The sequence below is a fragment of the Tursiops truncatus genome, chromosome 1, assembly GCF_011762595.2.
Source record: "Tursiops truncatus isolate mTurTru1 chromosome 1, mTurTru1.mat.Y, whole genome shotgun sequence".
Taxonomy (NCBI): Eukaryota; Metazoa; Chordata; class Mammalia; order Artiodactyla; family Delphinidae; genus Tursiops; species Tursiops truncatus.
In genome coordinates this window covers 109,518,759-109,650,218 of record NC_047034.1, presented here as the reverse complement: position 1 = coordinate 109,650,218, position 131,460 = coordinate 109,518,759, and the positions used below count along the sequence as shown (strand labels likewise).

At 41.3% G+C, this 131,460-nt stretch overlaps 2 protein-coding genes across 11 annotated transcripts; both read right to left on the bottom strand.

Annotated features, from left to right (window-relative positions):
- Positions 1–26,973: 26,973 nt before the first annotated feature.
- MCOLN2 (mucolipin TRP cation channel 2) lies at positions 26,974–86,600 on the bottom strand. 9 transcript variants are annotated; one of them, XM_019920138.3, is made up of 16 exons: positions 86,016–86,144; positions 85,131–85,225; positions 84,379–84,582; positions 71,246–71,405; positions 64,160–64,333; positions 62,261–62,414; positions 55,349–55,433; positions 55,148–55,244; positions 53,270–53,369; positions 48,033–48,145; positions 46,694–46,843; positions 45,428–45,529; positions 45,202–45,324; positions 31,681–31,887; positions 30,171–30,292; positions 26,974–27,809 (listed from the first exon to the last, which is right to left on the bottom strand). In XM_019920138.3, exons 4-16 carry the CDS (start codon positions 71,396–71,398, stop codon positions 27,773–27,775), a joined length of 1,617 nt encoding a protein of 538 aa, XP_019775697.1. In that variant the 5' UTR covers positions 71,399–71,405; positions 84,379–84,582; positions 85,131–85,225; positions 86,016–86,144; the 3' UTR covers positions 26,974–27,772. The 9 variants fall into 9 exon arrangements, with proteins under 9 accessions (XP_019775697.1, XP_019775700.1, XP_073643999.1 ...); XM_019920141.3 differs by lacking the exons at positions 85,131–85,225; positions 86,016–86,144 and adding an exon at positions 86,464–86,485; XM_073787898.1 differs by lacking the exon at positions 84,379–84,582 and having other exon boundaries at positions 86,016–86,145.
- A 4,192-nt stretch (positions 86,601–90,792) lies between these two features.
- On the bottom strand, positions 90,793–116,147 carry MCOLN3 (mucolipin TRP cation channel 3). 2 transcript variants are annotated; one of them, XM_004324775.4, is made up of 12 exons: positions 115,833–116,147; positions 111,992–112,159; positions 105,890–106,043; positions 104,658–104,739; positions 104,485–104,581; positions 100,725–100,824; positions 97,538–97,650; positions 97,305–97,454; positions 94,054–94,155; positions 93,823–93,945; positions 92,713–92,919; positions 90,793–91,016 (listed from the first exon to the last, which is right to left on the bottom strand). In XM_004324775.4, the coding sequence occupies exons 1-12, from the start codon at positions 116,058–116,060 to the stop codon at positions 90,882–90,884; spliced, it is 1,659 nt and encodes a 552-aa protein (XP_004324823.1). In that variant the 5' UTR covers positions 116,061–116,147; the 3' UTR covers positions 90,793–90,881. The 2 variants fall into 2 exon arrangements, with proteins under 2 accessions (XP_004324823.1, XP_004324824.1); XM_004324776.4 differs by lacking the exon at positions 111,992–112,159.
- Positions 116,148–131,460: the final 15,313 nt, after the last annotated feature.

Genomic DNA, 131,460 nt, shown 5'->3' with positions numbered 1-131,460 from the left:
GAAACAATCTGGACCTGCCTTTTACCATCAAAGAAATTCCACTCTCTCTGAAAATAATGTTTTTATAATGCTTTATTCCTTGTGCAGTGGATCTCATCCCATAGGCCATGACGGCGTGGTGTGCCTCAAACCTTCACAGGGAGGCTATATTTTGATCAACATGTGCCCAAATTATTGTTGCTTCACCTGGGTGTGCAGAAAATGACTCTGTTGTCTTACAGGTGAACTGCGTAGAGAGAGATGCAACTTACAATGTTAATGCTAAAGAACGATCATGTTTACCCGCACAAGCAAAATTCTTGCAGATGATATATATAAGAATGAGGCCAGGGGAGTGAACAGCTCAACTCAAATAGCACAGTGCTGAAGGGCAATGTAGTGAACACAAAAATTCTCAACCACCAGCACATAGCAAATGCTTGACTCAACAGATATGTAGTATATTGAGTGAGTAACTTGTTGTAGGCTGGACTGGGAACTGTAAGTACCACTTAGAGCCTACTTTTTGCTGGGAAATTTGTTCCAAGTTCCAAACAACTTATTAGCAAAGGCACTTTGGCAACACATTATGTTGTAACTTGAGAACTTCCTGAACTGGATTCTGTAGAGCCAGATGCGATTACCTTTAATGTATGAATCCTTAAAAAGGAAGAAAGGATAAGGAAACATGGTGAGCTGTGTTGCAAAAGGAAGAAGACATTCTAACTAGATGGTTTTCAACAAATGTGGCTCAGATCTTAGCAGAAGACAAGGAAGTGATGTAGGAAAGAGATGCAGAGGGGAGGGGGCAGAGAGAACATCCAATTTATTGACCTACAGGCAGGAACAGGAAAAAGAAGACAAGAGGCAAAGTAAAGAGAAAGATGTGGCCCCCAATTCTGGTTTTTAGGAAGAAACTCAGGGATTATCCACCAGAACTTTCTTTAAGTCCTCATAGGGTCTACAGTGTCTCACTTCTCTACCAAATATTTTTTTTAAATCAGTAAAACCAAATTAAAATTAACATCAAAAAATGGTGAACACAAAGCCTGAGGGTATACTTTGCCTTAAAGAGCACTGGCTGGAAAATCATTCAAAACTTTTTCAACAAACATTTGCTGATCAGCTTCCTGTATACAAAGTGTTGTATTTTGTGTTCCTGGAGATGTGAAGATTTATAACATTGTTTCTATAAGCGGAAGGGGGGCTGGAATTCTACAGTGCTTGATAGAAAGGAATAGCGATGGCTGAAGGAACAATTATGGCCTTGGAGAACTTGTGTCAGCCAGCATTTCCTTGGCAGGGAATAAATGCTGCAAAATAAATAAATAAGCAAATAAAACTAAAAACAGGCCAGCCACCTGCCACAGTGAGAAGCAATGTGGGACAGAGGCACAACTTCTCCCTCTCAGGATTTATGAAAAGAGGTTCATATTCTTCTGCCCCCAACTCAGCTGGGACCTCCAAGTGTAAGGGCAGGAGCTCACAGATTTGTTCTTATCTTTGGGAAGTATATGAACTGAATCACTGTTCAGTTTTGCTCATCTGTACTAATTAGCAATGAGGATGCTTACAGCAGGTGAATGGTATGAGGAAGTGGAATGGCAGCTGTAAAGTGAGATGTGACTGGTACTCGAAATAACAGTTAGCTAGAAGGTTCTGAGGAAAGCCTGAGCAAAAGGTTAACTCTAAAGAAACCAAAGGAAAAGAGAGATGGCACAAGCAAGGTGATGGCCATGTAGAGTATCTCTCAACTGCATGTAACTTCAAGTGGAAAGCTATATTGATAATCCCAGTAATAGTCCCCAAATACCAAAATTCAACATCAACTTCGACTTCATTTAAATTGAGCAAACCATCTCATATGACATGTGTGAATCATTCAAAAATACTTCTTAAATATTCATCCCATCACTACTTAATTCTGCGTAGTTTTATGTTTGCAAAAAGAGTGACCAATTTTGAAAATAAAAGTCATGATGGGGATATTGCTTTAGCAGATATGAAAATACATTATAAAACCATAACTAGGATGTCCCGGGACCCAGATTTGTGATTTGCAAAAGATGGCTGCTCTTGAGCTCCAAAGGGCTAAATGCTGAAAGAAGCTGAACATAAACTATTTTTTCCCATAACCAATCAACTAAAAGAAAGCAGATGAAGAATCAGACCACCCTCCCTGGAGACTAGATAAGGTTCTCCCTTACTGGAGAGGAGAACTGAGCTGGAGAAGAAGCAACACTGATAGCCTTGAGCATGAAGTAGCTGACTCCTCACCATTCCTCAAGCTAAATTATCAGAGAAACGTAGATCCTTCCCTTAAGTTATGAACCCAGGAATAGTGTGGTAGAGTGTATTATTTAAAAACATAAGCTACCCCTCCCTGGGGAAGAATTATACTTCTCTGCTTATCCATTTGATTTCTTTGGTCAATAAAGTGTGAGCTGGACTACTAGCCAGAACAAAGTTCCTCCTTTTCTCTCTTCCTCTATGCTGATATCAGCAATGTCCCAGACAGAGACAGTTCCATCATCCAGTTACCTGATCCAGGAGTAAAGAGGGCATGGACCAGCAGTACCATGCCTGACCCAGGAATGACATACAAGTGAGAAATAAACCTTTGTCCTTTTAAGCCACTGAGATTTGGGGAGCATTTGTCACCACATCATAATCTAACTTATCCTCATTAATACACGTAGAGATATACTGTGCCCTGCTGTCCATCTGAGACTTGGGTAGGAAACTTTCTTGTGTGTGTGCTCCATGCTATGGTGATAAGGGAACAGCAATATTGAAGTGGTGACACGGCATAGTTAGACGTAGGAGGAACTGAAACCACTGTCTAAGTTTTCTGTGGGCCCCAGACTGAGGCAGAAAAATACTGAAGTCAGTTCTGTATGGAAAAGTACCTAAAGGGACATATACTGGCAGTGGGTGCACCAGGGATAGAGGCAGAATCCAAAGACTCACCTCTTAAAAGAATGTATACTATGTGTTCATTACCCACCCATTCAACCCCAACACCTGAATACTAATAAGTCCGTTCAGGTCTCAGATGTCACAACAGGGAGAAAATGCGAGGAGCAGAAGCCTAAGTATAAACTTCAAATGACCAAGACTGCTGAATTTGCCTGTCAGTGATAGAAATAGGAGGTTCAAGATAGAATTTAAATCCACTTTTAGAAAAATAGTTATATGTTTGCCTGCCTCAGTTTGCAGCCTGAGAAATGTGTACATACTACACCAAGATACTTTAAGAACACATCATGGGGCTTCCCTGGTGGCGCAGTGGTTGAGAGTCCGCCTGCCAATGCAGGGGACGCGGGTTCGTGCCCCGGTCCGGGAAGATCCCACATGCCGCGGAGCGGCTAGGCCTGTGAGCCATGGGAGAGGCCACAACAGTCAGAGGCCCGCATACCGCAAAAAAAAAAAAAAGAACACATCATGGAGGTTGCATATATTCAACCACTGTGGGGTGCTGAGAGTCTGGGCCAGCAAAGCTAAAGCCATGCATGGACAATGAGAACACCTTATATAATAGGCCAGTTTTTGCTCCCAAACCTGACACTCAAGCTATGACTAGATATTTGCCCTGTCTGAGAAGCCATCAAGAACCTGCTACTAGCAACACTTTCAGCTGCACAAATATTTACTCTGGTAACCTGAAAAAGAAAACGCAAATAGTTGTAAATAAATCTTGTCAGGATTTTCTGCATTCCATGCACTAAACTTTTTTTCCTTGTTTTGCAAAGGACAGCTGTAATATGACCCTAACGTTCTCATCTCAGGGATTGATAGTTTCAATTGGATTTGGGGTTAATATTTAATGTTTTTTGTATAATTTGAATAATAATACAGAAGACTGAGACATGAGTAGACTATAAAAACAATCTGAGCTATTAACCTTTACTCAATTTAAAACAGAGGATTGATTCATTCAAAATAGAAGATCAAGAGAAGTTTTCATTCTTTTTTTTTTGATGTAGTAAACTTTGAAACCAAAAAATATAAAATAAAATCGGGTTCTGTGATTTTATGAAAGAAGCACATTGTAATAACTACATCACATAATTTTATACTTGGCTTTACGATCATTAATGAATATTTCTTTCTTACAAACAAGAAAATACGTCATGATACATTATTTTGCTATAATTGAAGATTTTTTTAGAAGGCTTAATTCTCAGCTCCTTTTAATTTCTGGGTCATGGCTTACTTTGATTATGTTGTGTTATGGTGGGAATGAACATAGTGGAGGCAAAGAACAATGAGAGAAGCATGAATATTAGTAAGAAGAATACTGACTCGTGTGTAGGAATAAATATTAAATAAATAAATATTGTGAAAACCAAAAAATTTTTAAAAGACATGTTATAGGACTTTATCATAGAAGATTGTTTGAATTAAAGTACCTATAACTTCTGAGACTTGCTGTCAAGTTCAAAAACTTTAGTATACTCTACCATATTCACTAGTTATACAAACTTGGCCAGTTGCACTCAGTCTTTAAAACTATAAATGTAATAATGTACCTACCTCAAACTGCAGCGAAAATTAACAAGAAATATTATACTATAGTAATTTTTTTAAAGATGAGATTATTACTAGAAAAATAAAACAGGGTTATTTCATGATGTTAAAAGGGTCAATTCATCAAATAACAGACCTTCAAAATGTATGAAATAAAAATTAACAGAACTAAAAGGAGAAATAGACAAATCCATACCATAGTTGGAGATTTCTTTTTTTTTTTAAGAGTTAGGTGGTGACTTTTATTCCAACCTCCTGCCCAGGACAGAAATTCTTCCTGAAGGATGATTCTAGGCCTCAAGTATCCAGTTGAAGGTGACCAGAACTTGGAAAGTTCCTGACATGATAAGTCAGAACATCCAATTTAAGAACAGAAGTAATGTTAGAAAAGTTTTCTTTATGTAGGGCCAGATCTGTCTCCATATGTAACTTCCAGCAATTTGATCCTGTTTCAGGTCTTGGGAGGTGTTTTTTTTTCTTTTTGAATTTTAGAATTTTATTTATTTTTTTATACAGCAGGTTCTTATTGGTTATCCATTTTATACATATTAGTGCATACATGACAATCCCAATCTCCCAATTCATCACACCACCACCACTTCCCCAGCCACTTTCCCCCCCTTGGTGTCCATACGTTTGTTCTCTACATCTGCGTCTCAATTTCTGCCCTGCAAACTGTACCATTTTTCCACATATATGCATTAATATATGATATTTGTTTTTCTCTTTCTGACTCACTGTACCATTTTTCCACATATATGCATTAATATATGATATTTGTTTTTCTCTTTCTGACTCACTTCACGCTGTATGACAGTCTCTAGATGCATCCATGTCTCTACAAATGACCCAATTTCGTTCCTTTTTATGGCTGAGTAATATTCCATTGTATACATGTACCACATCTTCTTTATTCATTCATCTGTCGATGGGCATTTAGGTTGCTTCCATGTCCTGGCTATAGTAAATAGTGCTGCAATGAACACTGGGGTGCATGTGTCGTTTTGAATTATGGTTTTCTCTGGGTATATGCCCAGTAGTGAGATTGCTGGGTCATATGGTAATTCTGTTTTTAGTTTTTTAAGGAACCTCCATACTGTTCTCCATAGTGGCAGTATCAATTTACATTCCCACCAACAGTGTAAGAGGGTTCCCTTTTCTCCACACCCTCTCCAGCATTTATTGTTTGTAGATTTTCTGAGGATGCCCATTCTAACTGGTGTGAGGTGATACCTCACTGTAGTTTTAATTTGCACTTCTCAAATGATTAGTAATGTGGAGCAGCTTTTCATGTGCTTCTTGGCCATCTGTATTATGTCTTCTTTGGAGGAATGTCTATTTAGGTCTTCTGCCCATTTTTGGATTGGGTTGTTTGTTTTTTTAATATTGCACTGCATGAGCTGTTTATATATTTTGGAGACTAATCCTTTGTCCATTTGCAAATATTTTCTCCCATTCTAATGGTTGTCTTTTCATCTTGTTTGTAGTTTTCTTTGCAAAGGCTTTTAAGTTTCATTAGGTCCCATTTATTTATTTTTGTTTTTATTTCCATTACTCTAAGAGGTGGATCAAAAAAGATCTTTCTGTGATTTATATCAAAGAGTGTTCTTCCTATGTTTTCCTCTAAGAGGTTTACAGTGTCCGGTCTTACATTTAGGTCTCTAATCCATTTTGAGTTTATTTTTGTGTATGGTGTTAGGGAGTGTTCTAATTGCATTTTTTTACATGTAGTTGTCCAGTTTTCCCAGCACCACTTATTGAAGACACTGTCTTTTCTCCACTTTATATCCTTGCCTCCTTTGTCATACATTAGTTGACCATAGGTGCATGGGTTTATCTCTGGGCATTCTATCTTGTTCCACTGATCTACATTCCTGTTATAGTGCCAGTACCATATTGTCTTCATTACTGTAGCTTGGTAGTATAGTCTGAAGTAAGGGAGCCTGATTCCTCCAGCTCCGTTTTTTTCCCTCAAGACTGCTTTGGCTATCCGGGGTCTTTTGTGTCTCCACACAAATTCTAAGATTTTTTTGTTCTAGTCCTGTAAAAAATGCCAGTGGTAATTTGATAGAGATTGCACTGAATCTGTAGATTGCTTTGGGTAGTAGAGTCATTTTCACAATATTGATTCTTCCAATCCAGGAACACGGTAAATCTCTCCATCTGTTTGTATCATCTTTAATTTCTTTCCTCAGTGTCTTATAGTTTTCTGCATACAGGTCCTTTGTCTCCCTAAGTAGGTTTATTCCTAGGTATTTTATTCTTTTTGTTGCAATGGTAAATGGGAGTGTTTCCTTAATTTCTCTTTCAGATTTTTCATCATTAGTGTATAGGAATGCAAGAGATTCCTGTGTGTTAATTTTGTATCCTGCAACTTTATCAGATTCATTGATTAGCTCCAGTAGTTTTCTGGTGGCCTCTAGGATTCTCTATGTATAGCATCATGTCATCTACAAACAGTGACAGTTTTACTTCTTCTCTTCCAGTTTGTATTCCTTTTATTTCTTTTTCTTCTCTGATTGCCATGGTAGGACATCCAAAACTATGTTGAATAACTATGTCAACTATGTTGACATCCAAAACTATGTTGGCCAGAGTGGACATCCTTGTCTTTTTCCTGATCTTAGAGGAAATGCTCTCAGTTTTTCACCATTGAGGATGATGTTTGCTGTGCGTTTGTCATATGTGGCCTTTATTATGTTGAGGTAGGTTCCCTCTATGCCCACTTTCTGGAGTGTTTTTATCATAAATGGGTGTTGAATTTTATCAAAAGCTTTTTCTGCATCTATTAAGAGGATCATATGTTTTTTCTTCTTCAATTTGTTAATATGGTGTACCACATTGATTGATTTGCGTATATTGCAGAATCCTTGCATCCCTGGTGTAAATCCCACTGGATCATGGTGTATAAGCCTTTTAATGTGTTGTTGGATTCTGTTTGCTAGTATTTTGTTGAAGATTTTTGCATCTATATTCATCAGTGATATTGGTCTGTAATTTTCTTTTTTTGTAGTACCTTTGTTTTTGGTATCAGGGTGATGGTGGCCTCGTAGAATGTGTTTGGGAGTGTTCCTTCCTCTGCAATTTTTTGGAAGAGTTTGAGAAGGATGGGCGTTGGCTCCTCTCGAAATGTTTTTTTGGGGTTTTTTTTTTTTTTTTTTTTTTTTTTGCGGTATGCGAGCCTCTCCCGTTGTGGAGCACAGGCTCCGGACGCGCAGGCTCAGCGGCCATGGCTCACGGGCCCAGCTGCTCCGCGGCATGTGGGATCTTCCCGGACCGGGGCACGAACCCGTGTCCCCTGCATCGGCAGGCGGACTCTCAACCACTGCGCCACCAGGGAAGCCCTTCTCTAAATGTTTGATAGAATTCACCTGTGAAGGCATCTGGTCCTGGACTTTTGTTTGTTGGAAGAATTTTAATCACAGTTTCAATTTCATTACTTGTGATTGGTCTGTTCATATTTTCTATTTCTTCCTTGTTCAGTCTTGGAAGGTTATACCTTTCTAAGAATTTGTCCATTTCTCCCAGGTTGTCCATTTTATTGGCATAGAGTTGCTTATAGTAGTCTCTTAGGATGCTTTGTATTTCTGCGGTGTCTGTTGTAACTTCTCCTTTTTCATTTCTATTTTTATTGATTTGAGTCCTCTCCCTCTTTTTCTTAATGAGTCTGGTTAATGGTTTATCAATTTTGTTTATTATTCTCAAAGAACCAGCTTTAATTTTACTGATGTTTGCTATTGTTTTCTTTGTTTCTATTTCATTTATTTCTGCTCTGATCTTTATGATTTCTTTCCTTGTACTACCTTTGGGATTTGTTGGTTCTTCTTTCTCTAGTTCCTTTAGGTGTAAGGTTAGATTGTTTATTTGAGATTTTTCTTCTTTCTTGAGGTCGGCTTGTATTGTTATAAGCTTCCATCTTAGAACTTCTTTTGCTGCATCCCATAGGTTTTGGATCGTCATGTTTTCCTTGTAATTTGTCTCTAGGTATTTTTTAATTTCCTCTTTGATTTCTTCAGTGATCTCTTGGCTATTTTAAAACGTATTGTTTAGCCTCCATGTGTTTGTGTTTTTTACGATTTTTTTCCCTGTAATTGATTTTTATTCTCATAGCATTGTGGTCAGAAAAGATGCTTGATATCATTTCAATTTTCTTAAATTTACTGAGGCTTGATTTGTGACCCATGATGTGATCTATCCTGGAGAATGTTCCATGCACACTTGAGAAGAAAGTGTAATCTGCTCGTTTTACATAGAATGTCCCACAAATATCAATTAAATCTATCTGGTCTATTGTGTCATTTAAAGCTTGTGTTTCCTTTTTCATTTTCTGTTTGGATGATCTGTCCATTGGTGTAAGTGAAGTGTTAAAGTCCCCCACTATTATTGTGTTACTGTCGATTTCCTCTTTTATAGCTCTTAGTAGTTGCCGTATGTATTGAGGTGCTCCTATGTTGGGTGCATATATATTTATAATTGTTTTATCTTCTTCTTGGATTGATCCCTTGATCATTATGTAATGTCCTTCCTTGTCTCTTGTAACATTCTTTATTTTAAAGTCTATTTTATCTGATATGAGTATTGCTACTTTAGCTTTCTTTTGATTTCCATTTGTATGGAATATCTTTTTCCATCCCCTCCCTTTCAGTCTGTGTGTCCCTAGGTCTGATGTGGGTCTCTTGTAGACAGCATATATATGGGTCTTGGTTTTGTATCCATTCAGCAAGCCTGTGTCTTTTGGTTGGAGCATTTATTTCTTTCACGTTAAAGGTAATTATCAATATGTATGCTCCTATTACCATTTTCTTAATTGTTATGGGTTTGTTTTTGTAGGTCCTTTTCTTCTCTTGTGTTTCCCACTTAGAGAAGTTTCCTTAGCATTTGTTTTAGAGCTGGTTTGGTGGTGTTGAATTCTCTTAGCTTTTGCTTGTCTGTAAAACTTTTGACTTCTTCATTGAATCTGAATGAGATCCTTGCCGGGTAGAGTAACCTTCGCTGTAGGTCCTTCCCTTTCATCACTTTAAATATATCATGTCACTCCCTTCTGGCTTGTAGAGTTTCTGCTGAGAAATCAGCTGTTAAACTTATGGGAGTTAACTTGTCTGTTATTTGTCATTTTTCCCTGTTGCTTTCAATATTTTTTCTTTGTCTTTAATTTTTGTCAATTTGATTACTATGTGTCTCGGCGTATTTCTCCTTGCTTTTATCCTGCCTGGGACTCTCTATGCTTCCTGGACCTGAGTGGCTATTTCCTTTCCCATGTTAGGGAACTTTTAGACTATAATTTCTTCAAATATTTTCTCAGGTCCTTTCTCTCTCTCTTCTCCTCTGGGACCCCTATAATGTGAATGTTGTTGAGTTCAGTGTTGTCCCAGAGGTCCCTTAGACTGTCTTAGACTGTCTTCCTTTCTTTTCATTCTTTTTTCTTTATTCTGTTCCATGGCAGTGAATCCCACCATTCTGTCTTCCAGGTCACTTATCTGTACTTCTCTCTCAGTTATACTGCGATTGATTCCTTCTAGTGTATTTTTCATTTCAGTTATTGTATTGTTCATCTCTGTTTGTTTGTTCTTTAATTCTTCTAGGTGTTTGTTCTCTAATTCTTCTAGGTCTTTGTTAAACATTTCTTGCATCTTCTCAATCTTTGCCTCCATTCTTTTTCCGAGGTCCTGGATCATCTTCACTATAATTTTTCTGAATTCTTTTTCTGGAATATTTCCTATCTCCACTTGATTTAGCTGTTTCCTTCATCTGGTACATAGCCCTCTGCCTTTTCATCTTGTCTCTCTTTCTGTGAATGTGGGTTTTGTTCCACAGGCTGCAGGATTGCAGTTCTTGCTTCTGCTGTCTTCCCTCTGGTGGATGAGGTGATCTAAGAGGCTTGTGCAAGTTTCCTGATGGGAGGGACTGGTGGTGGGTAGAGCTGGCTGTCGCTCTGGTGGGAAGAGCTCAGTAAAACTTTAATCCATTTGTCTGTTGATGGGTGGGGCTGGGTTTTCTCCCTGTTGGTTGTTTGGCCTGAGGCGACCCAACACTGGAGCCTACCCGGCTCTTTGATGGGGTTAATGGCAGACTCTGGGAGGGCTCACGGAAAGGAGTACTTCCCAGAACTTCTGCTGCCAGTGTCCTTGTCCTCACAGTGAGCCACAGCCACCCTCTACCTCTGCAGGAGACCCTCCAACACTAGCAGGTAGGTCTGCTTCAGTCTCCTATGGGGTCACCGCTCCTTCCCCTGGGTCCCGATGCACACACAACTTTGTGTTTTCCCTCCAAGAGTGGAATCTCTGTTTCCCTCAGTCCTGTCGAAGTCCTGCAGTCAAATCCCGCTAGCTTTCAAAGTCTGATTTTCTAGGAATTCCTCCTCCCGTTGCCAGACCTCCAGGTTGGGAAGCCTGACGTGAGGCTCAGAACCTTCACTCTAGTGGGTGGACTTCTGTGGTATAAGTCTTCTCCAGTTTGTGCGTCACCAACCCAGGAGTTATGGGAATTGATTTTACTGTGATTGCACCCCTCCTACCGTCTCTTTGTCTTTGGATGTGGGGTATCTTTTTTGCTGAGTTCCAGTGTCTTCCTGTCGATGATTGTTCAGCAGTTAGTTGTGATTCCGGTGCTTTCACAAGAGGGAGTCATAGTTGGAGATTTTAACATCTGTTTCTCAGTAATTTATGGGATATGTAGGCAAAAAATTACATTATGGATTACTTGAACAACACTATCGAGCAACTTGACCTAGTTGGCATTTATTAAACATTAGACCCATCAACTACAAAATACATATATTTTTAAGTGCACATGTAACAGTCACAGACCATATTCTGAATCATAAAACAAGTTTCAATAACTCTAAGAGGACTGAAATTATTCTCTGGCCAAAATGGTAATAAATTAGAAGCCAATAGCAAAAAGATATCTAGAAAATCCTCAAATATCTGTAAATTAAGCAACATATAGAAGAATAACCTGTTGGTCAAAGAAGCAATCACAAGAGAATTTAGAAAATATTTTCAACTGAATGATAGTGAAAACATTACATATCAAAATTTATGGGCTGCTGCCAAGACTGTATTTAGAGGGATGTTTATAGCTTTAATTACTGATAATAGAAGGAAATAAAGTTTAAAAATCAATGACCTAAACTTCTACCTTAAAAAGCTAGAAAAAGAAGAGCAGAAGTTCTCTTGGAGCCCCTTCCAGTGAATCGCTGACCCTCTGATTTCTATCACTATATCTTAGCTTTCTTTGTTCTAGAACTTCATATATAGAATCATATACTATATCTGGCTTCTTTCACTCAACTTAATGCTTTTGATATTTACCCCGGTTGTTGTTGTATTAGTAGTTCATTACTTATTGTTGTCTTTGTTGAGTAGTATTCTATTGTATGGATATTTAAAAATGTATTCATTTATCTGTTAATGGACATTTGTGTTATTTCCAGTTTTTAGCTACTACAAATAAGACTGCTGTGAATACTGCTAAACAAGTCTTTTTGTGGACATATGTTCTCATTTCTCTTAAGTAAATAACTGTAAGTGGAATTGCTGAGTCATGGAGCAGGTGTATGTTTAAATGTGTAAGTAATGGCTAAATAGGTTTTCAAAAGGTTGTACCATTTTATACTCTTGTTGGCAATATATGAGACTCCCAGTTGGTTCACTTTTTGCCAACATTTGGTATCCTTAGTCTTTCTAATTTTAGTCATTATAGTGTGTGTGAAGTGGTATCTCATGGCAGTTTTAATTTGTGTTTCCCTGGTGACTTTTGATCATCTTTTCATGTGCTTATTAGCATTCATTTATATTCTTGAAGTGTCTGTTCAAGTACTTTGCCCACTTTAAAATTGGGTTGTCTTTTTATTATCACTCTTGTGTCTAAAAGTAATCACAGGATGCCCAATTATCTAATAAAAGGTAGGACATTTATGAGACTTGCCTGTGACTTCACCTAAAAGGCAGGGAAAAGGCCTGGTTATACAGCAGGCTTAAATGGGAATTTGGGGAAAGATTACAATTATAATCTGTTTATATCTTATGAGTCCTGCTCATACAAGAAGTTGAAAATATAGCAAGACACTTTTAAAAGAAAATAGGACAGTAAAAAAAAGAACCAAAAAGAACTTCTAGAAATGAAAAATTGAGTCATTTGAATTTCAGAAAAATTCAATGAACCACTTGAACAAAAATTTTAAAACCTCTGAAGAGAGAATTAATGAACTGAAAGATATTACCTAAAGAAATTCATTACACTGTAGCAGAAAGAAAAAGGGGGGATTAAAATATGAAAGAAAGATTAGGAGATACCAAAAAGAGAAGGTTCAATAGGTTTATAATCAGAGTTTCAGGAAGCCAGATAAGAAAGAATGGGCAGAAAGAAATACTTTTTTTTTTTTTTTTTTTTTAGATACGCGGGCCTCTGTCACTGTTGTGGCCTCTCCCGTTGCGGAGCACAGGCTCCGGACGCACAGGCTCAGCGGCCATGGGTCATGGGCCCAGCCGCTCCACGGCATGTGGGATCTTCCCAGACCAGGGCACGAACCCGTGTGCCCTGCATCGGCAGGTGAACTCTCAACCACTGCACCACCAGGGAAGCCCAGAAATACTATTTTTTTTAAACTACTGACTCAGTATCCTTCAGAATTGAAGAAAGACATACATTTTCTGATTCAAGAACCACGACTACCTCAAACAAGTAAATTTTAAAAATACACACACACACACACACACACACACACACACACACACATGCTGAAGTATTAAAGATGAGTAAATCTTAAAAGCAACCAGTGAGAAAAGACAGTTTACTTAGACTGATAACATTGCTCAACAGCAAGAGACCAGGGCAGTGGAATACCGTTACCATTTAATTTAAATTCCAGCTAAAGAGTTACATATTGACAACCGAGTGTGAAATAAAGATGTTTTTCAAATGAAGACAGACTCGATAAAAGACCTACTAAAGAAAAAAGGAAATTAAACCCAGAAAGAGGAAGTGGTTTGCAAAAAGCATTTTTACTAAGGCAAGTGGTAAAACTATGAGTAAATCTGAATAAACATTGCCTGTACCAGACAATAAGTAAAAATAACAATTAATGAGGGAAAGGAGATAGAAAAAGGAAGTAAATTACTAGACAAGAAAATCATGTAAGACAGACAGTAAATGGAAAATGAGGGTGACCTGAGGCAAAAGACCAAGGTTCTTATGCAATTAAAGAGTAATATTAAAATTTTGTTTAACTTGAAGGACTTCCCTGGTGGTCCAGTGGTTAAGACTCCATGCTCCCAATGCAGGGGACCAGGGTTCGATCCCTGGTCAGGGAACTAGAGCCTGCATGATGCAACTAAGAGCCCACGTGACATAAAACTAAGATCCAGTGCAGCCCAATGAATATTTTTTAAAAAATTTATTTTATTAACTTGAGACTTTTCTAAGTCAGGTAAAAGGTTCAAAAGTTAAGAGTAAATACTAAAAGAAAAGAAATAGAAAGGAATAAAGAAAAGCTCCACTAATCCAACAGAAGGAAAGGAGGGGGAAAGAAACGAGAAAAAAAAAAGCATAATTTATGAAAAATAAAAATTAGGATTGTAGAAATACGTCCAAATATGTCTGTTGTCACGGCAGCGTAAACAAAATAAACTATCCAGTTTAAATATAGATGCTTTGATTGAGCTAACGAATCCAGCTACATGCTATTTGAATGAGATATATTTAAGTCATAATGATAAGAAATATATACTAAGCAAAGATTAACCAAAAGAAAGCCTCTGGGGCTTCCCTGGTGGCGCAGTGGTTGAGAGTCCTCTTGCCGATGCAGGGGACACGGGTTCGTGCCCCGGTCCGGGAAGATCCCACATGCCGCGGAGCGGCTGGGCCCATGAGCGATGGCCGCTGAGCCTGCGCCTCCGGAGCCTGTGCTCCGCAACGGGAGAGGCCACAACAGTGAGAGAGGCCCGCGTATCGCAAAAAAAAAAAAAAAAGGAAGCCTCTGTAACTCTATCAATATCCAACAAATGAGATCTTAAGGCAAAAAGTATTTGAGATAAAGAGAATCCTCACATACATAAATTATTCTCCAAGAAACTACTTTGCTAAATAAAAAAGCACAGTTTTGATTCACTTTGTTATAAAGCAGGAACTAACACACCATTGTAAAGCAATTATACTCCAATAAAGATGTTTAAAAAAAAAAAAGCACAGTTTTGGCTATAAAACTGTTTTTTTCCTAACTTCCCTTGCAACCTTTAGAGAAGTATTTCTACTGGGAAAAAAATAATAATAATAACCCCTTTCCATCCCACCTCCCAAATAAATTAGATCTAGAAATTGCTAAGTTTAGTTCTTTTATCTTTCTTTTTAAATTAACCCCATGGCAATTTAAAAGGTTTTAAGCTGCTTGCAATTTTCAGCAATGTCAAAAGAAAAGGAAATCATGTTGAGTGCTCGTATTATTTTATTCATTAAATCCTGATTACACAGAGCAGCAAAAGGAATTATAGGTTTAAGTGAGGGTTCTCTGCAAGTTGGGAACACTGACTATAGTGTATCAGCAATTATATTAAATATTAAAAATTATAGAAGAAATGAAAGTTTCCAGGCAGAACAGTAGGTAGTTTCAGAAACTGAGTTCCTCTTTTGCCAGGTTTCAGATGCATTTCTTATAATGCATGGGCATTTCAATTAACTTTCTTTATTTAGTTTTTCTATTTGTGAAAGAATATAATTTCTCCATATATAAAATAGGGATAATAAAACTTGCTCTACCTAGTGCAAGGTTATTGTCAGAATAAAACTAAATAATACATGTGACAGCCCTTTGCGAACCTTTTAGTATTTACTATTGAATGTAAGATGTTATTATGAATCCATGGTCCTAGGATGGACCTAGTATTAGCTTTACTCACCATTTCTTGAACATGCCTGTAAAATCTCAATTATCTGTTATTGTGCTTTGTCTAATGTTCAAGAGTAAAACTATTCCCTTTCATACAGTTACACACATATAAGCAAATCATGGCCCAGTAAAACAATTCTCACCATTCATCTCTCTCTCACTAGAAATGCATACATTGGAGTTACATGTATGCCAAAGAGAAAGAAAACTTGTTTCAGTGTTTAGTGTAAAGAAGTGTTTTTTCTTAGTGGTTGGTTTTGTAGCTCTTGTAAGTTTGGTTAGAACATCTAACCCATCATTCGTATTTAGGTGACACTGAATTTTTGAGGTGGAGACATGAGTCTGGAAAAAAAAAAAAAAAAAGTGGTCAAAATAGTAGTGATGAGGGGGTGAGATGGAATATGCAGTGGATATGATATAGCAGTGTTCCCTCCAAAAGCAATGGCCGCCTTCTCTTTCTGTGAAGTCTGTGGATTCACACAAACATATCTGCAGAAAGAGTAGGTGCGCTGACCTGTCAAAAAGCTGGGAGCTGGGTGAATAAAGGCAAGTCACTCCATCTCTCTGAGCCTCCATTTTCCCATATATAAAATAAGGATAAGAAAGTCTACTAAACAGGGCTTTCAATCCACAGCTCAGTCTGTCTGCTTTTGCACTTCAGGAGATCAAGTGCTCTTTGTAAGCTACCACCAAGACCTCTGGCTCTCACACTAGGCCTTTAACTACTTCTTAGCCTTAGTTTCTCACCTCTCTGCAGAGGGCCAGTCAACTTAGAAGTAATCAGCCAACTCAACTGTCTTTGTAAGCATTCTTCTCCCCATATCTTCAAAATGACTGAGTCATCCTGAATCATCGCAGCTGCAATGGCATTCCTGACCACAGGGACGCATTCCCAGGTCACCGGTAGTGAAATCTTTGGCAACTGGGCCACCACCTTATATCAGAGACTATGTGTGCCCCACCTTCCACTCAGGAAGGTATCCTCTTCACCCACCAGGGATGAGTTAACCAGTCCCAAATCTCCATCTTAACACTTGTTTTCAACCACCTCTTTCTGTATCAATTTCTGTTAATTCAGACCCTACAAGAGGCAGATGCCGGGAAATGCAAAGGAATTTGCAGGGAGAGGGAGAGGCTGTGAGGGAAAAAGGCGAGTGAGCCACAGGAGGCAGGGATGGCTGGCAGACAATGCCAGTCTGACCTCACGAGGGAGGGAGAAGATGAAGTGCTGGGTAGGAGAGTCTTAGATGCAACCCAGTTCAAAGAGGAATTCAGCCAGGCTGCTGGGAGCCCATCAGAGGGGTCCCCGTCTGGCAGGAAAGGGCCTGCCTTATGATTGTTGCTGTGTTCACTCACTGGCCAGAGCAGTCAGTGGAAAGTGGGATCTCCACACAGATGGATTCTGTGCACAGCAGCCGGGACAGTCATCAGTTAGGTTTCTCACGCTGGGAGATCTGAGTTGTGCATTTTTATGGCCACTATAATGATGGAGAAACCGGACAACATCTTGACAGGGTGATCAAAATAGATATCACCCATGAGGAGCACACCAGTGTCGTGTGCTTCTAGATATGATACCGTGAGGAGGATACCACAATGCTTCCATGGTATTCCTACCAAAAATATATAACCTATATGTAATCATGAAGAAACATCAACAAATCCAAATTAAGGGGCTGTATGTAAAATAATGACCAGTATTCTTCAAAAATCTCAGTGTCATGAAAGACAAAGTCTGAGAAAGTGTTCTAGATGAAAGGGAACTAAGGAGATATGACAACTAAATTCAGTAGAGACTCTGGATTGGATTCTGTGCTGGAGGGGAAAGAATGTTATGAAGAATATCACTGGGACAATTGATAAAACTGGAATATGGATTGTAGATTTGATAAAAACATTGTATCAATGTTAAATTTCCTGAATTTAATTATTGTACTATGATTATATGAGGCTATTCTTTTTGTTTTTTGTTTGCTTTTTAATTGAGGTATAGTTGACGTACAATATATATAAATTTCAGGTATACAACATAATGATTCACAATTTTTAAAGGTTATACTTCATTTATAGTTATTATAAAATATTGGCTATATTCCCTGTGTTGTACAATATATTCTTGTATATAAGAGGCTATTCTTGATCTTAGGCAATACACACTGAAGTCTTAAGGCATAAAGGGACATAATATATACAACTATCTCTCAAATGGTTTAGAAAAATAAATCATATAAATTAGAGAGACAGAATATGAAAGGCGTTTTCCGAAAGGTACGTTGATTGAGATGCACATACAACTGCTGACTTTGTCAATGATCAAATACTGCATGGAGGCATGAAAAGCACATGAGCGATATTAAAACAGGTTTTAACACTGACTCTCCTGGCTTCCCGCCAGTGAGATGAAAGAGGTGCTGAATCGAGGTTTTATGGGGTGGCTATCTTTTCTCAATCACAACTATATGGTGATTCATCATTGCACATGCCAGAAACTCCACCCCAGTGGATGCAATTATCTGTTTTATTTTCATTTTCTTTTTTCTTTTGAAAAAGCTAGTTGAGTACGATTCTAAGTGTGGGCATGTTGTCTTTAATCCATTAATCAGTACTGCCATACTGGTTTACATAAAGGGGATGGGAAGGAGGGGATGATCAGACTGCCAGTGTACATTTTAAGCTGTAGAAATTTTAAAATAGATACTAGGCCAAGAAGGACACACCCAGACATCTGAGATGTCCCTATCAAGCTCTTATTTTCACAATTTTTGCACACACAAAAAACAGGTTTATAACTTTAATTTTTATCTCCGTTCACCCAATGTGTCCAGTTTATCCTTTTCAAACCTTGCTGACATCCCTTATCTCCTAGACATTACATCAACTTTGTGAGCTAGCCAGCTCTAACGATGGACTGCCTGAGTCTGAGTCCCAGCTCTGGTGATTACTGCTGTGTGACCTTGCACAAGTTACTTGACCTCTCTGTAGTCTCAATTTTATTATCTCTGTATTAAAGATAAGGATTCTCAGGTTTCGAGCATCTTGACAACTTGTTTAAATCACTTGGCAACTTAATGTAAGAACTGGAAACTTCTATGGAGCTTTTAACTCTCCTACAAAGATACAGGTTAGTTTCCACTAGCACCAGCATTGTGTGAGTTCAAGGAATGTTGCTTAACAGGGTGTTGTTTGAAAATAGAAGTCACATTTCTCATTAAGGAGGATAAACATTTTTTTCCTGCCATTCAGTTCTATTCAGCAAGCATTATTTAGAAAGCAGGCAGAAGAAAGGGGAGATGAGAGAGAGCTTTGGAGTCAGAGACTTTGGATTTGAAGCCAGGCTCTGTCACCTAATCTGAAGTTTTCTCTTCAGTAAAGTGGAAATCCTGATACATAAGCTGTAAGTTTGTTGGGATGAGTAGCAATAATAGGTGTACATAGTAGGCATCCAGCTGAGTATAGCTTTTCAAAACTATACTGTTTTTTGTGTGCTTGTTACTCGTCAGCAAAAATGCTATACACATGAAATACAGAAACACAAAAAATTTAGTCCTTACCTTTGGGGCTCACCCTCCAGAAATTTGTAATGTTTCTTCTCTGAGAAAGGATACTAAGCCAGTCATATATGCTGCAATTCTTTTTTCCCAGGGCACTTTACAATTTTTGTTTACATTCTTAATTCTCAGGAATTTTCCCTTTTTGTGTAGTAAATCTGTCTGATTTTTCTCTTATGGTTTATTGGCAGCTTTAAACTCAGAAAGCCCTTCTCTACTTCTTGGATCAGATCAATATTCATCTATATTTCTTTCTCGTTTTTTACAGGCTTAATTTTTCATGTTTAAATCTTTAATCCATCCAGAGTTTATTTGGCTACATGGTTGCAAGGTTATCTTTTTTTAAGACACATTCCTGATGATGCTGGTTGATGAGACTAGCTCATTTGGCTTGTACGCATTTCTATCTCAATAACTTACTGTCTGAACTGCCTGCTGTGAATGTGAATCGCCCTTCTTGGAAAAGGCCCATGGGGTAGAAATATATATCTACAGGGTTTATCCCATTTAGTTGCTTCATTTTTAATGCAGAATAACAAATGTCAACTCTTTTGTCTCAATCATATGCATGTGAAAACTGTGACAGAATATTTTGCATAAGGGCTAAAGGTTAGGGCTTCCTGAAGCCCAGAGAAAAGTGTGAGAGAGATCAAGCCCCGTCATCACCCATTAGCCATAACCATGCCTGCACACAAACTTCCCTCGCCTGCCTGTCATCTCTTCCCATGTTCACATCTTTCCCAGGTGGACTCTGGAGCCATTTATGCAAGGGAGAGAAAAGCCTAGTAGAAGAATCATCACTGATCCACCCATCCCTTCCTCAGTCCATTACTATGGTTCCTTAAGTACTGTTCCAGGAACTTGACTTTCCTGAGAAAAGATACAGGAAACAGTCTCCGAGTTAGTCTGCCTGGAAACTCCAATGCATTTTCCCCAGAGATCAGACTCGGGCTGGGCAGCCTCACTGTCCAGGAACAGCTGTGGACAAGATAGTTTGCCCGCATAGTGTCTTGCCGGTCACCCAGGGTCACAGTGCTGGTGTAGAGCGCCTGAAGATCACGGTTTGGCCCTCTGGGCATGCTGAGAGGGTGACCCTCCAGCAGCCGAGCCAGGCTGCCTCTGTGCCCCTCAGGATGCCCAGCCTGCAGAGCTTCGAGAGTTCTCTCTCACCACCAACGCCCAGCCTGGCTTCCCTGACCTCCTACTTTGAGAGGTGAGGAAACCCCTGATAGGGTTCCCACTCCCTGCCCCTCACCCATTCCATGAATTAAGGAAGTGTTAAGAGTCTCCCACCTCTAGTCCTCATGAGGTGAGTTCACTGGAGCAGGTAGACCTTGAAAGGAGGAATGACTGGGGTTGGTCTCAGCACAAACTGCTGACCTTCTCTGCAGGAGTCTGGAAGGAAAGAGTGCACCTGGGCACTTGTACATGCCAGGTTTTCTACATTTGTGAGATGGAAGCTATGCCACCCGCTCCGCCCTGGCTCTCCTCCCAGTCTCAGGCTACTTGAGCCCAGGAATATTCCTCTAACATGACCACATTCACTACAGACCTCCAAATCACACAGTCTCTTCTCAGAGTCCTTTAATCAGTTCACCCCGCCATCCCCTAACCCTCAACCTCTCCACACCCCTCTGCCACGCTTTCCTAGCCTAAGGAGGCATCAAGGCAAAGCACTTCCCAGTGACACCGCTTTCCCAGGTGGCCACACTCAGTCTGACCTTTGTGATCTTGATGGTTGTCCTGGGTAGGGGGCAGGGAGATGGAAACCTCCAAAAGTCTGTGTGCCACCCATAAGCTTCAGACTATAGATGTCAGGCTGGCTTTGTAAGCGGTCACACCTACAAGTCTCGCCACCTTTACAGACACAAACTGTGGCTGGTCAAGTTCAGGGTGCTGCAGAGTAGGGTGTGTGTGTGTGTGTGTGTGTGTGTGTGTGTAGGATAGACGGGGAGGGATGATGTGGAGACAGTCTTAGATAAGCTTCTTCTTTCTTTTTTTTTTTTTTTGCGGTACGCGGGCCTTTCACTGTTATGGCCTCTCCCGTTGCGGAGCACAGGCTCTGGGCGCGCAGGCTCAGCGTCCATGGCTCACGGGCCCAGCCGCTCCGTGGCATGTGGGATCTTCCCGGACCGGGGCACGAACCCGTGTCCCCTGCATCGGCAGGCGGACTCTCAACCACTGCGCCACCAGGGAAGCCCTAAGCTTCTTTTTAAATATGTGGGAAGGAGAAATACCATGTGATAGAAATATGCATTCAACACATTCATCCTAATAAATACATTTCTCAATAATAGAAGTTATGAAAAGAGACCCTCCCTCTAAATGCATACTCTAAAAGCACAAACTCTCAGGGAAATGACAGGGTATTTAGCAGAGAAACCTTTTAAGAAAGAAAAAATATACATACAGATAGATAACACATATATGTGAGAGCTGGTATATTCCTCAGAGACAGTTTTCAGGCAAAAGTTTCTCATTGTGTTTGTTTTTGAGTTTAATTACAGGGTAATAGCATCACTTTTTCTTTTTTTTTTTTTTAATTTGGATGATTGCAGCCACTTTGTAACTGATTTCCTTGCTTATCTCCTACCACTCTGATCCATCCTTCCCAGTTCTGCCTTCTCTGGTCATGTACCTCCCAGGTCTAAAGCCCTCCTTTGCCATTTCTCGAGTTTTGTCTTCTATCATTTTCCCCAACATGTGACCTATATTCTGACCACCCCAAAACATAGTTTCCCTAACTGGCTGGGTTCTCTCTCAGATGTCCAAGCCATTGCCACACCGTTCCTTTTAGCCAGAAAGCCCTACCCCCCAACCCTACACCATGGCCATCTAGTCGAATAAAATGTGTTATTCAAGTCTCAGTTCTAGCATTGTCTACTTCTCCTTCAGAGGCCTTCATTTGTACTCCAGGCAGGCAGGAGCTACTGCCATTCTGCTCTCATTTAGTACCGTGGGTGACCTTGTATTATCCTTGCTTGATACATGGTTGTCCCTCCCACTAGACACCAAACTTCGTGAGGGCAGGGATCGTGTCATTCATTCCTTACTTCCTAAGTTCCCAGCACAATGTTGGAAATCAACAAATATGTATTGAATTACAGTCCTTAATAGCATCACCATTTTCCATCTACACACATCATTATCTAATATTTCCCAAAATTAATGGTGCTTATCACTTCCCTTGCTTAACTTGTCATCCTGGAAATGTCCATGTTTCTTATCTAAGTCTACCTTTTAAACCCCCAAGCTGGAAAAGATTAAATATTGATAGCAGCTCCCTGATTTTTCTCCAAAGGCAACCAAGAGCTAAGACCCAACACACTGTCCTGTTTTCATAGATAACACGTGCAGGATAACACAAACACCCGGCGCTAGGTCTGAAATCAGGCATTATTAATACCCTCTCCTTCTGTAGACCCGGCATGGCAGGCTCACAAGTGAGGATGTAAATTCACTTTGTCAAAGCAAACATTTCTCTTGGGGGACATGAGCTCAACCGCCAGGAGAGAGTAATGACTGTAGCCCACAGGAAGCAGGGGATGAGTAATTTACTGCTGCTAGGCAATTAGTGTTGCTAGAAAAAAAAAATTGCTTTCATTTAAAATTCTCTGTAGACCATATGTATCATGGCTCATGGGATAATTTATGTATCATTAGAAACTAAGGAACATATATCACGCTAACAAATTGTCTTTTCCATCCACCACAGCTGATAGCTCCCAGAGATCTTTAAGAAGTCAGAATTTTGCTGTCCTTATTACAAAAGGTGGTGTGGAAATGTTCATGTGTACCCATTTATCTTCTCGTTCACTCCCTGGTTCTCTGGCAGAGACAGATGGCAAGAGAAACATTGGCCATCAGTTTCATCCTCTGGTTTGCAGCCTCATTTGCTGTAAATGAGCCTATGGTGGAATTGCCATGAGTTGTGTTGTTTTCCCTAACAACTTGAGTGTCTGTTTTGAGATTTGGTTCATATTGAAATCTTCCCAGTGCTATTATGTTATTTTCTCCAATACACAGCATGCTGAACAATTCTACGGCTTCCCATTCAAAGATGGGTCCTTCGTCCTAAAAGCAAATGACTGCAAAGACCTTGGAGCGAGGGCTTGACTATCCGGTGGGTGGAGCAGGTCCCAAAGGACTTTGCTGAGCAAGATGGAAGGTCATATGGCAACTAGGCACACATGCTCAAGTTTAGAAGAACCACCCTAAGCTGATTCTCTGTCAAAGGAAAAACATGAAGTGGAAATTCGGAAAATGAGGCTCTTCATTGATGGGGGGTAGGGGGCAGGGCATTGCACAGGGAAGGGGGTAAAGGTGAGCAGCCCAGCTCCAACCTGCCAGTGTGACATGGAAATGATATTGGCCAATATCACCAACTACAGTAGTTTAATCTGTGAAACAAAGATGTGAGATGAGAAGAAGCCCCACAGCCACTTACTTGCGAGAATAGAAACTGAGAAAAATGGTGCACCCAAAAGTCTGTTAAAAAGTATTCCCAGGGCTTCCCTGGTGGCGCAGTGGTTGAGAGTCTGCCTGCCGATGCAGGGGACATGGGTTCGTGCCCCGGTCCAGGAAGATCCCACATGCTGCGGAGCGGCTGGGCCCGTGGGCCATGGCCGCTGAGCCTGCACGTCCGGAGCCTGTTGCTCCGCAACGGGAGAGGCCACAACAGTGAGAGGCCCACGTACCACAAACAAACAAACAAACAAACAAAACAACAAAAAGCATTCCCACTCAGCTTCACTCTTTCCTTTTGTTACATTTCAATTGTTTTAAAGAAAATGTACAAGGCTGGGATCCTAGTCTTTTCCTAAAAGGCCATGCTTTAATCATTTTGTTAGTCGCTGAGTTATACAGTCCCATCATCAGAATTTGCTACATCACTTGTGAGGCCCTCTGTTAAAAAAATATTGAGAATTTCAAGACTCTGAGGGCAGAGCATTAAACCTTTTCAGATGCACAGGTCACACAGCCACGAAGCTGCCTTTTATCAGTACTGAGAGCTCGGAACCTCTCAATTAGAAAAAAACAAGGAGGGGAGGCAGAGGTGTTCAGCACGAGCTCCAGCACCAGTTCCCAGGCCATCATTCATTGTCCTTCCTGAAGTGCCCAAGATCCGGATGCTGCGCTCGGGGTTTCGCCTGTGAGGTCCTCAATCATCCTGTCACACAAGAGCGACTTCGTGCATGTTCTACAGTTATGTGAAATTCTAGATCTTTGTTAGAGGAAGACTCTACGTCATTGGAATACCGTGGTCGAGATGTTCAAACTTCAAGTCATGGGTAGCAAAACAAGGTTTGCTCAAGTTACATGAAAATAAAGGTGAACCAGTGAGTAGTAAAATGGGGTCTAGTTATTCAATGTTATTGGAATAATTGGCCGACACACATGAGTGATACAGATATCCGGGATCGTATCTCTAAGCATCACGGCTCTTTATATCGTCAGGAGCAATCCATGGCCAAGACCATAGCAGCAGGTCGGGAAACATACTTTCCCAATGACTCTAGGGCCCCTGAACCTCAATGATAGTGCTGGGCTATTTTTACAGGGAGGCCCTCGGGCACTATAGGGTGACTAGCTAGTAACCTCTAAATCAAGAGGCTGGATCACTGTGCTTTTCATAAACCTTAGATGCTAAGCCTAGGCCTCCTCGGGCAGGAGGGTGGGTCAGGCAACCCTCCCACGATTGTTACGATGTGAGCCTTCAGCAGGGGTTGGAGACGGTGACTGGAATCTCTTGAAGACCTTTTCCTAAATACCCTTTCTCACCTTTTCACATTTGCTACCCCAGATCAGCAATAGCTGACCTGTACGTCACACATTCTGACAAATTTGGTTGAGACGGTGGGCTCCTAGCTGAGGACAGAGGGTCTCACCCAAGGTGAAGGACTGGGGATTCGTGACACTTGTACACCTCGGGGAATTTTACCCTCTCGTCAGGACTGACAGCTTTGCCCCTGAAGGCAGGGCATTTAGGCTGTTCATGTCCACAGGCTCCTGTACAACTGCGTGAACTTTAGACACTGAATTGATCACTGCCTCCAAGACAGGGCTGGATATGGGTGTCTACACACTCAGAGTCCTAACAGAGTCCACCAAAAGTGTGTGATGAGCTCGCTTCAAAGCAAAGATCTTCCTGGCTGGCCCAGGTGATAGATTTGTACATTTGTAGACCGTGAAAGAAAAGCTTTTTGAAGATCTAACATTCACTGAGCACTTATAAGTCATGCCCTGCTCTACTCACTTTAAATTTGACTCATTTAATCCTTGCAAGCCCCACTTTACAGATGAGAAAACTGAGGCTGGTATGACCTGTCCAAGGAGACTTGAATAGTAGGAGGACAGGTACCCAGGCAGACTAAATGTCTTAACATCTTCACTCCTCCACGATCCCATGGAACCTACTTACAAACATGGCAGAAAATCAAAAGAAAAGAATGGCTCAAGTTTCAATTCAGTGCCAGGCTTTGCATGAGTTACCTGACTTAAATGCCAATCCCACAGTTTAAGGTTTGTCATCATCACTTAGAAGCAGAAAGTAATTTGCCCAGGGCCCCAAAGCTACAGGATAAACTGGGATTTTGACTCAAGTCTGTCTAGATGTCCTCCACGCCCATGATCTTTTCTACCACCCCAAGTCAACAGGCTTAAGGATGCTGCATCTGGCTTTCAGCAAGTCACTGCAAGCCAAGGAGGTACGTTCAAAAAGAACAGGAGATCCCATAATGAAACCAATAGGCAGAAAGAATGTGTCTCCTAACTTTCACAGTGAACTCTCCAAGTGGAGGCCTAGGGAAGGAGAGAGAGTGGATTGTCCCAGATGTGTCTATTAGCGGAGCTATGAGAAAACATTGTTCAGTAAAATACAGATAGATAATACAGTTGGCAAGGTGACAATTGTTTAAAATTATTAAAAAGAGAGAAAACAATGTTTCCACAGATACAGGGTAAACTTGAAAAAAGATTTTTCTTCCTGAAAGGGTTTTGTCCAGCTGGAGGGAAAAGAAATAAAAGGAAACATGAAAGCCAATAAAAGAAAAATATAAGCATAGAAGACCATCATTAATCTTCACTTCAAATGGTAGTCACAGCGGCATCACAGCGGCAGATTACATAAAAGGCATTAATAGCAATTCTATTCAGAGATAAATGATGTACTGGGGGTATACTCAGAGGTGAACAAGTGATCTAACTGCACACTGATTTTGGAGTCATGGGAATGACCCTAGAACCACGGGATAAATGGTTCTTAATTTAAAAATTGAGGGCTTCCCTGGTGGCACAGTGGTTGAGAGTCCGCCTGCCGATGCAGGGCACACGGGTTCGTGCCCCGGTCTGGGAAGATCCCACATGCCGCGGAGGGGCTGGGCCCGTGAGCCATGGCCGCTGAGCCTGCGTGTCCGGAGCCTGTGCTCTGCAACGGAAGAGGCCACAACAGTGAGAGGCCCGCGTACCGCAAAAAAAAAAAAAAAAAAAAAAAAATTGAATATAACTCTTGACATTTTTGGTAAGTAGTTTATAACTAAAATGATAATTTTAGCAAAGTGTTTTGTGTATAGACCTGAGTCACCCACCTACAGACTTTAATGGCCTTAACTGGAAGACTTTCCTGGCCTAGATTTGGTGTGGGCACATGAAGAAAGTATGGGGGCATGGAAAGAGGAGTGGGGCACCAGAGGGACTCTGGCAGGGGCTTGGTGGGGAGGAGGATAAAAAGAGGGAGAGCCCTGGGATGAGAGTCCTACTTAATTCAAACCCTACTCTTCACCAGTAAATTTAAAATAGTTGACCCCTAAAATAGCTCAGGTATGAACTAAATCTATGCATGAAGTGATCTTAATCTGAAGTCATTCTCATAAATATTTCTTGAATAACTAGCCCCTATATCTCCTTCACTGCTTTTAAGAAAGTGGGAAATCCCTTTTGGAGACCAGATAGCTGATAGAGATGTGATCCGAATTTTTCACTAAGTAGATGTTAAGAGACAATACATTTTTAAGAAGTAGTAGGAGTTCCATATGTTATGATAAAAGTTAATTTAATTTATTTGGGAAAAAATACCATCTTCCTTGCTTGACAAGGGTAAATCCCCACCACGGTGGAGTTTGGTTGTTAAAATGAATGACCACTGCTGTAGTATAATGTCCACATGTCATGTGTGTACAATCAACAATTAGCACAAGTAGTAACAAGGTGTCCAAATGACTGTTTCCAGTTTATCCCACTGACTTTGCCGACAGTTTCATATCATGCTGAGAAGAGGACCACAGGAAAATAAGCCAAGAAATGTCCATTGCAAGAGGTCTTTTTGTTGATTTAAGTGTAATCTTCACAAAGCTTAACAGTTCTCCAGCTTTGAGTGCCTAAATTGTTATTGCAACCAATTTCAGTTTTGTGCAGACCATGAATTAACAAATGTCTTCTAACCCAAGAATCACTTTTAAGACAAACCCGTATTTGATGATAAACTCATATCTTCAAATGCATGGCTTTAAACACCATTGTTTTGCACACTCTGAAATGTGATTTTTTTCCATCCCAACATTGTGATGTCATAAATTAAAAGACTAATACAGAATTTCACCAGCACTGCTCTATTACACCAATGCCCAGTAGTTGACTGTGGTCTAGTCTTCATCATCCAAGTTTATAAGAAGGAATTTTGAAACTTCAGTTCTATTCAGACAGCTCAGAGCCAGTCCTCTTTCCCACTCCACAATCAGTATTTTTGGAAGTGCTGGTCCAAGCCTTTTGGGGGCCCTCTTCATTGTCACTTGATATGGAGACCTGAAACCCGATTATCTTCAGCAGGAGGATTTTAGTTAATAAGCATCAAGTGGTCATCGCTTCCATTCCTGTAATAGAAAGGAAGGCAAGGAAAGAGAAAAGAGAACAATGGCTTAAAAATCTTTGAGATGGAACAGGAATACATACTCTATCATGTAGGCATACATAGGTTATTGGCATGCTGAGTGTGACATTTAAGAGGAAGAAAACTTAAGAAGGACAATTTACATTATTGGAGGTTTGACTAGATGCTTTTGGTCATTTTGAGGAGCTGCCTACCCTCCATCTCCCTTTGACAAAGCTTCTCAATGGCTAGAACCACAGATTTTCCTCCTTGTGGTAGAGAAGAAAGGTTAACTCTGTATCTGCTCAACCAAGCACATCTCTCCCAAGAACCAGATCACGTTAGAACTAGAAGAGGTTGCAGAGGCTACCTGTTCCACTCTGATGACACTGGAGGAACCAAGAGGTTTAGGAAAGGTCAGGGGACACATTCAGTAATTGGCAGGGTCCAAAATGAAAACCCAGGTGTTCTGACCATCTGGCTAGGGGCTCAGTCAACTATTCAAGGGAGAATCAGTCTGTGGGAGATTGAATCTGTGGTGGTTGCTGGACTGCTTGGTTGAAAAAGAGCAACCTGGCCACGCTCCAGAGTAGGTGGAGCTGTGATAGCTGGGTTGCATGTCATGGGCACTGGAGAGGGGCCCAGACACCAAGTCTTATGAGGCCCTTCTTCCCCAGGTTCCCTCAGTGAGGTCTGTCTCCAATACGTACTCTCCATTCATAGCCTTCCTCAATTTTATTCCATTCTTAGGTTTCCGGCTGTTAAACACATCCAGGTGTATTTAATTTTTGGTGATTCCAAAGCCATCACTTGTTCCAAGGCCCCAGTACAACCCATTTCCTTCATCAGGCCCTATGACCCTCATTGACTCTCTGCAGGGTCCATCCAGACCGCCCTAGGTTCCAGGCTTTGATCTGATTATTCAGCTAAAACTGATCTAGCTGACTTCACCCATGACCACCTTCAGCCACTTCTGTTTTTATTTTTGATATCCTCTTTTTTCAAAACTTTCAGCGTCTTAGTTCTTCAGCTGATTTCCTTTGGTGGACTCTTCTGTTCCATTTAATCCTTTCATTCCTCACAATGGGCAGACCTGCCTCCGCACCAGGCACCCTCTCTACAACCCTTAGCATGTCTTAGGGAAGACTGTCTGCTGACGTTGCTCTGTTCTTCTCACCACTCAGGTCCAATCTTCCAAGTTCACTCCTTAAATCTTTCACTCATTCCATATGGCTGCAAAGAAACCATTTAACAACCTCCCAGGGCTTTTTGTGGTATAAACTGAGGCCCAAAAATCAAACACCAAAACCTATCCATTACTTTCTAGAATTCACAACCACATTCTCAAATGCTTTTTTTTTTTTTTCTTTACAGTCAACTACATATTAGAAAAGCAACTTTGAGAGACTTTCCTTATAATACAAGGTGCCTCCTAGGAGGCAGCTGCCTATAAAGAAAAGTAATTTCCCTTTATCCTTGCTTCCATGGCAACACTTCAATGCTCTGAGAGGATAAACTGTGATTGTAAAAACTTAACTCTTCTCAGAAGACCTCATTTCATATTTACCAGACATTCTTTGGAAATGCTCCAACATACCATTTCAAATCCCAAGTTGCAGTATGAATTGATTAACGGAAAATACATCCTGGGATTTTAAGTAGCAATTATGTTCTCCCATCTTCCTTCAGGAATCTGGTTTAGAGAATCCTTCTCGAAACACATGAGTAGGGGGTACTTGCAGTTAACAACCCCTCCTCCTGACTTCAGACGAAAACAAACATGGGCATAATTAAGAAAATTATCCTCATCTGACCCCCTTTCTAGTCCCCCAAGCCACTATGTGGAGGCTTTGCCACTGAGGTCCAGGCTATTTTTGCACGTGCACTGATGAATGGCGAGCACACAGCAGGTGATCAGCTGATTTGTTTGCAGCCAAGGACACGTACGGCTTCCTCTCAAGCAGGTTTCCTGCTCTGCTCAAGGAAGGTTATTTGTACCACAGATTGCGAAAAGGGGAAAACACCTTTGACGTTCCCAGAACTCCATCTCTAAAAAGAAGAGCTTTGACCTCTTCCTTTGGCCAGCTCACCCTCTCGACTTCAGGGACGTAGCTCATGCCTTCTCAAAACAGTCTCATAATATTCCCAAGAGATTTCAACCATGTCATGTATCTTTCTACCTTGTTCTATAAGAAACAATTCATTTCTAAAGTCAATTACAGTGGGAGGAAAGCAAAGAGGGATGCATTATTTCCCCCAGTCAGCTGATTCCTGAGTGTAGCATTTGACCTGGGAGGACCCTTTGTTAAGGCAGCAGGGCGTCTCATCCCGGGAGCACAGAGACCCGACTGAACACAGTACTGACCTCCTCAGACAGCAGATGCAGGACAGGAAGGCTGATGACTCTTTCTGACACTTCTCTTTGCTACCACACTCCTTCAGGAATTCCTGAAGATCCGTGGCAGGAAACCCATTCTGTTGGTATTTCTTTAAAAAGTACACAGTGTTGTTACCTTAGTTATACTGAGAGAAATTGCTTCTTGTCAACAAACCAAATCCATCTCTGCTAAAATAAAACTCTCCCACGTTGCTAGCACAGATCCAAGAACTGACATTAACAATGATCAATCATCAATCAATCAGTCCCTTGAAAGCCAAGCCAGGGTCACCATGGCTTGAACAGAGAGCCATGGGAACAAAGAGCCATCCAGAGGAAAACTCCAGAAATCAAGCCATGGTGGGGCAGGGGAGAGGTGTGTTAATTAAAGGAGTGAAGGAAATAGAAGTCTAAAGCTTTCACGTTAATTGCAAGACCAGGTAAGACCTCCTCTTCCCCACACTGCCCATAGAGTCTGGCTGGGAAGTAATCCCCATTTCTTCTACTTTTGTAGAAGTTGGTCACTTAGTGAGGTAGAAGGCAGTAGGTCCCTCCAAGCAGACATAAAGACCCTGAGAGACCCCTCCCCTCACACTTAGTGAGGTCATCCACCAGGTCACCGAGGCTTGGCGCACTCACGGGGACACGGCCGCGTCAAGGACAGGCTCCCACTGTGAGCAGGGCACTGCTCATCCCCCCATGGCCAGCCCCGCTGTGGAGCCAACCACCCATTCCCACAGGAACACGCATCTCCTTGCGCACAAAGTGCTCAGAAGTATTTCCAATGGACTGGCTTCTTCTGAGATAGTCTGAGAAGGGTTCAAGAAGAGGACAACACCCCAAGACACGGACATGGCACCCCTGGTTGCTCAGATGCTGGCCCCGAAACAGGATTTTCTGAGCATGACCATCTGCTGCGGAGACACCACTGTCCCCGAGGCAGCAGAGCTTCCTTCATGCTACACATAAGTTAAATGGACCTAGTCTGAAAGGACACACAACCCACCAGGTGGCTTAGGAAGGCAGGAGGCTAAACAGCCACAAAAGGCTTAGCTTTTAAAATGTAAAGGAAACCTGCACCACACGAGCGGCATCCAGTGCATGAGGTGTGCCAATATCTGGACACTTGTCAGGATGACGGTCACCCCTTATCACTGAAACTTACTACTCCAAGTCTAAGTTCCGGGACAGGCAGGTACACCTGTCAGTGCCAAGACCGACAGCCCAACTACTTGATTTACCAAACTCAGCCCATCTTTACCCATTTCCTTTCTCTTTCCCACCACACCTCCAAACCAATCCACTGGGCACCAGGGACAATGTCCTAAATGCATATTTAAATTAACCTCCAGCATCTAAAAAGTTTCTTTTCTACAAAACCTCAAAATCTAAGTAAAACTACAGTATTTTAAGTAAGCAAAATATTATAGTATTTTCCCATGTTCTAATCTATACAGAATTTGCAATCGTTTTTTGGCAGGAAATAATAACTGCTTACCTTAATGGTGTCATAAGAATCTGTAATAATTGCAATGAAAAGGCTGAGAATCATATATATGAAAAGACTGATGAAGGAATATAAATACAGGCGACTGAACAGCCACACCAGGAGGCTCTTCTGCTGGATGTGAGCAAAGGTCGCATACATGTCATCACCGTTGACCAGAGAAAACAAACACTCAGCAACTGTGTTCAGATTTTCAAACTGCGGGGGAGACCAAAAGTAGCTTTTGAGACATATTAGCCAAAGAAGCAGAGAAGTATCTAGTTAGCTGGTTTTGTTGAAGTTGTTGCTGCCATTGTTATTAACATTCACTTTAGGGAATCTGGAATACCACGCGTAGGAAAGCGTTACTCAAAACTTTCCTCCACACTCACAAAGATCATCTCTTGACACTTCCCTCAGTTTTTTTCCTTTGCACTTTTTATATATTTGTGGTCATATCATCTAACAATTCTTGATCCAGATTCTTCTTTCTTTTCTATTTAACATAGTCTTATGTTATTCATATTTAGCATTTGTTAGATAATGGAACCACTCCTTGGAAATGTCAAATTTAACTATTTCCCTTTCACTGGACATGCCAATCATGTTTGCTATTATAAAGAACAATGCAATGCACGTTTCTTAGCATAATGTTTTTTTCCTATTACTGGGTCTAAGCAATTAACGTTTTTTTTTGGCTGCGTTGGGTCTTCGTTGATGCATGCAGGCTTTCTCTAGTTGCAGGCTTTCCCGAATCAGCTGCTCCTTTAACCCTGTCCTGTCTGAGTGAAGAACAGACGCCCTCAGGTGAACTACATGCAGAGGCGGGGTCAAATCCAAAGCTGAACCCCGGGAGCTGTGCGAACATAGAAGAGAAATGGAAATTTCTCCCAGAAGCCTCAGGAGCAGCGGATTAAATCTCCACAATCAACTTGATGTACCCTGCATCTGTGCAATACCTGAATAGACAACAAATCATCCCAAACTGAGGAGGTGGACTTTGGGGGCAACGATATATATATATATATATATATATTTCCCATTTTCTCTTTTTGTGAGTGTGTATGTGTATGCTTCTGTGTGTGATTTTGTCTGTATAGCTTTAGTTTTACCATTTGTCCTAGGGTTCTGTCTGTCCATTTGTTTTTCTTCTTTCTTTTATTACTTAAAATTTTTTTCTTAATAATTATGTTTTATATTTTATTTTAATTACTTTATTTTATTTTATTTTATCTTCTTTCTTTCTTTCTTTTTTCCTCCTTTTTATTCTGAGCCATGTGGAGAACAGGCTCTTGGTGCTCCAGCCAGGCATCAAGGCTGTGCCACTGAGGTGGGAGAGCCAAGTTCAGGACACTGGTCCACAAGAGACCTCCCAGCTCCACGTAATATCAAATGGCAAAAATCTCCCAGAGATCTCCATCTCAACGCCAAGACCCAGCTCCACTCAACGATCAGCAAGCTACAGTGCTGGACACCCTATGCCAAACAACTAGTGAGACAGGAACACAGCCCCACCCATTAGCAGAGAGGCTGCCTAAAATCATAATAAGGTCACAGACACCCCAAAACACACCACCAGACGTGGACCTGCCCAACAGAAAGACAAGATCCAGCCTCATCCACCAGAACACAGGCACCAGTCCCCTCCACCAGGAAGCCTACACAACCCACTGAACCAACCTTAGCCACTGGGGACAGACACCAAAAACAACGGGAACTACGAACGTGCAGCCTGCGAAAAGGAGACGCCTAACACAGCAAGTTAAGCAAAATGAGAAGACAGAGAAACACACAGCAGATGAAGGAACAAGATAAAAACCCACCAGACCTAACAAATGAAGAGGAAATAGGCAGTCTACCTGAAAAAGAATTCAGAATAATGATAGTAAAGATGATCCAAAATCTTGGAAATAGAATAGAGAAAACACAAGAAACGTTTAACAAGGACCTAGAAGAATAAAGAGCAAACAAACAGGGATGAACAATACAATAAATGAAATTAAAAATTCTCTACAAGGGATCAATAGCAGAATAACTGAGGCAGAAGAACGGATAAGTGACCTGGAAAATAAAATCGTGGAAATAACTACTGCAGAGCAGAAAAAAGAATGAAAAGAATTGAGGACAGTCTCAGAGACCTCTGGGACAACATTAAATGCACCAACATTCGAATTATAGGGTTCCCAGAAGAAGAAGAGAAGAAGAAAGGGACTGAGAAAATATTTGAGGAGATTAAAGTGGAAAACTTCCCTAATATGGGAAAGGAAATAGTTAATCAAGTCCAGGAAGAACAGAGAGTCCCATACAGGATAAATCCAAGGAGAAACACGCCAAGAGACATATTAATCAAACTATCAAAAATTAAATACAAAGAACAAATATTAAAAGCAGCAAGGGAGGGCTTCCCTGGTGGCACAGTGGTTGAGAGTCCGCCTGCCGATGCAGGGGACACGGGTTCATGCCCCGGTCAGGGAAGATCCTGCAGGCCGTGGAGCGGCTGGGCCTGTGGGCCATGGCCGCTGAGCCTGCGCGTCCGGAGCCTGTTCTCTGCAACAGGAGAGGCCACAACAGTGAGAGGCCCGCGTACCGCAAAAAAAAAAAAAAAAAAAAAAAAAAAAAAGCAGCAAGAAAAAAACAACAAATTACTCATAAGGGAATCCCCATAAAGTTAAAAGCTGATCTTTCAGGAGAAACTCTGCAAGCCAGAAGGGAGTCACAGGACATATTTAAAGTGATGAAGGAGAAAAACCTACAACCAAGATTACTCTACCCAGCAAGGATCTCATTCATATCTGATGGAGAAATTGAAACCTTTACAGACAAGCAAAAGTTAAGAGAATTCAGCACCATCAAACCAGCTTTACAACAAATGCTAAAGGAACTTCTCTAGGCAGGAAACACAAGAGAAGGAAAAGACCTACAATAACAAACCCCAAACAATTAAGAAAATGGGAATAGGAACATATATATCAATAATTACCTTAAATGTAAATGGATTAAATGCTCCAACCAAAAGACATAGATTGGCTGAATGGATACAAAAACAAGACCCATATATATGCTGTCTATCAGAGACCCACTTCAGACCTAGGGACACATATAGACTGAAAGTGAGGGGATGGAAAAAGATATTCCATGTAAATGGAAATCAAAAGAAGGCTGGAGTAGCAATTCTAATATCAGACAAAATAGACTTTAAAACAAAGACTATTACAAGAGACAAAGAAGGACACTACATAGTGATCAAGGGATCAATCCAACAAGAAGATATAACAATTGTAAATATTTAGGCACCCAACATAGGAGCAACTCAATACATAAGGCAAATACTAACAGTCATAAAAGGGGAAATCAACAGTAACACAATCATAGTAGGGGACTTTAACACCCCACTTTCACCAACGGACAGATCATCCAAGATGAAAATAAGGAAACGCAAGCTTTAAATGATACATTAAACAGGATGGACTTAATTGATATTTATAGGACATTCCACCAAAAACAACAGAATACAGATTCTTCTCAAGTGCTCATGGAACATTCTCCAGGATAGATCATATCTTGGGTCACACATCAAGCCTTGGTAAATTTAAGAAAATTGAAATCGTATCAAGTATCTTTTCTGACCACAACGCTATGAGACTAGATATCAATTACAGGAAAAAGTCTGTTAAAAACAAAAACACATGGAGGCCAAACAACACACTACTTAATAACCAAGAGTTCACTGAAGAAATCAAAGAGGAAATCAAAAAATACCTAGAAACATATGACAATGAAAACATGACGACCCAAAACCTATGGGATGCAGCAAAAGTAGTTTTAAGAGGGAAACTTATAGCGACACAATCCCATCTTAAGAAACAAGAAACATCACAAATAAACAACCTAACCTTACACCTAAAGCAATTAGAGAAAGAAGAACAAAAAAGCCCCAAAGTTAGCGGAAGGAAAGAAATCATAAAGATCAGATCAGAAATAAATGAAAAAGAAATGAAGGAAACGATAGCAAAGATCAATAAAACTAAAAGCTGGTTCTTTGAGAGGATAAACAAAATTGTTAAACCATTAGCCAGACTCATCAAGAAAAAAAGGGAGAAGACTCAAATCAATAGAATTAGAAATGAAAAAGGAGAAGTAACAACTGACACTGCAGAAATACAAAGGATCATCAGAGATCACTACAAGCAACTGTGTGCCAACAAAATGGACAACCTGAAAGAAATGGACACATTTTTAGAAATGCACAACCTTCCAAGACTGAACCAGGAAGAAATAGAAAATATGAACAGACCAAACACAAGCACTGAAATTGAAACTGTGATTCAAAATCTTCCAACAAACAAAAGCCCAGGACCAGAGGGCTTCACAGGCGAATTCTATCAAACATTTAGAGAAGAGCTAACACCTATCCTTCTCAAACTCTTCCAAAATATAGCAGAGGGAGGAACACTCCCAAATTCCTTCTACGAGGCCACCATCACCTTGATACCAAAACCAGACAAGGATGTCACAAAGAAAGAAAACTACAGGCCTATATCACTGATGAACATAGATGCAAAAATCCTCAACAAAATACTAGCAAACAGAATCCAACAACACATTAAAAGGATCATACACCATGATAAAGTGGGGTTTATTCCAGGAATGCAAGGATTCTTCAATATACGCAAATCTCTCAATGTGATAAACCATGTTAACAAATTGAAGGAGAAAAACCATATGATCATCTCAATAGATGCAGAGAAAGCTTTTGACAAAATTCAACACCGATTTATGATAAAAACCCTGCAGAAAATAGGCATAGAGGGAACTTTCCTCAACATAATAAAGGCCATATATGACAAGCCCACAGCCAACATCATCCTCAATGCTGAAAAACTGAAAGCATTTCCACTAAGATCAGGAACAATACAAGGTTGCCCACTCTCACCACTCTTATTCAACATAGTTTTGGAAGTTTTAGCCACAGCAATCAGAGAAGAAAAGGAAATAAAAGGAATCCAAATCGGAAAAGAAGAAGTAAAGCTGTCACTGTTTGCAGATGACATGATACTATACATAGAGAATCCTAAAGATGCTACCAGAAAACTACTAGAGCTAATCAATGAATTTGGTAAAGTAGCAGGGTACAAAATTAATGCACAGAAATCTCTGGCATTCCTATACACTAATGATGAAAAATCTGAAAGTGAAATCAAGAAAACACTCCCATTTACCATTGCAACAAAAAGAATAAAATATCTAGGAATAAACCTACCTAAGGTGACAAAAGACCTGTATGCAGAAAATTATAAGACACTGATGAAAGAAATTAAAGATGATACAAATAGATGGAGAGATATACCATGTTCTTGGATTGGAAGAATCAACATTGTGAAAATGACTCTACTACCCAAAGCAATCTACAGATTCAGTGCAATCCCTATCAAACTACCACTGGCATTTTTCACAGAACTAGAACAAAAAATTTCACAATTTGTATGGAAACACAAAAGATCCCGAAGAGCCAAAGCAATCTTGAGAATGAAAAACGGAGCTGGAGGAAATCAGGCTCCCTGACTTCAGACTATACTACAAAGCTACAGTAATCAAGACAGTATGGTACTGGCACAAAAACAGAAAGATAGATCAATGGAACAGCATAGAAAGCCCAGAGATAAACCCACACACATATGGTCACCTTATCTTTGATAAAGGAGGCAGGAATGTACAGTGGAGAAAGGACAGCCTCTTCAATAAGTGGTGCTGGGAAAACTGGACAGGTACATGTAAAAGTATGAGATTAGATCACTCCCTAACACCATACACAAAAATAAGCTCAAAATGGATTAAAGACCTAAATGTAAGGCCAGAAACTATCAAACTGTTAGAGGAAAACATAGGCAGAACACTCTATGACATAAATCACAGCAAGATCCTCTTTGACCCACCTCCTAGAGAAATGGAAATAAAAACAAAAATAAACAAATGGGACCTAATGAAACTGAAAAGCTTTTGCACAGCAAAGGAAACCATAAATAAGATGAAAAGACAGCCCACAGAATGTGAGAAAATATTTGCAATGAAGCAACTGACAAAAGGATTAACCTCCAAAATTTACAAGCAGCACATGCAGCTCAACATTGAAAAAGCAAACAACCGAATCCAAAAATGGGCAGAAGACCTAAACAGACATTTCTCATAAGATATACAGATTGCCAACAGACACATGAAAGAATTCTCAACATCATGAATCATTAGAGAAATGCAAATCAAAACTACACTGAGAAATCACCTCACACCGTTCAGAATGGCCATCATCAAAAAATCTACAAACAATAAATGCTGGAGAGGGTGTGGAGAAAAGGGAACCCTCTTGCACTGTTGGTGGGAATGTAAATACAGCCACTATGGAGAACAGTACGGAGGTTCCTTAAAAGACGACAAATAGAACTACCATACGACCCAGCAACCCCACTACTGGGCATATACCCTGAGAAAACCACAATTCAAAAAGAGTCATGTACCAAAATGTTCATTGCAGCTCTATTTACAATAGCCAGGACATGGAAGCAACCTAAGTGTCCATCAACAGATGAATGGATAAAGAAGATGTGGCACATATATACAATGGAATATTACTCAGCTATAAAAAGGAACGAAACTGAGTTATTTGTAGTGAGGTGGATGGACCTAGAGTCTGTCATACAGAATGAAGTAAGTCAGAAAGAGAAAACCTAATACCGTATGCTAACACATATATATGGAATCTAAAAAAAACAAAAACAAAAAGGTCATGAAAAATCTAGGGGCAAGATGGGAATAAAGACACAGACCTACTAGAGAATGGACTTGAGGGTACGGTGAGGGGGAAGGGTAAGATGGGACAATGTGAGAGAGTGGCATGGACATATATACGCTACTAAACGTAAAATAGATAGCTGGTGGGAAGCAGCCGCATAGCACAGGGAGATCAGCTGGGTGTTTTGTGACCACCTAGAGGGGTGGGTTAGGGAGGGTGGGAGGGAGGGAGACGCAAGAGGGAAGAGATATGGGGACATATGTATATGTATAACTGATTCACTTTGTTATAAAGCAGCAACTAACACACCATTGTAAAGCACTTATACTGTAATAAAGATGTTAAAAAAATAAAAAATAAAAATAAATTCCAGAACAACAACAACAAAAAGACAAGGGACAGTATCCAATCTGGGTTTCTAAATGGTAACCACGGCTTGTGAAGATCTCCTAGAATGAGAACAGCCCAGGGCCTGGATGCCAGTGAGAGTGAGTGCAGGGGCCCAGGACTGCAAGGAATCCACAGGAAACTGAGGAGGAAACTGGAGAGAAAGTAAGTCCAGAAGGGGGCGGGGGAGGGATCTCTGCTGGACTCAGTTCTAGACGAGGTGAGTTTGAGGGGCCAGGTAGAAGCGGTGACATGAGGTAGTTAGCTGGAGGCTGACTGAACACGTGACAGCCCTGAGGGGCAGAGCTGAGCAGGGGCCGGTGTGGAATGTCCCCGGAATCCCTCAGCCCCCTTCTGGCTTACGTGGTTGACAAATGACTGCCGCATCGACTAAAAGCAAACAGCAGGTGCTTAATGAATGAACATCTCTGGGGTCAGAGGGTTAAATATTAGATGAATGCGAAAAACTTCTATGTCAAGAATGATAATGACTTAATAGGCAAAAGGCAATATAGTTTTCAGAAATGCAGATGCAACAAGTTACTGTAGAGTTGTGAACCAATTCTGTCCTCAGTGGTGGGGGCCTATACATCCATCAAGTCAGTAAGTGTGGCTTTGGGGGCAGCCAAGTCCCTCATGAATGTCTCTGGGACATTTCCAGTTGGCAGTCGTGCTACTAGTTCACATGCAACACAATAAAACCTCCTACCACCTGAACCCAGAAAACGTGCTGTCCTTCCAAATTTCCCTATTTCTGTCAGTGATTCCAGTCTCCTACCAAAGAAAAATTACTCCAGAATAATCAAGTGCTTAAAACTGTGTGTCGCTTATATGTGGAATCTAGAATATGACACAAAGGAACCTATCTACGAAGCAGACTCATGGACATAGAGAAAAGACTTGTGGTTGCCAAGGGGGAGGGATGGAGTAGGAGGTTTTGGTTAGCAGATGTAAGCTACTATATAGAGAATGGATAAACAACAAGGTCCTACTATATAGCACAGAGAACTATATTCATTATGCTGTGATAAACCATAGTGGAAAAGAATATTGAAAAAAGAATGTATATATATATATATATATATATATATATATATATATATATATATGTATGTATAACTGAATCACTTTGCTGTACAGCAGAGATTAACACAATATTGCAAATCAACTATATTTCAATTTAAAAAACACAAAACTGTGTGTTGAATCCATTTATCTTCGCTGCTCTACAATCCAGTAAGGTCTGTCTATTCCTATGATGCTTCTCTGACCCACTCGTTCTACTCCATAAAAAAAAAAAAAAAAAAAAAAAAAGGGACTTCCCTGGTGGCACAGTGGTTAAGAATCCGCCTGCTAATGCAGGGGACACGGGTTCAAGCCTTGGTCCGAGAAGATCCCACATGCCGTGGAACAACCAAGCCCGTGTGCCACAACTACTGAGCCTGCGCTCTAGAGCCCATGAGCCACAACTACTGAAGCCCGTGTGCCTAGAGCCCGTGCTCTGCAACAAGAGAAGCCACCGCAATGAGAAGCCTGCGCACTGCAATGAAGAGTAGCCACCGCTGGCATGGACTTATACACACTACCAAATGTAAAACAGATAGCTAGTGGGAAGCAGCCGCATAGCACAGGGAGATCAGCTCGGTGCTTTGTGACCACCTAGAGGGGTGGGATGGTGAGAGTGGAAAGGAGACACAAGAGGGAGCAGATATGGGGATATATGTATATGTATAGCTGATTCACTTTGTTATAAAGCAGAAACTAACACACTATTGTAAAGCAATTATACTCCAATAAAGGTGTTAAAAGAAAGAGTAGCCCTCGCTCGCCGCAACTAGAGAAAGCCTGCACGCAGCAATGAAGATCCAACACAGCCAAAAATAAATAAATAAATGAATTTATAAAACAAAATACTGTACGTTGAATCCATTTATCTTCCTGCTCTACAATCTAATAAGGTCTGTCTGTTCCTATGATGTTTCTCTGACCCACTCTTTCTACTCCACTCTGATGTCAACACTTACATACTTATTACAGAAACCTCCAAGGAAGCCTTCTTTACTTCAGTTTCTTCAGCTTCCAGTCCAAGCTGCAGTAAAATCTAAACTTCAGAGAATATAGCCTTCAAGGTCATGTCTCTTGCTTAACAATATTCAAAGTGTGGAGGCAAAGCAGAAATCCAAACCAAGAAGTTTGGAGTAAGGTTCCTCCTTTGTGTGGCCTCATTCCATCCCTTCATGGCAGTATTAACATCCTGTGTGTGCCCCCTTCTCTCACAACACCCAGCCATCTTCTCTGTCTTTAAATCATGGGATTTATTCTCTTCATCTGGTATGTTCGTTGTTGTGAGTTGTCTGTGTCCGATGAAGCCAACGTTGAAGGGCCATTTCAAAGTCTGCATCAAGACAGACTGCCCTGGCAGCTCTAGTCTGCTCTCTGTGTCAGTAAGAACCACAGAGGAAACTACTGGTTGGTCTTCTGATTGTTCTCTACACGCTTCTCTGTACCCCAGCCAACAAGCAAACACCAGGTCCTACCCTCCCTGCTCCATGGTTGGATGCATGGGGTAAAGTCTGTAACCAAGGGAGAGTACATAAATGTACCCCAGACAAGAATCATGCCCATGGTCTCTCTGAACAGCAGTACTAAAGTCGCTCTCTACAGAGATCTGGAGGGAACATCCATCTGAGCAAATCACTTATTAATATGCAGGTAATTTACCAGTAAGACAGCCAGTTCCCAGACTAAATAGTTTCCATCCCCACCACTAGCCTTAAGACAATGAAATTCAAGTTGGTTTCTATGGACGTCAATTACAACTCTGACAGCACCATTAATCATTCCTATTTCTCAGAGTTTCTTTTGGAATCTGGTCAATTCCTTTCTGTAGTGTCAAGAACCCCTACAAGTCTGTGTTTCGGGTTCCAGAATTGCAAGTTGGTGGGCACAAAGCAAATTCATCCCTTAGTTTCCTGTGTAGTTACTTAGAATCATTCAGCAAACTTGCTGAGGAACATAGTGAGAACCCAAGCATTTGTTCCACAAATGATAATTTTGCAGTTGAGCCAAAAAGAACTTTCATTTGAATGAAAACATAACCTGCAATGGCTTATGTCAGAGAATGACATAAAAATTTGCTTCAAGAGCTGGTGCTAAGAACCTCATGCAGCATTCAGATAAAACGTTTTAACCAGCTGATAGTTGTTTTGAATAAGAGAGGTGCTTGGCTAAAAGCAGAGGCCTTGAAAGCACAAATGTAACACGGGTGCTGCTGAACTTTTACCGAGGGCAGCAGCCAAGTCCAACGATTTTTCAGTGCTTTGCCTTCTCATCTGTAAAATGGGGACAATGAACGCAAGACAATGGTTTATTCCTCGGAAAGTCCTCGGGGAAACGTCAAAGCCACATGAGAGTAACGTTCCTCCTTCCCTCATCTTGAATTATTAAACATCAACAGTCTCCAGCCCGCCGTGCCCAGACATTTTGAAAGGGCGCTGTGCCAACACCCATTAGTGCTGGAGTCAACATTGGTGGGACACTTCTTGTATTTTTATACTCTTTCAGTTGAACCATTGAAATCTGATGTCTAACTGGAAAATTCAAAGCTGAAATGTGAGATTCCTGCTGCCATACAAACAGCAGGGTGAAATTCTAGTTTTCCCGATACCTCCTCTTCAGAGTTTTTTGTTTGTTTTTTTAAAGAAAGAGTTCGCTTCCACACCCAAGCTAGCTGTGGTTCTAGAAATTCTAGAAAATGCTCACTATGGTGCTGTTTTTCAAGGCTCCAGGCAATCCTGAAGGTCTTCTGATTCAACAGATACTGACTGACTGGCAGAACCTGAAAATTCCGACAAGTTGGGTTAATTTGGAGAGGGACGTGCAGGGGCAGTAAACATTTCTAACTTCAGACTCAAAGAAGAAGTAACACAGAGAAGAAAAGCACATAAGTCCAGATCCAGACTGAAGGTTTTCTCATGCTACTGACTAGTGCATTCACTGAATTAACTCAACTCCATTTCCGCAATATATCAGCCTGGCTAGAGCTGGGAGACAGAAGCCATAAACAGACCTGCTAGACAACCCCAGAGATACAGTTCTTATCTCTCTACTCCTCGGGGGGAGAAGTGAAAGGCTGGCATTAAGTAAGAGACACAAGTCAAGAGGTGAAACGTCCAATATGGCAGCCACCAGCTACAGGTGCCTACGGAGCATCTGATGCGCAGCCGGTCCAAAGTGAGATATGCTGTCGGGATAAAATACACACCACATCTCAAAGACTAAGTACCTAAAACAAGGAATGTAAAATATCTCAATGTTTTATATTGCATACAGGCTGAAGTAATATTTTAAACATATTGGGTTAAATAAAATATATAATGAAAATCAATTTCATTTGTTTCTTTAAAAATTTTTTTTTAATGTGACTACTAGAAAACTTAAAAGGATAGACATGGCTCGAACAGAACTGAACATATGAAAATGCAGTCAGACTCACAAAGCAAACAACATCATTGTTCACAAGGTAACCTTGATGCAAAGAAATAAGACTGATTACTTGGCTTTCCTCTCACGGCTGATCTACTCTTGAGTCAGACTGAATGCCCTCTTGTAATGGTCTGTTTTAGATAATACCAAGAAAAGAAGAAAAGCCCTACGGGGTATTGCTCAAAGCATGTGTATTAGGGTCAGGCAGACCTGGGTGTGCGTCCTATCTCTGCCATTCACTAACTATACAACCTCAGGAAAATTAACATATTAAGATCGCTATTTTCTGTCAAAGGATATTTCCCCGCAGGGCTACTGGAAGGGTTAACCTAGCAAGGGAGGTAAAGAACATGGGCACCATATCTACCTAGCACACAGCACTTCAGAATGGTAGCTAGTTTAGTGAAATTCAAGCAACATTTTCTGAGCACCCTCCAAAATAATGATGGCGTAGGGAAGGCGGAGGGCAGCGGAGATAGGACCGCTTGATTCACGGGCCTCGGAGGCTCAGTATTTATGCCGCGTGGCGCAACACTGCCCTCTAGTGGCAAAAATGTGGCAAAGCATCCAGACCATAAAAGAAGCGAGGAAGAAAAATGTACATTTTCCTGGGCACTAAGACAGTTCTCCGGATCAGAGAGATAACATCGAAAAACAATTTTTACTCATGAGTCACCTTTAAAGCAGTGGAATGGAACTGGAAAGCAATAAGATTACCAAGATTTACTAGTAACCCAGAGATTAGCACTTTGTTGATTATACAGTTTCTCAGATAGGAAAACGGTAATTCTCTTTGGCCATATTAAATGAAACACTTAAAGAGGAGCAAGCCTGGGTGGATGCCAAGTTACTAAGATTTATTTTAGTAGGACAATACCGAACGTTTGAGTTTTGTGGACTGCTCGATTTTTGTGAAGAGTTTGTAAACTAGATTTGACTGTGTTTTGTTTAATGCAACGATCAAGGTCAAAACTTAAGGCTGAGCTGTTATACCAGCATCATTATATTTTTAATTCTCTCCTGGTAGAGCACCTAAGCCAAGATAACAGTACTCTGGGCTATTGACGAGATTAAATGAGAGAGAAGAGAGAAATGCTTAGTATAGCATCAGCTATACTAAGGCTATTAGCTTTATTTTTGTTGTTTCTGTTGTTCCGACTGCCAGAGGCCCAGGGAAGAAAAACTGTGAGATGCAGTCATTGCTTTTACTTTTTTTGGTTTGAAAACAAGGCCTACTTCATTTCATTTCCTGCTATATCTTTGAATCAAATTTATCATTTTAAAACAAGAACAGCTGAACATAACTTTGATGTCCTTGAGCTTATGATACTGACTGAAGTCCAGCAATAGTTTAGAATTCAGATACTGACCTTTAATAAGGCACTAAGAGGACACTGAAATCAAAACCACCTGCAAAGGCAAGATGTGTTATCATTTTAATCATAAACCTAACATGGTCATTCTGACCAGTCTTTATCCTCCTCCAGTCTCCTCAGTTAACTTGGATGAAAACCTTAATATTTTGAATTAGAAAGATTTTGTAATACTTTTCCTCATTTAATTTTCATTTTTATTACAGTGATCTCACGTCCAAACACTTCTTACTTGGTGACAGGCTGGGTTCATATGTGACCCCTTAAGCCAGACCCAGACAACCAGGAAATGTGTTTTCTGGTTCCCTGCAGTTCTTCTTTCAATATCTCGAAGCCACTTCAATATCCGGAAAAGGGAAAGAAAAAGAAAACCGATGCAAAGATACATGCTTACTGATGTCCAGGTTATGTGCTGGAGAAAAGTGGGATGAAGGTCAGTGCTGGAAACCCACATTTAAGGGTCTCAAGTGCTTCACGTGTAGAGGGAAGAATGAGGCTACACACCTTGTCATGATATGGTCCTAAGACAATCCAGCCGCAGAAGGTGTAACCCAGATAGATCATACCGGCACATGCGCAGAAGCGAAGAACTTTTGGCAGTGAGGCTTGCATTGTTAAAATGAGCACCTGAAAAAAATCAGCACAATGGGGGGGAATTAAAAAGTAGTTACTAGAGCTCAAAGAAATGGACCTCAACCCCAGTGGTGCTACCCAACAGCCACATCCTTACATTATATGCTTGGAAGTAACCCAAGTATCTGATGACGCCGACCCAGACAAAGAGCGTAGATGTTCCAAGCAAAATGCTGCACAGATCGTAATTTGTGAGATTCTAGGGAATGAAAAAAACAGGCATGAGTAAAATATTCTACTCCACTCAGCTTATGAATCTCGCTTTAAACTGACGAGAAGGGACCGCCTGCCTCTCTACAGTGATTCTGAGAGTTTTCACACTGAAGAAGGAAATAATACAGAGCACAAATTCCAAATGTGTTCCTCATTTCCTTTTAGTATTAAGACTGGTTGAACTGAATTCTTAGTCAAATAGTATCCTGAAATAGAAATTGCATTTACCACTGACCTAGGCACTAAAGCACATAAACTAATGGTGTCTGTTAAATATCAAACAATACCTTTCAGCTACTTTTGAAAGAACGCTCCAGCGTGATTTGCCAATGGTTCCTGCTCTCAAGGACTCTAACTGAGGAGACGCACACAAGCGTAATTCTAATACAATACGCTGTGTGCAGTGACACAATGCCGGGCTTGTCATGGAGGGCTTCCCGAGGGCGTGACCCCTGAGCAGTGCTGGGCCTGGAGGACAGGCTAGGGGAGTCTTGCAAGCAAACGGAGAGAGGCTGAACAGGGCCCAGTGCTGAGAGCTCGCAAGACGGGCCAGAGGGGTGGCACTGAAGGGTCAGGGAGAGCGAGGGCGGGAAGGGAAGGCAATGAGGCAGCTGCAGCGATCGAGGTCAGAGAGGAAGACGACCTGAAGGAAGCCGAAGCAGTCAGGCTGGACAAGACGGAGGTACCTCGAGGTCAGGAGGGAAAGCTGGTAAGATTTGCTAGCTGACGGCAGAGCACGGAGGAGAGAAGTCAAGACTCAGGAGACTACATCGACTGAGTTACCCAAAGAGCCAGGCGCCTAGAGGCACTCAAATATTCCTGCCCTTGCGCCACCCATCAGAGCCCCCATCGCTCATGGATGGGCACCTCGGCTCTTGACGCGATGGGTTCAGGGGCCAGCTGCTGCTTTTGCAACTTAAACAAAAACAAAGCCCGCCCAAACCACCAGTCTTCTCCAACTTCAGTTCCTATTCTGAAGATGCTGTCAAGTTTCCTAGAGGCTATTCATAGGAGTATCACCTTCCACAGAACATCCGCTTCTTCGTTTTCCCTTCATGAGAAACCAAGTCAGAGGAGGCACTGCATATCTTACCGTATTTGAGACCATCCAGAAGAACAGAAAGAAGGTTTACCATGGGTTGCCGCTTACCTTGGCTTTAATTTCCATTTTTAATATGGATCCGATTATCGACATTAGGTCGCTGACAATCACCAGGATATACCATCTGTTGATGAACTCCCATTGGTCGGCGTTACACACACATCGCTTGTACTTCTCCAGGAAGAAATTTAAGAATCTCTGTGGCAAACATTTTAAAAAGCATTTCTTACAAACCCCACTGCCCTCTGGAAGGAGAAAAGCGCGAAACAGTGCTCTCGCCTGTCCAGAGACACGGCATTGCCTTTTCCAATGCGATGGATCCTCACTTGGAGGGTGGAGATTACAGCCCACACCTTCCTCCACCATCCACCCCAGCTAGAGGTGAGCATGCCAGTTAACTAAGTGACTCAAACACGCAATGCTGTGCTCTCACTCCAACAGACTCTTGTTGAAATAGCTAACACAGAGAACATTCCAAACACTTTACATATTTTCAACGCATTCAACCAGGCGACAACCCTACAAACTAGACACCATGGACACTTCTTTCCAGAGGAGGCAACTGAGACATGGGGCGGCCAAGCCAGGACTTGAGCGTAGGCGGTCCGGCCCCCGAGCGTGTGCTCCCAATGTGCCACCCTCGCGTCGGCAGAACCCAGACCCTGGCTTTGGATTCAGAATGTCAAGCGGCTTGTGGGGTGCGGGAGGGTGGCTAAGAGAAGTGGATATTTACAAAACAAATCGACACAGGCCAAGCCCTGGAAAAATAGGGCTTTCCTCTACATATGGTGTTCTGATGACTTCCTATGTCCACTGACCCCAGTCTGTATTTACGTACATGCCACACACCAGAATAAGATTTGTGGTGAGCTAGAGTAGACATTCACAAGAGCCCTAAAGGGTAAAAAGGTAAAATGAAACTCAGGGAAGAATTTTTAAACTAGTTTAAATAATAGAATAAAGTCTTTTATGCTTCATTAGAACCCATTTACCATGCCTCCCTGTCAGAATGAACTCTGATTTGAAGACAAAAGATGAAACCCGCCCATGTTATTACTCTGTTCTTAAGATCACTCCTGAATTTAAAAGGGTCTCATTTCTTCTGGAAGCATTCAAAAGCTTGACCATTCACCACTGTGCATCTGTGCTTATTAGCTCAGGCTTAAGCAGTTATGATCGTCTGATCCCACCTGACATGCCGGGAGCTTTGACTCACTCTCTACACTCCAGGTTGATAATGCCTCGTAGCGGGACCGTCACTCAAAGGAATCCAGTTCATTCAAGGGCCCCAGAAAGGGCAGGATGACCCAATGTCAAGGCCCCACTGTTTGGACAAACTGCAGGGGGAGGTCAGGAAGGGAGGGAGGAAATTCCGACACACACTTACCTTTCGTAACCTTAGACCCAGAACAATGGATCTTGTGCACAGAATAAGAGATGCCAAGCAAATCACGATGACAAATGCATCGAACACCAGGACATACTGAGTATTTTTCTGAACTGAGAAACGAAAACAGAATTCAAATGTCAAACACACCTTACTTGGGAATAATTTACAAACAAGATGGCAGCTGGAAAATAAGATCAAATGATAAACGCTTCAGCATCAGAAGCAAATCACACTGCACTCATTCAGAGGTTCACAAACAAGGTAATCATTCCCTGATGTCGAGTTATACATTTAAAAACATATAAATTCTTAAGAGATGTACTAAAGTGTATTCATAAATATTTACTATAGAGTGGAATTCAGTAGAAGGTGGTCCATTTGGGCTCCATTCAAAAGAGGCAAAACTACTGACATACTCTGAGTTCTTGCACCTAAAAACAAACACCAAGTTCTCCATTAATGGGGGAACACACGTTTTAAAGTCCCACCACTCAGAATCCCCATTTCTGCTTCTCAACCTTACTCTGTACTTTCCCAGCAAAGAGTGCCCATTCAGTACGCTTTTTCTGCATGTGGGAAAAATCACTTCTCAGAGTGAAAGTAAGGAGAGTAGTAATCAGATTTTTGCCTTGGAACACAGTAACACAGGGAAGGTACTGGAAGAAGATGAAACTGTACCTTCGCTTCTCTCAGACTTCATGGTATTGTCCCAAATCCCAACCACGGCTCTCCCCTGCCCGGCCCCCGCTCACCCGCTGTGGTCTCATCAGCTGCCGCCTGCTGCTTTCTCCCGGCCCCCAGCTTCCCCACCCTGAGGCCACTCTCTTCCTCCTTCCCTGCTCCTACCAGGCACGGGAGCTCTCTCCCTCCCTCTCTCCTCTCTCTCTTTCTTGCCTCAGGGACTTTGCACATGCTGATCCCTCTGCCTGGAACAGCACCCCTCCCCATCACACGTGGGGATTATTCAGCCTTGGGTTTCAGACTGAGTATCTTCCTCCCCAGAACAGCACAGGACAATTCTCTAAATTCCCATCCCCATCAGCCCTCCCCCCAGTACCCTATCGTAGCCCTGTCCATAAGTATACACACCTACATCTCCATTTACTCCCCTCTGCTTGATGGTCACTGAACTTATAGTTGTGTTTTCAAAGGCAGCACAGCAAGGAGCACAGAGACAGTGTGAAATGAAAAAGGACACAGTTTCTGGAGCCTGAGACCTAGGTCTGAATCTCCAGCCTGCACTCAGAAGCTGTGGAGCCTTGGGGAAGTTGCCTCAGTTTCCTCATCCAAAAAATGGGTAGAATGAAAAGAATACCTATATTATAGGGCTGTCGTGAGGGTTAAATAAGTTCACACATGAAAGCACTTGGAGCAGCCCCATGCACACAAGAACAGCAAACTCAGGGGTTATCATATCATTCAACGTCCATCTCCTCCCAGACATGATTGGCTCTGGGAGGCAGGGACCGGGTGTGTTTTATTCAGCATGACAGTGCCTGTGCTTATGTGTGTCCCCATAATGCTTCAGTACGCTTACAGGTAAGTGCAGAGACCCCAGCAGAGCACAGGAAGACCACTGAATAATCTAAGTCAGAACTCGTGAAGGTCTGAGCGAAGTTAGAGGCAGAGAAGGCACACAAAGATGAGGCACAAAGTGGCGAAAGATGAAGAAGAGAGACTCGAACTGGTCTTTAATGGGACTTAGGGAGTAAGGAAGGACTGACCAACAATGACTCCTTTCTGTCTGGGGTCAACTGAGCTCAGTCTGGACATTCATGACAAGAGCGGACAACTTGGTGGCAGCTGAAACCATGAGTGTGGACACAGCCAGTCAGAGAGATGACAGCAGAATGCACACTAGGAAGGATGGGAAGGCGGGGGAATTAGGAGAGGAGATGCACTCAGGAACCAGATGGCAAAAGGCCAGGGGAGAAGGAAGCAGCGCTGGGGACAGGCAACCTTCAGGAGAGTCTAAAGTCAGGGTGTTCCACAGTGACACCTCCGCAGAGAAGGCATTTAAGAGAAAGATGGGAGTGTGTCCACGGATTTAGAAATAACAGCGGCACGGGTGTCTGAGGGCAGCTCATCCTAACCCTAAGTGGGTTAGGAGCATGACCAGCAAGGAAATGTAATTCACTGAGCGAGTTATTTAGCCTTGCTATGCTTCAGATGCCTCGGGTACCAAAGGGGAGCATAGCTGTACCAGCTTCACGCGCTGTCAGGAAATCAGGTCAAACAATCCCTGTTGAGTGCTTGTCAGTGCCTCGTACGGAGCACTTACCTCCACCTTTGGCCATTTTATCCTTCACAAGTTTAAGTTATCTGGGGATACCATCTAATGGGTAGGTAAGAAAACAACCTGACCAAAACCCAAGACCATTTTTGGGGGGAGGAGCCATGGAATGAGGCAGAGGGAAGAGGGGCAGTTCTTGGGAAGATGGGACCGCAATCTTAAAAAAATGCAGGAACAGCCTCGAGTACCTTCCTTTCTGACCTATGACTAGAACAAAATTTCTAAGATTACTTGAATTGGGCCTTATTTACAGATGGGAAAACTGAGGCCCAGAACTAGGAAGATAAACCGTCCCTCCTCACAGAGAAATCAGTATTGTATTGTTTCAATTTGATTTATTGAGAAGACTAGTGTGATGTGGCTACAAAAAGTATCTTATAAACATCATAATTGCTTTCTTCTTCTACTGAAATTATGTTATTCTCACAGGAACAGTTCCTAAACCTGGGTTTGTATAACACTAGTCCAGAGAGATGCCTCTGGAAATGTGGTTAAGAAAATCCTACCCCACCCAGTCCTTCCAGGGGCCTGAGAAGTCCCACACACACCACCACTGCCGCCTGTGTGATCCTAACCAGGGCTTCCCACACTTACTAAACCCCATTTCCCTGGGACATACGTTTACATCACCCATCAGTGGGGAGTCCTGTCCATCAGGACATACCTCCTCCAGCTCCCATGCCCAAATGGCTACATTTATAAAATCAAGTTAATGTGAAGATTAGTGGCACACGGGGCATGGGTATTAGAAGTCAGAAAAGGCAACTTGAAGTTTGTATGTAAAAATGCGCACTCCCTTATATTTCAGCTTGAGATAACATAGGTAATGACAAGAAGGAGAGAGAAGCTTCAAGGTCAGCACATGGATGTGAATACACCTCAGAATGTTTTGCAAACAGCACAAGGATCCCACCAGCTGTCACCCTTGCCTTTGTTCTACTTCCCCAGAGCCAGGCAATCAATCCATCAGACAGAAAAAAAAAATCCATTTCCTAAGCTGGTTTCCAAACTTCAGCTTTTTAAGACTTGTCACATCATCTTAAATTTGTGCTCTCCTAGTGATGGCGCAGCCCTGGGAGAAGCATATATAAATGTCAGTGCTTCTAGCTGTGAGATTGTGTTTCTCCTCACTGGCCACAGGAGGGAGCCAGAGCGCCTCTCTTCTGAGCAAAGGCGAGGACAGCTCCCCAATATTATAAGGACGCCCGTGGAGAGGAAGGAAACCTTGTCCTGGCAAACGTGTTTGACTGACTAACTTATTTGGTCAAATGACTATACCAAACCACATTTCCTATTTGACAAGGGTTAGCTTTTATCACATAAAATGGCTGCAGCCTACACTCGGACTTGGAAGACACGTGTCTGACTTGCGCGTTTCTGCTGGGGAGAGTGTGTCTGCTGCGGAAGAATACCCACTTTTAAACAGAAACTAAAACTGTGTACTCTGATGAGAGGCTGGAGTCAGCTAACGGGACTAAAGAGACAAAACTTCAGGGGTCTTCCTTGGTGGTGCAGTGGTTGAGAGGCCGCCTGCCGATGCAGAGGACACAGGTTCGTGCCCCAGTCAGGGAAAATCCCACATGCCGCGGAGCGGCTGGGCCCGTGAGCCATGGCCGCTGAGCCTGCGCATCCGGAGCCTGTGCTCCGCAGTGGGAGAGGCCACAACAGTGAGAGGCCCGCGTACCAAGAAAAAAAAAACAAAAAGAAGCCAAAACTTCAAAATCATCAGGACATATTAGGCAACCGAAAAGCAACAGGCCACAAATTGAGTCTAATTTAAAACTAATATAAAATAGTTAGGAATCCCAGGTATTTTACATTTTATTTTGTTCTGATAATCTGGTCAAAGGCAGGTTCAGTTAAACAAAACTTGTAAATGAAAGAATACTGATCACCCATCATTAACATCATCCCAACCCCCGCAGTGAGAATGGGGTCTGAGTAGCCCACTTTAGTCTGTGGATCAGGAGGTATTTCCTGAGTAATGACTGAGTAAATGACGCAGGTTTGTCCAGGCTGCTCTCTGGGCTCTGAAGGCCTTGATCCCACTCCACTGTCACAGGCTCAGATCAAATCATACCTTCTCCAAGAAGCATTGTTGGACTCTATGTCTCACTCTGTCCCCGTCAAAACGAACCATTGCTTTCTTTTTTTTTTTTTTTTTTTTTTTTTTTTTTGCGGTACGTGGGCCTCTCACTGCTGGGGCCCCTCCCGTTGCGGAGCACAGGCTCCGGACGCGCAGGCTCAGCGGCCATGGCTCACGGGCCCAGCCGCTCCGCGGCACGTAGGATCTTCCCAGACCCGGGCACGATCCCGAGTCCCCTGCATCGGCAGGCGGACTCTCAACCACTGCGCCACCAGGGAAGCCCAACCTTTGCTTTCTTGATGCTCATATCTTCTGTGCCTCCACCACTTACTCCTAGTCAGGACACGCTAGAGATTTTATAAGCATGCCAGTGCCCGTCACGAAGGCGTTTTCTTTCTTTTCCAGAGCGCCTACAAATACTGTGTGCCAACTGTTGTTCTCAGCGCTCTGCTTTACATATTCATTTAATACTCAACACGCTGGAAGGTAAGTACTATTATTACCTTCATTTTGCAGAGAAGGACCCTGAGACAGAGAGGTTAAGCCATGTGTCCAAGATCACAGGTACAGGAAACAGAACCAAAACTCGAACCCAGGTAGTCTGGCTCCAGAAACTGCTCTTAACCGCTGGGCCACACGACCTCTCCTACAAGGTCTGTAATCAACATTTGCTGAACTGAACAAAAATGCAAAGCTTCGGGGTATGCTTAACAGAAGCGAATGCTCAAAATGTGGTATTTTGGAGCCCTTTATTCTTATCATCATCCAAATAAACCATTTATATACCCCAAATCCTAAAATGAAGTGATAAAAATCTTCCATAATCCACCATGGGCAAGCATATAACATACTTACTAGATCCGGAGATGTTCAAGTCTTTACATTCCTCGATGTTAGCGTCACTGTCAAAGTAGATTTTGATTTTGCCACTGTGAGCTTTATTGTCAAAGATAATCTGGAGACACAAATTGAGGAAGAGGTTACGGCCCAACAGAAAGTATGACTGGTTAGATCAATTCTGCTTAAAATATCAATGGCATCCAGATAGCGTGCCGATCCAAAGAGAGTTAGACTGATGAAAATGTCCTCATCCCATGATTCCTTCACAACTTCCTATTATTAATGAAAAAATGTGGTCCAAAGGGGGAATGCATGAAATTCTACTAAAAGCACATTCGGATTCAGAGAAATTCTAAAGCAAAACAGCCAACCAGTCCAAAGAACAAACGTGAGAATTCACCACCAATTTTTGACAAGAGAACACAAAGACCTCGTTTATCACACTGAATGGAATTTACAAGCATTTGCCTTAATCTAGTCCTTTGGGTATGAAACTCTAGATTTTCACTAGGCTAGAAATTATTTTTCTATTTGCTTCAAACGCTATATATATGTTTTGAGAAGTGCTACATGTGCTTTCAGAAGTGGCAAAGATTGCTCCAGGGTTATGGGTTGAATTTAAGATTTCCAAATGCCCTCAATCTTCCACATTATGTTTCAAGCATTTAAAGTTTATAAGTGAAATATGCAGCGTATTTTAGGGGCTTTCCTGGGGGAAAATGAGGCCTTGAATGCCAGGGCTAGTGAAGTTTGGTCCTAGCTCATAGGTATAGAAATGAGGTCTGTATAGCTTAATTCTCGAATCTCTGGTTTGGTCATAACGATATTCTTAGATTACACTGAGAATGTGTAATGTGCACGTGCCTTGTGCTCAAAGATGTTCAGGCACCTGTGGGTTTAATCATAGATCGCATACACGTTCAGCTCTCCAAGCTTTGCCTTGCCTTGGATTTCATAATGTGTTTTGTAATGTGTGGGTCACCCCAGGGAGATTAATCATGCTACTCTCTGGGGGAGACATTCTTCCTTACTACATGTCACCATTTATAATTAATTTTTTTGTTGACTTGTTTTTCTATCTCTTCCACTAGGCTGTAAGCTTCCTGAGGGCCATGGTACCTCTAGAGCATGGCAACTTGCCTGCTGCCTCGTAGGGACTCATTGAGCATTCAGCGATTGTTGTTGAATGAAGCATACTTCTGAATTGCTAAAACAACAGCTACATATAACATCCAACTGAGCATTCAGTTCTGCCCATCAAGAAACATGAAAGAAGGAAGGGAGGGAGAGAAGAAGGGAGTAAGGGAGGGAGGGAGGGAGAGAGGGAGGGAGGAAGGGAGGAAGGGAGGAAGGAAGGGAGGGAGGGAGGGAGGGAGGGAGGAAGGAAGGAAGGAGGGGAGGGAGGGAGGAAGGAAGGGAGGGAGGGAGGGAGGAAGGAAGTCCATGGCACATGCCTGCCCCTCCCAAAATAAAAGCTGCAGCAATTGATCCTTTGCAGATTAGCCTTCAGACCAAGGGGGCACTTTCTGCCTTGAGGTTTGAAAACATTTGCTACAACATTTGCAAAGACCTTCCTTCGAAGGTGGGAAAAACATTATAGGCACTTAAAACACAGGTCATAAGCTATTTTTAAAAATGTACTCAGAGAGTAGGAAGTCAAAGTCCACTTTGAAAACTCTTCTCAACCCCAAAATCTAGTTTTAAAAAGTTGGAATGGGCTTGTATCATTTTTAGAAGTCACGGCCTCTGGACCAACGATGCTATAAAGTGGCATTAAAACTTTTTTAAACACAACTGCATCAAACACATCTATAGGCGGAGGTGCTTTGCACTCTGCACCTACAAAAGGAGTAGAGAAAAATGATAAAATGGCTTAGTAAAATAGACACTTGCCGTATTCTGAAAGATGTAACAGTCTGGTAGCTCTCGGGAATGAATCGTCTGCAGGTCAATGCCTTTGAGATGAAAGGAGATTTCAACTTGCAAGAGGCTGAATAGAAAATATTACAAGGTATAAATTGCCACAGTCTTCCTCCCCTACTCTCCTTTCCCCATCTGCGTCTCCTGGGCAATGAGACTCGAAAGCATATTTACCGATAAAATGCCAGTCTGAAGAATGATGAGTTCTTCCAGTCCTGAGGGTTCTTGGAGAGGGTCTGGAGGTCTAGATGAATGCAGTCTAGGGCCATGAAAAAACCACAGTGACTGTCAGGCAAGAATCAGATGCTAAAACCAGTGGGCCGAAGTGTGATGAGAGCAGAGGACTCAACAAGTTCCAAGGCATCTCTCCACAGAATACTTAGTAATCACAACAGGGAGACCAGTAACTTTACAGTGGGGAACCTGGCAGATCCCACCCTAGCCACGTGATCAAAGTTAACATCACCAGGATTGAGATAAAGAGACATCATGTGCCTCCTGAAATAACGTACCATTTGTGTGGTATTTCTGCCCCAAATGCGTAACCTCAATCTAGGCACAAAGAAACAGGAAAACTAGGGGCTTCCCTGGTGGCGCAGTGGTTGGGAGTCCGCCTGCCGATGCAGGGGACACGGGTTCGTGCCCCGGTCCGGGAAGATCCCACATGCCGCGGAGCGGCTGGGCGTGTGGGCCATGGCCGCTGAGCCTGCGCATCCGGAGCCTGCGCATCCGGAGCCGGTGCTCCGCAACGGGAGGGGCCTCAACAGTGAGAGGCCCGCGTACAACAAAAAACAGGAAAACTCAAGGGAGGGACATTCTACTCTTTAAAAATGTCAAGGTCATTTAAAAAAAAAAAAAAAAGCCAAGAACTCAATTTTTCTCCAGATTATAGGAGACTAAAGATACATGACAACTAAATGCAATATGTGATCCTGGACCAGGCAGGTTAGGCATGGCTTTTGCTGTAGATAATGTTAGGGCAGTTGATGAAATATGAATAGGGTCTGTAGATTATAGTATCACATCCACGTTAACTCATGCTTTTGAGCACTGTTCGGTGGTTATGAGGAGCACGTTCTTGTTTGGGGAGATGCACACAAGTATTTAGAGGTAGGGGCCTTGTGTCTGCACCTTCGTCTCATAGATTTCAGGAGAAATTTTTTTATGTAGGAAGAATGATAAAGCAAATGTGGTAAAATGTTAGCATTTGGGAAAGTTAGACGAAAGCTATACAAGGACATCTTTGTGCTATTTGGCAACTTTTCTGTTTAGTCCGATACTTTTCCACAAAAAAAAAAAAATAAGAGAAAGAAAGGAACTTAGATTGTACTCAAATAAAAATAAATTATGAGCTGTAAACTATAAAAGAATGATTCCAAGAGCCGCACATAAAAATTAGTCTCATTATTGTGTAGCCTAACACCTTGGCAGGAAACCGAGGAGGTCTGGAGACAATGAACACCTTTCATGGTCAACGCCCTTCAAGGTCACTCAGCCCTGATGCCAGAACTGGTGTGAACCAGCCTGGCTGACTCTCACCTGGGCTGCTGCTGCCCGCTTTGTGCTGCCTCAAGAATGGAAAAGTCAGGGCCTCCTGCAGTGCCCGACACTCAGTAGGTGCTTGAGAACCCAGGTAGGCCCTATGGCTTGTTCTCTGAGAATCTTCTCTCATAATTTAACTCTTTATTTACTTATCTATCTCCTCAACTAGAAGATAAGGTGCTTGAGAGCAAGGGCACGACTGCTGTGGCCGTTGAACACCCATTGCCTAGTATATAGGACACTCAAAATATGGAGGACACACTTACATTTTATGACAATCAGGTATCCTGGGCCAAAAACAAGGACACGGAGCTGAATGGACAGCTCAACAGCCACAATATTTAAGAAAGGCAGGTGTCAGAGGGGGTGCCTCCCTGTGTTTGGCAAATGGACCATGAGTATCAAGAAACAATTCAATGTTGGTTTTCCTGACTGGGCCTTGATTGATACAGTGAGGGCAGTTGATCAAAAGAAGCTTTTTTTATAGGAAACTAAAGATAGGATGATACAGATAGCAAAAACATACAGGGACTTACTCTCTGCCAGGCACTGTGCTCGGGGCTTTATAGGTTCTCTCATTTAATGCATCATCCTGTTTAACCCCCCGAAGCAACCTTGTGAGAGATACACTATTGTTGCCATTTTACAGATGGACAAACCAAGGCACAGAGAGGCCAAGAAACTTCCTCAAGGTCACACAGCTAGCTGGTGGCCAACCAGAATTTTTTTTTTTTTTTTTTTTTTTTTTTTGCGGTACGCGGGCCTCTCACTGTTGTGGCCTCTCCCGTTGCGGAGCACAGGCTCCGCACACGCAGGCTCAGCGGCCATGGCTCACGGGCCTAGCTGCTCTGCAGCATGCGGGATCTTCCCAGACCAGGGCACGAACCCATGTCCCCTGCATCGGCAGGCGGACTCTCAACCACTGTGCCACCAGGAAGAAGCCCCTAACCAACCAGAATTTAAATCCACATGTGCTCAGTTCCAGAGCCTGAGCTCTTCACCAGTACACTGATGAGGCTGACCTCTGAGCACCTATTTCGGAAACTCAGAAGGCCCAGGCTCCCTACCTGACTCATTCACTTATTCAGTAAATATTTACTGAAAGTTTTCAGGGGCCAGGCATTGTGCCAGGCACTGAAGGTAGAGCGATGAACGAGACAGACGAGGTCTGTATGGAGCTCACACTGTAGTGGGGGAGATAAACCAAGAGTGAAAAAATATACACAGGACAATTTCACGGTGTGCACAGTACTGCCAAGACACAGTGAAGTGATGGAGGTTAAGTGGGTGGGGAGGCCCTACCTGAGGAGAACTGTTGGGAAGGGCTCTGAGGCACTGGGGCTGTTTAAACCGACACCTGAGGGAGGAAGGAGACCCAGCTGAGCACAGATCCAGGGGGAGCGCTCCGGGCAGGACAAAAGTAAGCACTAAGTCCCAGGCAAGAAAGAGCCTGACTTGTTCAACAAACAGCAAGGAGGCAGAACCAGGGAAGCGGGGGCTTGGAGAGACAGGCGGGTGGCCGGTCCTACAGAGACTTGTGGGTTTTATTCTAAAAAGATGGGAAGCCACTCGTGGTTTTTAGCCCAGGGAATGAGATGTCCCAATTTAGCCAATTTTTTAAAAAATATCATTCTGGTTGCTGAGGGGCAGGGCAGGGGGTGGAGACCAGTCCAAGCAAGAGCGGCAGCGGCTTGGACTACAGAGGTGGCAATGGAAATGGAGAAACCAACACATTCAAGTTTGGGGCTTGAGCAACTGGGAGTATGATGGCATGATGTGAAAATGTTGGTTTCGTTTTCCGAGATGGGCAAGAGTAGAAAGAAACAGGTTGAGCCAGGGGTAGGGGGTGGAGGAGGCTTGAGATGTTCTGTTTTGGACACAGCAGGTTTGAAATCCCTATTAGAGTCACAGAGGGGGTTGTCAAGTGGCTTGTCAAGCAGCCGGCTGAATGGAGGAGGAGTCTGGAACTCAGGGAGGAACAGAGCTCGGAGATGCGAATTTGGGTGCAGAGAGAGGGAGGCGACTTCGCAGAGCTGAAAGGGGTGGGCCCTGGTGCTGTGGGAGGCCTTTGGCCGCAGCCTCGCCTCTGCAGCACCGGGCTGACGGGGAAGCCTGCTGGAGGTGCTGTGTGCGGAGGTTTGCAGATGTGTGGCAGTGTGAGCGTGTTCTGCTCTGGCCCGTTTCTCCAGGAGGTATCAGCAGCTGGGGCACCAGGGCTCGGCCACAGAGGACCCTGGTGACGGCTGGCAGGATCCAGGTGAGAAAGAAGGGAGAGGCAAGTGCCCGAACCGCTTCTGTAAGGGAGTGATACTGATGGACAGAGGTGTCCAAGCTGGTACAGGGGGCACTGAAGGCCGATGGTGATGGACAGTATAAAATGTGTGAAGCTGGTAAAAGAGAGAGAGGTCTGTGCGAAGTCAAAGACCGCAGCTGCAGAGTACTGAACCGGCGCTTCCCAAGCTTCATGTGCGTATATGTCATTCAGGGATCTCGTTAAGATGCAAATTTGGATTCTGCAGGTCTAGGGGGGGCCTGGAGATTCTGCATGTTTCACAAGCTCCTGGGTGATGCCCATGTTACCGAGTTTAGAGTAGCAAAGACCCACGGTCACTAAATCGCTGCATGACCTTGGCCTAGTCACCAAGCTTGACTGAACATCAGTTTCCTCAACTTTAAAGTGAAGGCCAAACTGAGACTATTTAAGGCCCTTCTACCTTCAACATTCTTATTCTAAAGTAAAGGAAAAGGAAAAAATAATATTTAAATTAAACTTATCTGGGCAAATGACTGTATTCTGAAAGAAGGAGGAATTTGTTAAAAATCTGTGTGCCCGATACTGTCCTAGGTCTTCTTCTCCTGTATTTCATTCATTCTAAGACATGAATTCACTTCGCTGTACAGTATAAACGAACACAATATGGTAAAGCAACTATACGCCAATAAAAATTTTTTTAAAAATGAAAAAAGACATTAAGTTTTTTCACTTTCAAATGTTTATAAAACAGGTGCGTTTTTTAAAAATTGATGACGGATTCAGAGAAATAGGACAGCACATGTTAGTTAATGTTACACTATCTGTAAAATTTGCCTTATAAAAGTCTATTTGATTATTCAGATTCTGTCATTGTAATAGGAGAACGACACTTTAGCTACATCCACATTCAGAACTCTCTGGAGTCTGCCATATCTCATGCTACAGTCATTGCTAATGAGGCCACCAAGCACTTGGTGGCAGCAAAACCTAAGAACTGAGATTTTTTTTTTAAAGCATGGCAAAAGCCCCGAGTAAAACATCAAACTTCAAACAGAACAAACTGATATTGGAGTAGCAGCCTCATCACTCAAATGAATCTCGTTTACAAGGCAGAACACTCCAGCGAATGAAATAACAACCCTCTCAGAGACAAAGGGAGGGTGGATTCAATATGTTCTTAAAATGACAGGTAAAATGATGAAATGGTCATAATGTTTCATGCTAAGAATACGTGGAAAGAAGATAAGAAATTCAAAATCTGCATTATAGAAAGTGAAACACTGTAGTAGAATGATATCCATCTAAATGTTGTAAAAAAAATTTTTTTTTAACAGGATTCATTACAGTACCCCCAGTGAAACTGAACTGTAAAGCTACAGGTCTAGAGGCAGGGACAGAGGGATAGGCCCTCAGCATGAATTAGGGGAAACCCTTAGCTTGAACTGTACAATCAATCGTGCAGCTAAACATAACCCACCAGGAAAGCAGCACACAGGCAGATCTCTGCGCTGAGCACACTGAAGGATGCTTCTCTTAATCATAAAGATACCGCAAAATTCATAAATAGGTAATCTAGAACAGCTTCTGCTAATTCACCTATTTAAACTATAATGCCACACCAGTGAAGTCAAACTCAATCCCTATTTATACCGCCTGCAGGCTTTCTCCAATGTGTCCAAGACAAGAAAGTCTAAAATCCAGTATCAAGCATTTTTAAGATTATTTTTTACACCTTTTGAATAGATACATCAAAAAGTTCTCTTTGATAAGTTATATTTAATTTAATAAGTCAAAAAATATAATTAGCTTGCTTCAACAGTCTCTCTTAAAATAAAGTCAAATTAATAGTCAACTTCTCTCCATTTGGTTAAAAATATTCCATATGATGGAAAGGAAATGACCGAGGACACCACTGTCCAATGGTCAGGGAATAAATCCTGCTTTCTGCTCTGTCTCGCCTAGCCACTGATACTGACTTTGGCCACATTTCTTTAATCAATTTTCCAAGAAAAATCAGTTGAGGGAAACAACATATGAATCACTGGAAAATAGTCGTATGATTCATCCAATTAAGGCTCACATTTTTAAGGGGACAAGTGGCCATGGCTCATTTGGAGCAGAGGGTCACTGCACAAGCTTTCAGCTCCACCTCTCAGTACTCCCAGTTACAGGAACTGCCCACGGCGGGGAGCACAGCTGACAGCGCAGGAGAAACATGCAGGGTGAAACTGGATCAGCCCCTGCAGACTGACTACCACACAGATCTCAGGATAGCAGAGCCTGCAGGGCAATAAGATAAGGGACATTTCAAGGCTGCTGGCCACAGAACCAAGCTACTGATGGGTCTCTGGAAGCAACCTGGGGACCCTGACAAGTGCTAGCTTATGGGCTGTTTCTTTTAGAGTCAAGAGGGTAGGACACATTTACTCATGAAAAGATTCTAAACAGGTAGCCTGTGGGAAATGAATTAGAACCTTTACTTCACAGGGATGTTCTTCTATTGTATTACCAAGGCACCTTAAAATCGGGTTATAGGAAATATGGTCAAATGAACTCTGGAGCTCTCTTTTTAATAAAACCACTCCAAATTTACACTGCTACTAGGACCTGGATTTCTGACCTGTTAGCTGCTTGAGGAGCCATGACTGGTTAATCTCTGCAACCCCAGTTCATAAAACAGGGAGTGCTTTAGGCGTGATAACTGTACACCAAAGGTTTGTTGAATGAAAGACAAAACCTCCCGAGCCTCAGTTCAGATACTTTGCATTTATATATGGAATGCTTTTAAATTCTTAACAGAATGTCACAAAACAATTCTACTTGATTAGATGTTAACTTTTTGCCAATCTCCAAACAGAGAAAATGAGTTATTAATCACAATTCACCTCTGAAGAGCATTAATATATTTAACAAATGATAAAAGCAAGAGTACCCAGCATTTTCACTCACATTATTTCATTTAACAAATACAGTCTCATTTTTTTTCAAAAAGCCTAATCCCCCCCTCACGGAGGGAAAAAATTAAACAAACAGGAAACACCTGTGCATTTACCCCCCAAAACCAAAAATCTTGAGTTGCACCAAAGAGATGCACAAATGTTCCTGGTCCTGTCACAGCAGACCCATAGTTTCCTGAGCCAAAGCTCTTTGCAGGCAAATGTTAAAGCCTCAGATAGGTCAGCCGTCACAAAGGCAAAGTTGTTTCATTTGGGCTGCCAGCGCACGAGGGTGTTTTTTGCTCTTACCACAGAAGATGATAAAGAAATATAATGAAATTATCACTGTATTACCTATTTCAATGTCGCTGTCAATATTTAGCGTCTCATTAGAAGGAAACATGGTCCCTTTCTTGTAATGCTGCTTACAGACTTTTAATCCAATTCTGTTGTCTTCATTTTTTCCATAACCAAGGGTCCCCAGAGATAAATTCCTTAGCCGATGAAACTATTAAAAATAGTTAAATAAAGATATTTATGAGCTTAACAAGTTTCATCAGAAGTTACAGCACATGGAATATACTTTTAGCTATTTTTTATTGTTTGTCTCATATCCCTCAGTAGAACTCCCCAATGTAAAACACCACAAGGTAATCTTCTTGGGTTGAGCAGAAACACACGGCGTCACAGAACTCGAAACTAAAGTGCAGCCAGAGGCTCCCACCTACTCAGAGCCAAAGTCAAGGTCCTGCCTATCTCTCTGAACTCCCAGCCCACTACTGGCCACTGGCTCCACCCCGCCACCTCCAAAGCCACACTGACCTCCAGGCAGTTCTGGAGCTCTCTAGGCACACTCCTGCCTGGGGCCTTTGCTGTTCCCTCCGCCTAGAAGCCCAGGTACCTATCTGCAAGGTTCACGTCTTCAGACCTTGACTCAAATATTACCGCCTCCATGAGGTCTTTCCTTACCACCCAAAGAAAACTGCAAACATCCATCTCCAGTGCACAGGCACCACCAGGCAGTCCAGTCTCCTCCCCTGCTTTATTCCAGTTATCATTTTCAACATACCTCTGAGGACCCAAGCCATCCACACCCACCGCTTACATTAACACAGCTTTACCATCTGCCTATCTGTACTACCAGGGCTTTACTGGCCCCTATCTTCATTAATATGAATTTATTATTCCAGGAAACTTTTGCCCAGGAACATAAAAATTGCAAGTAAGTGTATTATTTACTTCAGGAACAGCCCCAAACCTCATTTAAATAGATGATCATTTTGAAGATGTAGTCTAATAACTCCCAAGACTCTCTGAACATCCCCCACCAAAACCCTCATCTTGTTATGCCCACCAATCCTAAACTATTATAGGATGATCTTTACTCAGTTCTTATCCAGCTCCCCTCACATTGAAAGACATGCCTTAAACCAGACTTCAAAATCTATAGCCAGACTTTGCACTCTACAACCTATGGAGCCATCTCTGCTACCACTGTTAGCAGTGAGCTCAGTCTTGCTTCCCAACATGCATTTTTTTGTTTGTTTGTTTGTTTGTTTGTTTTGGTGGTGTTTTCAAGGAGTCAGCATTCTGTACTATATTTTTCACTTCTTTTCATTTCTCTGGCTCTCCCCTCTAGAATTAAGCTCTATAAGGACAGGAGTTTTGTCTGTTTTATTCATGCTATATCCCCAATGTCTAGAACAGTACCTGGTACATACTCGGTACCCAAATATTTACTGAATGAGTAAATGAATTAATGAATGAATAAGAAAGAATAAGAATTTCTCTCCTTTAAATATTTTCTTCAGGCCTACCAATCTGGTTTCTCAATACTACCTAGACACAAATATTATCATATCCTACTCCATATTCTTAAAGTTCAGCTAGGCTTATTAATGCTAAGACATCAAAATTGAGATGCTAGAATCTTAGATTTGGTCTCTCATTCATCAAACCTTCTGAGATTATAAGCCTACTTTTAGCTATTTGGCTATTTGATCTGCGGTAATCTCCCAATAGTAGCGGGTGGGAAGGGATAAATACAAACATAAATCTTAAAGAAAAACTTAAAATAGGCAAAATCTATTGTGTGGAAATGTAGCTACAGAAAAAGCAATAAACTTTTGGCAGACTATGCAAAACTTAAATCAGAATATGTTAATATATGTATAATTTTTTTCTTTGCTAAGACAACAAGGTCAAGGATCAACATATTCTCAAAGTATAGGTAAGTCACAACAAAATACTTGCCTGACTAATAGCAAAAAAGATGCTCTCATAGGTGTCCTCTTGAGTATATACACTGCAACTGTATTCATCTTCATCTACACCGGAATATCCTTTCAAAAACAAGTGCTTAAAAGCAACAGTGTTTTCTTCTTTGAAAGCAACCACCAGCTGGTTACTTAAACCAAAACGAACAAGCTAGGAAAGAAAATCAAACAGAAGTATATGAATTTACCAGGGGAGGCGAATGCCTTCTTATTATCATGAATCCTCACCTAAAACATCAGCCAGAAAAATCTCACTGCTTTGGTTTTTACTAATCATATCAATGTCAAAATACAGGAACTCTTTACCCCCAGAAATAACCTCACCAAGCTAAATCAGCAATTCAAAATAGCATAAAATTAGAAGAAATGAGCACTCCAGCGACTAACAACCTTACTGGCCTTTAATGATGGGGAAGGAGAAGAGGAAGGAGGAATCCAAGTCAGTTATGTCTGAATCCATTTTCCGTTTTCTTTTTTTATAGTTCTGCTATTTTTTCTTTTCAAAAAAATTTATTTGAAATATAGTTGATTTACAATGATGCGATAGCTTCAGACGTATGGCAAAGTGATTCAATTATATATATATATATATATATATATTCTTTTTTATATTCTCTTCCATTACGGGTTATTACAAGATATTGAATACAGTTCCCTGTGCTATACAGTAGGTCTATTTTTCTTATACTTGCATTTCAAATTTATTGTTTTCAAACCTGATGGACATTTGAGCCTTGAACAATGCGGGGATTAATCCAAGTATAATTTATAGTCCGACCTGCGAATTCGAGGATTCAACCAACCGTGGATCGTGGATCATGTAGCATTGTAGTATTTACTACGGAAATACATCCTCGTATAAGTGAACCTGTGTGGTTCCAACCTGCTATGTTCAAGGGTCAACTGTGCTTAGTAAACCACTAATTCATGTGCTTGACTGCTATTGGACAGTTAAATCTAAATGATTTCACATTTAGAAATTGTAAGTATTTTAAAAAATCATAACAATGTTTTGCACGTGGCTTTTGAAGAACATTTTTGAAAAGTGGCCTGTATAGTACTTCCTCCAGCTAAGAGGTAATTGTCGTCAAAGGAATTCAATTCCTCTAGCTCTGCAAGAACTCGTATGAGATTTACACCTAAGAGTTCCTGTCTCCAAGATCTACAGCATCAAAGCACCACAAAGGATAACAGGGGTCACTCCACCTCCATGATGTCTACCCAAACACTGTCACCACGCACCCACCTTCTTGTGATAAAACTCCTACTTATTCCTCCTTATACTGTATCACAGTACAGGGTTAGATGCCAAGGGCTCTCTTCACCAGAAGTGAATGTATTCTTTCTGCCCTTAAGTTTTCTTCTTGGAATCCAACAAGTAGGGAAAATTAGCAGGCACTAAATGTCTACCCCTCAAACCCAGGAAATTCCATACACAAACAGCCTCTCTCTCCACTCACACTCAAACTCACACTCTGTCACATACTCTTTCACACTCACTCTCACACACCCTGTCTCACACGTACACCCTCACATGTGCTCTGCTGCTGTCGTTCTCTCTCCTTCTCACATCAACACAAATACAGACACACACATGCCATGGCAGAAGTCAGACCCTTATAAACCCTGTCCCACACACCCTTCCCCATCTACCCACTTTATCTCCTCATCTGCTTTATAAGACAATGAGAGTCCAGAAAACTTAACCCAAACCTTCACCATGCTAAGTCACCAAAACAATTTGGGACTCTGCTATCATGTGTGAAACCAGCAAGTTCAACAAGATGACCTTGACATTTGTGTTACCTGCTGTCACTCCATGGTTCAACTACCAGACCTTTCAGATGAAACAAATGTTAATTTGCACCTGCAAACTTACATAATTTTTTTAGTGATTTGTATTTTTTTAAATTTATTTCATTTATTTTTATTTTTGGCTGGGTTGGGTCTTCGTTGCTGCATGCGGGCTTTCTCTAGTTGCGGCGAGCGGGGGATACTCTTCGTTGTGGTGGGCAGCCTTCTCATTGCAATGGCTTCTCTTGTTGAGGAGCACGGGCTCTAGAGCACAGGCTCAGTAGTTGTGGCACACGGGCTTAGTTGCTCTGCAGCATGTGGGATCTTCCCGGACCAGGGATCAAACCCTTGTCCCCTGCATTGGCAGGCAGATTCTTAACCACTGCATCACCAGGGAAGTCCCTGTATTTTTTTTATCTTTTAAATTTTGCCCGACTTTTTAAAAAGGCTAAATAATTTAAAATAGTTACCACTTTTCAGCAATTATCACACTCCAGGCACTGTACTAACTGCTTTACACACACCATCTCCCTTACTAACACAACAATCTTATGAAAATGTTAATACTGTTAACCCCACTTTACATATGTGGAAACTGAGATTCAGTCTCATTACACTGCCCAAGACACCTAACTAGAATGAAAGCCAGGCCTAAATCCAAAGTCATTTTTATTATGTGACAGGAGTTCCATCTGCTGAAAAATCTGACTTCAGGACTCCTGTTAAAGAATTTAGGTGCCAGCTTTCCAGACCTGCAACTATTGTTTGAGAATGTACGTAGATGACACTCTTTAGCATCTGAACCTCACCAGATCACATTCCTCAAATACCAAGTCAAAGGACTGAGCCATTGCTTAACCCAGCTATTCTAAGGAAAATATCAGATAAGAAGTCCCACAACATCCAACCTGTGCTCAAAGCTAAGTAACCAAAGGCTAAAGATTCTTTCAAGCATGTGATGTCTATCAATGGTGCCTGTAGGAACTGCCAGAAAAGGAAAGGTCACGTTGCTTTCCAAAAGCTAAAAAAGTAAACCAGGGAAACAATACACACATGATTGTTCGGGGGTTTTATTAAATACTGACATACAAATGAAAAAAAAAACTGGTACACACACATGAATCAAGTTCTTCAGTCGAAGTTTACTGAGTGCTTATTCTGTGCCAAGCGGGGATACAAAGTGGACAAGGTTGATACTGCATAGTGCTGAATAACAGCTCTTACGTCCTGAGTGCCAGGCACTGTGCCTAAAATTTATAACTTTTATGTCTCACTTAATTTCCCAATACCCTCTGAGGGAGATATTACATTAGACTCCACAAGGACAGGGATTTTTCTTTTCTTTTTTCCACTACTATGGGCTCAGGAACTGGAATAGTGGCCATCACAATGTCAGAGTCAAATACCGAATCTGTCCATCCCATTTTATACACCTGCAACCTGAAGTCAGATACCTTATCCAGGTTGAAACAGAAAAGTGTGAGAGCGGGGATCCAAACCAGGTTTGTCTGACTCACCTGTTCTCTTGACCACATGGCCTACAGCCTCTCAAACTGAAATGCTGCCAACTTAACTCTAGAAGTGGGGAATATTAGAGCCACTCTTCCCACGCTCCTAGCTAAGCTAAAGAAACCCAAAAAGTGAATGGGGAGTGAATAACTCGACCAAGACAGCAGCATTCAATTTGCTGCTATTTTAAGCTACCACCTTATGTAGACTCAAAGCTCATTACCTCCATTTTGGGAATGAGAGAACATGGAGGTATAATCTCTGCTTGGAACCACCTCCATCTGGCATCAAGAACAGGAAATGTTCTCCATCGTGTTGTTCACAGAACAAGCAAAGATCCACACGTATGGCCCCAAATCAGGTCAGGGGTAGGATTTTCCAAGCAACTCTCAGCAGAGGAGAGAAACCCTGGAGGGGGAGATCATGAGGTCCCCTTCCTGCGATGGCAGAACGAAACACCCCCTACAGAGCAAGAGTGAAGAGATGATGGAGGATTGGTCAAATAATTTCATTTTTTAAAAGGGGCTGACAGGGGCTTCCCTGGTGGCGCAGTGGTTGAGAGTCCGCCTGCCGATGCAGGGGACGTGGGTTCATGCCCCGGTCTGGGAAGATCCCGCATGCCGCGGAGCGGCTGGGCGCGTGAGCCACGGCCGCTGGGCCTGCGCGTCCTGGGCCTGCGCGTCCGGAGCCTGTGCTCCGCAGCGGGAGAGGCCACAACAGTGAGAGGCCCGCGTACCGCAAAAAAAAAAAAAAAGAAAAAAAGAAAGGAAGGAGGGAGAGAAACGGTTCCCTGGTAGACACAGGAGGAGGATTCTAGCTTAAGGAATAGCGTCCAAAAAAAAAAAGGGGGGGTGACAGAAAGTGCATTCTAGCCCCACTAACTAGATGTTAAGATTTGCTGAGGTTATAAGACAGAAAAATAATTACTCATTAAGTGCAGCCTGGCAAAGATTGTGAATTTAAGACCTGATTATGAAATCAATGGAGGAGAAAATATTCTGTACCAGGTAAAAACAAGACACCACTCTAATAATATACAAAGAATATGGGAGAGAAAGAGCAGATCTAGCAAAAGAATGTAGACACCTCTCTCAAGATTATAAATCACTGCAGAATGCAGGGTAGGAATGTCTAAAAAAAAAAGTTTCCTTCCCATCAACCGTGATAAAACAGAACCCATCCCATTAGACTTGAGGATGGAGTGCTAAAAGCAACAAAAAAAGAGGAGGAGGGAAAAGTGGGATTTGAAGGAAAGAAAGATATTTGAGAAATCTGTTCCAATTACATATCACCCAAGTAGCAAAACTTATTAGAAGGACCCTACAGGGGAACACAAGTTTAATCCACCACAATTTGGTTAGGGGAGGCCGGGTACAGTTACACAAAAAAGTAAATGATCGATTCCCAGAAATATTCTATTAAAAGTGAAATCAGTGATGTGGCCAGCAAGGGGTACTAGTGAACCCAGAAAAAACTACACGTTGAGTGATCAGGCAAGACTTGCAGGGGAGGTGGACTTCAAATAGCACCTGCATGATGAGGGAGAAAAAGAATCCCTCTGGACTTGGAGAGACGACAGGGCAGGGATGAGAATCACTGGGTGGGTCCATCTGTCTGGGATGTGGGGAGGAAACAGGAGATGAAAAGCTGCTGGAAAGGCAAGTTGAAGGAGACTGTGGAAATCTGTGAATTTCAGGCCACAGAGTCAAAATTTTGTTCTGTGGAAAATAGGGCTCTACAGAAGTTTCTGAGCAGGAGAGACACAATAAAAGCATTCTAAGAAAAAATTAATCTGACGTGTATTGAATGGACTGGTGCATATGGAGATAAAAAAGGTAGGCCTAAGATGAATTCCAGAAGCAGTCTAGTTAACTTATGTGTATTCCTCGAGTGCAAACTCTGAAGATCAACATCTAGAAAGAAACAGTATTTGAATAAGAGTGCAGACTCTGGAGCCAGACTGCCAGAGAGCTCAGATCCCAGCTCTGCCACTTCCTGGCTGAATGGCCATAGGCAAATTACTCAGCTCTTTTTGGTTCAGTTTCCTCATCCATACAGAGCGGGTAAAAACTGAACCTACCTCATGGATTCCAGTGAGGATGGAATGAGCTAACACACATGAAGCACTTACTGTGCCTGGCACATGGAATGGCTAGGCTACATGTGAGCTGTCAGCAGTGGTAACACATTCACAGCTTACACTCCCAAGACAATGCAGAGCATATGAGGTGCTTCAGACACATTTTTAATTAACTAACAATGTAAGAGTTTGTGCTAGAGAGGAGATAGTGAATATGGCAAAACATAAAGAGATACAGTTTTGAAGGAAGACTCCATGGGATTTAGTAGTTAGCAGGACAAAAAAGGTAAGTCAAAGAGGGTGATGGTATTTTATGCCCAGGTAAGTTACAATTTTAATAACATTAATAGATCAAAAACTTGAAATGACAGCTGGTTTGGCAAGAGAAGTAATTGGGGAAAAATTAAAATTAACCAAATAGCAAAATGGGACATTATTTCTCCTTCTTCCAAACAATACTAGCAATGCACCTACTTTATAGGCAGGTTGCCAAAATTAAAACTTCAAAACCAAGAATTAAAATGAAAACAATTTTCAAAGAAAATAGGGCTTCCCTGGTGGCGCAGTGGTTGAGAGTCCGCCTGCCGCTGCAGGGGACACGGGTTCGTGCCCCGGTCCAGGAAGATCCCACGTGCTGCAGAGCGGCTGGGCCCGTGAGCCACGGAGGCCCGCGTACCGCAAAAAAAAAAAAAAAAAAAAGAAAGAAAATAGCTAAGCATATACATTTAACACTGGCCCTGCCTCTCATCTTTGTCTCGTTGGAAGTAACTTGTTTACCCTAAAACGTGATGAGCTGGTACAGCACGTCATGCAGTGACAAGACCTCTTTATGAACACAGGATAAAGATGCAACTTCAGTTACGGCAGGAGCCGCCTCTCTCATTTCTAAAACTGTAAGGAAGTGATTTTTAGAAAGGTATTTACTTTTGTGTTCCTGAAATCACATCTTTACAAACAGTTGTTACATTGATGACAGAATAATTATTTTCCCATGGAGCCTAATATCCCAAATTAGTACTGTTTTTAAAAGGCCGCATGTTTCAAATATAGTTACCTACAGAGAAGCCTCCCTAAAACTGGTTCAGTAGCACAGGCCCAAAAACTAGATGACAACTGATAATAAAGTGCTTAACAATATGAATTTAAGCAAAAGGTCCCAGTGTAGTCTTTAGACACTCCTTATAGTGCCTGGGAAAGGGGATGGGGCGTAGGTAAGGTGGGGGAGTATTTACTTAAGCACTCAGCTACTGATGAAAAGAAAACTTAGCATTCCATAAATCCAAAATCAAAACAGTCCAAAATGCAGATTTCCAAAGTATATTTATATAAGATGTATTTGAATAAAGATAAAAGATTTCAAGAACACAGATCACTTTGGACTGGGCAGGCTTCACGAGCCCTGTGCCTCATTCAGATATAGAAACCCCACACCCCCTTCAGATCTAGTATTATCTATATTTACAGAACCTGTGAGAGATGACCTCAGAGTCCCTCATTAAAACAAAGTCGGCATCTAAACTGAACTTCGACCTACCACCTGCCCTCCAGAATCAATATAATTTTACAGGTTTATGAACATGAGTGTGGCCTTTTCAGGACAAAAGTCAAGTGGCAGAACATGGGAAAACAGTTTCATCCTGGGGTAAGAAAAAGAACAAATGAACTGATAATATAATTTACCTGTGTGGTGACCATGACTATCTTCAAAATCTGCAAACCCATTTTCCACGGAATCTGTTGTCTGGCTCGGAATTTTTCACAAGGGTTCATGAAGTAAAACTTCAGGTCTTCTCTCAGACATTCTTCTGTCACCTCAGAATCAAGATGAGCCATTGCATCTCTGCCAAAGAAGATTAATTTTTAAATACACAAAAGAGCCTGTCCATCAGAAAGCTCCTGATTAATACTTTCCATTCACATGCTTTACCCATTCTTACAAGCAAAACTCTCTCCAGCCAGTGAAGTCCTTTTCACTTTAGAAATCTGAAAATGATTCAGGACCTTCTATCACCTGCCTTTACGTATAGCTACCCATCTTGTTCTAAGTGGCCATTACCAAAATTATAAAAATAGGATTTTATTTGCAAGACTTGTCAATTCCTACATCCTAACAGATAGCATTCACTTGTCACTGGAGTATTAACAAAAACTAGGTGGGATACTTTTGTGATATGCTAGGTGTGAAATCACAGAAATTTAGTACAGACTAATGGAATTAAATTGTTACGGAAATAGAGAATCTCTGTTCTATAACTCTCTGTTCTATAATCCTTGAAAGAAGGATTATGTCTCTTTTTTTTTTGCATGATATATCAGTGATTATAAGATCCCAAATTATAAATATCTTTAAAGTTAAAATAGCATCTCTCTATTTATGCCCAATCATATAATTGTGTCATCCTATATATTAGCAAAATTTTGCTTTTACTATTTCAAGGACTCTGGACTCAGAAATGGGCACATGACTCAAGCTAGGCCAAAAAGAACCAATGAAATGTGGTCACAAGACTGTAATTATAACCAATGGAAGAGATGTGGTCTTTCCACCAAGTAGTCCCCAAAATGGGGCGTGAAAAACAATCCACTAGGAGAATAGAAAATACTAGTACTTCCATTTTATTCTTTATCTTAAAAACAAACAAACAGAAAAACGAGCTCTGCTAATAATAGACCATATAAAATAACAGTGGTCTATAGTAGCATATAATTTATAAATAATATATACACATTGGGGATATGTGCTTAACTTTTACTGTTGAATGCATAATCAGCAAAGTTTGGGGATCACAGACTTAAAGCATAGGCTGAGTCTGGAATTCCTGGAAGTCATCTCACCGTCTCGCCTGGAAGCCAGCATAGGAGAGCTTGCCAAAGAGTGGAGCTAACACAGAAGAGCAGTTAAGATTGCCTAATGACAACGTTTGAGTTCCTGGAGCTAGCTGTGCCTGAAGCCATGATTCCAAGACTTTCAAGCTGAGCCAATAAACACTCTTTGGACCTTAAGCCTGTTTAAGTTTGATTTCTGTTTCTTGAAACAGGAAGCATCTTGATGGTAAGTTTAATGAATAAACTCTATTAAGTTTAGCCGATCATTCAAGTTACTCATTTCTTAGAAAGTTTTTATAATTGGGGGTTTTCACCTAAAATATCTTAATGACATTTTTATATTGACTTAGGACCTATGTCATTTAGCTTGACTAACAAATTTAAAAGAAGCTCAAAAAAAATAAAAATAGAGAGACTATATTAAGGCTCATTTTAAGACTTTTTAAGCCTTATACTCAGTTGTTAATGATTTTCTATTTTTTAGTTAATATTTAGACCTCCTATTTCCAGAATTAGTAGGCCAGGTTATTTTGCTGGAAAGAAGAAGGGAGGGAAGGAAGGAGGGAGGGAGGGAGGGAGGGAGAGGGAAAGGAAGGGAAGGACCCATACTGAGAAATGATGGTCACAACCCAGCCCTTTGAGCCTCTTGCCTGGGTGAGCCAGGGAATGTTACACTGTGAGCTTGCTTGGTTCAGGGGGCTCCAGACTGGAATTGCCCTCGTCTCCTAGCAAACACATGCAGACCTCTCCAGACGCTCATCCTAGGACTTGGGGAGCTCTGACAAATAACTTGTAAAACACGTTGACTAACAGGTACTAATACATACCAGGCCCACGAAGAAACCAAGTAGCATGAAGCAGTCAGCTAATTTCAGAAACAGCAGCAACAGGGCCAAGCATATCAGAATCAGAGGCAGATTAGAAAACAACCATGCTTACCATATTTAAAGACATATAGGTAAAAACACCTATAAGAAAACCTTGGGAAAAACAAAAAAAAATGAAAAATCAATGACCCAAAGGGGTCTCATTTCAAAAGAATAAGAAGACTTTTTAAATGTGTTTGCCCTGCAGCGGCTATAGTTACCTCCTGATTTCATCTAACCAACTTACTGAACACTTCCTGTGCTGAGCGATTTTGCTGGGTGCTCGGGCCACAAAGCTGAATAGATGCTCTGCGTCCAGTAGGAGAGACAGACTTGGGAGGGCAAATTCAAAGTTATCAAACAGCTCAGTGGCTGCTGTACCATAAGTATACAGAGTATTATGGAAGCAGGGGTCTGCCTCTGGGGAGACAGGTTCAGAGCCAGAGGGGGAATCCCGTAACATGTCCTAATACACGGAGTGGCAGGTGCTACGGAGCGCTTGATGAAGAGCATTGATCAAGGGAGGCATTTCCAAGAAGAAGGTGGCATCTTATCTGTGCCTAAGAGCCACATCCTCCAATAGGAACCTTCAGACCCCTGAGAACACGCCTGTGGAAGCTTCGCGGGCATGTTTGAGTGATACCAAATTCAGCGTTAACCACCATTACCTCAGTGGATCTGGGTTGCTAATGTATTCATCCTGGTGATTCACAATGTCTTTTCATTTAGTAAGATAAAAAGGACATCTGAAAAGTTGTGATAGAACCCTGAGAATAAAGCATGGAAACTCCTCCCCCCAACATACCCTCGGCCTCTAGTGTGAGGAACACTGTACTGAAGAAAGAGGAAGTTGTTTCCTGGAAAACAGTGGCGTGAAACACAGGGTAGTAGGTCAAGTGCTTGGTGAACACCTTGTGAGCCAAGCTCTGACAGAGACATTTTCCTGCCTTCCAGGAGCTCAGTCCAGTGGAAGGGAGAGATGTGAAGAGATAAAAGTATAATAAAATGTGTCAAGTGATATAATTGAAGTATGCTTTGAGGGCCCTGGAACAAAGAGAAGGGAATTGATGCAGCCCAATTGCTCCAAGAGGCTTCAAGTAATTCTTCCAGCTGCTGGTTTCCTCAACTAACATGGCCACTCAATGATCAGGAAATGATAACTGCTCTTAATAGTACCCTAAGAAACCTGATTAGGAAGGTAAGTCTCGACCAAGAAAAAAAAAGGCAAAGTAGCAGATAATGCACATGGGGATCACTCACTGTATTAAATTATTTACACTAATTATTTAAAAACCTCCCAAAGTTTTTCACTTAGGTGTTTAGAGAACAGCTGCAGTACTCACACCACTGTGGAGAATAAAAAGAAAAATGAAAAAGCTAGCATGAAAACCTTTCCCCTCAAGCATGCAGGAGCCAAGAGCTGAAATATAGGATGGTACTAGTCACATGTGATCAACTGATGATACAACGATAAAAATACAGAAAAAATATTAATGATATTTTGGTTCAAAAATTCTGGTATCTCAAGGAAAATGCAAATGTGTAAGCTTTCTAAACTCTACATTTCTGAAGGCACTTTACTGCCCCACTCTTCTCAATTTGTGGGTTTTCCCTAGTTCCCCAGTAGATGAAGGGTATTAAACATGGGCATGCACAGGTGCACACACAACCACACATCTTATCACTATATCAAAAATACAACAGTGCCGAAAAAAAAAAAAGTGCCAAGTGAAAAGAGGGAACACTGAAAAACAAAAGAGAGACAGGACAATATCATAAGACTAAAACATTAAAACATTCCTGCATTTGACACATACTTATCCAACACCCTCTAGGGCTGAGCACCAGGCTGGATGTTTGGTACAGGAGGCTTGAAAGCTGCAATCACAACTTGGTAAGCAAGAATTAGATCAGCAGGAGGAATATTGCAACTTCCATCAAAAACGATGAAAATCACCAACAGGTTTAGAAAAGGACAGAGAGTTGCTAAGTGGTGGGAACACAACCAGGAGAAGTGACTACACCATAAAAACAGTTAAGGAACAGAAATCCATGAAGATCTAAGTTACACTGTTCCATCAATTGCAGGGCAGTCATGCAACTGAAACTGCAGGAAATAAATAAGAGCAATCACGACTCTCATGGATTATTTTTGTTTCACGAAACCACAGGAAACACAGATTTGTATCAGCTTGATAAATGGCACAAATACCCAAATATCAAAGGAAAAGAAACACAGTATTTGTAAGAGTAAAAACAAGATCTGGAATAGAATGGAAAGTCATCCACACAGTGGGCTAAATAAAAGCTAGAGAAGCTGGACTTAGGAAGGAAGCCTGACACTGGTACTGTGGGGAGAAGTCAGGAAGGAAGCCCATCAGAGCTACCATCAGTTATTAAGAAAATCTACTCTTACATAATCAGGACTGTGTGATGTCAGCTAATTTTAAGCCTATCATATGACCAAAGGGCAACTCCAGCTTTATCAAATCAATGACCAAAAGAGTCTATGGAAGCTTGAAGTTTTGAAAAAAGCAAAACTGAACAAATTACTGAAAATTCTTAACCTCAAGGAACTTGTGAAGGTTTTTGACCTTTGCCTCAGAAAAATGCACACATCAGTTTCAGTGATGGTACCTTGTTCCCATTAGCACGATCTACTTAGCAAATAAGCTAACCAACTCAGACTGCTACTGATTTTCAGCTTGTATGACCCTTACCCTACTCAAAAAGAGGGATGGAAGTTTGTTTTCTACTGCAGTGGCCTCCAAAGTGGGGTGCGTGCACACAAGTCGGGTATGCAAGACCATCCAATGGGATGTGAGAAGACAGGGCTAGGGCTTCTAATTCTATTAACCAAGCAAAGGTAAGTTAAGATTTACAAGCTTCAATGTATGAATTATACACCTAACATACCCTCATGTGGTCAGAAAGCCAGATGCCTGTATTTCAATTAGGTGCACAAGACAATCTGGGGGGAGAGTGCAAGTTCCCGAAGTATGGTGCCCTCATTGCTTTTCAGCAGATTCCCATCACTTAGGGTTTACATAGGCCCATTTAAGCATTTGTTAGAGTATATTATCCACTTTAGCTAACCCTCACAAAATGGACATAAAGATTCTTGCAAATCATTAGACTCCTTGTAGAACTAACATAAGCCTAAATTAACATCAAGAAAATGGGAGAGCTAACACTACCCTAATACAACCTTTGTTGGCCATGAGTTAAAAAGAGATGAAAAGCAAATCTGATCCGAAAAGAAAAAAACCCAGATTTATCAAGAAAGTACTTATAGTATTGACTAAATCTACTACTGTTGAACCTTGCCCTAAGTGTATATATTGCACCTAAGATATTAGGTAATGATACTGTGAAGTCATAATGATATTATGAAGTCACTGCATTTAGCATTTTTTTCTTAACATCCTCATCTATCTCAGCCCTTAAAATGTTCATTTTACCTGTTCTATTGTATATATGGTTTTACATACAGTATACAAATAAACATCCATTCAGAGAGAGTAGATGTTCTTTTAACTGGTGGGGATAAGTTATCAAAAATATTTGGGACTAATTCTCTAGTGTTTCAGCCACACCTGAGATGTGGTTTCTCTTTTGTTATCCCAGCTGATATTATAAACTCCTTAGCTAGAGAGAAATTGGTGTCTGTTTCCCCAGCTCCAACAAATAAATGGAAAATAATCTTGTTAGGCAACCCTTCTCCTATCAGGCCTGTATAGGTATCATGTACTGATGTAGTAGCACTAGAAGTAGAATGTTTTTTCTAATCCACAACTAGCACTTCCTAGTCACAGAGGATGGGGCAGGGGAAGCAGGGTGAACCAGTTCCCACATCTGTTCTTCTTCCTGCATCCTCATCACAGTGAACAGTACCACCAGGCTGCCTTCTCGGAACCGACATCTGTGTAGCTCTGCATGACCTGGTCCCACTGTCATTTCCCCCCCAAACTTAATGTGTACTTCATTTTAAATGGACTATAATGAACCCCTCTTCTGATTTCTGCCCCTTAGGGGCAACCACTTTTATCTGCTTTGTTGATGTTGTTATTTAACATTTCTAAATAATACCATTTCACTATTTTTTCCTCTTTAGTATATTATCAATTTATATCCTCCTATGGAAAATAGGGATGTAGCTCTTATAGCTGCCCTCCCCAGCCAACACACACATTTCACCTCCCCACTCATTGTCCCAACAAAGTTTTAATAAAATTTTGATAATAAATAATCAGATAAATTAACATTCAGAACTTATGAAGTGAACATGCAAATACTCTTCAGAGTTGAGCTATTAGTACAACTATGATTTTATTTTTATTTATATATATATATTTTTTTTTAATAAATTTATTTCATTTATTTATTTTTGGCTGCATTGGGTCTTCGTTGCTGTGCACGGGCCTCTCACTACGATGGCCTCCCTTGTTGCGGAGCATGGGCTCTAGGCGCACAGGCTTCAGCAGTCGTGGCACACGGGCTCAGTAGTTGTGGCTCACGGTCTCTAGAGCACAGGCTCAGTAGTTGTGGCGCACGGGCTTAGTTGCTCTGCGGCATGTGGGATCTTCCCAGACCAGGGCTCGAACCCGTGTCTCCTGCATTGGCAGGCGGATTCTTAACCACTGTGCCATCAGGGAAGCCCCCAGTACACTACGATTTTATATTCTCTCTTACAAAAATTTTTTTCTGGAGTTAATTGCCTTTTTCTCCATTTGCTTGGTTTTCCATATACCAACCAGGACTTTATCATGAAACTCCAGCTGAATCTGCCAGCTCCTTTCAGTACAGTCAACCAAGCTGGGCATCCTGTCAACTCCCTTCTCCCAGGGACATCATTCCTGGAGCCCTCAGCCTCCTGTTCCAACTACATGGGTTGCTTTCTAATCCTTATTCAAGGCCATCAGTTTGGGAATTCCCTTCACCTCCTTCCTAAATTGGATTCTGCATTCTCCTATCAGGCCCATATAGGTATCATGTATTGATGTAGAAGCCCTAGAAGTAGAAGCATTTCCTGGATCCCATTTCCACCTCTTTCTTTACTCCCTCATTTTTGTGGAGAGTATCCTTCAATCCCTTCCTGTGAGAGGAAGTCTGGAAGGTAAATTTTGAGACCTCCCATGACAGACACTGCTAGCTGCCACCCAGTGTCTATTCATTCCTCCCTTCTTTCTGATTTTGTCTAAGGCAGGAACGTACTTTTTTTTTTTTTTTTTTTGCTGTACGCGGGCCTCTCACTGTTGTGGCCTCTCCCGTTGCGGAGCACTGGCTCCGGACGCGCAGGCTCAGTGGCCATGGCTCACGGGCCTAGCCGCTCCGCGGCATGTGGGATCTTCCCGGACCGGGGCACGAACCCGTGTCCCCTGCATCAGCAGGCGGACTCTCAACCACTGCGCCACCAAGGAAGCCCCAGGAACGTATTTATACCCAGGACAGAATAACTCAAAGTATTAGAGCTAGACAAGAACTCAGATCATTGTTTTCACACCTGATTGCACACCAAGTCACCGGGGGCGCCTCAAAAAAGTACTGATGCCCTGCTTCTCCCCTCAGAGATTCTGGCCTGACTGGTATGGGCACAGCCTGGGCATGGGGGTATTTAAAAAGCTCCCCAGGTGATTCTAACGTGCATCCAGTTTGAAATCCTTACCTTAGACATTACTTGTCCCTATCTCCTCATTTTACAAACGAGGCAACTAAGGTGCCCTGAGGTTGTGACTTGCCCCCAACCATAAGGATCCAATTTAGAATAAGAATTGGATCCAAGAATCCAATAAGAATCCTTGTCCAGTGTTCCTTCTGATCCCTGAATTAATATTTCTTAAAGGGCCTTGGCCTGTAAGATGGTCACGAATGAAGGAAAAAAAATGTTACATTCAAATAAACAAATGTTTCCAACATAATTTCTCTTATTTAAAACAGTGTGATACTTTGGCAGACCACAGCATCCTAGTCCGTAAATTCAGGAGACTTCTAAATGTTACTGAAAGGAAAAGGAAAAAGCAAGTAAAGCCATGATGGAATGAATCCAGCATTTAACTTCCTCGAGGTACTTTTGTTCTTCAGATTCTCCACAGCAAACACTGGGCTTCCGTTCTAAACCCGCTCAGAGGGAACCATCGCCGGCTGCAGATTCCAGCAGCCATTTCTCAGGTCTCGGCTTGGTGGCTTCGTAGCACTTGATCCAGCTACCCACCACGTCCCTGGAACAACCTCATCTCTCCACTTCTAGGATATCCCACTCACCTAGTTTGCTTCCTGCCTCACTGGGCTTCTCTGGCTCTCCTTTACTCGCTCCTCTTCCATCTGACTTCCAGATGCCAGAGTGCCTCAGGACTGTCCAGGGCACTTCTATCCTCTATCCTCCCTTCTAGAAGAGTTCATGGAGTCCTGTGGCTTTAAATACTATCCACAGGATGTGGACTTTCACATTTGCACCTCTGGCAAATCTCTCTCTTGAACAGACTCCCTTATCCGACCTCTTCTTTGAAACTCCACCCACATGACTAATGGGTTTCTCATACCAACCCTCCACCCTCTTCTCTGCACATCTGCTCAACGCCTGATCACACACTCTTATCTACATGTTTCAGCTGCAATCCCTCATTCTGTCAATGGTCCTCCACATTGGCTGCATAGTCGTCATCCGGGAATTTTTTAAAGGTTTCAGTGTCTGGCTTCCAACCCTAGACATTCTGATTTAATTGATGCCTAGGTATAAGCTGGGCATTGAGATTTTTTTTCCGTTGCGGAGCACAGGCTCCGGACGCGCAGGCTCAGCGGCCATGGCTCACCGGCCCAGCCGCTCCACGGCATGTGGGATCCTCCCGGACTGGGGCACGAACCCATGTCGCCTGCATCGGCAGGCAGACTCCCAACCACTGCGCCACCAGGGAAGCCCTGAGCATTGAGATTTTGATAAGTTTTCCAGGTGATTCTAATGTGCAGCAAAGTACAGGAACTTTTGCTCCAGAGTCATGCTTTGATTTCCCCTTTTCCTCAACCCTCACACCCACTCAATCAAGTCTTCCTCCAAAACACAACATGGAGTGGTCCCCTTCTCTCTACATCTGCAGCCTTCTTGGTCCCAGCAGCAGCATCAACTCTCACCAGACAACTGCAACAGTTTCCCAATTCTCCACATAGTAGCCGGAGGGGTAATTCTAAAAGTGTTAAGACAGACATCACTTCCCTACCCCGTATGGCCTCCCCCTGCTCTTAGACTAAAATCCAATCCTCTTACCATGGCCTGAAAGTTTCCTGCCCACTCCTTCCCATGCCCTCTCTTCCCCCTCCTCACTACCCCACTACACCTCCTTCCTGGCTCTGAGCATGTGCACTTGCTGTTTCATCTACCCCACTGCTACTCCCCCAGCTCTGCATGTATGGATCCTTCCCACCGTCACGTCTCAGCTCAAGTGGCACCTCTTTAGAGCAGGTTCCTTGATCACTCTATTAAAAGAGGCCTTTCCCACAGCCTCTCTCATCAATTTCCTTCATAACTGAGACTGCAATCTTTGCCGGTCTTCCCTACAAGGGAACTCCATGAAGGCCTGGTCTCACTTATGACTATATCCCCAGCATAAAGCAGACTACCTAACACATAATAGGTGTTCAGTGAATAATTTGTTGGAAAAAAGAAATGAGTCCGTGAAAAAGATGACGACCCTAACTATGTGAACTTTTCCTTAGCCGGTACCCATTGAGATCAAATTATAATAATAAAACAACAAATATAATAAAAACAACAAAACAATAGAAAATCTAAAATAATTGACATGAAAAATTATGTTAAAAATATACTGAAAAGTCTTGCTTAGCCAAGATACATTAGAGGGTTTTAGGTAATTTAGTTGCTTGGTTTGCTGATAAAAACCCTATTTTGTTTCAATTAATATTCCTGAAATCTTTCCAAAGAATGAATTATTCAATGAATTGTTATGAAAACTTGCAATCCACTGGGGAGAGAGAAAGTTAGAGTCCTCCTTGAAAACAAATGCAAAAATAAAACTTAGACACATTTAAAAAATAAAATTGATAGATGCATAGGATTTAGAATTTTTAAAAATATAATTTAACATGCCTTTCTAAGCATGAGAAAATTCAGAAGCCAATGAAAATAACTGACAGATCTTAACAAAAATTAAGACTTCAAAAAGTTAAAAGACAGACTGGGAAAAAATGTCTACAATATATTTAAGCAGGCAAAAGTTTACTATCCATTACCTGTAGAGAGTTCCAAATTATCAATAAGAGAAAGTCAACTGAATATTTATCCTGTTATATATAAAGGACCCAAACTGGCCAATGAACGTTTAACAACAAATTTACTAACAGTCAGAATGGTGAAAATCTACCTATCTTAAATTTTATTTATCAATAACGCAAAAAAAAAAAAAAACACCTCTATTGAAGGGAAATGTAAATTTTTGAAGGGCACTTGGCAGTAGAAGAGAATGAGATCAGAAGAGTATCTGTGATCTAGGAATCAAACGTCTATAGATTTATCTTACAAGTGTTTAAATAACCAGTCAAAAGGATGGTTACAACAATGTTCATTGCAAACCTATTTGTAACTCTGTGTTGACTCAAACATGTCTATGATATATTGTTAAATTTTTTCAAAGTTACAAAATAAACACCTTGAGATCTCATTTTTCCAAAAATGTGGACATTGATTTCTATATGTAGATATTTTAAAAGTCTAGAAGTACATAATCCAGAAAAAAAATTTTTGGTGATCTCTGTGAAGTAGTATCATAGGTAATCTTAATTTTCTTCTTCAAGTTTTCCATATTTTCTTGATTTTGGATGATTAACATGAATTCTTGAGTTATCATTATGAGTTAAAATAAGCTATTTCACAGAGTCTAATAATACATATCAGGTAATCAAATATTTCCTTGTCCTTAGTTTGTGTGTGGTGGATGGGAAGTGGAGAGTCAGGGGAAGTAAATTCAGAGACTAAAATTCGGTGTTTCTACAGCAATGATCATGTAGGGTGAACGTCCCAGGGCAATCTGGCGGATGGAAGATTTTAGCCCAATCCCAAACTCCCACATGGGTTTTTTCTTTGTTTTTTCTTTTCACTCCAGTTCCTACAATGAACTGATTTTCTCATGGTTTGCTAATCTCATGAGAGAGAGAAAAATGTTCAGATAGCTCAGGCTCTGGGTAGTTGGGCCCCAGTTAAAGGAAGTTAAAGAGAAGAAAAAAAAAGGTCAAAGAAAGAAACCTTAGTTACCTTCTCAGCACAGCTCTCAGAACATAAATGACATGGTCATTCTAACTCTGAGAAATACCCAGAAAAAAGACTGTAGGGGCTGTTCATTTTCCTGTGGAGCCACCCTTAAAAGATGAGCATGCTACAACTTTCAGGAATTTCCCTAAAGACAACTGTGCCACCAAGTTCCTATAAAATCATCTCTCATCAGCACTTTGCTGCCTCAGGCCAGCAGGAAAGCAGAACTAGGACTTGACCTCTTCAAAGTGCTCGTTCTGAACAAGCCATACCTCCTATGAAAACATATCCTGAAGCATCAGCTCCCTGAATCAGAGAGGAAAGTAAAGCAAAACTCCATTTCTAAGCAATATAGGATTCCAAATGCAGTTAAATCTGGAGAAGATGACTGGAATTACGGCATGCCTTACATTTTGCTTTCTCTAACACTTTCAGTAAGTGCTCAATTTCAATAAGTGCTCAATTTTTCAATAATACTGACGACTCTCCCTAAGGAAAAGTAAAATTAAAAGAAGGTATAAAGCCTGTGGACCAAGGGCCAAATGTAGCCAGTAGACTGCTTTTGTAAACAAGGTTTATTGGAACATTAAAAAAGTTATAAAATGATAACTAAAGTTATAATTAATCATTTTTCCTCAAACCATTGGATGAGTTTAACTTATCTTTGAACAAGCCCACCTCATGGCCAGTTGGGGAACCCCTAGATGCACACTATCTCTAGCAATTCCCTCTAGTTGCTATAGGTGACAGGATTTTTTTAAAGCTCACCCCTTAAATTGTGGGTCTTCTGGAATTGTACCAAGGACAATTTTCCAGAATCTTTAGCCTCACTAGTCACCAATTCTTGCCTGACAGGATTTTTTAAGCTGAAACCACTAGATGTATTCAAGGGAAGATAACAAAATACAACCTTCAAAGGAGAAAAAAGGAAGCGGTCCCCCCAACTGAGGGGAAAGAAATATCTATGGGCAACATACCCCGAAAGCTCTCTCCTCACACCAGGGAAGAGAAAATGGGGTCCAAGCTCAAAACAGAGTAGAAAGCTCAGCTAGGGTTAGGCTGAGGAAAGTGGGAAGGAAAAACCCCAGAAGATTGCCAAAGCAAACAAATATGTAAACAGACCAAAACATGGCTTTACGCATTTGATACTGAAAAGAATATTGCAGTTTGATAAAGAAAATGAGGTCTGGAAATAAGATTACTTTTCTCTATGAAGCCCAGAACACATGATGTAAGAGCTCACTGAAGGGTGATCTCATTCTTGGGAACTGACAGGTGGGGCTTGGACTCCAGGCCTCAGCTAGAGAGAACAGCTCAGCCTCAGAGAAGACTCCACATTTAATTTTCATAGCCAAAAAGGCTTTCTTTGGCCACAATTTTGGCCACTTTAAAAACTGTAGCCACAGGAAGACACCTGTTTTTTCATTAAGTTTCAAAAATTGTCTTAGTCTGGGTTTCACTTCACTGAGACCTAGCCAAAGTGATTAGCTGCCATATACAATCATCCCTGACTTTCAGTTCTGTATTCGCTGCCATTCTGTATAAAATTTGTCTCCCTACTCTTCCTACTTGCTTCATTAAGACATGTTATATGCACTAGTTTATTGTTAAAAACAACACATTTTATATGCTCCTCCTTGGGAGAAAAGAACATGGCCCCCTCAAACACTTCATCAGGATTTACCCGTTTTTATGTGCAGGAGACTACATACAATTGGCACTATTACGATGGCCTGTGCATGGAAATGGTCAGGAGACGTGTGGGAAATGTGCCTGTTTTTAAAGGATCCAAGCCACAGAACCTGCTTTACAGAAGGTTTGCTAAAGAAGAAGGGAGAGTTCGCAGTAATGGGAGTTTAACTCACCTTAAAGTATTTAGAGGAAGATGAGCTAAAATCTTGAGAATGTTGACTCAACAGGAAGAAGCTACCAGATTCCCCCAAACTTGTGCTGTGTGGTTAGTGCATCACAGAGATGGTGAGCGGGTCCTGAAGTGTGAAGTCCACATCCCACGTCTGGGACACAGAGATGGTGAGCGGGTCCTGAAGTGTGAAGTCCACATCCCACATCTGGGAGAACCATATAGTTGATTCCCTCAACATTACGTATCAGAATTTGCATCCTAACATCCATAGGCAACCTCTCCTACCTCTTTCTTATGGACTTATTCCCTTCGCAGTGTGTGACGAAACAAAATCCTGTCTCCCACCGGTACTGTACAACCAGACATATGTATATTTAAAATTAGAATCCGTTCAAAACCTACTTATGTGCACACCCAAGTGTGTTTCCTCTACTCTAAGAATGGTAGCTTCTGAAGATACTCACTGGACATGATAAAACCATTTAAGTCCTGAGGACATGTGCTAAGAAAAAACCTAAATTCAAGTTAAAAAAAAAAAAAAGTTTACACACACCATACCTACCATAAGCACAAGCCTGTTTATCAGTCCAAGCAAAAGATAGTAAATAAACCCAGGGTCAATTTGCTCCCTACCTTTTAGGACAGTGATTTTAGGGCTACGGTAGATGGAAACAGTGTATAACTTCTACCCCTCTGCTCTATTAAAAATAAACACTTAGCATTAAGAGAGATGCTTTATAAATTACACGATACCCAGTCATTTTGAGGTGACATTCACAGGTATCCAGTTGTCCAAAAAAGCTGCACCAAAGTTTTGTCTTCTAATTCAAAATTGGTCTGTCAAAAGTCTAAAAAACATATACCACAAAAAACATATAAGTATTCGTTAAATACTTATCTGGACAGTGATCAGAGATCAAATAAATCCTCCTCTTGAATTCTGGCTTTCCTTGCTAGCGTTAAGTTCATTTGTATTTAATATCGAGAGAGCTATGCAGGAAAGTCTCCACGCTATTTTAAGAAAGTTTAACCACCCACCACTGTATTTGTTTTGCGAGCTTTAAGAGGGGAGCGAAGGCCTGTTTGTACGCGCTACCCGCCCCCGGCTCAGCTGCACGGCTGGGTGGTTGGAGCTTTGACCAAGAAGTTGGGGCCCACGGGCAGCGCCACCGGGCTGAACTGTACGCCTTTTCATAAAGGCAGAGGAATTGGGGTTAAACACGCTATCACCCTCCCACCTGAGGAAAAGGCCTCTTTGTTCCGGAAGGCAAAGCCCAGCCTGATTTAACTAACTGCAAGCAGTTACTATAAGCAAGGCAGCAAGAAAGCTCTAGTCTAGAACAGGAAAGCCATCCACTTGATGAGGGTTTCTCCAGAGTCCAATACCCAGAAAGACACAGCTCAGGCGCCTCATCTGACAGTTAACCTGAAATCACCTGGTCTTTCCTCTGCTTCCTGGCCTGGGGGAAAGGACGGGGCTGCCGGGCCAGGCCTGCGCCTTCAAAACTTTCCACGGCTCTCGGGATTCGGAGCAGGAGAAACCGTTCACTGCACGCGTTTCAGCCTTGCCGGGAACGCCTCCCCTGAAGTCGGATCCCTCCTACGCGGGCCCCCCTCCTCTTAGCGCCTCTCTCTTACCCTTCCTACCAGCCGCCCGGGGCGCGCAGACCCCGGCCCTCTGGCAGGCGCGGCGAGTCGCGGGGGCGGCTGGCCCCCCTCGGGCGGCGGCGGCGGCGGGCTGCCGGGCGGGTCGTTGCGCGCCGGCGAGGAAGGGGCTCGTGGCCGGGCGTTCCCGCCCCGCCCCGAGTCCCCACCTCCCCGCAGTCGCCTCCCGCCCGGGCTGAGGAGCCTGAGGAGAACGTCTCAACTTGGTGCCCTGGGGCACTTTTTCCTCGAGTCAGCGAGCTGGCCTCTGTGAGCCCCGGGAGGCAGGTGGAAGGCGGCGGGCGGTGGGAGATAGAGCAGAGATGCGCGCGTCAGGAGACCCGTGGAGGAAAGCAGCCCGGGAAGGGGGTGGCGGTGGGCGCCAGAGGAACGGCCGTGGGATGGAGGGGGGCCCCACGGCGATCGCCCCTGGGGTACTGACCTGCACTGAGGCCCCCGGGACGGACCTGAGGCTCTGCTCCACACCTGCAGGTCCAGCGCCTCCACGCCACGAGCCATGGTGCTGCCCGGAGCGACGGGGGAAGGAGGCCTCCTGGGTGGCGGCCGGGCTGTAGGGCCGGGTAGAAGCGCCTTCAAAAGGGGCCCACGCGGTGGAACACTGGGCTGCCGGTGCGCCCTCCACACCGCCCCCGGGCGGCCGGGCTGTGCACTGCCTGCCCTGCAGGGCTCCTGACTCTACATTCTTTCCTTGATTTCGGCACTCTTTTCTTGTTTCCTACATCCATTCCTTTGCCCATTTTAAAAGTCATTTGTATTTTGATGCGTTCAAGACACAGGCCATATTCACTGAATGCCAAGCCTAGGGCTGAGTACTGTGGGCACCGAGATAAGAAAGACCAGATCCTTTCCCTCCAGGACTTCACGTTAAATGAAAAGTTCATTCATTTTGACGTGTTTTTATTCTGAAGTGCACGATCACAAAACTCTGTGACAAGGGTCATGCTTCGGAGATGTTAAAACTGCTACGGGCGCACAAGGGAAAGAGAAACGAATCGCTGTCAGCTCGCGCGGGGAAGCTGGCCTCCTGAGCGGGGAGTGAGTGTCCACGTGGCCGGGGCGGGCACAGAGGGACGGCGCAGACCTGCAAGACCCGAGCCTTGGGACTCGGTAAGCCCACGTGCTGGTCTGCAGCCACTGCTGCTCTTCCCTCCCGGAACTTCAAAGGAAGACGCCTGTCGGAAACGGGACATGAATCTTAGAGATGAGGGTCGCGGTCACTTACCCAAATGCCACTTTCAGCTGTGGGTGATGTTGACTTGGAAGGTCCGACGAGCCAATAGCCTCTTTTCCAGGGAGGCCTATTCCTATTGGTGGCAGCAGCAGCAGCAAAGTCCGCGAGTTCCAGGCTGTTTCAATCAGCAAATGTTTAAAAGGTCTCTGGGTTTAACAAGGCAAAGAATATTCTGCCAGGTAATTATTTTAATATGCATCTCCAGGTAGGAGCAGTTGGAAATACGTAAGGTATATAAAAGCATACATAACTGACACCCCTGTCCACTGAAAGACAAACACACGACTCAAAAGTTGTGAGTTAAGTTTTATTCAAGGACCTTACTGAGGACTATTAGCCCTACAAACAGTCCATCAGATAGCTCCGAGTAGCTGATGAGAGGAGGTAAGGGAGGAGCCAGGATATGCCTGAATTTTTTTGCTGTGGGAAAAAAACAAAACAAAACAAAAACATGTCCTGGAACATCCAAAGATTACTGCTAATCACAAAGAACAGACATCTCAAGTTAATGATTTTAGTGCTTTTCTATGTATGAAAAGAATCTGGGGTCACTGAAATTTTCCCTTAGATATGCATCTTAACTATCTAGGTGTATACAAAGCCCAGAATGCTCCCTAGTTTTCTCCATCCTGAATTCCGCTCAGGGGCCACTGCCCATGGGCGACTGTAGTGGCTAATGGCTTGATCCTTGTAAAACTGAAATGGCAGGCAACATTTTTTTCTTTTCTTTTTTTAAGATTTTTTTTTTAATTAATTTATTTATTTTGGCTGTGCTGGGTCTTCGTTGCCACATGCAGGATCTTTTTAGTTGCGGCATGTGGACTTCTTAGTTGCATGCATGCGGGATCTAGTTCCCTGACCAACAATCAAACCCTGGCCCCCTGCATTGGAAGCGCGGAGCCTTACCCACTGGACCACCTGGGAAGTCCCAACATATTTTTTCTTTATGCCCCCTTTTGAAAGTCACTTCCAGTAGGCTATTAGGCAAATGCCTTATTTTAGAGTCCGTTTCATCAGAGATGCCCGCTGGGTACAGACAGGCTTGGAAGTTCCCGTTTGTGTAGTCACAGTCCCTGCAGGTGGGTGCCACGGTGGCATGACTCCTTTTTAGAAGAAAAGGAGAGGAAATGTTACAGCACTGTTCTTGTGGGAAGGATGTGGACTCTGGTGTAAAGAGGCAAACTGTGACTTCATTGGAGAGTGTTGGAGGAAGTATAAGAAATATTATATTTATACATATAGCATATATAGATACTATATATATTATATATATATAGTATCTATATATACAATTTTTATGCTAAAGAATTTTTAAGCCTTTTTAATTCAAAGAAAAGCCACTATAAAGGGACAACCCTTAACTTCAAAATACTAGGACTCCACTAGGGACCACAGTCCCTTTAGAAGGGGATTGTAAACTGGGATAACATCTTTTTGTATCAGCAAACTTCTTGTTATAAGTGTTTTTTAAAGGCGGGGCAATTCTACTGAATAACTTACCAGTGGGTAGTTAAAAGGAAAATCCATTGTCAACGTTGCATTTATTAAGAACATCTACCATGTACAAGGGCCCTGTGCTTCAAAGGGGCCAGAAGAAACCCTGAGCCCCACTAGGTACCAAGGTTGATTTATACGTTATCTCACTGAATGCTCAGCATTCTGTGTACTGTCATCTCCCTATCAAAATGAGGACATGGGTTCAGAGAGGTTTAAGTTACTTCCCTGAGGTCACCCATAGAATATGTAGTAGGTCCTAGATTTGTATTCAATCTTTCAGTCTCCTAAACCTTTATTCTCACCACACCACTACACTGCTAAGACATGACTAACCACTGCTACACTTCAGTAGCTCTCCTAATTTGGACCAGTTTCTGTAAACAGTTTCACGTCTGTAATAACCTACAACTAGTTTCGCAAAGTAGAGAAGAGATACATGTACATAAATAACTGTAATTGGTGATGCATATATTATTGATAGACATAAAAGTATCATTTAAAAAATAAACCGTAGGTAAGTTCTTGTAAAACACTATAGAGGGAGAAATAGTTGTAAAAGGCAGCTCCAAGTATCTCAGATTTGAATGTGCACATGAAATGCCAGGGGATGGTATTGAAACGGACTCTGATTCAGTGGGTCTGGAATGGGACTTGAGGTCTTGCATTTCTAACTAGAAGATGGTGCCGGTACTGCTGGTCCACTCACCACTCTTTAAATAGCAAGGCTCTAGGAAAGATTTCACCTGCATGTTTGAGGGAACTGGGGATGGGGAAGAGGGGGGGAGTATGAAACTTAAGGATAGTTGAAGTCAGATCTTTGAAATTTGTGAATATCACACATGCTAAGATGTGAATTATAGTTTCTAGGCACCAAATCTAACAATTCTAAATTAGTAAATTAATTCACAATAGGTATTATGTTTTTCACTTTCAAAAAATCATTTGTTTATGGCAAAGATCCTGGCTCATTTCTCACTGGGTGGTAATAGTCATTGTTTTGTGCTGTGCTTTGTTCCTTTCAAATGTCTATGTCCTGTTCTGTATACGACAGTACAAAGAGTTCTGTACCCTGATTCACATTTATAATGACCAATAACCAAATAACAGAAGAATCTTTTGCTCAATAATGTACTCTAACATGGAAGTTTAAACTTACACACCTTTTTCTTGAATTTCTCTAGCAGGTTGCCTTCATATAAAACTTTCACCGATTTACGATGTTAAAGGGGATTTTTTAAAGAGTCTAGAAAACATGAGACAGGCTAATAGTAAAAATGCAACAATTTTCTGGGATAGGCAGACAAGAACAATATTCACAGTGAAGTTTATGTGGAGGAAAAAAATGCTACCCTTTTCTGTGAGACTGAATGTGCCTAGGAGGGGCACAGCACATCATGCACTTTTCACAAGGCTGTGCAAGTACCAATAAAACAATCCTTGTGGGATCGAATATGCATTTGGTATGCAGTTTAATTTTCATAGGTGTATAGAATACTCCTTCAACTTTGTCCTTTAACACTAAAGGAAAAGAGAAAACTTATACTAAAAAACCTGATCTGCTCCAGAACTAAAAGCGGTATCAAATAACAGTTGTCCTTCATAGCCAAATACAAGACTGTTAGCTGGTGATGTTTTTTTCTTTCTTATTCTTTCCTTTAAGAGATTTTAAAATGCAATGATTACTGGATATACAGCAATCATCCTCTCTCTCAAGGACAGCCCCTGAGAATGGTCCAGGCCAGGGTTGGTGAGTTGTCTGAGGTCAGTTCAGGCATGGTTTCCACTGATGACACAGTCAGAATAACTGGAAGCAAGAGTAGAGAAGGGTATGGAAAACACATTCTAAAGCTATGGCAAAAATAAACAGGACAAGAATCCAACAGTTTCCCTCATCAAAGTTAGGTTTACAAAAAAAAATAAGCCCAGCCTAAAGCTGCAAAGACATTAAATATTGCTTTAAAATATAAACACAGTTCTTGATGAATTACAGCCATCAATTTGCTCAAAATAATAGTCTTCAAACATACTACATCTGATCTTAAAATATCCATTTTGTCTCCCAACTCAGCTACACATTATAGTTCCCTCCAGGGCATAGATTAGCCTAATAGCTACTTTTTACAACAGCAGAATATAGAGACTGCAGGCTCTTCTTCTAATCTGTACTTTCCAGAATTGGGCAGATCTTTGCACTCTGATATAAATACACGAAGTTCAGTCTCAGGGAAGCCATCTTGTTGGTAATGCTATACAGAAGAATAAAAAAAAAAAAAGTTTTCATTAATAAGTCCCCTGAAAACAGCTTTATTTCAAATTCAAAGTGGATCATTTAGCTACACAGGTGGGGATTTTTCTAAAGGGATAGTTTACTTGCTTCCAAGTATTTTCATGGGGATGTAGCCTCTAGAGCCAGTCTTAGGTTTGGCTAAGGAAAAGTGGGTCTAGGATTCTGCAGTGCCCTGCTCTCTTTTGTGGGTCTGATTCAACCCCAGATGGGCATGTTGCATCTGAGAGCTCCTTCCAGGTAAAATCCAGCCTGCACACCCTTATGGAGTCTGTCTTCCAGACAGACAGATTTATTTAAAGGCCTAATATTTATATCAGTTTGGGAGTCTAAGATCTCTAGAATGGGCCCTGACCAGCAAGGATCAGAAAGGACTCGCCCATCTGACAAGTGCTCTGAGACCATGGAAGCAGGTTAACATCTAAACTACGAGTTTTAGGCTTGTGTCATCCAGAGCTGTCAACTCACGTTATTCTTTGAGACCTCAGATGTCACCCTCTAATAATATATATATATATAGCTCTCTGCATGCAGAGTTGAAGGTAGTGAATTTTTAGAGCACCATGGAAAGGGATTTGTACAGGTACAACTACCTTCTTTCCCAGTCTCCTTGGTGACCCTAAGCAAGTCTGCCAAGCAAGTATTGACGACAGTCGGTTCCTGACATCTGATTCAGTAAGAATGAAGTCAGAACCCGGGCTTCGTGAGCAAGGTATTTGTAATTATCAATTCATAATCCATCAACTCCTGATGGTCTTTCTCCTTACATTCGCATGGCATCATGTTTCATTACCCCTCTCATGCTCAGAAAGAAAAGTCCCCAAGTGGAAGTGTCTATGCCAATAGTATACCTAACAGTATAATGTTATTAGAAATTTAAATACAGATGGATATTTATTCTGCCTTTCCATAATTCAAAGGGCTCAAACTGATTTTTAAATATTCAATGTGCAGTGACAATATGAATAACAGCTTTTCAAATCATGTTTCTGACTGTGTAACACACACATGGCTCATACTTGACACATTAATCCCCTGACTGTTCTGGAGACCAGGCCTCTGGGGTAGTCCCATGCAGGGGTTCATTCCAAATGAAGAGGTCAATTTTTCTTTATGAAAAGTGGATTTTAAAAGCTCCCACAAAATTTCAACTGTCTGTTTCACTCACTCAGTATCTACTGATCCTTATAATTCTAATAAACTATTTGAAACCCTGTCTGAAAGAGCACAATTACTCAGAGACAAAACTTTCAACATTCTAGAAATTCTATTTCTCTTTCATTTCTGTTTTTAGTATCTAAAATTGAGATCCTTCTTCTCTACCCTGAAGAAATTACCATTCCATTGATCCCCTCCCCCTCAGGTACTGTATTTTTTCTTTTTTTTTTTTTTTGCCTTACGCGGGCCTCTCACTGTTGTGGCCTCTCCCGTCGCGGAGCACAGGCTCCGGATACGCAGGCTCAGAGGCCATGGCTCACGGACCCAGCCGCTCCGCGGCATGTGGGATCTTCCCGGACCGGGGCACGAACCCGTGTGCCCTGCATCGGCAGGCAGACTCTCAACCGCTGCGCCACCAGGGAAGCCCCAGGTACTGTATTTTATTGCCACTCTGCAAGTTCTAGGAAAATGCTGCTCCTCCTTGTTCTTGATGAACCTACCTTAATTGTTTCATACGTATCAGTGATCAGTGCAATAAAAAGACTTAAAATCATGTATATAAAGAGGCTGATGAATGAGTAGAGGTAAATCCTGCTAAAGAGCCAGACCAAGTAACTCTTCTGCTGCATGTTTGCAAATGTGGCAAACATATCATCTCCGTTTATCAGCGAGAAAAGGCACTCAGAGACCATGTTCAGAGAACGGAACTGGAAAAACAAAAAAGAAAAGTTCACTTTACTAGGTGTTCCTTCCCATTGGAGACTTTGATCATGACACCATATTAAAAATAGTGGGACTAGATATCTCAAGTTACCCCTTCAAACAAATAACCTGGGGTAACCACAAGCATTTTTTTTTTAACAAGAGAAAATCACACCAAAGTTTGATAACATGTACACATTGGAGACACCCAGGAAAATGGAGTCATTCCTCCAGGCATTTGTCTTGTGATGTACGTAACATGTACATGCCTACTGTTTTTCTTGGAACAAGCAGCTCCTTCAGACGCTCCTCTTAATAGGAGCAGCCTGAACTGAAGATAGGAGAGCTGGTCTGCACCTTCAGTGCTTTTCTGAGTCAAGCTTTACCCTCCCATTTACCTTGGTAGAAAGAGATCCTTGAAATACTTCTGTGAGAAACACAGGTTCCAACCATGCATACTCATGCTTCTCATTTTAAAGTTTATGCCATTTAAGATGATGGCATTACACTCAAGACTATAACTCTGGTGAACAAAATATTCAATATTTCTTCAAGTTTCTCCCTATACTACTTTTTTAAATAAAGTCAAATTTCAATAAGACTTAACTAAATAGCCCACTCTAGTATATATCGATGAATCAAATTGGCAAGTTTGACTTCGCTGACGGTAAGAAAGACTTAATTATCTGACATATTCCACAAAAGGAGTTGAGGCAGTCAAGTGAATCAGTTATCCTCTCAAGGTGGTCTTACCTTACCAATTTATAAACTTGGCAATAGATACATTACCTACAACATTTTAAGGCTGAGCCACAAAGTAAAAGGAGCTTATTTTAAAAGGATAATAAGCCACTGGCACTACTCTGAGAGCTTAATAACAGCAAGAAAAAAAAATTGTTTATCAGTACCTTATCATGGTAAGGCCCCAGCACAATCCATCCACAGAAGCAATAGCCTAAGTAAATCATAGCTGCACAGCAGCAGAACCTGATGACGTTGGGCAGCGCTGCCTGAAGGGTGAGAATTAGGAGCTGGGAAAGTAAGAGACGTCATTAGAATCCCTTTGTCCTTTAGACAAAGCGGTGCAATAACTTTGAAAGAGAAATACCAGCAGCTTGGAGAACCGTGGAATTCCTTACATTGTATTTCTGAAAGAAACCAAGGTATCGGATGACTCCTAGCCACACGAGCATGGTAGAGGTACCAAGAAGTATGCTACAGACATCATAACTTGTCAGACTCTAAAACAGAGTGGAAAAAATAATCAGTTATGTAGCAGAAATTCATTTGGGGCAAAAATTATTTGTTGAGTAGCAATGAGTCGGCACTGTTCTAGATGCTAAGGACAAAGCAGTGAACAAACAAAATTCCCTGCCCTCGTGAAGCTTATATTCTAGTGTGGAGAGAGAGATGATAGAAATAAATTAGCAAAACCCTCAGTACGTTAGCTGATGGTAAGTGCTGAGGAGACAATTCAGGGGAGGGGATAAGGGAAGGCTGTATGTTGCATTTCAAATAGCATGGACTGATCACTGAACAGGTGGCCTTTGAGTAAAGACATGAAGGGAGTGAGGGAGCAAGCCAAGCAAAAATCTTGTGGAAGATTTCCAGGCACAGGGACCTGTAAGGGCAGAGGCCCCAAAGCAGGAGGGTGCCTCGCAAGATAGTGAGTCTGGCTGGAGTGAGCTATGGGGGAGAGTGTGCAGTCACAGAGGGGAGGGGGCAGGTAGTTTAAGGCCTCACGAGTGTAATTTAAAAACTTTACCTTTTATTCTGAATAGACTGGGGAGATTGAGGCTCTGAACAGGAGTGATATGTTGGGAGCAGATTGTTGGAAGAGTGAGACGGTTACTGCAATAATGCAGATGAGAGCTGACAGTGCCTTGGACCAGGATGGCAACAGTGAAGGTGATGAGGTGATTTTTTTAAGGGAGACAAATAGGATTTCCTCTTGGATGAGATATGGAGGAGAGGGGATTAGTGAAAGAGAGGAGTTGAGGATGAATCTACGGCTTTTGTCTTGAGCAACGGAAAAGAGTTGCCATTAAGTGAACTTAGAAAGGCCATGGAGAAGCAGGTTTGGACTGTGGAGGTGGAGATTTCAGGAGTTCTGTTTCAGGTATGTTAAATCTGTGAGGCCAGGTAGACATCCAAGTGAAGATGTGGAATAGACAGTTGGATATTTGAGACTGGAGTTCAGGGAATAATTCCAAGCTGGAGATAGAGATTTGAAAATCACTGGAAAATAGACACTATTTAACACAATGGGACAGGATGAGATCACCAAGACAGTGGCAGAAAAAGAAGGTGTCCAAGCACCGTGCCTTGAAATACTGTCACTTTCATAGGTTGGTGAGATGAGAAGGAACCAACAATGGAAAGTCAGAAGACCAGCCAGTGATTTAGGAGGAAAACCAGGTAAGTGACAGCCAGTGAAAAAGTTCATCAACAAAGAGGGCGTGCTTGCAGTGCTAAAAGCTGCTGATTGGTCAAAATGAGGATAAGTAATTGATTATTAAATGTAGCAACACGAGAGGTCATTGGAACATTGCCCTGGAGTGGCAGGGCAGCCTGACTGGAACAGATACAAGAGGGAATGGGAAGCGCAGAGTCAGAAACAGGATTAAATACTCTTTTGAGGTATTTTGCTGTATAAAGGGAAGCAGAGAAATGGGGAAGTAGCTGGAGGGAGAATAGGTTGAGATTTTGCCTTTTTAGAAAGGAGAAAAAAAAAAAACCATGCTGATGGAAATGTCCTGGTAGAGAATGAGAAATTGAGGATGCATGAGAAAAGGAGGAAGAATAGCTGGACCCATGCCCTGGAGTAAGCAAGCAGGGACGGCATCTGAAAGGCAGGAGGTGGAGAAGTTGGCCTTGGATAGTAACCTAAATAATATATCTACAGTAGCAGAGAAAAAGCAAAGCATATGGGCACTGATGCTGGCAGGTATATAAGTGAAGTGGAAATTTGTGGAATTCCTATTTTGTTTCCATTATTTTGTGAAATAGGAAGTGAGGTCATCAGCTGAGAGTGAGGATGGGGCAGGGAGTATTACAAGCTTCAAAAGAGAAGAAATATGAAATGATCAGCTAGAAGACAGGGGGAATGAATAGCTTAGAAAAATGCAGAAAGATTGTTGGACACCATTAAAGGCTCATTGAAGTTAATGGTAGGTGAGGTTGGTAAAAATAAAGATTTGCTGCAAATCTCCCCCTACTCCTCCTTTTTTGGTCCCTACAGTTAAACATCTATTCTAATGATATATACTACATTGACATATAGGGACAGCTGCTCCATGGCCTCCTAAACCCATTCTCTCTTTCTGAGGTACATGCCTGGGCTATCTCCCCCAGTTCCCTTGCCGTTAGATGTGACTAAATTCTATCCAGTAGGACTGAACAGAAATGAAGGCTGCCATTCTGAGCCAGGTTATAAGACTGTGAGAGACCTACTACCATACCAGGTTTTCCCTTCCATGGGTTGCAATCTGTTTGTGAGGCAACCCAGCATCAGTCATGCTGTCTGGGTGAGCCCTTAATGGTCGGCAGAGAAAAAGATGGGACAAACTTGGATTCCTGAACGGTGTGGAGCTGAGCAACTTGCCAGCACGTAAAATCCACCCTGACTATTACATGAGGGAGAAATAAACGCCTGTCTTAACTGAGCCATTGCATTTGGGGTCTCTGCCCAGGAAGCTGAACCATAAGAGGCTCCCCACGTGGATCATACTCATATTTAGTTGTAGTCAGGCTAGAAAAATATAAATTTGAACAAGATTAGTTTGAACAGTATTCGTTTTGTTTTGTCCTGCTTTTGATTTTTGTTTTGGGGGAGGGTTGATATCCAGGCTGGATTCCTCCTAACTTAAAATGGAAAACCTTGTAGTACATAAATAGGAAAAGTAGGAAAATGGGAATATTCTCCATTTAAATGGACAAAGGGAACAACTGCAAGGACTCACACAATAGTAGTTTGACCTCACTTCCCTCCACCTACCCCCAGCCGACTCTTTTTGTTGAAGATTCTGGTATTTCTTGTAAGAACAACAAAAAACACCTTTTACTTTAGTTACCTTGGAGTGTGTATGACTTTTGGTGTGTGTAAGAATTCACAGGCCCCACCCCCAGAGTTCACATTCAGTAGGTCTAACGTGGGGTATTTACCAACTACCCAAATGATCCTGATGCAGAGGACTGTGAATCACACTTTGGAAAACTCAACCTAAAAGATTTCTGGACCAGATTTTTACAAGTTACTGTTATTTCAAGTTTACTCAAGAAAATGTTTGAAAGAAATAATTTACTCTGAATTCTTAACGTTTTGGAAAAAATAAATGATCGTTAATGCAAATCTGATACTAACAATGACATAAATAGGAAAAAATTTTACCTTAGCTTGGATTTCCATTTTCAGAATTGATCCAGTAATGGTTAATATGTCACTAATAATAATCATAATATACCATCCATTGACGAATTCCATTCGATCAGAAACAGAAACTTCCTTCTTATAATGGAGGAGGAAAAAATTGACAAATTCCTTTCGGGAAAAGAAGGGAGGCACGGTGAATTTCTCTATCAATCAAAATGTCCATCACATTCCTAGAAAGCAGAGATCCCTACCTGCTGGAGCTGAAGTCCTTTCACCACAGATCGAACACACAGGATTAACGAAGCCAGGCATATCAGAATAACGAAGGCATCAAAGATCATCATGTAATGAGTGTTCTTCTGAACTGGAAGGAAAGTGGATTACCTGCTTATGCAGTGCAACATTAATATGGTGACACATACTTATTTTTCTTTTCATTTTTAGCCTCATTTATTTTAACGGCTGCATTGCATACTTCAGTATAGATGTACAATACTGTATTTGTAAAGACACTTGGATTGGAATCTGGTTTTCCCTGCTACAAACCATTCTCCAGGTCCTCTTTGTGCACAGGTGCAAGTGATCCTTTAGGTGGATGAATATCCAAAGATGGAACTGTTGGGGTAAGGCATATGCATCTTTCTAAAAGAAGATCTAAGAAATTGCTCTCCAAAAAGATCATGAAAGTTTACATACCTACACATACCTCCACATCTACTCCATATTCTTTAATTTTTGCCAGTTAAAAGAGCAAATGATTTGAAATGCCGTCTTTACCATGTATCACATGGCCGTTTGTATTCAAGTACCATATCTTACCCTTCTGACGTTTTCGTGTGTTGTAACGCCTAAGAAAAATACCTCTCATTACTCTTTCCTAGAATTTCTGCTGGCTAGTCTTGCTTGTTATATTTCCATATATTCTTCAGGGCCAGATTGTCAAATTCCAATAAAAATCCTACAGGTAATTTTGGGGGGGAGTCACGTTGAATTTATAGATTAATTTAGGAAGACTTGACATATTCATCATGTTGAATCCCTTGTCCAAAAACATAGTGTGCCTTTTAATTGATTCAAGTCTTCTTTCTGCATCCTTCAGAAGCATTTTCAAGTTTTATACGGATCCTTCACACTATGTTTAGAATAATTTAAATAATTCAAGCATTCTTTGCACAAAGACAACAAAGAGAAAAGGCTCAGATACAGATTCTTCCATGAGTATTTAAAGACTAAAAGTCCTTCTTTTAAAAATCATCACAACCATCCATCAAAGATCTTTATTTATCAACTTGTAGTCTTTTGTTCTTAATACCGTTAGGGTTCCTGCATATCCTATTTAAATATACTTATCTAGGTATAAAATACTTATTAAGCATCAGGTGTGTTTCTACATGTTGAGAGTATAATGGGTGAACAAGACAGACGAATCCCCTGACCTTGTGGAACTTCTATTCTACTCCAGCGATATAAGAGAAAATAGTGAACAGGTAAATGAACGAATTATTTTCTGACAGGAGTAAGAGATATGAATAAAGTAAATCCAAATAGCTAACATGTATTGAGTGCATTTCCTGCCGGGCATAGTTCTAAGAATTTTATAGGTTTTAACTCAGTTGCACCTCACAGCAACACCCACGAGGTAGATGTGATTATCCCACTTTGCAGGTGAGAACTGAAGCACAGAGAGGTCACAGAACTTGCCCAAGGTTCCACGGCCAGTAAGTGGCAAAGTCAGTATTCAAACCTTTGCAGTCTGTCTCCAGCATCCATCACTCTGTGTGAGTGGCTCTTAGCATCCCTTGGGAACTTGTTAGGAATGCACATTCTCCTGCCTTACCCTAGACCCAGTGAATCAGAAACTGTGTTTTCCTAAGCTCTCTAGGTAACACTAAATTTTGACCACCATTGCTGAGGGAGCTTTGGGTGCGGGAATGGGGAAAAGAAAGGTTCACTTATACCACACAATGAAGGAAGGCCTCACCAAAGAGGCAGTGGGTTTTAGCTGAGACCTGAGTGACAAGGCAGAGCCACCCATGCAGAGATTCTGGGAATCAGTCCTCCCAGCATAAGCAGAGCCAGGTGAAGAGAGGTGGGCAGAGGGCTGGCCGTCACATGCTCTCTTACAGAGCGTGTCTTTACTTAACAAGCTGTACTGCTCTATGCTGATAGAAAGAACTCAAGACTATTCTGAAATGAAGCATCCCGTAATTTTGTCAAGAGGCATCTAATTGTCACACGAAGGACTAAATCTACTTCAGAAAAACTTAAAATTCAAGAAACAAACATTTGAGAGAAAGCCTATGTTCCAGGCACCTTCATATGCTCTCATTTTCCCTATTCTCAAGTTTGTGGAGAAGTATTACAATGTTTACAGATGACAAAACAGGCTTGTGTTTCAAATAAACAACTTTGTGATTGAAATAAAAGTTTGTGATTCAAGATCTTCATATATTTGAAGTTACCTATTAGTGAAAAGAATGAAGACATTTTATTTTATTTTATTTACTCATACTATCTCATTACTACATCTGAACTTCGTGAATCCATTAGTTGGAAACCCTAAAGTAATTATTATACAAGTATGGTCTGAATAAGGATTCCCTGCACATTCCTGGGTCTCACCCCCAGATCTACAGACTGTCTTGTACAAAGCTGGAGAAACTGCATCTTAGCAGGTACTTAGAATGATGCTTCTTTTCAACAGAATCTGAGACCCTCTGACCTAATCATTAAAATCTAGCACAACACACCACTACATATCAATATAAGGGACTAGGAAATTAGATCAATTCTTCCCAGTCAGTTTTATCCAGTTCAGCTCCAAAATTCTCAGTGATACTCAGTTTATACCTGAGTTTGTGTCCATATTTCTAGGAATGCACCCTTTCCTTATTTCATCTACTTTTTTGACCTAGATAGAAGATAATTATAAGGTGTGGGATACTTCAGGGTCAAATCCTACCTGACTTCTCCCTGGCTGTATGACCCCATACACACCAACATTCACTGAGCCTTAGTTTCTTCATCTGTAAAAATAGGGATGTTACCTATCTCAAAGATATTTTAAAATATTGAAGTGAGGAAGATGTAGGTGGAAGTATTATACTTATGCAATAAGCACTTGATAAACATTGGTTTGAGTATATGTGATTTTCTTTTTGCTGGGGGGATTATAAGCATTTTTTTCTTTTTGGTAAGGAATAGGCCAGTGAGGGCACATGGAGAAGGCAGGAAAAGCCATTGTGATTACTAATAACTTGGGAATTACTTGGAACATCAGACAACTACAATGAATTGATCTACTTGCAGAGAATTAGGGACTTGGGTATGGTCCAATTCTTTCATTTAATGTTCCACACATCCTTGGGACAAGTAATTTAATAACCATTTAATATTATTTAATAACCATCTTTAAAACTAGTAAAATTCATCACTTACTTGATCCAGATACGTGCCAGTCTTTACATTCTCTGATGGAAATGTCATTATCTAAACTTATCTTAATTCTTCCACTGTGGGCTTTGTTGTCAAATGTTATCTGTGAAGAACAGGAAAAGGGTAAAAAACATGCCTATAGCTTTTCTTTTTTCTTTTTTTTTTTTTTTGCAGTACGCGGGCCTCTCACTGTTGTGGCCTCTCCCGTTGCGGAGCACAGGCTCCGGACGCGCAGGCTCAGCGGCCATGGCTCACGGGCCCAGCCGCTCTGTGGCATGTGGGATCTTCCCGGACCAGGGCACGAACCTGTGTTCCCTGCATCAGCAGGCGGACTCTCAACAACTGCGCCACCAGGGAAGCCCATACCTATAGTTTTTAAAGCCAAGATGCCTCTATGCATTAATTAGGAAACAATTCTTCCAAAGTTACAGGAGAACCAGACTCTCATCTTTGACCTGTCGCTAACTCTGCTCAACCTTGGGAAGTTCTTTTTATTTCTCTGTGAGCTGAGAAAGTTGAACTAGATCTTCCATAGAGAACATTTAGTCTCTACAATCCTGCTTCCAGGACAGTATTCAAGCCCTGAACCACTTATAAAACAAAAGAATTTCCCCCTCCTTCCCATTCTAAGCACCTCTAGATGCCCTCTTACAATGGGCAAGAGCGAGCACAAGTATGTTTTCCTCTGCCTTCCAGCAGGGCCTCAGCTAAGGATAGATTTTTAATGTTGTTGTAATTCTTACTAACACAGATGCTCATTATTTCTGTCTTGAAACATTTCAAATGGAGCTTTTTTGATTTTCCTTCTAGGACCAGATTTCTTTATCACTATAGAACCATATGTATTACAAAAGGTGTGGTCACAGGGAACCAACAGCATGTCTGGCTTCAACGATAACCATTTTGGGACACCAGGCACCAAAGCCATGCCAGAACACCTTTCATAGTTCTTCCATTGTCTTCCCCTTCTAGCTCCTTCCACTTTCCCCTTGCATACACCAAGAAGGCAAGCTAAGGAAATTAGTCTGGTTTGGGGGTTTTGTTTTTGTTTTTGGTGCCTCTTCTCTCAAGTCCTAAAGAAAAAGAAAAGTTCTTTTAAAGTCTGTCACTTAAATGAGTTTTATTGAAAATCTTCATGTGCAGTAATCAGATACCACTTCAAATATAAGATTTCAAATAAACTTAATAAGTTTAGTTACTCTGTTTCTCCTCATGTTGGACTGTAAGTTTCTTCCCTTGACAAGCAACCAAGGACATTGCTAGTGTCTGTCCATCTCCATAGCTGCTGAGGGAACCAGTCCACAGCCTCACATAAGGAAGATGCTCAGTATTATTTGAATGAGTCAGAGATCCTTGCCAAGGAAAAACCATGCTTTTCCCACAGAAAAAGCCTCAGGGACTTACAAATAGTAGATGCTCATTAAATAAATTTTGGCTTAATGTCAATCACATCTAAGTAAGGTTTAGAAGAAGCTGAATTCTTTAAATGAAGAAGAAAAAATACTGGGTGTAATTAACAACAGATTAGATAGTACAGAAAAAAAAAGATTGGTGAATTTGAAAACACAGCAATAAAACTATTCAAAATCAAAGAAAGAGAAAAAAAAAAGACTGAAAAAAAAAAAAGAGAGAGCTGTGGGACAACTTCAAGTACCCAAATATACATATTATTGGAATCTCTGAAGAGTGAGGGTAAAGAGACAGAAAAATATTTGAAGAAATAACACTGAGTAAATGTCAAATATAATGAAAACTATATACCCATAGATCCAAGATACTCAATGAACCCCAAATACAAGAAACACGAAGAAAACTACATCAAGGCATATCAGAATCAAATTGTTAAAATCAGAGATGAAGAGAAAAATTTTAAAGAAGCCAGAGGGGAGAAAATGCATCCCATACAGAAGAACAAAGATGAAGAAGACAGCAGATTTCTTAGCAGTGACAGCAGTTTGTATTGTTTGTATTTTTAGTTTGTAAAAGAGCAACATCTTTAAAGTACTGGGAAAAAAAAACAGTCAAACTAGAGTATAATAGCTCAATTTTTTAAAAATCAAGTAATTTTGAAAATTCATAACTTGCTGGTTAATATTAAGATCAAAATCTGTAGCCCAAATAAAAACAGTCTTATAGAATTAGTGCTTTTTCTTATTAAGTAATATGCATAATTATTACATCGTCCTATATTCTGAAAATATTTTTAACCTCCATTTCTGAAAACTTGATTTCTTACAGCCAATCAGTTGAGTATCGTGGACATAACTTTTGATATAAACTACTGCTGAAGTAATAGAAATTTGGACCACATGAAGGCAAGCTGTTATCAAATGCTGTCCTGCATATGCCGATACAGCATTGTGTTACTACTGACTCAGATCCTCGTGAAGTGATGAACTCACATGAGGGGCATCTTGTGCTGCCTAGAGAGCATCAAAAGCTCCATCTGCAACTGGAAGACAGAGAACATAGATGTGATAGGGTAGGCTGAAGGCGAGGAAGCTAACCAGAGCGTTAGAGGCAGCACAAGGGAGGCTACAAACATCCACAGTGAGGAAACTGGGTAGCAAGAACCCTTGGCAATGACCTTAAGCAGACTGCCACTGACTGCTGAGAGCTGACCATACAGAGCCTACAAACCTCTGTTCCTTTTGTATTTGAACACCTACTCTGTGCCAGGCACTGACCTTGGTACTAAAGACACAGCGGTGAACAAGACAAGGTCCCTGCCCTCGGAGAACTTACACTGAGGTACAGAAGACAGATAAATAACAAGTAAACAAGTTAGTACAGTAGCCACCCCTTATCCATAGGAGATCTATTCCAAGACCCCTAGTGGATGCCTGGAACCGCAGATAATACCAAACCTTATATACAATGTTTTTTTCCTAGACATACATACCTATGATAAAGTTTAATTTATAAACTAGGCACAGTAAGAGAGTAACAACAATAACTAATAATAAAATAGAACAATTATAACATATACTATAATACAAGTTATGTGAATGTGGTCTCTCTCTCTCTCTCAAAATATCTTGTACAAATTAAATGCCTTTTTCCATCTTAACCACTCACTTATCACACACTTTGGACATAATTTTTGCAGTTTGGGGTGCAACAGCAAAACTAGCATGGATTTCTTCTTCCGTCTTCACAACGTCATGGATAGAAGATTTCTTCTTCCTGTAGATTTAGCAACCTTAGCATACATTTTTTTTCTTTCTTTATTAAGTTGAGAGCTTTCACTTTTTCACTTAAAGGAATCTTTTAGCATATCAGAATTGCCAGCATCACTACTCTTGCCCTTTGGGGCCATTATTGAGTAAAATAAGGGTTACTTGAACACAAGCACTGTGATACTGGGACAACTGATCTGATAACTGAGACAGCTACTAAGTGACTCACGGGTAGGATACACTGGACCGAAGGACGATTCATATCTGGGGAGGGTCAGAAAGTTTTCATTATGCTACTCAGAATGACATGCAATTTAAAATTTATTTCTGGCATTTTCCACTTAATATTTTCAGACCGAGGTTGACCTAGGGTAACTTACCTCAGAAAGCAAAACCGCAGATAAGAAGGGACTACTTCATAACCAAATAGAGCTAGCTGAACCAATGCTTCCCCTGTGCACATCCAAGTGGGATGGGAACATCCTATACATTTGATCACCCCTTAATACAAGTAAATAAGCCTGTAACTAGATAAAACTATTTTTCTCTAGATAGGAATCAAATTCAGCCCAGCCCACACTTACAGTCAGAGTAAAGTCGTAACAATCCGGGAGCTCGTGATGACGAATAGTCTGCAGATTAATGGCCTTCAATTTAAACTGCAGATCCACTGTTATGAGTCTAGAAGACAGGAGACTTCAGTGCAGTGAAAACGTATACACACAAACATGAGTTACACTCCCATCTGTTCCCTCACCTGTGAAAGTCCAGCAGTAACTTGAGTTTTTCTTCTAGTGTTCCAACGTGAAAAGGTTCATCTGGTGCCACAAAGAAACATTCTGCCATAGAAAGGAACAAACCATAATATAGCGCCTAAAATAAATATAGAAAACTGCATCTTGAAAGGATCATATGTTTAAAACTAGATATTCAGATTCTGGTATTTTTGTAAATTAAGATTTTTAAAGCTAAACATCCATACCACGTGGTTACAGTGATTTATTTGTTTTTAATACGTGACTATAACATTTCTGGAGTGGATGGGGGTAGAGAAAGATCTGAACTCTATCTCACTAGTCTTCTACAGAATGCCATCTTCCTTTCTGTCTTTTTAAGCCTAAACTTTGAGGCCCTTCTTCCTTTTTGTATCCTAAGCATATGTTTGAAGCATCTGTAGCGTCTAAGATAAAATTTTCTACGTTTAAAGGATCTTTTTAAAAAAATATTATGTTGACAATTTTTCCTCAATAAACACTGTTTTAAAAAAGGAAGATAGCATATTAGAAGGTTTTCAGTAGTCAGTACTATACCCTTTACTATTCTTCTCAAAGAAAAAGTCCCAGTGGCTATTGTTAAAAGTACTTACTTTTTGACTCGATGACCTAAGTTAACGTTTTAGATACAAACTGCAAATAGAACTTTGCTAATAATAATAAGCTGTGCTATTCTAAGCTCTGGTTTTCATTCCCTGCCCGGCCCCCCAGGCCCAGCCTACCCCAAAGACACTGAATAGTGAAGTGCTGTTGAGCAGAGAGAGTTTTATATACATCAAGAATTTGCAAGCAAACTGTTTTATAAGGACAGTATCTGTCTATTTAACTGGCTTATCCAGCAGAGAGGCTGTGGAATACAGTGGCTAAGGGCATGGCCTGGGTCAAATTTCAGCACTGCCTCTTACTAGCTCCATCATGAGCAGATCACTTAACCTTCTGAGCCACACTTCAGTCTTCTATAAAACAAGGATAATAATAAACTTGCCTCGTTGGTTTTTGTGGGGGGTTTTGTTTGTTTGTTTGTTTGTTTTAAGAATCATGAGTTATAGTGAAGTGCCTGACACAACTCTGATAAAGTTCTTACTATGACCTAATAGCACAGGCCAAATCAATGTTTTCAGAGATGAAATTAGTATAAATAAGTATAAATTGATTTATAAATAAGTATACATCAAGGAGTTAAAAATGGAAGTTCTAGCTTATAGAAGAACATCACCAGTTTCAATTTCTGGATCAATGTCAAAGGTATCATTTCCAGGACAGATGTTTCCTTGCTTGTAGAAGTGCTGACAGATGGCCATGGCTGACTGCTCCGTGCCCTTGTTCTCATAAGCGTGATTCCCAACTGAGATGTTGCGTAGCTGCAAGTACTTCAACCAAAAAGAGAAACAGAAAAAGTGGAACATCCAGACAGGTGGAAGTGAAGCCATGATTCCCCTCCCTCCCTGCCTTTGAAACGGCAGGTTCCCACCTCCTGTCCATGTGGAGACTTGCACGCTAATATGCAGAGTAATTAACATGCTACTGTGCATCAGGACCGCAGAGGTCAAAGAGCACTCTTGAATTAATTAGAGTTCTGGGTTCAGGTCTCATTTCTGTGACCTTGAGCAAGTCATAGACTTTATGAGCTGCTGCTTTCTTATCTGCAAAATTAAAGGCTTAATTTAACCTTAAATAAATTCTCAGGTTCTTTCCTCCTTTAAAGAACTATGTTTAGGAACTGACTTTTACATTTAATGTGAATATAAATTTTATTTATCTTTGAACTATTTACTATAAAGTCAGAGTTCTGCTTTACTATAATATAGGAAATGGGATAAAATTGTTCCAGGGTAACCAGCAAAACTTTGTCTAAAAATAATGTATTTTTTAAATCTTTATCTTTGTAAGAACACAGCTTGGTTACTTTTATAGCAATTTTCTCTTACTGAAAGCCCTCCCATGGCTTCCTGTCTCTCAGAATAAACTTCACAGCTCTTTTCCAGGGCCTGTTAAGCCCTGAGAGACCTATAGCCCTATCCCTGGCCCTTCCCTTACTCCTTTGCACACTTGCCTTAAACATACTAAATGTTTTCTAGCCTTTAGGGCCTTTGCTGTTGTCACTCCTTCAACCTGAAATATTCTTCCCCAGACTTCAAGTCCCCAGAGAGGTCTTTTCTGACCATCCTGAGTCCATTGTTAATATTTTATGCCACTTAATTTTTTTTTTCATAGCACTCATCACTGTTGGAAATCAACTGATTTTGGCTAAACTTGTTTAAAATCCATCTCCTCCATTAGAATGTAAGTTCCACAGGGCAAGGAGTTTATCAAGTCCACTGCTCTAACCCCAGCACTTAGAATGGTATTGTAGGCAGATAGGGTAGGGGAGGTCCCTGGAGAAAGAGAACAGGCATGGATTTCTTGACATAAGAGAAGCCATTTTTGGCCTAAGCCTTTTTGTGATCTAATGCTGGTCCTTGAACAGGTCTCAGTAATTAATAATATTAAGGGAACAATAGAATGCAGAAACAGGCAAGAGAAGTAACAACAGCAAAGATAATACATCAATTGTAAAGATTCCCAGTTCTGTTTTCATGGTAAAGATTAGCCCAAAACACGTAACTGCCAGGTCAACTGAAATCTAAGGGATGATGATGTTAACCTTTTCTGACCCTCGTGACTTCAATCAACTAAAACTTGGACTCTGTTGACTGCCCAAGCTCCTTCATGATTATACATGTACCCTTAGCTTAAAACTTCCCCAATTTTGCTGTTTGAGGAGACACTGTTTTGGGAAAGATCCCTGGTGTTCTCCTTACTTGCTGCAAGTAATAAATCCTTCCTTCTCCTGACCTTTGGCTCGGTTGTGTCTTTTGGTGTGACATCCACCAAGAGGCAAACCCAGTTTTCAGGTAACAGTATGAGACACAGTCAAATTAACAGTGAGGTGAAAATCACTATAACGTGATAGTGCAGGGGTCCCCAACCCCCGGTCCGCAACCTGTTAGGAATCAGGCTGCACAGCAGGAGGTGAGCAGCAAGTGAGCAAAGCTTCATCTGCCGCTCCCCATTGCTCCCATTACTGCCCGAACCATCCCCAACGCCACCGGTCCGTAGAAAAACTGTCTTCCAAGAAACCGGTCCCTGGTGCCAAAAAGGTTAGGGACCGCTGTGATAGTAGATCTTTGTTCGCTAGAGCTAATCTATGCACACCAAGATGGTAAGTTGCTCGGATACGATTTGTGATTATGGCACCAACCTTTCTGCTAGCATTGGGATTGGGAAAATGAGCCAGAAATCTACGGTGATATAATTAAGCTGCATCACTCATTAAACAGCATTATGTCCTACATATAGGGGGAAATAGTATAATGCTGGAGATATTCAGTTTTGAGCTCTTTGTTTTCCATACAAGGAAATAAGTGTCTTAAATCTTTATAAAGCTACTCTGAGCCAAACTGGTAGTTTTACATCGGGGTGTCGGGGAGTAAGAGGTAAACAGTACATTAAATGAAAAAAGACGTAAAAGATATTGAATGCGGTAAAGTACCAGGGTGCCTGGAATAGGGGATGTGTACTGGGAGGTAAAGCCAGAAAGGCAAGCAGGGGTCATGAAGCAGTCGCACCTACATGGGGCCCTGTAGCCCTTCTGAGCACCCGCTCCTTGTGAGGCAGTCCCCACAGGACTTACTTAAAGATCTGAACCTCCTACCTTAGAAACTTGAGTCTTAAACCTTGTAAGACCTTGAGACACAAAAGATCCAAAGTGCAGGGCTTCAGGTACATGCTAACGTTATAAGTGATGCTACGGCCAGACTTCCTTGCTATCTTAATAAGGCTCCTCATGGAGGTCTGAGCACCTGCAGGAGATGGATGTTGTAGGCAAAGAGTGTTGCCTGCCACTCCAATAAACAATAAGTGTTGCCTGCCATCAAGCCTTCAGCCACCGCAGTGGCATCATGGGTGTGCTCTGAGGGGAATTCAGGATGGAGAAAAACAGATTACTGGTCCTGGATAGTTAAGATGCATATCAAAGGAATAACTGCCATGAGCCCAGGCTCTTGCATCTTCCCATACATAGAAAGGCACTAAAATCATTAATTTGAGATATCTGGGTTTTTTTATGATTAGCAGTAATCTTTTGATGTTTCATTACATGGGTTTTTGTTTGTTTGTTTGTTTTGTTTTGTTTCAGCAAAAGCCCTCTTTGGAACAGTCCCTCAGAGCTATCTGAGAGGCGTCTTCCCCGGCTGTAGTCTGCAGCGATGTCCTTGAATAACACATAGTTCTCAGCTTTTAGGTTATGCATTTTTTTCAGTTCAGGGGCAAGTGGCAGGACCATGTCCAGCTAAAGGGCAGCTCTGGAGCCTGAGTCAGAGGACTCTGGGACCAGAATGTGGTGTGGGACTATCGTTGAAAGGCAGGTGACCTGTAGGACTGACTGATGGGGCACCTAACTGGCCATGGCCTCTGTGGGGCATTAATCAGGCTGGACATCTGTCCCTACTTGCCTCTGCAGCTCTGCCTTGAGGGAAGTAGTTTTTCACGCAGATCCATGGGCCCCAGGTCACCCTTTGGAAGACAATATAAAAACACGTTAAAGATCCTTACCTGAGTAACGTGGCACCCAAAGTAAAGCAGATTAAAACCGATTGCTCCTTGATTATAGATGGATTTTTTGTGGACCCTCTGTGATTACCTGATCTCAACACATGAATCTTTTGAGCTCTTTCATTCATTCACAAACATCTGAGTGCCTGGGATATACCTCCACCTTCCCGGAATAAATATATTAATATATGGCACTTAACACTGTTATATGTATAAAATGAGGAGTATTATGCAATCAAATCTGTGATCTTAGATGAATCCTTTAGAAAACCGTCAAGAAATGGTAGGGAGGGGAAGGAGGGAAGCCAACCAGAAGTAGGGATATACAGACTATGTTTGAGCTGCAAGAATAAATGGTTCCAAGACCCTGAGACCTTTAAATCTAAGCAAGTGATCAGAAAGAGAAACATGTCTGGGGAGCAGGTGGGAAGAGAATAGGAACCCGTTTTGGTCGGAGTGGTTCTGAGGTGCTCGTGAGCTGTCTGCATGCAGCAGTGTGAGCAAATGGTTCAGGGTCACCTCTCCTGCCAGTGGCTGAGGCTGTGTAAAGGGGGAAATTCTGTAGGAAAAGGACAAACCTTTGAGGACTGCCTTAATTGAAGGGGCGGTTGAAAGAAGGAACCCAGTAAAGATGGCCCAAACATGACTGATTGCTAAGAGCCAGGACATAGTATAAAAATAACTAGGTCTTTGATATTCAAATACATAAACATATATACTAAACCAAAGTGACGCTGTCATAACCAGTGTTGGATCAGGATGAACCCTAGAGGTTATGCAGTTAGATGGCATTTTAGGGCTCTACTGTTCAGGAAAACTAATTAGTCATGGAACTAGCTCTAAGGACTGAGAAGCTACTGTCTTATCTGTTCATTCTCCTTGGTGACTATCACCGCAACTATCAAGAGATTTCCTTACAGAAAACAAAGATCTTTCTTTCATATCAGTCTATATTTTCTCTATTCAGTTCTCTGGAATCGTGTAGAATAACTGACCTCATTAACAACTAAAACTTTATTTATGAATATTGTGATCAAGATACTTTTTTTTTTTTTTTTTTTTTTTTTGCGGTACGCGGGCCTCTCACTGTTGTGGCTTCTCCCATTGTGGAGCACAGGCTCCGGACGCGCAGGCTCAGCGGCCATGGCTCACGGGCCCAGGCGCTCTGCGGCATGTGGGATCTTCCCGGACCGGGGCACGAACCCATGTCCCCTGCATCAGCAGGCAGACTCTCAACCACTGCGCCACCAGGGAAGCCCTCAAGATACTTTTTACCCTCAGTTTAAAATGCCTGATAGTGATGTAGAGAACAAATGTATGGACACTAAGAGGGCAAAGTGGGGCTGGGGGTGGTGGTGGTGGGATGAACTGGGAGATTGGGATCGACATACATACACTAATATGTATAAAATAGATAACTAATAAGAACCTGCTGTATAAAATAAAATAAAATAAAATTCAAAAAAAATAAAATAAAATGCCTGATAGCGCCCAGAACATGGTAGGGAGTCACTTGCCCTAAGTAAACCCCACCCCAATTAATATTATCTACCTATATACTAGCACAAGGAATCTACATGCAATTCTGTAAAGAACACGGAAATCTGATAAACAGAATGGCCTGACTGCCAAATATTATATTTTTAAGACTGCTCTTAGGCTTACTATATAAAAAAGGTAAAAATGTTTTAGGAGGAATTTAATGAACCGTTTACATCTTGCCTCTACCCGCCCCTCCCGCCCAAAACCAAACTACCAATTTGGTTCAGCGTAGCTTTAGATGAACTTAATAATCTTAAAACAAGAATGTCAAAGCTGAATATCTCCAGCATTTTACTACTTTTTACCTTACAAATTGTAGGGCGTATTTCTATTTAACAACATATGCAGTTTACTTCTATTACTATAGATTTCTGGCCAATTTTTGTAAGCTGAATGCGATCAGAAAGCCTTAGCGTCACAAATACATATTTTATCTCACTGTGCATAGTTTGTCTCCAGGATAAGGAGAGCCATAATTGGACTATAATAATTTTTTGAAGAAGAGTTGTAATGTTTTTGAAATGTTATCTACAGACTAACTCAGGTTAGAAATACTGACTTCAAGAAAGCTTCCAACGATTCCCACAAAATAGGAGATTTTGGACTTGAGAAAGTACTATTTGTAGCAAAAACAAATTGATCAGAAACTCTGAATAGAAACTTGAATCATCTGTATGAAAAACAAGCTTCCTTTTTGAGGCAGTTAATCAATATTACAATAAAATCATTGTCATGTACGACATAAAGGCCTTACTTATTTTTTAAATGAAATTTCAGGTCTTGGTTACTATACACACTCTGCAAAGTTAATATTCTCATTATTTGTTAAGGGTCCCTGAAAGTATAAGCTCTGAAGACTTAATGACTACTTACAGCCAAGGTCATGGTTAATCATTTTAAACCTTTGAGGTTCTCATGCCAAGCCCTAGCTCTGACTCTTTTAATTAAGTCTTTAAAGTTTCTGTCTTTCTGTTACTAAAGAAAAGCTTTTCTCAACTTCTAGTTCTGTTAAAGTTTGTTGGCAACGTTAAAAAAAATTTAACTGTTTTATACATGTCATTTACATATTTCATTAAAAAATGTTCACCCTTGTACAACTGAATGTCAGTTTCTATTATGTACATTGCTAACAATTTTCCAGTCTAATCTTTTTCCCAAGTGAAGAATGCATGTGTTTGTTTACCTGGTTCACTGCGAAGAGGATCTGATCGTATACATCACTTTGTGTATACACTGCATATGTGTCATCCATTCGGTCTATATATCCTTTTAGGAAGAGGTGTTTGAATGCTATAGTGTTCTCTTCCTTGAAAGCTACCACCATCTGGTTACTTAGCCCAAAAAAGATCAGCTTAAAAGAAAAAAAGAAAAAGTAAGAGGGTCAAAAAGTAATGAAATAAAAGTTCTCTATAAAATGATCAATTCATCTATTCAAGATTCAATGCCTAATTAATCCTGAATATTTTCAATAGAAATTAAAAGTTTGGCAGCTGTGAATTAACTTGTCCTTAAAGATAAGGTGGGTTTCTAGTTTCAAAATAAAAGAAAGCGATTTTGCATACTTTCAACATTTATTTTCATGTATGATCCCACTTATGACATTTTCCCTACCAACAAAAGCTTTAGGAGTTCAGAGAAGCCCTTTAGGAGTTCTTTAGCTCAGAGAAGCAAGGTAACTGACTAAGGAAGTTGGAAGGTTTCTCTAAGGAAGAAAGAATAATAGAAACCGTAAAATATGTGCATAACTTGGTCAGGGTACATTTGAGGAACACGGGGGAAAGGCCAAGAAGGTCGAGTTGAACTTAGCACTTTGGGGGGACATTGAGGACACCAGCATAATTCAATGAGAGAAATATTGAGAAAAAATGTGAAGAGAAAGACTGGAGTCAGATGGTGCAGGGGCTTGAATGGCAAATAGAAGAGTTCAAAATGAATTCTGTAGAACAAAAAGGTCTTGAAGCAGGTGTACAATACAACCTAAGAAATATCTTACATAAGTTTAAGTCCTACAATCAAACTATATTCCTAAGTCTAATTACCAAAACTGTGACAATAAGGCCAAAAATAAAAATATTATTTCAACTCATCTCTAAGTTAAAATATATTAACATAACATATCCTTAACATTCATGCAGGATTGACCCCAGAGTTTTACATGAAAAGGGGGGCAACATATATTTTATATGGAAAAGGGGAACAACACTGAAAACCTATGTTCCATACACTATTGCAGGAAGTTTCTTCATACTAATACCACAGCATAGTTCCTAATACACCCATTTTACAGATGCATACATGAAGACTCAGAGAAGTTAAATAATTTTTACAAGTCACATCAATAGCAAGTATATAGTCAAAATTCTAACCCAAGTCTAACAGACTAAATCCAAGCTCTAACTATCCAAGCTCATGCTACACAAAGTATCCAGGGTCTGATCGGGGAAAAATAGAGACAGTAGACCAATCTTTTCGCCTCTCACCTCCCCTTGTGACGTATGCCCTGTATCCCACACATGTCATCACTCTCTACCTAACTCGACTCTCATTTCTAAAGAGCCTCTTTAAGCTGGGTCCTATTTAAATCTCAGTAAGATGATAGCTTGATATTCCAGGGATTTGACATCTATCGAAGCTGATGATTAAAAAGCCTCCAGAGAATTCCCAAAGATATTTTTACCGATTCATTCAAATATATGAATACCTTCACAAGCCAGCACCGAGCTAGAAGACACAGTTCCTGCCCTCAAGGGCCTAGGGGCAGACAAGAGTACGACTGGCAGAGAGAACTACTATAATTCAGAGACTGAGCCAGGCAGTGTGGAAAGGAAACTTTTAGTAGGGTGCCTATCATCATAGTCATCTTTCTTTTGCTGCTGCAGACACAAAATCTCCAACTTAACAGAAATACCACTGTCTTTTCCCTGAAAAGAGGAAATCTGTCATCAAGTCACCCTCATTTGCTCAATTACAGAGTCTTTATGTAATATTTGTTTGATTGTTCCAATGTAGATTAAGGAAACATCACAGTTAAGAAAAACCCTCAGTTACTAAAAAAACTTACCTAAATGCCTTTTATATGCTTATTACTAACAGGCTTAACATCTTAAACTGTTAGTCAATTTTCCTCTTGACCACCCTAGGAAACACAGGAAAGTTAGATGAGCTTCCTAAATCTTTTAGGACTTGAGGATATGGGGAGGTGGAAGGGTAAGCTGGGACAAAGTGAGAGAGTGGCATGGACATATATACACTACCAAACGTAAAATAGATAGCTAGTGGGAAGCAGCCGCATAGCACGGGGAGATCAGCTCGGTACTTTGTGACCACTTAGAGGGGTGGGATAGGGAGGGTGGGAGGGAGGGAGACACAAGAGGGAAGAGATATGGGGACATATGTATATGTATAACTGCTTCACTTTGTTATAAAGCAGAAACTAACACACCATTGTAAAGCCATTATACTCCAATGAAGATGTTTAAAAATTAAAAAAAAAAAAGAACATAAGTCTTAGAGGGAATAGAATCTGAGTTTGAATCTCAGTTCTATTCTTCTAGTTTCCTGACTATGACAGGTTATTTTACTTCACTAAGCCTCTATGTTTTCATCTGTGTAATGGGGATGCTACTCCCTAACTCTGATTTGTTTTAAGAATTGAATGTGATGATATAAAATGTTTAGGCCGAAACACAGTAAACACACAAGTGGTACCTATCATTCTAAGTAGAAAATATTCATGTTCAACTGACACAGGCTTTCCCTCCAACTTATCAGAAATAACACAGATAAATATTTTCACTATTGTGACACACCACATTATCAGCTGGAAGTTAAGCATTTCAATTCCAGCTTGCCAAATATACTGAGAACTGAACATCCATTTTTATGTTTATATGTTAGAGGGAGAGAACACGTGCCTCTAAAGTCTTGATTCCGCCAGTGGCAGTACTAGTCAGTACTAATCACGTGGCTCTATAAATATCAGTTCCTTATTCTGTAAACCAAAGGATTCCAGTATTTATCCAATAAAAGTATTGTTGAAATTAAATGAAATAATGTCCTGGAACAAAATAATCACTCAAATGTCAGTTTCCTTTACACAACACCTAGCATCAGAAACGTAGGCAAGAATTTCACCAACTTCATATGACTGTAGAAATAGCCCTAGCTTCTAACACCTTAAGCATTTGTTCTCAATTATCAGTTAAGATTAGCAATTTCGGAGTTAAAAAAATTCTCCTTGAATACCAGTTGTTTATGTACTTATGCATTTTTCACCAAATTACGAGAAAGTATTAATAAAAATAAACGTATCACATCTATTTTTCCTATTAAAATCTTTTATTTTTGCCCCTTTGCTTTTAAAAAGAGATAGTTACTCTCACCAGCAGGAAAACATACCTTCGCAAGAGTAAATCATAAGTATATATAAAGAATCACAAAATATAATTTCCCCCCAAAATGTTAAGAGAAGGCAAGGAAATGAGATTCAACATCTCCTGAAATGAAGTCTCATATTTCACTACCTATGCTACTCCTTTTAATCAACTCCACATTCTTCCACCTCAGGGCTCCCAAGATCACAGGGACGTGAGAATCCAAATACTCTTAACAAAAATCCTGAAGTTTCTGAAGAGACAGAAATTCTCAGGAAACTAACTAGGGGGAAAAAAAGAATCCTCTGGTTGGGCAATAGCTAGTTTCCACAGTTGATTTAGAAACCTTCAGCTAAGCTTCTTGATTGGAAGCCAAATATTAAAATTTTCTTTTCCTGCAAACCAATTACATTATGTGAGTAAAATTATAACTTCATGAAAGATGAGAAGGAAAAGAGTTAGAGAAAACAAAAAAACCAAAGTCTTCTTTCACAAATATTGAAGTGGGAGGGTTTAAGATTGCATATCTCCTTAATTATTGTTCTTTATTATGCATACAGTTAAAAGTTATAAAAAATAAAACAAAACTGTCCATAGTTCTCTTTGTTAGTAAAAGAAGACTTCGCTAATCTCATGATCTGAGATCGTTACCTGGATGGTTACCATTGCCATTTTTAGAATTTGTATGGCAAGTTTCCACGGTTTTCTACCTCGAGCCCAGAACTTCTCACAAGGATTCATGAAAAAAAATTTGAGTTTTCGCCTCATCTGGTCTTCTAATAGAAGCTCCTCAGAGGGAGAGGTATGCTGGTTAAAAGTGCAGCGATTTTCTTCTTCATGAGAGCTGCAGCTACTTATAACAGCCTCAGGATTTGCCATCTCTAGGAGGAAAAAAAAAAAAAAACTGTAAATGAAGGCAACATCTATGTTCTTTGCTATTGCAGGAGAGTTGATGAAGTCCAGACAAAAGATCAGCTTTCAAATAAGCACCATTGTTCTAAACTGCACCTTTGAAGATCAATGGCACAGGATAGAAAGCCCAGAAATAAACCTGACACACCTACGGTCAATTAGTCTATGACAAAGGAGGCAAGAATATACAATGGAGGAAAGACAGTCTCTTCAATAAGTGGTGCTGCGAAAACCAGACAGCTACATGTAAAAGAATGAAATTAGAACATTCTCTAACACCACACACAAATAAATGGATTAAAGACCTAAATGTAAGGCTGGAAACTATAGAATTCTTGGAGGAAAACATAAGCAGAACACTCTTTGACATAAATCACAGCAACATCTTTTTCAATGTCTCCTAGAGTAATGGAAATAAAACCAAAAATAAACAAATGGGACCTAATTAAACTCAAAAGCTTTTACACAGCAAAGGAAACCCTAAACAAGATGAAAAGACAACCCACAGAATGGGAGAAAATATTTGCAAACGATGTGACCGACAAGGGATTAGTCTCCAAAATTTACAAACAGCTCATGTGGCTCAATATTAAAAAAACAAACAACTGAATCAAAAAATGGACAAAAGACCTAAATAGACATTTTTCCAAAGACATACAGATGGCCAAGAGGCACACGAAAAGATGCTCAACATTGCTAATTATTAATGAAATGAAAATAAAAACTATAATGAGATATCATCTCACATCAGTCAGAATGGCCATCATTGAAAAATCTACAAACAATAAATGCCGGCTGTGGAGAAAAGAGAACCCTCCTACACTGCTGATGGGAATGTAATTTGGTACAGCCACTATGGAGAACAGTATGGAGGTTCCTTAAAAAACTAAAAATAGAGCTACCATATGATCCAGCAATCCCACTCCTGGGTATATATTCTGAGAAAAACATGGTTAGAAAGGATACATGCACCCCAATGTTCACTGTAGTGCTGTTTACAATAGCCAAGACATGGAAGCAACCTAAACATCCATTGACAGATGAATGGATTAAGAAGATGTGGTACATATACACAACGGAATATTACTCGGTCATAAAAATGAATGAAATAATGTCATTTGCAGCAACATGGATGGACCTACAGATTATCATACTAAATGAAGTCAGACAAAGAAAGACAAATATCTTGTGGTATCAGTTATATGTGGAATCTAAAAAAAATGATAAAATGAACTTATTTACAAAACAGAAACAGACTCACAGACATAGAAAACAAACTTAGGGTTACCAAAGGGGAAAGGTGGGAGAGAGAGAGAAACTAGGAGGTTGGGATTAACATATACACAGTACTATATACAAAATAGACAATCGACAAGGACCTACTGTATAGCACAGGGAACTCTACTCAATATTCTGTAATAACGTATAGGGGAAAAGAATTTGAAAAAGAATAGATATAGGTATATGTATGACTGAATCACTTTGCTGTGCACCTGGAACTAACACAACATTGTAAATCAACTATACTCCAATATAAAACAAAAATTTTTTAAATAAAAAATGAAAAGAGGGGGCTTCCCTGGTGGCGCAGTGGTTGAGAATCTGCCTGCTAATGCAGGGGACATGGGTTCGAGCCCTAGTCTGGGAAGATCCCACATGCAGCGGAGCAACTAGGCCCGTGAGCCACAACTACTGAGCCTGCGCGTCTGGAGCCTGTGCTCCGCAACAAGAGAGGCCACAATAGTGAGAGGCCCGCACACCGCGATGAAGAGTGGCCCCCGCTTGCCACAGCTAGAAAAAGCCCTCGCACAGAAACAAAGACCCAACATAGACAAAAATAAATAAATAAACAAATGTGGTTACAATTACAAAAAAATAAACTGCGCTTTTGATGCTTACAAAATCAGTTAGAACATAGCACGTGATTTTTCTTTTGGTTTCAGTTACTGAGTGAATTTTTACCCAATTGAAAACTACCAAATTCAAGGGCTGCTATTAATAAAAGACTATATGTACCTATATAGAGAATGTTATATGCTTTCTGCCTCATTCAGTAACAGGTATAGTTAGAGCAGGGTGTCCTGAAAGCACTGGTAAGGTGTCAGAGAGTAGGCTGGACTCAGAAATTATATGCAAAATTTTGTAGATATATGGATATGGCCACTTTTCCTGGGGAGATACTTACCGTTTCATCAGATTATCAAAAAAAAATTTTTAAACCATTGAGTTAAAGGTAAAAGATGTGACGAAGAGCAGGGGTCCCCAAGCTCCGGGGACCTGTTAGGAACCCGGGCCACGAAGCAGGAGGTGAGCGGCGAGCAAGCAATGGAAGCTTCATCTGCTGCTCCCCATTGCTTACGTTACAGCCTGAACCATCTCCCCTTCCCCCCCAGTCCATGGAAGAATTGTATTCCACGAAACTGGTCCCTGGTGCCAAAAAGGTTGGGGACCACTGATGTAGAGAACCAGATCCTGTTTGGTTTCTAATCCTGGTTCTACAGTGTGACACTTCTGTGACCTTAGGCAAGTCACTCAGCCTGTCTGAGCCTCAGTTTTCTCTTCTGCAAAATGGGAATAAGAATATCTACCCTCATGTGTTTCTAGTGAGAAAATGCAAATAAAACCCTTGCATAGGGTCTAACACTAAACAAGCAGCCTCACTTTCCCTACAGCCCCAGCAGACAGAGCAGCTTCCTAAACAGCCAACAAGGTTCTTAAGAGACAGTGTGAGCTTCAGGGGACTTACAAAGGAGGTCTGAAAAGGAGAACTCAGAATCTCAATTTAAGTCCAAGTCCCGATCAGCAACATCACTTGTATTAGCTTTTTATTGAAGGCCTTAGAGTTATGTAGCACATTTTACTTTTCAAAGCACTTCATACTTTTTTTTTTTTAAATCCCTTTGCAGAGGATAGGGTTGGTTTTATTGTCTTCATAGTCAGCTTATCCAAAGTGATAAAGAAGTTACTCCAGAAACTGGAAACTGTCTTGGATTTTCCCTCAGGCTAATATTGATATTATGGAAACTTTTTCAAAATGAAATACCCCAAACCACCACGGAGAGGAGGGTTCTTTTTTATAGAATAGTAAGGCTGGCTCTGTTTGATATTTTTACTATAACTTCTACCCAGAGACTGGGATGGGGTGGGGGGAGGATTCAAACTGTACTAACACAATATCTAACAAGTCACTGTTTAGGTGCTTTCCAAGTCTAGAATCCGACATCTGGTTCTGAAATCAAACATTCTTGGCAAACCCAACATCTCCAAAAATAGATATTGGCTATAAAAACTATCCATGGGGAAGGTTTTAAAATTCTTGATGAATGAAAAGGTTAATAAGTATAGGGGACTTCCCTGGCAGTCCAGTGGTTAAGACTCCGTGCTTCCACTGCAGTGGGCTCAGGTTGATCCCAGGTGGGGGAACTAAGATCCCGCATGCCTCGCAGACAAAAAAAAAGAAAAAAGAGAAAAGAAAAGAAAGAAAGAAGGATATTGCTGAGTCAATAGAGCATGAAACATATTTACAGTAGCATATGCAGTACCTTCAAAATGAAATAATTATGATAGAACTCATTAAAGTATGGCTGGCATCGGTATTAAAATGCCTGTCAAAGTCCGAGTACAATAACTCATAGATAAAGACATAGGGAGAGAAAAAAGTTAATCCCTTAGGATTTTCACTCAAGAACATTTTATTGCCTTCTTCAAAAAGGTATATTTTTCACCAGCATTTAAGGAGACTTTACCTATGGGATTTATAAGGAAGATGATTCACGCGAGTTCATGGAAACTCGCATATGAACAGTAACATAATAATGAAGCTCTTAATAATACAGCATGTTGGTGAATGACAGATTTGAGGTCACATTCAGCCCTTTGTATTTTGATACAGGTAAAATTAAACTGTAAACAAACTAGCCACACGCCGTGTAACAGTAACCCACAGGAACAAAGAGAAAAAGAACCAACCACAATTAATTTATTTAGCACATCGCACCAAGCTGTCCCGAACCGTAAGATGTTTCATTCACAAGGACTGACCGCTAAACTCTCTGCAAACCTTAGTTTACCGTCAGAGAAGGCCTTCTGAAGGTGCACTTTAAAAACTGAGACTGTCCAGACCCCTAGCCGCTGACAGAGTGTCGCCCAACACTCCTGTACACCCACCCGGGGGGCAGCGCAGGATGCAGGGTCGGTGGAGACGCGGGTCAGGAAAGTCCGCGATACTATATCCGGTCTTAGAATCTACAAACACACCGAGGTTCCTTATTCACGGCGAGGAGGGGCTTAACTGGAATGAACTGCAGAAAACTAAAGAAAACCGAGGAATACGTGTAAAGAGTAAAAGCCTCACAGTTGATGACAGGGACGCGAGCTCCTTACACGACCCGAGCCCGGCTGGAAGCTGCTTTCGCCCAGCGCGGGGACGCCGGCTTTGGGCCCCAAGTCCATCCTCCCCCTACCCTCTAATAAAGGGACACTGAGTCAAGTCTGGCTTGCACAGTCTGGCTGCGCAAGCTGCAGAGTGTCTCCGAGCTTCCCCCCTCCCGCGGCCCCCGGCCGCAGGCCGACGGCCGCCCCTTTCTCAGACCTCCCAAGCGAGGCCCCGCCCACAGGTGGCTTCCCGGGGTTGGGGGGATGGTGGCGCGTCAGGGTCTCCCGGCGCCGCAGGTTGAGTACGGGCTACTCCGGGCGGGGGGGCGCCGCCACTGACCTTGGGCGGGCGGCCGAGGGGGCGCGGGGCCGAACCGCTGCAGCTCGCACCCCGCTCCCACCTGTGTCCCCTCCATGGCGCCGCCGTCCGGGGCCCGACCCTCCCGCCGTGTCTCACCGACGGCTTGAGACGTCGCGGGCTCTCCCTTCGCGCCGCGGGCGCCGTTCCCACGACACCTGATGCCTCCGGGCGCTTCGGGGCTCGGTTCACCTGCGGCCGCGGCGCGCGGAGGGGAAGCGGGGCGCCGGCTAGTGAGCGTGGGGGCGGCCTTCTGTCCGCGGCCGGTGAGCAGCCCTAGAAGCCTCTGAGGCTCAGCTCATCCCGGGGCCCGACGTGAGCCCGGTGGTCAGGAGCCGCAGCCTTTGGCATCCTCCCTCCTCCGGCCGATTGAACTCGTGACCCTCCGCCGCAGCGCTCCGCTCCCTTCCACGCCCTTTCTGGAGCCGTCTTTCAGGACTTGCGGCGAAGGAGGCCACCTGAAGGAGCCCGGCGGTGTCGCCGTTCTCTGGGCGCCTCTCCCTTCGCTCCCTCCCTGTACCGGTAAGGTGACCCGCTCCACCCTCCTCGGGTTTCTCGGGCTGGCCAGGAGCTGCGGACCCGGGAGGTGCGAGTGCGTGGGTTCCCGGCTTCCACTCTCTCCTCGCGGGGGTAAAAGAGACAGGCTGGAGGTAAAGTGCCTGGAAGCGGGTGAGCGCGCAGTCCTCTCCTTCAGCTTTCTAAGTTTTTTGTTTTTAATTTTTATTTATTTATTTATTATTATTTTGGGGTGGGCTGTGTTGGGTCTTCGTTGCTGCACGCGGGCTTTCTCTAGTTGCGGTGAGCGGGGTCTACCCTTTGTTGCAGTGCACGGGCTTCTCATTGTAGTAGCTTCTCTTGTTGCAGAGCACGGGCTCTAGGCACGCAGGCTTCAGTAGTTGTGGCTCGCGGGCTCTAGAGCACAGTCTCAGTAGCTGTGGCGCATGGGCTTAATTGCTCCGCGGCATGTGGGATCTTCCCAGACCAGGCATCGAACCCGTGTCCCCTGCATTGGCAGGCAGATTCTTATCCACTGTGCCACCAGGGAAGCCCTATTCTAAGTTTTGTATACAAAGAAATCAGGAAGGGTAAGATTTTTCAAGCATGAGCCTTGTACCCTCTCTAGGCCTTCCAGTTTGGGAGAATTGCTATGAAATTAGTGGACTGTTGACTAGACTCTTCTAGACTGGATTCCGGGTCTGAAAAAGCCCTGGGAAAGCTCTTAAAACAAATGTGACTGGAAACACTCGAAGTAAAGTTTCTTTGCTTGGCCAGACTTCGGTCAGGCTCCTGAAACTTTCTCTTAGGTTCACATGTGCACTTTCTTGTAAAATCCGCTTTTAGCAAGAACCCTGCTAAGTCAGTCTAACTAGAACCACTCCATGCCCCTCCCACCCCTCCAAGATGTGATCAGGTTCCTCATCCTTCACCACTCCCCAGGTGATGTCTGATCATCCTGGCCCTTTTTCAGCAAGAATCCTGCAAGGTCAATGTAGCCAAAACTCCCCTTAGCCCTATTGTTTTCTTTGAGTAATTTTCCATCCATTGACCCCTACCCTGCAAATTCTCACTTGCCCATGCTATATTAGGGGTTAAGCCCCATCTCTCTCCTCCACTGTAAAATCCCATGGCAGCGGTCCTTATAACTATCAGAATGGCCACTTTAATAAGTGTCATTGAATATTTATTTAAGAGTAGATCTCCAACCATAACCTTTTTTTTCATAAATTCTCTTTTTTTTTAAATTAAACTCATCAGGAATAGATCAGGAACTTTGATTACTTTTAATGACAACTAATTTGGATTTGTTTTCATTGATTTCCTTCTTTCTTTCTTTTTTGGCCATGGGCAACTTTGTAAAGGTCACTGAATTTCCATAACAGGTAATTTCTCAAATTATATCACGAGCTTTTAGATATTTTACAAAACCTTTTCCAAATCCTAAGCCAGGATAATTGGTGTGGCTACTTTATAAATGGGAATATCTCTTCTTGCAATGGGGTACAAGAATTTTATGCTGTTCGTAAACCTGAATTCCAAGCGCTGTGAACAAGGTAGTCAAAAGTGTATAATTGGCACATTCAAACCTCAGGTGCAATTTGGAAAATGTAATTTAATCTCTTATGCCCATATGCCTCCACATGATTTAATACTATCTCCTTACCATAACAGTGATGGTGGGACTTTGTAATGCTTGATTGTTAAGGAACAATCTGAACTTTAGAAAGGTTTGCAGGCATAAGTGATGGCCCTAGTTAGAGCTGAGTTAAGTAGACTGGTGAATAGAAAAAGCCAGGCATCAGACAGGTGGGGGCCCACATTCCCTTCTATGAATGACCTCAGGGAATTACTTAACCTCTCCACCTTCCCGTGGGTACAATTTGCCTAAAAAAAGGAATGATGAATTTTAATTAATTGGATGCATGTAAAGCCCCCATTACTATGCCTGGCATATTTTTGGAAAATCTAAATTAATGAAAAAAATCAACCGTGTTCATGGATTGCAAGACTCAGTATTATTAAGATGTCAGTCCTCACCAAGTTCATTTATAGATTCAACCCAATCTCAATCAAAATTCCAGCAAGCTGCTTTATACATATTGACAAGCTAATTCTAAATTTCTATGGAAATGCAAAGAACCTAGAATAACCAAAGTAATTTTTAAAAATAAGGGCAGGAGACTTCCTTGGTGGCGCAGTGTTTAAGACTCCATGCTCTCAATGCAGGGGGCCTGGGTTCAATCCCTGGTCAGGGAACTAGATCCCACATACATGCTGCCAACTAAGGAGCCAGTGAGCCACAACTAAGGGGCCAGCAAGCCGCCACTAAGGAACCTACCTGCTGAAACTAAGACCTGGCACAAACAAATAAATAAGTTAAAAAAATAAATAAATATAAAAATAAGGACAAAATTGGAGGACTTAACCTACCTGATTTCAAGACTTATTATAAAGCTCTTTAAGCATGACAGCTTGGTGTTTATGAAAAGAGACATATAAAAATAAAATGGAATGGAACAGACTAGCGGGTCCAGAAATAGATTCCTACATATATACAGTCAATTGATTTTTGACAAAGGTGCCAAAACAATATAAAGGGGAAAATTAAACCTTGACAATCAACATAGTGATATTATTGGCTCAAAGCAATATACTGACATCAAGTCAAAAGGAAGACAGGAAACCTTGACATGCAGAGTTAAAAATTAAGGTCAACATTTCTGGAATCATGACAGGAACATACTAGAAACAGTCAATATCTAAGCAGTCCATCTTGCTTGTAATTTTTGTCATGTTATAAATTGTGTTATTGAGTACTTTTACAAATAACATAAATAGTAATATGTTTAATATATACTTATATAATTAATTTTAGTATATATGTATATGATTAATAATTATATACATAGAATACATTGTGCTAATCCTGTGGATGGTATTTCAAGAAATGACATTTTGCAAGCAAAATAGCTTCATAAATTGGTGATTTCAACATATTTCTATGTAACACTATTGATCTTGCTAGGAGATCCAAGCGTTACATTGTTTGAATATTATCTAATCCTGTATGCTGCATTTTCCAGATCACTGAAGTATATAGTTCTTTGTAAAACAAATCAAATATTTTCATTGTGAAAACAGTAAATGAGCTTATAAAAAGCAACATATGCCCTAATGCCCAATCTGATAATAGTTTTGGAAGCACTTTTAACAGCTGAACCAACATCAAATACAGAATAAGAGGAATTTTCTCTCCTTAGTCACAAAACAAAGATCAAATCTATTGGATAAGACTATTAATGTTTTATGTGTTTTAAATTGTCATTTGGGCTTCCCTGGTGGCGCAGTGGTTGAGAATCCACCTGCCAATGCAGGGGACACTGGTTCGAGCCCTGGTCCGGGAAGATCCCACATGCCGCGGAGCAGCTAAGCCCGTGCGCCACAACTACTGGGCCTGCGCTCTAGAGCCCGTGAGCCACAATTACTGAAGCCTGCGCACCTAGAGCCCATGCTCCGCAACAGGAGAGGCCACCGCAATGAGAAGCCCGCACACCGCAACAAAGAGAAGCCCCTGCTCGCCACAACTAGAGAAAAGCCCGTACGCAGCAACGAAGACCCAACACGGCCAAAAATAAATAAATTTATTTAAATAAAAAACAAATAAAATAAAAATAGTCATTTGAAGAATAACTTTTAAAGTATTAAATATTTTTACTTTTTATCTTTAAAAATGATTTTTATTTAGAATTTATTTTGCATTAATGCTTCCCTGTTTTAATGATTTTTATTATGAAATATCTATAACAGGTAGGATATAACTGAAATATACCATCTTGTCCAATATATTGGTTCATAAAAATAATAAAAGACACTTTTATTATTATATTTTTTAAAACAGAAAGAAACTTCTGGAACTTTTAGTATAACTCTATAATAAATAATAAATTGCTTATTATGTTTACTCATTATATTTTAAAAACATGTAAAAAAGTTATGAAAAATGCAAAATAAGTTATTATTTCAGGAATTCCTTTTTTTTTTCTTTTTGTTCCTGAATCTCAAAGATTGATTTCTTTTGGGAATTTGGAAGCACTACTACAATAACCAATGAATCCCTACAGCATTCTTGGTAACTGATGGATGGAAGAGAGCTTTTTTCACATCTTTATCTTCTTGCCATCTCAAAAATCCTGTCTGTTTCAAGTAACATAGGGCAGCTGAAAGTCTTAGATAGCATGAGTATTAAGTCATGCTTGTGTCAATCCAAAATATTTCTTACCTTTCTTTTTACATCTGTGCCACTCATCTTCTTTACCCCTTAATTCCTCCTCTTTTTTTTAAATTAAAATGTTTATTTATTCAATATGTATATATTCAAGTATTTCTTGAGGACCTCCTAAATTCTAGTAAGAGTATTAGGTACTATGGATAGGAATATGAATAAAACACACTTCTGGCTCTTAGAGATCTTGAAGTCTAGAAGACAATTTTTTTAACTGAGAAAATTTCAAATACAGAAAAGTACAAAAAAAATATTAATCTCACTCAATATCCTCAAATGCAACAAATTTTACCTTTTATTTTGTTTCCAGTCTTTTTATCTTATAAGAAATAAAACAGTGTAAAATGAACAATCCCTCCCCTAATGGAACCTTCTGCCATGAATTGGTATGAATCATCTCAATAGTTCATTTGTAATATTTTTCTTACATGCATGTACCCGTAATAAACAGAAATAGTTTATGCATGTTTTTGTTCACAAAGATGGCCCTGCTCTGCACAGTCTTCAACATTTACCTCACCATTTTGGTTCTGAGCTATATCCATTCAAGTTTATTTATTTTAGCACTTTTATGGCAATTTATTGACTACACCATAGCATTCTATCCATTTCCCTACTAATGGACATTTAGGTTGTTTCCATCTTTTGCCATTACAAAAACATTCTGCAGTGAACATCTGTGAACCATTTCCTCATGCACATGTGTAAGAGTTCCTCTAGGGTAAATATCCAGGAGTAGAATTGCTGGATTATAGGATATATACATTTTCAGTTTTAATAGCTACTGCTAAATTACTCCCCAAAGTGCTTGTTCCAAATTATTTAATGAACAGTACATGGTGCACCTTCTATATGGCAAACATAGATTTAGGCACTGGGGATGCAGCAATGAAAAAGACAGAAACTTCTGACCTTGTAGAGTTTAGAGTTTAGCGGGCAAAAACAGTCAATGACTATAATGAGTAAATTATAGAGTGTTTTAGAAGGTGATAAATACTATCAGAAAAAAATCAACCAGAGAAAAGGGAATGAGAAGTTGCCATTTTAAATATGGTGGCGGTAGGCCTCACTGAGAAGTTAACGTTTTAGCAAAAACATGAAGGAGATCTGGTTTAAGTGTTCCAGGCAGAGGGAACAGCCAGTGCGGATCAGGAGCCTGCCTAGTGTATTCGAGTAACCCAAGGAGGCCAGTGTGCCTGCAAAGGTGTGAGCCACAGGCAAGAGTGGTAGGAAATGAGCCTAGTAACAGAGGCCAGGTTAAGCTGGATCTTGTAGGCCATTGCGAGGACTTTGGACTTTGGCTTTTACACAGAGTGAAATGGAAGCCTTTGGAGGGTTTTGAACAGATGATTGGCATGATTTGACTTATGTTTTACGAGTGTATCCTTCTGATTGCAGTGTCAAAAATATAGCCCAAAAGGATGAAAGATGGAAGCAAAGGAGTCAAAGGATGACTCTTGGGTTTTTGCCTGAGTAACCGTAAAAATGGAGTGGCCATCAATTCAGGTGAAGACAGCAGGATGAGCAGGTGAGTGGAGAGAATCAGGAGTTCAGTTTTGAACATGTGTTTGAGATGTCTATTAAGTGCTTCGCAGACTGTCCGTTGGAGGCGACTTGATTTGGTTTTGTTTCCATTTCTCTCACAGACTGATGCTTATGTGAAATACAGTACAAATAAATTGCTAGAAAATGCAATAAAGACATTTAGAATACAAACCAGTTTTGTTCATATGTAACATAAAACAGTTACTCTATTAAAAATGCTAGAAAGTCTTTAAGCATTTTCAATTTCTGTACTTCTTTTGTTGTAGACAAGTAGCAAACATTTCGTGGAGGGGTAAACTAGTAACAAATATTTCCTGGTTGGTTCTGATCTGAGGGGCACACTTTGAATAACTCTGTATTAGACATCTGAGTGGAAAAGTCTAGCAGACAGTTGAGTATTCAAACCTATCTTTAACTGTCACCAAATGGCGGAGGCAATGTCTATCATTCACTTTGAGCAGAATTTCAGATAATGTTAATTCAACAACTGTTCATTGAGCATGTACCATGTTTGAGGCACTGTGCTGGCCTTTTTAATGGCAGTACTGTGGGGAAGGAACAGATTAAGATCTGTGGGTAGTCCGGATAGGCTAATAATCTGGCATCCCTTCATACTAATATTCTTTAAAATTTTATTTTACCATATATCTAGTGGAAATAGGGAAAAACTGATTTCCGCTAACAAACATGTATACTCTTTCTGTACATTTGGAATAATGTATTAAACACAATTTTCTAAACTAGTTATTTCTAAATAAATTGTTATTGGGAACATATTGAACTGTTCAAAATTTAAATATTAAAACTGGCTGAACTCAGGGGTGGCAACATTGCCTTTTGTTTTAAACCTTGTAATTTGTACCCTCATATGGCAAAAATATTCAACATACATTTTATTTCAAATCTGAAACTGGCTACTTGGTTGAGGGAAGCATCAATTTTATCTCTCTCCTGGTATGTACAAAGTCCCCTGTGGAAACCTGAACTAACTGACAACGTATTTCCAATTCACTACGGTGAAGTTTCATCTCTTTTGAAGAATGCCATTTACGGCAGCAGTGTGGTTGCCCTTTATCTGACTTGGCTCTGAGGGAAGCATTATTATCCCAGATTTTGCAGATGTAAAACAGAGGTATAGAGAGTTTAACAGCTTGTCTGATGTTACTTATCCAGAAAGTGACAAATTTAGGCTCCAACATAATTTTCTAACTTTAAGGACAGTATTATTTAAAGTGTCCTAATGGTAATAATCATTACACATGTAGAACTGATATTTCACTGGCTCTTTTTTTTTTTAAATATGTGTCACTTAATTAATTAATTAATTAATTATTTTTGGCTGCATTGGATCTTCGTTGCTCCGTGCAGGCTTTCTGCAGCTGAGGCGAGCCCTCGGAGGCTACTCTTCATTGTGGCGTGCAGTCTTCTCATTGTGGTGGCTTCTCTTGTTGCGAAGCACAGGCTCTAAGCACACGGACTTCAGTAGTTGTGGTGTGTGGGCTCAGTAGTTGTGGCTCACGGGCTCTAGAGTGCAGGCTCAGTAGTTGTGGCACATGGGCTTAGTTGCTCCACAGCATGTGAGATCTTCCCAGACCGGGGCTCGAACCCGTGTCCCCTGCATTGGTAGGCGAATTCTTAACCACTGTACCACCAGGGAAGTCCCCCCATTTCTTTTTTTTTTTTTTTTTTTTTTTGCGGTACGCGGGCCTCTCACTGTTGTGGCCTCTCCCGTTGCGGAGCACAGGCTCCAGACACGCAGGCTCAGTGGCCATGGCTCACGGGTCTAGCCGCTCCGCGGCATGTGGGATCTTCCCGGACCGGGGCACGAACCCGTGTCCCCTGCATCGGCAGGCAGACTCTCAACCACTGCGCCACCAGGGAAGCCCCCCCCCACCCATTTCTTATTGAAGTTTTAGTTCATGTTTTTTTCTAGAATTGCCACAATTGGTCCTCTCCTCCAATAGCTAACGCTTTGTTCCCAGGTCAGACTTTTTTGTCTATTTTATCATTTCTGAAGCTGAGTTCTCTTCTGGGATGCTCCTCAGTTCCTCATGTAGTAGGTTATGATAGTTTCCCTAAGCACTGTGCAAACATGTCATAATCCCAGCAACCTGGGGCTCAAACAGAGACACTTCCTTCTCTCCCACCCTCTCTCGCTCCCAGGCATACTGTTGCAGACAAACAAAAGGCATGAAGACTCCTATTCAGGGTCCTCAAGCCCTAGTTTCTGAACTCTTATTATAAAAAATTCTTAAAAGGGGTGAGGGAGTCAAGCACTAAAGTAATAAATAGTAAAAAGCCGTCTCATATTTAATTTGTCAGATTACCCTTCTGTAAACCCAATCTAAAACTTATCAAGATGTCCTTAAATCATCAGAGAAGTATCTTCAGTAACAGCTTCTTGACTCATTACATTTTCACCCAACTAATAAAACTAAAAATAATTTTTAAATATCTTCAAATTTCAGGCACATTTAACTCAGCATCCCCTGGGAGAGCATAGACGTGTTCACTACCCACCATGGGGATGTTTTGTTTCTGACCACTCCCATGAAAGAACAGATGTTGGGTCATTCATTTATAATTTGAATTTTTAAAATGAAGAAATTCCTAAACATTTTCCATTTGATTTCTAACTTTCTTGGTATCGGGATTTATGACTCATTCCTCCAAATGGACATCCCTTTGTTGTGTCTGTAAGGATGATTTGGTTTGTCATCCAAATCACAAGGGCATAATATTACTTCCTTAAATCTGACTGCAATGGATTATGAATCTTTTTAAGAAAAGGAAATTCTTTGGAAGAATACAAATAAAATTTTTTTAGAGAGCTTTTTCTAGATTTGCTATCAAGAACAGTCAATCAATTAAATGATTCAACATATATTAAATACCCATGTCAGATACTGTGCTAAACAATGGAGTTAGAAAGGAATGAGACACCATCCCTGCCCTAAAATCCAGTGGGGGGGACCTCCATATCAGCAAGCCATTGCAACACAATGTAATACTTGCTATAATGGAAAAACAGAGAAAAAAATGACTAATTCTGTTGGGTGTCTGGATGGCTTTCAGAGAGGATGATACTTGAGTTGGGTCTTGAAAAATAAATAGGAGCTCACCAAATAATGAAGATGAAGGAAGGCATTAGAGGTTGAAGTAGACTTAGAAGTAGATGCACAGCTCTTAAAGGGCAAGGCATCTTTAAGGAGCAGTCAAGGGCTCTGCATAACCAGAGCTCCACCACTTCTCATCCTGGGACACTCAAACTCCTGGGCCTGTGCAGCAGAATGCCAGGAGCTGTGGAAAGTCACAGGATGAGCATGTCACAGCTGCCTGGGGCTTCTTTGAGTTTATTCAATTTTATGTCAATTTTAGTTAATAGTAATTTTAGACATTTTTCCCCAGTTTATTGAGATATAATTGAATAAGGATTTTAGACATATTAAAAAATGAAAACAGACGTGAACACATTGTGGAGCAGAATACAAAAACCTCATGAATTCTTTGTATGAAACAAATATATCTCAGTTGCAGAAGTCTATTTCAAGCTGTAACCCCTCTTACCATCAGCCTGTTATGAACCGCCAGCCCCTATGGTTTCATGCCTCTCGGCTCTTAAGGGGTTCAGTTGAGAAACACCGCGCTAAAACGTGGGTTGAGTTGAGGCGAGAGGCAGGAAATGAGGTTAGAAACATAACTCATTATCTTCCAGATGTCTTTAAGGTATCCTTCAGAACCCTATTTGTACAGGGTTTCATATGCCAGATTGAAATATGTAAACAGGGTGATAACAGGATTGAATCTCTGTTTCAGAACACTCCATGGCACCGTAGCAAATAAATTAGAGAGGAAGAGGCAGAACAAGTCAGGAGACCATTATTACCAACTAAAATAAGTCAGAGGCAGTGAAGATGGCTAAGAAGAAATGAATTATTTGAGATAGAATTTAGAAAAGGAAAATGACAGGATTTAGTAACATGTTGACTGTGGGTGGTAGGAATCATGGATGACTCAGATTTCTTGCTTTGCAAAATAATGGACAGTGGATACTATTACCTAAGGTAGAAAACAAAGAAGTTGAAAAAGTTTCCCAAAGATACCTGAAAGACACGTGAAAGATAATAAGTTGATTTTTGCTTCTGAGAAACTGTGATACTTCTGGTATAGTAATTATTCATTCAATATCTTTATTCACTTATTCACTCAATATCTTTACTTAGCAACTACTAAACACCATGAACTAAGCTAGACATGTTTGGATATATCCAAGAAATTCAGTGGAATTTCAAGACTGGAATTTAAGAGAT

Coding starts and splice junctions, on each gene's coding strand:
- MCOLN2 (XM_019920137.3), bottom strand. CDS start 86,540: ATGGCTCGTGGCGTGGAGGCGCTGGACCTGCAGGTGTGGAGCAGAGCC. Junction 62,415..64,159: donor TCTTTTTTGCTATTAGTCAG/GCAAGTATTTTG, acceptor TATTTTTAATAG/TTTCATCGGCTAAGGAATTT. Junction 27,810..30,170: donor TGCATCTGCTGTCTGAGGAG/GTCAGTACTGTG, acceptor TTTCTATTACAG/GAATGGAAGCGATGACCACT.
- MCOLN3 (XM_004324775.4), bottom strand. CDS start 116,060: ATGGCAAATCCTGAGGCTGTTATAAGTAGCTGCAGCTCTCATGAAGAA. Junction 112,160..115,832: donor TGGCAATGGTAACCATCCAG/GTAACGATCTCA, acceptor TTTTCTTTTAAG/CTGATCTTTTTTGGGCTAAG. Junction 106,044..111,991: donor TCCTCTTCGCAGTGAACCAG/GTAAACAAACAC, acceptor TTTTGGTTGAAG/TACTTGCAGCTACGCAACAT.